At 48.1% G+C, this 136113-nt stretch overlaps 10 protein-coding genes, 1 long non-coding RNA gene and 1 pseudogene across 23 annotated transcripts in view; 7 read left to right on the top strand and 5 right to left on the bottom strand.

Moving 5' to 3' along the window:
- The window catches only part of Sema4b (semaphorin 4B), a 41018-nt gene extending 31775 nt beyond the window's left edge, over positions 1–9243 (top strand). For both annotated transcript variants that reach the window (XM_057756528.1, XM_057756526.1), the window contains exons 7-15: positions 174–287; positions 387–538; positions 2297–2478; positions 2597–2747; positions 3547–3757; positions 3868–3983; positions 4203–4369; positions 6942–7027; positions 7591–9243. In XM_057756528.1, the coding sequence (XP_057612511.1) occupies positions 174–287; positions 387–538; positions 2297–2478; positions 2597–2747; positions 3547–3757; positions 3868–3983; positions 4203–4369; positions 6942–7027; positions 7591–8330 (1919 nt within the window). In that variant the 3' untranslated portion in view covers positions 8331–9243. The remainder of the gene's footprint in view (positions 1–173; positions 288–386; positions 539–2296; positions 2479–2596; positions 2748–3546; positions 3758–3867; positions 3984–4202; positions 4370–6941; positions 7028–7590) is intronic.
- Positions 9244–9797: 554 nt separating this feature from the next.
- Cib1 (calcium and integrin binding 1) lies at positions 9798–14501 on the bottom strand. The gene is made up of 7 exons (XM_057756399.1): positions 14280–14501; positions 14115–14149; positions 12545–12653; positions 11063–11213; positions 10830–10948; positions 10661–10749; positions 9798–10029 (listed from the first exon to the last, which is right to left on the bottom strand). The coding sequence occupies exons 1-7, from the start codon at positions 14328–14330 to the stop codon at positions 10008–10010; spliced, it is 576 nt and encodes a 191-aa protein (XP_057612382.1). The 5' UTR covers positions 14331–14501; the 3' UTR covers positions 9798–10007.
- Positions 14502–14696: 195 nt separating this feature from the next.
- On the top strand, positions 14697–28524 carry Gdpgp1 (GDP-D-glucose phosphorylase 1). Of its 4 annotated transcripts, none has more exons than XM_057756446.1 (3): positions 14697–14963; positions 15071–15653; positions 22927–28524. In XM_057756446.1, the coding sequence occupies exon 3, from the start codon at positions 22935–22937 to the stop codon at positions 24093–24095; it is 1161 nt and encodes a 386-aa protein (XP_057612429.1). In that variant the 5' UTR covers positions 14697–14963; positions 15071–15653; positions 22927–22934; the 3' UTR covers positions 24096–28524. The 4 variants fall into 4 exon arrangements, with proteins under 4 accessions (XP_057612429.1, XP_057612428.1, XP_057612427.1 ...); XM_057756445.1 differs by having other exon boundaries at positions 15046–15653; XM_057756444.1 differs by lacking the exon at positions 15071–15653.
- On the bottom strand, positions 27241–27328 carry LOC130865624 (U6atac minor spliceosomal RNA; annotated as a pseudogene).
- A 3342-nt stretch (positions 28525–31866) lies between the features above and the next one.
- On the top strand, positions 31867–46963 carry Ttll13 (tubulin tyrosine ligase like 13). 3 transcript variants are annotated; one of them, XM_057756476.1, is made up of 14 exons: positions 31867–32123; positions 32816–32856; positions 34776–34894; positions 36851–36981; positions 37429–37585; positions 37975–38118; positions 38654–38739; positions 39058–39289; positions 39890–40074; positions 42687–42872; positions 44682–44862; positions 45150–45329; positions 45894–46212; positions 46836–46963. In XM_057756476.1, the coding sequence occupies exons 1-14, from the start codon at positions 31867–31869 to the stop codon at positions 46961–46963; spliced, it is 2346 nt and encodes a 781-aa protein (XP_057612459.1). The 3 variants fall into 3 exon arrangements, with proteins under 3 accessions (XP_057612459.1, XP_057612460.1, XP_057612457.1); XM_057756477.1 differs by having other exon boundaries at positions 46101–46212; positions 46580–46839; XM_057756474.1 differs by having other exon boundaries at positions 46580–46839.
- A 718-nt stretch (positions 46964–47681) lies between these two features.
- Positions 47682–52751, top strand: Ngrn (neugrin, neurite outgrowth associated). Its single transcript, XM_057756105.1, has 3 exons — positions 47682–47883; positions 48249–48359; positions 51864–52751. The coding sequence occupies exons 1-3, from the start codon at positions 47720–47722 to the stop codon at positions 52390–52392; spliced, it is 804 nt and encodes a 267-aa protein (XP_057612088.1). The 5' UTR covers positions 47682–47719; the 3' UTR covers positions 52393–52751.
- A 3467-nt stretch (positions 52752–56218) lies between these two features.
- On the bottom strand, positions 56219–61493 carry LOC130865201 (uncharacterized). Its single transcript, XR_009056084.1, has 2 exons — positions 60819–61493; positions 56219–56698 (listed from the first exon to the last, which is right to left on the bottom strand). It is a non-coding gene; the product is annotated as an uncharacterized LOC130865201 (long non-coding RNA).
- Positions 61494–62756: 1263 nt separating this feature from the next.
- Positions 62757–83985, top strand: Vps33b (VPS33B late endosome and lysosome associated). Of its 2 annotated transcripts, XM_057756374.1 has the most exons (23): positions 62757–63181; positions 67541–67621; positions 67923–67984; positions 68814–68863; positions 69157–69224; positions 72480–72525; positions 75394–75488; positions 76242–76346; positions 76742–76838; positions 77028–77105; positions 77271–77344; positions 77721–77807; positions 77894–77984; positions 78208–78282; positions 78497–78561; positions 78680–78734; positions 79723–79769; positions 80142–80274; positions 81106–81179; positions 82429–82530; positions 82710–82785; positions 82897–83013; positions 83355–83985. In XM_057756374.1, the coding sequence occupies exons 1-23, from the start codon at positions 63086–63088 to the stop codon at positions 83432–83434; spliced, it is 1854 nt and encodes a 617-aa protein (XP_057612357.1). In that variant the 5' UTR covers positions 62757–63085; the 3' UTR covers positions 83435–83985. The 2 variants fall into 2 exon arrangements, with proteins under 2 accessions (XP_057612357.1, XP_057612359.1); XM_057756376.1 differs by lacking the exons at positions 62757–63181; positions 67541–67621; positions 67923–67984; positions 68814–68863; positions 69157–69224 and having other exon boundaries at positions 72484–72541.
- Positions 83986–86169: 2184 nt separating this feature from the next.
- Positions 86170–105438, top strand: Prc1 (protein regulator of cytokinesis 1). Of its 3 annotated transcripts, XM_057756196.1 has the most exons (15): positions 86170–86321; positions 89485–89617; positions 90078–90200; positions 92808–93041; positions 93118–93288; positions 95117–95266; positions 95504–95651; positions 96746–96882; positions 97410–97505; positions 98489–98635; positions 98791–98901; positions 100470–100574; positions 102429–102605; positions 102926–102967; positions 104476–105438. In XM_057756196.1, the coding sequence occupies exons 1-15, from the start codon at positions 86311–86313 to the stop codon at positions 104545–104547; spliced, it is 1857 nt and encodes a 618-aa protein (XP_057612179.1). In that variant the 5' UTR covers positions 86170–86310; the 3' UTR covers positions 104548–105438. The 3 variants fall into 3 exon arrangements, with proteins under 3 accessions (XP_057612179.1, XP_057612180.1, XP_057612181.1); XM_057756197.1 differs by lacking the exon at positions 102926–102967; XM_057756198.1 differs by lacking the exon at positions 102926–102967 and having other exon boundaries at positions 86171–86321; positions 102429–102528.
- Positions 105380–113520, bottom strand: Rccd1 (RCC1 domain containing 1). Of its 2 annotated transcripts, XM_057756199.1 has the most exons (8): positions 113326–113520; positions 112615–112912; positions 111889–112279; positions 111679–111800; positions 107395–107490; positions 106967–107137; positions 106299–106328; positions 105380–105984 (listed from the first exon to the last, which is right to left on the bottom strand). In XM_057756199.1, the coding sequence occupies exons 2-8, from the start codon at positions 112781–112783 to the stop codon at positions 105833–105835; spliced, it is 1131 nt and encodes a 376-aa protein (XP_057612182.1). In that variant the 5' UTR covers positions 112784–112912; positions 113326–113520; the 3' UTR covers positions 105380–105832. The 2 variants fall into 2 exon arrangements, with proteins under 2 accessions (XP_057612182.1, XP_057612183.1); XM_057756200.1 differs by lacking the exon at positions 106299–106328.
- Positions 113521–114293: 773 nt separating this feature from the next.
- Positions 114294–130369, bottom strand: Unc45a (unc-45 myosin chaperone A). Of its 2 annotated transcripts, XM_057756386.1 has the most exons (20): positions 130224–130369; positions 129889–130050; positions 129667–129703; positions 129194–129369; positions 126816–126908; positions 126190–126357; positions 124527–124695; positions 123892–124062; positions 122715–122886; positions 120649–120949; positions 119260–119354; positions 118335–118476; positions 117913–118053; positions 117578–117705; positions 117341–117407; positions 116823–116936; positions 116475–116590; positions 115302–115419; positions 115040–115195; positions 114294–114885 (listed from the first exon to the last, which is right to left on the bottom strand). In XM_057756386.1, exons 1-20 carry the CDS (start codon positions 130227–130229, stop codon positions 114628–114630), a joined length of 2790 nt encoding a protein of 929 aa, XP_057612369.1. In that variant the 5' UTR covers positions 130230–130369; the 3' UTR covers positions 114294–114627. The 2 variants fall into 2 exon arrangements, with proteins under 2 accessions (XP_057612369.1, XP_057612370.1); XM_057756387.1 differs by lacking the exon at positions 130224–130369 and having other exon boundaries at positions 129194–129512; positions 129889–129991.
- A 3047-nt stretch (positions 130370–133416) lies between these two features.
- On the top strand, positions 133417–134974 carry Hddc3 (HD domain containing 3). Of its 2 annotated transcripts, none has more exons than XM_057756378.1 (4): positions 133417–133559; positions 133841–133896; positions 134002–134242; positions 134546–134974. In XM_057756378.1, the coding sequence occupies exons 1-4, from the start codon at positions 133448–133450 to the stop codon at positions 134674–134676; spliced, it is 540 nt and encodes a 179-aa protein (XP_057612361.1). In that variant the 5' UTR covers positions 133417–133447; the 3' UTR covers positions 134677–134974. The 2 variants fall into 2 exon arrangements, with proteins under 2 accessions (XP_057612361.1, XP_057612360.1); XM_057756377.1 differs by having other exon boundaries at positions 133417–133571.
- The last annotated feature ends 1139 nt before the right edge of the window (positions 134975–136113 follow it).

The raw sequence follows: 136113 nt of genomic DNA, 5'->3' as shown, positions 1-136113 counted from the left end.
TGTGCTGGTTCCCAGCAGGCATTGAGTGACCCTGGGCTGCCCTCCCATTTAACTCTTCCAAGTTCCTGCTTCCGCCTAGGCGGGATGGATGGGGCTGTGGTCACTGTGGGCCCTGAGCAGGGCACAGGGCCTGGGCCAAGGGAGCCATTCCCATGGGAACATTCTCTTGGCAGATGGCGAGCTGTACACTGGAACAGTCAGTAACTTCCAGGGAAACGACCCAGCCATCTCCCGAAGCCAAAGTTCCCGCCCCACCAAGACTGAGAGCTCCCTCAACTGGTTACAAGGTGGGGTTCTGCCTCGGGCCTCCTGAGCAGTCAGCCCTTGGGAGGGGACATTGTCCCAGGGGTTCCTGGACTGACCGTGTACCCTCCTGGCCTCTTCAGACCCTGCCTTTGTGGCCTCAGCCTACGTTCCTGAGAGCCTGGGCAGCCCGAATGGTGATGACGATAAAATCTACTTCTTCTTCAGTGAGACTGGCCAAGAATTTGAGTTCTTTGAGAACACCATTGTGTCCCGAGTTGCTCGAGTCTGTAAGGTGAGTGGGGGTGGGGACCGGGTTCATCCACCTAAAAGACACCCCCACATCTGTGTCCAACAACAGCTCAACCAGCTACTTGTCTCTCTTCCTCGTCTTCCTCTTCATTTTTTTAATATATTTATTTATTATGTATACAATATTCTGTGTGTATGCCTCCAGGCCAGAAGAGGGCACCAGACCTCATTACTGATGGTTGTGAGCCACCATGTGGTTGCTGGGAATTGAACTCAGGACCTTTGGAAGAGCAGGCAATGCTCTTAACCTCTGAGCCATCTCTCCAGTCCTTCCTCTTCATTTTTTGAGGCAAAGTCTCGCTATTTAGTTCTGAGTGTCTTGGAACTCATTATGTGGACCAGGGTAGCCTCGAACTTACAGAAATCCACCTCTCTCTGCCTCCCAAGTGCTGGGATTAAGGAGGACATCACTGTGCCTGTCTGGCCTCCCTCCTTTTAATTGAGAAAATCTCACATTGAAGGTAGCGGTGACAGTGACACCCCAAACCCTGACACTTGGGGAGCTGAGAGGTTGGGGGTGCAAGGTGAAGGTCATCCTGGAACACATACCAAGATCCTATCTTAAAAACTTGGGGTTGTTTGTTTGTTTTGTTTTCAAGACAGGGCTTCTCTGTGTAGCCCAAGCTGTCCTGGAAATAGCACTGTAGACCAGGCTGGCCTCAGACTCACAGATCCACCTGCCTCTGCCTCCAGAGTGCTGGGATTAAAGGTGTGCACCACCACCATCCTGCTTTAAAAACTTTCTTAATAGTAATAGTGCCTCTCTTAGAGAGGGGCTCATGTATCCCAGGCTGGCCTCACACTTACTGTGTAGCTCAGGATGACCTTGAACTTGTGATCGACTTGCTTGTGTTGTCACACCTGGTTTACCTGGTGCTGGGCTCAGGTTGGGAATGATAAATACTAGGCTGCGCCCTACCGACTGAGCTACGTCCCTTTGGAAAAGAAGTCTTTGGTTTCTCTTGAAAACTGAAAATCCAGGTTTATGGTTCAGACTGCAGTCCTTGCCTGTTAAATGGCAGTAATAACACCACTGCCATCAGAGCTGTCGTGTGAGTTAAGTTCTGCCATGGAAAGCTCTTAGGGTCCAAGCTGGCCGGTGGTGGCGCACACCTTTAATCCCAGCACTTGGAAGGCAGAGGCAGGCGGACCTCTGTGAGTTCCAGGCAAGCCTGGTAATAACCTGCCATCCCTACAAGAAAGGACCACTGTCAACAGTAGTGTTCTTTGCCGATCTGTTAAAGCTGATGCATTTGTATTAACTTTGTTACAAAGCTGAGTTGTGCTATTTCAAGGTGCTCCTTATTTGCTCAGTAATCAATCACGGACTCCTTTCCCTATTATAGTTTATTTATTCATTTATGTGTTTAATGGGTTGAAGTCCTACTGCATTCCCTGGCTGGCTGCAACTCCTAGACTAGTGATCTGCCTGAGTAACTTGAAGCATGCCCAATGATGCTGGCATGCTGGATGGCATTGTGTCCCTGAACTGTCTTCTGTCCCTTCCCTCGGTCCTTGTCTGCTCATCCTTCACTGTAGGGCATGCACTTTCATGATGAGAAGCACACACTCCTTCCTAAGTTTTCTCAATTTTGGTTGCATGTCTGTCTTGGCTTTTTCGTGTTCTTCATTCCTGTGTCTGTCTCAGCTGCTGCTGAGGAGGGCTGGCAAGGCACCACCCGTGCCTCCCGCTGCGGCCCGTGGTCTGTGACTAAGCCAGCGGCCCCTCTTCTCTTCCCAGGGCGATGAGGGTGGGGAGCGGGTACTGCAGCAGCGCTGGACCTCCTTCCTCAAGGCTCAACTCCTGTGCTCCCGGCCCGATGATGGCTTCCCCTTTAACGTGCTACAAGATGTCTTCACCCTGAGCCCCAGCCCCCAGGACTGGCACGAGACTCTTTTCTATGGGGTCTTCACCTCCCAGTGGTGAGTGAGATGATAGGATTTAGCTGGGGACAGGAGGGTAAAGAATGGCTAGACCCCACTGACCCAGTCTTGAACCCTGATTCCCAACTCGGAATTAATTTGGCTGTTTCTTCGGCAGGCACAGAGGGACCACAGAGGGCTCTGCCATCTGTGTCTTCACCATGAATGACGTGCAGAAGGCCTTTGATGGCCTGTACAAGAAAGTGAACAGAGAGACACAGCAGTGGTACACTGAGACACACTCGGTGCCCACGCCCCGGCCTGGAGCGGTGGGTATCAGTAGTTGACTTTGAACTCCTGATCATCCTGCCTCCACCTCCTAAGTCCTAGGATTACAAGGAGGATGCCACCATACCCAGCTTTGCACGATATTGTACAATACTATCAATGTCCCTTTACTCTGTCCATCCCAGACTCTGCCAAGTCCTCCTTATCTAATTATCAAATGACTAGATGACCAGATCATAGGTAATAGTCCTTTCTTACTTGCTTGGAACCCAGTAGACCACCAGGATATGAGTGCCAACAGTTTGACTGGGAGGTGATGCTGACAAGCAGCGTGAGAGAATGGACAGGTGTAGGTGGAAGGACCAGAAAGGATCTCTGTCACTTAGCCTTGGCCACTTTGGACTGCTGAGTCTGGACCCTTCCCAGATACCACACGGAGTTGTGGAGCTATTCCGTCTCAGACTCTGATGTCGATCGGCCTGGAGCTATTGTAGCGTACGCCATTAGTTGCGGATCACTGGGCACGGAGAAACCCTTGCGCAGGGAGAAACAGGACTCGGGCAGTTATGGGACTTAGCTGTGACTGGCTGTATGGATATATCGATCAACCCCAGCTTGAGGATCCCAGGGTCAGACACTAGATGCAAGACGAGGAGTCATACTTTTTGAGGCCTGTTTGCAAATTTGGCAAGGGGTTTCCTCACACGTCCAGTTTGTCTTTGGACCAGCACTGTGTTCTGGAGCTCGGGAGGTGGTGTGGGGCTGGCCACTACTGTCCCCTGTGGAGGCGTGCCTCCTTTCTGATTCCTGTTGCTCATGTCCTGTTTCTGCCTTCTTCAGTGCATCACCAACAGTGCCCGGGAACGGAAGATCAGCTCGTCCCTGCAGCTTCCAGACCGAGTGCTGAACTTCCTCAAGGACCACTTCTTGATGGACGGGCAGGTCCGCAGCCGCTTGCTGCTGCTGCAGCCACAAGCCCGCTACCAGCGCGTGGCTGTGCACCGAGTACCTGGCCTGCACGACACCTACGATGTCCTCTTTCTGGGCACTGGTGAGTGCTTGCAGCCGAGCAGGGTTGAGTGAAGGAGGGGAATCTGTGTGTGGTTGGTGGATCCTGGGCAGTGAACTCCTTCAGGGCCTGAGCTCTGTCCATGTTTCCAGGTGACGGCCGCCTGCACAAGGCAGTGACCCTGGGCTCCAGGGTGCACATCATTGAGGAGCTGCAGGTCTTCCCTCGAGGCCAGCCTGTGCAGAACCTGCTCTTGGACAGCCATGGGGTGAGTGGGCTATAGAGTGAGCTTGGCACCAAGCCAACTCTCCCTCCCCTGCCTAAGCCAGATGGAAAGTTAAGGATCCCTGACTCGTGGCCATCAACAGGACGTGGGCAGAACTTGTCAGATACTCCCTGGGCTGGCTGTAGTGAGGTTCTGAGGTTAGTGTGACTGAGTGACAGGGCGCCCATGCTGCCCTCTCACTCTCTGTGTTTGGCTGTGTAGGGGCTGTTGTACGCCTCCTCCCATTCCGGCGTGGTGCAAGTGCCGGTAGCCAACTGCAGCCTGTACCCAAGCTGCGGAGACTGCGTTCTGGCTCGAGACCCCTACTGTGCCTGGAGCGGCTCTCGCTGCAGACCCGTCAGCCTCTACCAGCCTGATCTGGCCTCCAGGTGAGAGCTCCCAAAGTCCCTGATGCTCATCGACTCTGAGCACCCCATCTTCTCTGGGACGCCTGCAAGGTCTCATTTCTACCCACATCTCCATGTGCTTATTTCTCAGTTCTCTACTTTCCTCAAAGTCAGTAGGGGCCGGATAGGCAGAGTTTGCCTTACATGCCTGGAAAGGGGAACAGGGTTTGGTAGAAGATGAAACATCTAGTATGGATTGCCGTGCGGCCTATTAAACCAGTAAAAAAAGTTAGAGTAACATTTGATTTGAGATGTCTATTTAGAAAATAGGGATTTGGCTTAGTGGCACACACCTTTAATCCCAGCATTCAGGGAGGCACAGGCAGAAAGATCTCTGTGAGTTCAAGGCGATCTTGGTCTACATAATGAGACCCTGTCTCAATTTAAAAAAAAAAAAAGGATGAGGCAGTTGTGATGGGGGGCATGCCTATAATCTCAGTACCTGGTTTTGTTGTTGTTGTTGTTGTTTATTTTTTGTTTTATTGAGACAGGGTCTCATGTAGCCTCGCCGGGCCTGGAACTCAGTATACAGTTGTGAAGGATCAAGAGAAAACAGGGCGGCCGGAACATGGTGGTGCATGTCTATAACCCTAGCACTCAGACAGTAGAGACATGAGAAATTCAAGGGCCTTCTCTGCGACATAATGAGTTTTCAAGGGTTGTGGGGCCGGAGAGATGGCTCAGCGGTTAAGAGCACTGGCTGCACTTGTAGAGGACCCAGGTTCCATTTCCAGCACCCATGTCAGGCAGTTCACAGCCAGCTGCCTGTAAGTTCACCTCCAGAGTTGGCACCCAACCCTCTGGTCTCTGGTCTGCACAGATCCTGGTACATGTAAATTCACCTAGGCACATGTAGATATTCATACATGAAGGTGATAAATCTTTCTTTTTTTACTGAGAGAACCAGGATGCGCACAAAGCTGAGCACCGCCATGCCTCCGCTGGCGGAATTTTAACACATTGCCCTTGTGTTTGTCTACAAATGTGTAAAGCAAACAGTCTCATTGTTTTAATAAACATGGGCTGTCTCATCTGTAGCATTCTTTGGTTTACAGGAAAAGGGACACAAATTAATGCATGCCTGGAGCGTGGAAGCGTCACATTCCCTGTTAGTTCATTCTTGTTTCACAGAGGGTGCCAAATCTGGGGTCTGTTTTTAAACTAGTTCAGGAACTTCAGTATTGGGGATGCGGTGCATGCTCTGCCATCAATCCCATTAGGAGGCAGGTAGAGGCCGAAATCTGCACTTCAGAGTCACTCATGATTACATTACAAGTTTGAGGCTAGCCTAGGCTACATAAGACCCTGTTTCAGCCAGGTGCTATGGCATACGCCTTCAATTCAAGCAATCGGGAGGCAGAGGCAGGCGAATCTCTGAGTTTTGAGACCAGTCTGATCTACAAATTGAGTTTCAGAACAGTTAGGGCTATATAGAGACACACTGCCTCAAAAGAAGCTCTGTTTCAACTTCCTTGTTCTGACCCCTATCCTGCCCCCCAAAAAACCAAAAACAACCCAGCTTTTTAAGGAGCTGATAACCTGGAAGGACATACCCAAAATTCTGTCTTGGCTGCTTATAGCAGGTTGTGGGAGGCTTCTGTAGTGTTGTTTTTTCTTTATGCTTGGTTGAGTTTTTTTTCTTTTCCTTTGAGATCGTCTCAGTATAGCTCTAGCTGGCCTAGAACTCACTATGTAGGCCAGGCTGACCTCAAGCTCACAGATCTGTCTGTCTCTGCTTCCCCAAATGCTGGGATTAAAGACGTGTGCCACACTGCCTGGCTGAGTTTTCTAAGTTTTTTAGTGCATGAAAACCCATCTTTCTTTTCACACGTATACTCTCAACACTAGAGAAGGTAAAGTAGAAGGGCTGGGAGTTGGAGGCTAGCCTGGGCTACATTGCATATCCTAGTTTTTGTTTTGTTTTGTTTTTAAAGAAAAAATAAAAGGAAAGTTTCGGATTTTTTAGACAAAGTCTTGTACCGGGGCTGGGCTATCCTCCTGCCTCAGCCTCTTGGGTTTTTAATGGGGGTGATGTATTTGACACAGGATCTCACGTAGCCTAGACTGGCCTCCAATTCACTATGTAGTCAAAGATGATCTTGGATTTCTGTGTCTCCTGTGTCTGCCTCCCATGTGCCGGGCACATTATGCTTTTATAGTGGAAGGAGATTGGGGCTTTTATTTGTAATAATGTGTAGACAGGGACCTGAGAAGATAGCTCAGTTAGTGAAGTACTTGCTTCAAATGCATGAGAACCTGAGTTGATTCCCAGAATACACATATAATGCCAGGCATAGTGGTAGCAAGAGAGAGACAGGCAGATCCCTGGGCTCACTGGACACCCAGTGGATCCTAGTTAGTGAACCAAGGTTGTCCTCCAACCTCCACATAAATGTGCACACACATAATCACAACTGGAAATGTCCAGTCAAGCATGGTGGTGGAGACTGCTCAGGGAAGTCTGTTCCCTGCTGCTTTGGATCTGGTGGTCCAGGTCTAGAGGGGGAGGGAACACTGGCCCATGGGGTTCTACCCAAGATATTCTCATACCCAGGCCATGGATCCAGGACATTGAGGGAGCCAATGCCAAGGATCTCTGCAATGCTTCCTCAGCCAGGGCCCGGATTTTGGTGCCACCAGGTAAGATGCCCTGGAAAAGGTGGGTCATATTTGCTTGGAAGATGACTCCAGGTGTTTATAGATTTAGATTTTTCTTCTAGTCCTACAAAAAGAGGCCCAGATAGTGAGTCTCGCTCAGTTCCAAGAATCACTCAAGTTAACATCTATCTTAGGGTTTTATTGCTGTGAAGAGACACACTGATCACAGCAACTCTAAAAAGGAAAACATTTCATTGGGACTGGCTTAGAGTTCAGAGATGTAGTCCATTGTTGTCATGACACGCAGGCAGACATGGTGCTGGAGAGGTAGCTAAGAGTCCTACATCTGGACCAGTGGGCAGCAGGAAGAGAGTGACACTGGGCCTGGCTTGGGCTTCTGAAGTCTCAAAGCCCACCCCAGCAACACACTTCCTCCAACAAGGCCACATCCCAATAGCGCCATTGCCTATGAGCCTCTGGGGGCCATTTTCATTCAAACCACCGCAGCATCATAGCACCCACCAGAGCACAGCCAGGAGGATGGGACTAAGCCTGGGGTTACTCTGGCCACTGGCTCCTTTTACCCCTGTCTGTTCTGCCCACAGGCAAGTCATGTAAACAAGTCCAGATCCAGCCCAACACAGTAAACACCCTGGCATGCCCACTCCTCTCGAACCTGGCCACTCGGCTCTGGTTATACAACGGGAACCCTGTCAATGCCTCTGCCTCTTGTCGCGTGTTGCCCACTGGCGACCTGCTCCTGGTAGGCAGCCAGCAGAGGTTGGGGATGTTCCAGTGCTGGTCAGTAGAAGAAGGATTCCGGCAGCTGGTGGCCAGCTACTGCCCAGAGGTGATGGAGGATGGGGAGATGGACCAAAAGGACCAGCGTGATGGCGTCCCGGTCATTATCAACACATCACGAGTGAGCGCACCCGCTGGCGGCAGGGCCGGCTGGGGTGCAGACAAGTCATACTGGAATGAGTTCCTGGTGATGTGCGTTCTGTTTGGGTCTGCCGTGGTGCTTGTAGCTCTGTTCTTTCTCTACCGACATCGGGATTGCATGAAGCTTTTCCTAAAGCAGGGCGAATGTGCCACTGTGTCCCCCAAGACTCGCCCTATAGTGCTCCCTCCTGAGACTCGGCCACTCAATGGTGTGGGCCCTCCTAGCACCCCGCTTGACCACCGAGGCTACCAGGCCCTGTCGGATAGCTCCCCAGGGCCCCGAGTCTTTACTGAGTCTGAGAAGAGGCCACTGAGTATCCAGGACAGCTTTGTGGAGGTGTCTCCCATGTGCCCCCGGCCCCGAGTTCGCCTGGGCTCTGAAATCCGAGACTCTGTGGTATGAGGGCTGAGTTGATATGTGGCCACCCTGGCCTCGGGCTGTGAATGTTCAGTGGAGGTCAGCTAGACCTCTGCTTCTCACAGAACACAACCATGGTACCCTGCCTGGGAGGCAGCTGGTATCACAGCCCCGACAGCCCAGCCAGCTGGTTCCAGTGCCTGGCCGAAGATGGATCTGCCTCCAGGGGCCAGAGGGCTTGTCCTGTGGCAGAACTCTGCTACTTAAACTGAGCCCTTTGTTTAAAAGACAACCGCAACTGTGAAGCCAGAGCAAGAGGGAAGAAGACAGAGACGGAGGAAACGACACAGCCACAGCCACTCCAGCCTGCCTGGAGTCTTGGACACTTAGCCAGAGTGGCTGTGTGAGATGGCATTGAGACTCCTTCCCCGACTGGCCTGTCCTACCTTCCGCCTTACTCTGCCACCTTGGGCTACCCTTTCTCAGTGCAGAGCAGGGGCCCTGATCCAGCTCCAGCCCACCAAGGACGCATCTGTGGCTGCTGACACCCTACCACCTCAGGGACCCGAGGGCTACGCTGGCTCTGCAGCCCTCCTCACCGGACCTGGGCCCAGTCCCAGTTCCTGGACTTACCAGGCCTGTATCAGGCTGTGGCCTCAAGAGAACAAGGGAGTGACCCCAGGGGAGTTCACGATAGAAGACTGTTTGTTGCCTGCTGCCTTTTTCCCAGAGAACCATGGGAAACCCCACCCACCTCGCCAGCCCTGTCTTTCAGTTCCTGCACGGGACTGTTGAACTCTTATCTTCTCCCACTCCTAGGTCACCCTGCCCTGTCTGTCACTTAGTCTAAGGGATACTGCCCATCACAAGGACCCTGAATTTACATGGGTTTTATATTTTTTTAATAAGATGCACTTTACTTTCTTTTTTAAATAAAATCTTGACGAATTCTAGTTAATCGTGGCCCTGACTCTGGAAGGACTTTGTGTGTATGTGGGGACCAGAGGCTGTCACCCTTAGGAACTGCGCTCCTTTCTTCACACGGGGTTTCATTAGCTTGGAGTTCACCCTTAGAATAGAGTGGCTGGCCCGCAAGCCCCGGGGGTCCTCCTGTCTCTACCTCCTCAGCACTGGGACTTAAGGAATGAGGTCCTCATGCTTCTGAGGCAGACACTTGACCAAGTGAGCAATCTCCCCAGCCTGGCTCTGCTTTGTAAAGTTCCGTCTTCCCGGGGTCCCAAGCCTTTTTCTCAAGGCTGCCTGCTGTCACCTGGTCAGGTGTAGTTCTTAGCAGGGTGACTCTCTTTTGTCCGCATGCAGTTCAGGGAACAAGGAAGGACTTTTTTTTTTACTCTGGAGAGTTTAAAATTTCCAGAGGATGATGTGGTAAAATGGACTTTTCTTTGGCATGCCAAAGTTCTCCCATGTGGAAATGTACTTGAGTGTGTCCAAAGTACGGATGACCAGCAGTTCCTACGAGACCAGTCCGCTTTGTGTCATACGGGGAAGTCAAACATTCCTAACCCTTTATTACCGATTAGTAAAAACAGTGATGACAACAGCAATGAGAAGGGGGAGGAGGAGGGCCCTCCCCTGCCAGGGGGCCGACGCTGCAGTGCCCTCTCCAGGCTGGGCCGGCACTGGCCCTGACACACAGGCGTGACCTTGGCCACATCTCAGCAGTGGAAAGGTCCTGGACAGGATGCTGGTGTTCAGAAGCCATCACAGGACGATCTTAAAGGAGCTGCAGGAGGAAGGAGTGAGTTGGGTTTGGTGCTGGGGATCAAACCCAGGGCCCGACACAGGGCTAAACATATAAACTCTACCACTGAGCTATACCCTAGCCCGTGTTTGGTTCTCTGGTAGAAGGTGGTGCAGACCTTACTGATCATACCCACCTCTCTCCCGTGACTAAATGAGCTCTAGCTGGCCTGGAATTCCCTGTGTACACCAAGCTGGCCTCAGATGTGTGCTGGGATTTTAGACCTGCACTGCCACAGTTTAAGATTCTTGTTTGAGGGGCTGGAGATGTAGCTCAGTAGACTGACTGCTTGCCTAAAATGTTTGAAACTCTGGGTTCAGTATTTGGCACCACAAAAATGAGACATCCCAGCACTCAGGAGGAAGAGGAAGGAAGACCAGAAGTTCAGTGTCTAGGTTAAGCGTGGTGGTACGTAGTGGTATGCAACTTTAATACTAGCACGAGGGAGGCAGAGGCAGGTGGAGTTTAAGGTCAGCCTGAGCCACATGAGATCCTGTCTCAAAAAACAAAAAACTAGACTGGGCTAGGTCCCTAGTGTGTCCTGTCTGGAAGACCATCCTTAACTATCCCACAGTGAATGGGTACTCAGAATGCAGGGGAGCTCCTGTCACACCTGGCAAAGTCTGGTGAACGGGAAATGACATGCTGGAACTCCGAGAGATTGATGGTCCCATCCCTGTCGATGTCCGACTCTTCCAGGATCTGGAGAGAGGAGGGCTTTAGGCTTCAGCCCCAACCCTTTCCACCCGACACCCCAGGCCCAGCAGGCACAGTCAGCTCACATTATCAATGAGCTGCTTCATCTCAGAAGCAGTGAGCCGTGTGTCCTCGCCCTCTCCTGTAAGGCAGTTCACAAGCCGACTCAGGTCCTCTCTGTCCAGGGTTCCGTCGTCATCAAAGTCTAGGCGGCAGACACAGGGAGCAATAAGGACATGCGTAAGACGTGTTCTGCAGGCACACACCTGGCCCCCACTTCCTGTGTGGGAAGGAACGGGGTCCTGCTTATGGTGCTTACCAAAGATGCGGAAGGCATAGTGGGACTTGATGTCTGGGGTTGCTGTGTCACTGAAGACACTCAGGAGGTCCAGGAAGTCCTCGAAGCTCAGGCTGTCTCTGGTTGGGGACGTCGAGAAGACCATGCAGATTCGCTCCTTAAAGGGGTTGGCCTGGGTAAGAAAGCCTTCCGTGAATGTCCCAGGGCACTGCCTGGGTGCCATGCTCAGCCAACTCAGCTGGAAACTTGAGGGAGGGTCTGATAAACTCAGGCTGATCCTCCTATCTCTACCTCCCAAGTGCTGGATTACAGGCGTGTGCCACCATGACTGAGTCCCTTCTGGGAACCTGAGGAAGCTGATGCCAGTGGTGGCACTTCATGGAGTTCAGGCTCGAAGGGGAGAACCTCTGAAGGTCAGACATGGAGGGCTCAGGAAAGACCACTAAGTCAGCCAGGAAAGGGGCAGAGATGGTCCCTGGGAGTCTAACCGAGGCATATCACCACTGGAGTCGGCAGGAAAAGGAAAGCAAGGCAAAGTAACAAGACGAACCGCTTATAACTGTAAGCGCACAAGTGAGCACATGCCACCATACACGTGTGGAAGTCAAAGGGTAACTTTCTGTAGTCCGTTCTCTTCCACCATAGGTTCCAGAGGTCAAACTTAGGTCTCGGGCTTACAAGGCAAGTGTTTTTAGCCTCTAAGCTACTTGAAGCAAGTACCCTCCAGCTGGACCACGCTGGTCATTTTGAAATATACTTAACTGAACAATTATTTTGTTACAGAGCCAGGCTCTTTGCATAGAAATTTCATAACAGACGGGTGTTATGGTGCGTGCGTTTAATTCTGCGCCAAGGCAGGTAAATCTCTCTTAAGAGTTCAAGGATAGCCTGGTTTACATAGCGAGTTCCAGCCAGGCTAGCTAGGACTCCACAGTGAGACCCTGTCTCAAAATAATAATAATAATAACAACAACAACAACCCTAATTATTATTATTCACAGCAGGCCGGGCATTGTGATGTCTTTAATCCCAGTGCTCAGAAGGCAGGGAAAGGAGGATTGAAGCAAGTTCAAGGCCAGCCAAGGCTACATAGTAAAACCCCCTATCAGGAAAAAGAAGTGGTAGGTTAGTCCAGTCAGTAAAGTGCTTGCCATGTAAACATAAAGACGTGCATTCAATCCCCAAAACTTCTGTTTTTAAAAAGAGGGGAGTGGGTTAAAAGCCTGTGCTGCTCTTGCAGAGGACCCTAATTCAGTTCCTGGCACCCGTGATGGGCAGCTGTCACTCCAGCACCAGGGGATCCAACACCCTCTGTACTCTGTGGGCACTGGCACTTACGTGTGTACACAGCCACACACAAACAATTACATTCCATCATCAAAATGAACCCAGGGTGTAGTGGCATGTGCTGCCAACCAATCAGAATGGCAAGAAGAGTTAAGTAACGTAGCAGAGACAGGATGGATGACGTGGGGAGAGGGGAGAGTGGAGAAAGGACTGAACCTTGAGCTCTGGAAGGCTGAGAATCTGCTCGAATGACACTCGGGTGTGCAGTGACTCTTCCACGCTCCGATGCTCCGGGGGAAGCAACTCACAAAACCGCCTGTGGGCTCTGGCAGAGAGAGGGAACTTACTGGTGCCTTCAAGTAGCCCGGCTCCCTGGGTTTCCGACATTCCCATTCTGATTTCTGAATGCCGCAGAAACCAGGTGTATTAGTAAGTCACATAACTGAGACTTTCAGTCACTGGGTAACCTTCAGCCAGAGAGAAGTCAGTCACAAAGTAGCAGAGGCCTGGAGTCCCTTCTTAGGGTGGGTATTTTTGGAGGAAAAGCATGTGTCTGCGGACACTGGATCAGGCACTCTCTGTATATTCTAGAGATACCCATGCCATTCCCTTTGACTGTCAGGCTACAGAACCAGTCGTCCCCAAGATATGGGAACTCCCCAGGAATCTCATGTGAGAAGGATGAAGCCTGGTGTCAGCCAAGGAGGAACTGTCAATGGGGATGGGGTGTCACACAGTTCCAGTGACTTGTCACCTTTCATAAGAGAATGGGAGACTGATGGAGAGATCACATCCTGACCAGACTGCTTAGTGTCACATACCTTATGCCCTAATTTAAATATAAGCCTCACGTCAGCTAGACATGAAGGTTCACTCAGAGGGAGGGGGTTATCACGGGACCTCTGTGTTCCTTTTCCCAGTGTGGCCACACTGGATACATTTCATTCCTGTGCTTTTCAACATTATCCCTTTAATCAGCCTACTGGAGTCAGGTAGTCCACCCGGCCTAGCTGGTTAGGGCTCCTGGAGAACAAGGTCCTGGACCCTAACAATGGCAGTAACAATTTCAAAGATTTCTAAAGAATGGAGAGGTTAGGGACGGAGCTGTAAGGGGCCCTAAACAACGGGGAGAAAAGAGCAAAAACACACGATGTCACTTTCATTCCAGGGACCCCTTTCTCTCGCCTACCACCTCTTTCCCAGTGGAATTTCATTGAGGAGACCAGGAACCTCCCTAGGTCAAGCGTCCTGGCCATTAAAGCACTTACAATGTGCTTTATAAGCAAGTTACCAGAAACCTCTGAACCTGTTTCCTTGTTCTGTAAGCTCCTCCTGAAGATTTAAGTAATGTGGGAATCACTCAGTGGCTCCTGGGCTCAGTAAACGTTAACGGTTGGTTACTGTATTTTAAACAGGTAAAGTTGGGAGAAGGGTGAGCCAGCTCCTCAAGGCTTCTTGCTTTTGCCAGAGGGCAAAGTCCGCACAGAGCCACAGCTGTTCCAGAAGATAACAGGAAGTTCAGCAGTGAGGAGGCCAGCGGGGCTCAAACAGCCCACCTTTTCCTGGATACACAGAGTGTATGCGTGGTGCAAAGCTGAGACCCCGGCGCGGGCAAGACTTGCACTCTGGGCCTCCGGTTCTATATTCGCTGATCTTGATGTCCGTGAAACCCGGCCCCACCCTCGGAGGAGAGGCTTCCAGTCAAGTCCCCGCTAGGACAGCACCCCCAAAGCCCCCCTCCCTTGGCAATCCCGCAGTGGAGGGCAGGGATTGGGACAGCACTCACAGAAGGATCTCCTGCTTGGTCAGGAACGTCAGGTCCTGAAAGGCAAATCCAGACAAGGGTCAGCAAGCCGCTGGAAAGCCACGGCTGCCCCGCCGCCGGCTCCCGAACCCCACTCCCCGGCGCGGGCCAGCACGCGAGCTCCGCGAGAATTGATGCCCCGCGCACCTGGTACTCGGCCAGCAGCTCCTTGGACAGGCGACTGCCCGAGCCTCCCATCGCCGCGGTGCGCGCACAGCTTCACCAACTCTCCCCGGGACTCCGGCAACTTTCTCACTTCCGTCCGCGGGGCCGCGTCCCCGCCCCGCCCCGTCCCGTCCCCACAGCAACCGCTGCTTGGCCTCCGCCCCCGGGCCCGCCCCTGCGTCCAGTGCCCTGGCACCCTCGGCACGGCTCAGCTGCTCGGCTCCCGGCTCCCCGCGGGCCCAGGAGAGCGGGAGGCAGGGCCCGGGGGAGGAGCCGGACGCGCCGGGGCGGAGCCCAGGGCTCATGGCCCCGCCTCCTAGTGGGCGGGGCAGAGCGCGCCGCGAGCACGTGGTGCAGACTGCGCTTGCGTGAGGCCACTACGTCCCTCGTTGCGTTCCCCCGGATGCGTCTTCGCGCAGAACCCGGAGATGCGTCCGCCTCGCCTAAAGCAGGTGTTGGAGACCTCTGTCCTGGGTGGAGCAGGTAACCTCCCCGGAGGAGATCCGGTGCCCCTCTGCCGAGAGGGACAGTCCCAGACAGTCTTACTGGATACGAGCTGCAGCCCCCGCCACCTTGCCGACTCTTCCAGAAGTAGCTTACCACCCTGCTGCTTCCTGAAACTGTTTGATTGTGCAGTTATCGCCCATTCGTGGAACAGTTGACAAGGTAGGCTTCCATTTTACAAAACAGGTTCAGTTTCAGTGATGTTTGAGAACTCGGGCTTTTTAGAGATCGGTCCTGTCCACAGATCCCCACTGCCTTTATCATCACAGCTATCCGGCTTCCTTTGACCCCTTCCGCAAAGTTCAAGCTTCCCGCCGTAGAAACCAAGATTGGTCTACCTGTTTGCTCCCTTCTCCTAACCGCCAGGACATTCAGATAATTACCAGATGCACCTACGAATGAACAAACTTAAACTGCGTGGAAAAGTGAGGATTCCAAGCTACAGGGAAGAGGAGGGAAAGGTGGATTCTGTGACAGTTAATGTTGGTGGTCAGTTGATTGGATCTGGAATCAAGGAGAAGGCAAAACTGCTGGGCACTCCTATGGGATTTCCTTGGTCAGATTATTTGAAGTGGGAATGTGCACAATGCCTTCGGGTAGTAGCCCATACAAAAGGGAAATGGAAGAAGGAAACTGCTTGTGGCCCGTTTGCCTTCGCTTGCTGATAAGTCGTCTGTCCGGTTACTGCACCGTGGAGTTCATTTGCTGACATTAGAACCAGCCTCTTCCAGCTTCCAACTCAGACTAAAGACCAACAACTCCCCTGGCCTTCAGCACCGGATTGGGATTGCTGAGACACTCATCCTTGTGGACTGAGCAACTACCATTGTTGGCCTGCCCAGGCAGTATCAAGTAAAACAATCTACTAAAGCCCCATTTAATATATATTCATCGGTTCTGTTCCTCTAGATCAGTGGATCTCAGCCTTCCTAATGCTTTAACCCTTGAACACAGTTAGTTCCTGAGTTGTAGCCCTCAACTATAAAATTATTTTTGTTGCTACTTCATAACTGTAATTTTGCTAGTTATGAATCGTAATGTAAATGTCTGGGTTTTCCAATGGTCTTAAGGGACCCCTGTGAAAGGGTCATTTGACACCTAAGGGGCAGGTTGAGAACCACTGCTCTAGAGTAACCTAACACAGATTGATCCCCCACCCCACACCAGAAACTATGGTATATAAGCAAAAGACCAATAAAGTTTTTCCCAAACAAAGCTTTATGAGACAAAAAATTAATCTCCCAAAATACCTTGAGTTCATTTTGAGTTGCCCATCCACTACTGGGTTTGGTGCATGCTTTTGAGTACGGTTTGTATCCCCAATGAGACAACATTGTACAGATTCATTCTTGATTGTACCCACTCATAATTTCTGAGCTTTATTAAGCGTGAGCATATATATCTTAGTTTAAAGTTATTAAAGAAGTTAGGCCAGGTGGCACGGATCTGTAAGCTCAGCTACTTAGGAGTCTCGAAGCAGAACGTATCAAGTTGACAATAAATAAATACCCCACAGACTTTCCTCCCAGCCAATCTGATTGAGGCATTTCCTCAGCTGAGATTTTGTCTTCCCAAATATGCCTAGGTCTGTGTCAAGTCGAAAATAAATAAATAAATGAATAAATAAATAAAGCCAGCACAAGCAATAACTCAGTCTAACATGTTTGAGCCCTAGCTTTGATCCCCCAGCACCACAAAAATAAATAAAAAGGAAGGAAGGAAGCATTACTTTTTGGTAAGAGAGGGGAGAAGGAAAACAGGCTCAGGAATAAACAACAGCAGTAATAGTCTTTTATTCATGCCATAAAACTGCAAGAGATGTGGGTCTCTGGTCTAAGAATCCAGCCCGTTTGTCTGGGGTGCTTATGGGGTAGAAAAAGTTGGGCTGGGGGTTAGTTGGAAGGCGTCATCTTTGGGCCTGCAGTTGGCCATTGCCAGGAGTAACAAACGTGTCGGGTGATTCTAAGTGTCTCATGGCAGCCATCAGTAGGGGCCACAGGGCAGAGCAGATAAGAGTCTAGAGAAACGACTTTACTTTAGTTCTAGAAACCAAATTAGTTCTGGAATTTGTCACTGCACAGCCAAAGTGGTGATGGTTTACAAGAAGGCGTGGACAGGGTTGATAGTTTTAATTAAGCCTTAGTCCTGGCCCTCTGTAGGCAGACTTCCTCTTCTCTGGCTCCCCGTGTTTCAGCCACTGCGCGCTCTCCGCTCCTCTCCGCCCTACAGCAGGTGTCCCTGTGCAAGCCTCCCAGGATCTACACTCAGAGTACCTAGTACTCTCCCCCACATCGTGTCTCACGTTTGCAATTTAGGTTAACTCTAGTTAGGGCTGGCTAGGTCTTTCTCCTCTGCAAACCTCACAGGGAACTCTGAGACCTATGATCACCTGGACCCTATCAGTAAATGACTGCCGTGTTTTCCCTGCGCTGCATAGTAATGTCTTCATCTGCATATACCTGTTACCGCTACCTCAATGTGTGATTTCCTTCCACTGTGTACAAATACTTCATGAAAGGCAGGCTACACTATGGTAATGCCTAAAGCAGTTATTTTTCTATGAGGACAGGCCCTTTGTTTTGGGTGTTGATAAGATAGGTTTGTGTAATTCACACTGACCTGGAACTGGCAATGTAGCTATAGGTATTTTTTTTTAATTCTTATGGTTTTATGTGTGTCTGTGAGTGTGTGCACATGTGTCTACACTCACTGCAGGTGCCATGGAGGCCAGGGGATGTCGGTTCTCTTGGAGCTTGAGCTACAGGTAGTTGGGAGCCATTTGATCTAGGATTGGGGCTCCAGTCCTCATGATTGAGAGACAGGCACTCTTTTTTTCTTTCCCTTTTTTAAAGATTTATTCGTTTTTATGTGCATTGGAGTTTTGCTTGCATGTCTATGAGGGTGCGAGATTCCCTGGAGTTACGGGCAGTTGTGAGCAGCCACATAGGTGCTGGGAATAGAACCCACAAGGTCTCCTGGAAGAGCAGCCAGTGCTCTTAACTGCTGAGCCATCTCCCTGGCCCCAGTAACAAACACTCGTAATTACAGAGCTTTCTCCAGCCCTCAGCCTTGAATTTTATTCTCCTACTTCTACCTCTGAAGTCCTGAGATTGCAAATGTGTACCGCTGTGCTCAACTTCTGATTAACTCTTTTTAAATTAAAATTGTATGTGAATGGGTGTTTTACCTGCATGTATGTCTATGCATCATGTTTGTGCTTGAAGCCCTCAGAGGCCAGAAGAGTGTGTCAGATCTCCATGTGGGTGCTGGGAATTGAGCCTCTGGAAGAATAGCAAGTGTTCTGTAAAGTGGAGTCTTCCTGTCCCGTCTGCCCAGTCCCAAATAAACATATAGTGGCTTAATCTTATTTATAAATGTGCAGCCGATAGCTCAGGCTTATTACTAGCCAGTTCTGAGGGAGCTGGAGAAATGGCTCAATGGCTAAGAGCATGCTGTGGGATAATCCTTCTGTATGCCGAGAATATGGATTACTCTCATCGGTTAGTGAAAAAGCTGACTGGACTACAGCAAGTCAGAGTAAAGCTGGGCAGGAAAGCCAAACTGAAAATGCTGGGCAGAAGAAGGGTGGAGTTGGGCGGACACCAGTCGGCTGCTGGGGAGCAAGATGTATAGAAAATGAAGTAAAAGTTATGAGCCACGTGACAAAGCACAGATAAGAAGTATGGGTTAATTTAAGTGTAAGAGTTAGCTAAAGATATTGAACACTTTTTTAAAATATTGGCCATTTGTTGCCAGGCGGTGGTGGCGCACACCTTTAATCCCAGCATTTGGGAGGCAGAGGCAGGCGGATCTCTGTGAGTTTGAGGCCAGCATCGTTAGAGCTAGTTCCAGGACAGGCTCCAGAGCTAAAGAGAAACCTTGTCTCAACAAAACAAAACCATATTAGCCATTTGTATTTTAATTTAGAAAGACTAAACTCTGTGCTTATTAAACCTTAGGTAGACTTCTGTGTATCATTGTGTTTGTGTGTTTTCTTCTGGTTTGCCAGTGTGAGTGTCTGAACCAGCAAAGATAAGGGAAACTAAACTTAGACTGAAGTTGGTCTATCTCTGTCTCCCCACTCCTTTACCTTCCCCTTTTTCTTTCTCTTATGCATGAGGAACCTGCCTGACTCCATGTTAAAGGCAGGAGCCATTGTGCTGTATTTTTTAAAGTAAGTTTCTATTTACTGTGAGAATTGAGTAGCTCTGTTTCCTGCAACCTGACCTTCTCCAACCTGCGATCTTGATTTGGTTTTTATGAGTAGTCTGAACCTCTCTGACCCCCTCCTAATCACATGGTGGGTGAACACCTGATGTTTTTTAAAGTTTTTTTTTGTGTGTGTTTCCTTATTGTCCCATTGTCTCCCTTCTGATAAACTACTTGTGATTTTACTCCTTAGAAAGGGGCCCAAGAGGTGAAATCGGGGCTGCTTTCTTTAACCCTACTTAGGAGGCAGTAACTGGCCAGCTCTTGGGTGCACCCCAATAAAAATAAGCTTGGTTCAAATTCAGTTCAAGTTGTGGTGGTTGTCTTATTCTTACTATTGGAACTGACATTGCAGATTCTCACTGTGTAAGCTGTTATGGACATAGAGTTGGTCCTGACCGCCTTACAAATGCTGGGGTCACAGGAGGGTCACCACTCCTGACTCTCAGTGTTGTGATCCAGCTGCCCTCACTCCCCCTGACTGACAGCAGAACTTCCTTATGGTCTGTAATTGACAAGGATGTTTGTTTTCTTTCTGACCGGTGGGTCTCCACAGAAGGAGTAGAGGTATAAAAGGTTGCTGGGCAAAATAAAGGTTGCTGTTCTTCCACCTGAAAAGAAGCCTCAGCGTCTCAATCCCGGCACCCCCAGCCAGTCTTGGCTATCCAGGCTGCGCTGGCTGCAGCACTCAGCCTAATTTTTGTTTTTGAGAAAGGATCTCATGTAGCTCAGGCTGGCCTCGGATTCACTGTGTTGTCAATGCTGAGCCTCTATCTGCCTGTCTTCACCTCCCAAGTGCTGGGACCACAGGCGAGTGCTACCACACCCAGATGATTCAGTCCTGGGGATCAAACCCAACGCTAGGCAAGTAGTCTACCAGCTGAGCTATGTTGTGGGATGTTGTACACTGTATGAAAATGTATTGCTATGATTGGTGTAATAAAAAGCTGACCGGCCAATACCTAGGCAGGAGATATAGGCGGGACTTCCAGGCAAAGAGAGAATTCTGAGAAGGCGGAGTCACCAACTAGACAGGGAGGAAGCAACATGAGCAGTACGGAGAGATAAGGTAACAAGCCACTGGACAGAATGTGGATTAAAATATATGGGTTAATTTAAGTTATAAGAGCTAGTGGGACCAGCCTAAGATCAAGCTTTCATAATTAACATCTCTGTTATTTGTGAGCTGGTGGCCCAACGAATGTGCACACACATAGAGCGCGTTGAGTTTATGTAGTATTTGTGTACGGTGTGTGTGCACCCACCACACATGTGGAGATCATAAGACAACCTTGCGTGTTAGTCTCCACCTTCCATCTCAGGCAGGAGCACTGGAATTACAGCCATGTAGCGCGCCCAACTTTACTTGGCTTCTGGGGATTCAAACTCAGTTCTTCACATTTGCAAGGCAAGTGCTAAAACACTAAAACAGCAAGCAGTTCTCAACCTTCCTAATGCTGCAAGCCCTTTAATACAGTTCCTTGTGTTGTGCTGATCCCCAACCATAAATTTTATTTCATTGCAACGTCATAACTAATTTTGCTTTTGTTATGTAATCGTAATGTAAATATATGATATGGAGGATATCTGATATATGACCCCGGAAGGGGTCACGACCCACACACATATATATGTGGTGTGTGCATGTATATACACACCTTCATGCGTGTGGAGGTCCTAGGATGCCAGTGTCTTCCTTGATTGATCTCTATTTAAAAATGTTTTGCTGAGTGGTGGCACACGCCTTTAATCTCAGCACTTGGGAGGCAGAGGCAGGCGGATCTCTGTGATTTTGGCGTCAACCTGGTCTACAGAAGCTAATACCAGGACAGGCCCCAAAATACTACAGAGAAACCCTGTCTCGAAAAACAAACGAAAGAAAGAAAGAAAGAAAGAAAGAAAGAAAGAAAGAAAGAAAGAAAGAAAGAAAGAAAGAAAGAGAAAGAGAGAGAGAGAAGAGGAAAATGTTTTTAGATTTGCACTTACTGGTTTGTGCATGGATGCACAGGCTGCGGTGCACACGAGAAGCTAGGAGTCTGTTCTCTGTGTCTCTGTAGATTCAGGGTATGGAACTAAAGTCACTGCACTTGGCAGCAAGCACCTTTACACAATGAGCCTTCTTGCCAGCCCTCCACCTTTATTTATTTATCTTAAAGATTTATTATATATATAGTGTTCTGTCTGCATGCATGCCTTCAGACCAGAAGAGGGCACCAGATCTCATTATGGATGGTTGTGAGCCACCATATAGTTGTAGGGAATTGAACTCAGTACCTCTGGAAGAGCAGTCAGTGCTCTTAACTGCTGAGCCATCTCTCCAGCCCCCAACCTTTATTGTTTTGAGAGAGTTCCTTTTCCCTCTGTGTTTAAATTTATTTTGATTGATTGATTAACTGATTTTGAGACACGGTCTCTCTAAGTAGCCATGCTATATGGTCTCGTCTCCGAACTCACAGAGATCCTCTGCCTCTGCATCCTAAGTGCTGAGATCAGAGTGTTTGCCATCATCTCCAGTTTCAAAAACAAAAACAGCCGGGCAGTGGTGGCGCATGCCTTTAATCCCAGCACTTGGGAGGCAGAGGCAGGCGGATCTCTGTGAGTTCGAGACCAGCCTGGTCTACAGAGCTAGTTCCAGGACAGGCTCCAAAGCCACAGAGAAACCCTGTCTCGAAAAACCAAAAAAAAAAAAAAAACAACCAAACAGTAAAAACAACTGCCTCTGCTTCTCAAGAACTGAGATTAAACGAATGTGCCACCATACCTAGCTCAAAAAAAAAATATATATATATATATACATTTTTTTTTTTTTGATTTTTTGAGACAGGGTTTCTCCGTAGCTTTTGGTTCCTGTCCTGGAACTAGCTCTTGTAGACCAGGCTGGCCTTGAACTCACAGAGATTCGCCTGCCTCTGCCTCCCAAGTGCTGGGATTAAAGGCGTGCACCACCACCGCCTGGCTTCAAAATATATTTTTATATTTTTATTACACACACATATTTGATTTTCAAGACAAGGTTTCTCTGTGTGTCTCTGGCTCTTCTGGAACTCACTTTGTAGACCAGGCGGTCCTTGAACTCAAAGATCCACCTCCCAAGTGCTGGGTGTACCACTATGCCTGGCTGTATTTTTAATTCAGTAAAAGCACCCTTGTTTGCAGATTATAGGATTATAAACAATGTCTATGCTTTCTAAATATTTTACCAAGGTCACATTATCTGTTGCTTTTATTTGATTTTTCAGAATTTTAAAAACATTCCAAATGAGGGGTCTGGTTCATTTCAGCTCCTGTGCTTCCAAGCTTCTGCTTCTCTACCTTCTGCTCGTCGGTGCTGACCAAGGTGGAATCCTGCAGCATTGAACCTTGAATTTCACATTATCCCCGTTCATGAGCTGACTGGTTTGGCATTCTTTCGCCTATGCACGGCAAATCCTTGACTTCATCAATTTTCTCAGTTTTATAATTAGAGAAAAAACATGATTCAAAAATAATCTCTGGCCGGACTGTGGTGGTGATCCCAGTACTCAGGAGGGAGAGGTAGATGGATCTATCTGGAGCTAGAGAAACTACACAGAGAAACCCTGTCTCAAAAAAAAAAAAGATAAAATATATAAAACAATAAATAATAATAATCTCTGAGCTGGGCTGTGGTGGTGCAGGCTTTTTTGTTGTTGTTACAAAAATCAAAAGCAGCCAGGCAGTGGTAGCGCACACCTTTAATCCCAGCACTCCGGAGACAGAGGCAGGCGCATCTCTGTGAGTTCGAGGCCAGCCTGGTCTACAAGAGCTAGTTCCAGGACAGGCTCCAAAACCACAGAGAAACCCTGTCTCGAAAAAACCAAAAAAAAAAAAAAAAAACCCTCTGGAAACGGCCTGCCTCTGTATCTCTGTATTTATGTACTTTTCATCTCTGTTTCAGGTAGCTTCATGGCTGCTCAAGACGGTTCACAGGATTCACAGGAAACTTCCTATCTGCTCCCTCCGAACCCTGAGGACTGGGAGGAGCAAGGCATCCCGGACTTTGTCTATGGACAGAAAGACCTCGTCGGGAAGGGAATCCAGTGGCCAGGGAATGCAAACCGCACCCTGGACTCACTGCCACGGTCCCGCTTTGACTCTGCCCTCTGTTCTGCGTGGAGGCAGCGAGTGGAGCTGGGCCTCTTTCGATACCGCTTGGAAGATCTGCAGACCCAAATCCTCCGTGGCTCCGTGGGCTTTGTAGCTCAGCTGAATATAGAGCGAGGAGTACAGAGGAGGCCACCCCAGAATATCCAAAGTGTGAGGCAGGAGTTTGACCCCGAACAGTTTAACTTCAATAAAATCCGACCTGGAGAAGTCCTTTTCCGTTTGCGACGATGGGAGCCGGATGGCCCAAAGCAAGAGGACATCCTTGTGCTGATCAATGTCAGCCCCCTGGAGTGGGGGCACGTGCTGCTAGTGCCTGAGCCTGCTCAGGGGCTCCCCCAGCGCCTGCTGCCTGGGGCACTGCGGGCGGGGCTTGAAGCTGTGCTACTGAGTTTGCACCCAGGCTTCCGGGTCGGCTTCAACAGCCTGGGAGGTTTGGCCTCTGTGAACCATCTCCACCTGCATGGGTACTACCTGGCCCACCCACTGCCTGTGGAGAGCGCCCCAAGCACACCTCTAGACCCAAAGGGCTATATCCATCTGCTGCAGGCCCTCCCAGCCCCTGGCTTCCTCTTTTACACTAGTGGGCCAGGGCCTGACATGGAAGGCTTAATTCGCAGGGTATGCCGGGCCACTGACTATCTCAGTAACCATGAGATTGCACATAATTTATTTGTGACCCGGGGCGCTCCACCCGGGCCAGCATCATCTTCTGCGGGCCTCCCTGGGCTCCGAGTCATCCTGTGGGCCCGGAAGTCCAGCTTTGGAATCAAGGAAAGTGGGGCTTTCAATGTTGCACTCTGTGAGCTGGCTGGCCACCTACCTGTTAAGACATCCCAGGACTTCGGCAGCTTGACAGAGGCAGCTGCGGTGGCCCTCATTCAGGACTGTCTGCTGCCCCAAGCTCGGGTGGAAGAGGTGCAGGCAGCGCTGGTGGCCCTGATGGCCCAGGAAGAGCTGTGATTCTTCAGGACTTTCTTCTTTCTTGATTCGAGGCCCTTTCCAAAGGCTGCTAATCTCTGGTATTTGGGCATCTCTTGCATGGCAGCCTTCCCATTGCTCAGCTCAAGGACTGAGTATGAAGACAACTCTGAATGAATGTAGTCCCGGGAATGTTCCAGCTGCTTCTCCCCTCCCTTAGACAAGCCCCAGGGGTAACAGATCTACCATTAAGGGCCAGACAGATCACTCCCTGGAGAAGAGTGCTTGCTGCCAAGCCTGTAGACATGAGTTCAGCCCGTATGGTCCAGGTCGCCCTCTGACTTCCACACACACACACACAATGGCACACACACACCCATACATGTACACACACATAAAAGTAAATGTATCTCAAAGTACATGTGCAAGGTGGTGGTGGTACACACCTTCAATCCCAGCCTGGGGTGGGGGCGGGGGCAGCAGAGGCAGGGAGATCTCCGTCAATTCCAGGATAGCCTGACGTACAGATCAAGTTCAGGGCAGTCCAGGCTACACAAAGAAGCCCTTTTTCAGGTGGAGGGCGCGTAATTAAACAGGAGGTGTGAGAGTTTCCCATGCCTGGCTGCTATCTGGACTTTGTCTTTTGGTGAGAATCACTGGCCTCTGTTTGGTGGGTTATGGGTGCACCCAGCGACTATTCCTTATCTGACCTTTTCTCTTGCCCTTTCCCCACCACTGACTGCCTTTTTTTTTTCCCTAATAAATGGAGTCTGCTTTGTTGCCCATGCTAGCCTCAAACTCCTCAAAGAACTAACTCCCCACCTTAGTCCCTGAATCGCCTGGATTCTAGCTTTGCCTGTGGCTGGCTTTGCCTCTCCCCTGCACTCGGCACTGCTTCATCCAGATGCTCAACTTCCCGTCTCTCTGAAAATCCATCCTAGATTTTCTTCTAGCCCCCAATAACAGGGTTGACTAGTGAGCTCAAAGGCAGCCTAGATTACATACCAACTCTACCTTAAATTTTTTTTAATGCTGGTCATAGGCTAGCAAGAGAGCTCAGGGCTGAAGGTATTTGGCATCAAGCACAAGGACAGGAGCTTCATCCCTAGGACACACTTCGTTCAAGGAGAACCAGCACCTGCAAATTCTCTGACTTCCCACGTGGGCGCTGAACAAACCTAACAAGTTTTCTCTTTGGGTTTTTTGTTGTTTTGCTTTTACTTTAGTCTTTGTTTTGTTTTGAGACAGGGTTTCTCTGTGTAACAGTCCTGGCTGTCCTGGAACTCGCTTTGTAAACCAGGCTGGCCTCAAACTCACTGAGATCCACCTGCCTCTGCCTCCCAAGTGCTGAGATTAAAGGCGTGCACCACCACCACCCGGCTCTGTTTTGAGACAGGGTCTCGCTATGTAGCTTTGACTGGCCACCAACTCACAGAGATCTGACTGCCTCTACTCTTGCATGCTAGGACTAAAGCGTAGCTTGGCTTAATTTTTTAAAGAAGTGCTGGTCCTTTAACTGCTTCCACTTAACCAATGAAGAAATGGTTGTTGACACAGTCACTTTCTTAGATCAAGCAGCTATTAGCAGAGTCAAGGCCAAAGACTTGAGAGGCCAGGAGTTAACTAACGCTGGTACAATGTATAGCTGAGACGGTCTATCCAGTCAGCAGCTTCCGTGATGGTAGTGCTGTCTTTCAAAGTTGATGGCCCTCCTGGGATCTTTCAATAACTAAGTCCCTGTACCCTACCTGTGGTCGAGTCAGTCTGGGAAGTTTTTTAAAGCTGAGTTAGGTGTGATGGCACACACCTGTAATCCTAGCATTTGGGAGGCTAGGGCAGGAGACTGCCACAAATTTCAGGCCAGCTTGAGGTACAAGCCTGACCCCTGTTTTAAAAAAACAAAGGGGATGGAGAGATGGCTGAGAGGTTAAGAGTGATGGCTGAGCCAGGCTCAGGAAGCAGATCTCTGGGACTATGTTGTATGGAGCGAGGGGCAGCTTCCCTGCCATCCCAGCTCCTGGCTGCCTGGCTAGCTTATGCCCTGAAATAATTACCCGGAAACTGTATTCTTTTAAACACTGCCTGGCCCATTAGTTCCAGACTCTTACTGGCTAATTCTCACATCTCGATTAACCCATTTCTAATAATCTGTGTAACACCACAAGGTGGTTTACCAGGAAAGATCTTAACCTGCGTCTGTCTGGAGTGGGAGAATCATGGCGACTGCCTGACTCGGCTTCTTTCTCCCAGCATTCTGTTCTGTCTACTCCACCTACCTAATTTTCTGTCCTATCAAAGGCCAAGCAGTTTCTTTATTAATTAACCAATGAAAGCAACAGATAGATAAAGACCCACCTCCATCAGGGCTACATGAGGAGACCCCGTCTACAAAACAACACCCATCCCGGCAAGGTGGCATAATGCCTTTAATCACATCACTGAGGAGGCAGAGTATTTATGGGTTTAAGGTCATCTTGGTTTACATAGTGAGTTCCAGGTTTGCCAGGGCAACAGGAAAACCTTGTCTCGAAACAAAACAAAAACATCCACAAATATTAGGACCAACTTCTTTAAGATCCCAACATAGACTGAAAACCTGAAGCTCTCCAAGAATCCTTGAGGTCTCCAGGCCTGGAGGGGACTGCTGAGACATGATGCCTTGCAGGCTGCACAACAGCTGGATTCTTGGGTTCTCCCGGGTGAGACAACCTCCTATACATAGAGAATATATATAAACAAAGCTTTGTTCCTTTAGAGAACCTGTACTAGTATCCTTGCGCAAGACTTGAACAAGATCAAGTCAAGCCAACCAACATTCCAATATAGATGGGGAAAGTCTTTGAAGACACAGGTTTCTTCTCAGGAAATCTAATTTTTTGTTTGATTATTTTTTGAGACAGGATTTGACTACATAGCCCTGGCTGTCCTGGAACTTAATATGTAGACCAAGCTGGGCTTGAACTCTTCATGAGATCTGCCTGCCTCTCCCTCTGAATGCTGGGATTAAATGTGAGTGCTACAAAACCTGACCTTTTTTAGGAATTCTAGCTCACACCTAGAACTCACTGTGTGTCTCAGGATGACCTTGAACTTTTGAATCTCCTGCCACCACCTCCCAAGCCCTGGGATCACAAGTGAAAGCCACCGTGTCTGTTGTTTTTTTTTGTTTTTTTGTTTTTTGTTTTTTTTAAACTTAACCATGTGCATGTTATTAGGCCCAAGGGTCTCTTCCATCCTTGTCAAGAGGTGTGCTAACCTCTCCTTTCATACAACACCACCATGTCTGTTTTATGGGGTGCTGGAGATCAACCCAGGGCTTTGTGCACGTTAGGCCATCAGTCTACCCAGCTGATCTACATCCCAACCCCAAGTCTTCACTTTAAAATTACATTTATTAATTTACTTTGTGTCTGTCTAGATCAGTGGGTAAGTTCTGGGAAGTCAGTTTTCTCCTACTCTGAGGACTCTAACTCAGGTCATCAGTCTTAAATTCCTTTACCTCCTGAGCCATCTTGAAGCCCTGTGCTGTGTGTGGTAAAACCCCTCTGTATGCTGTGAATGTATTTTATTACCATTTGTTAATAAAGAAACTGTTTTGGCCTATAGCAAAGCAGGATATAGCCAGGTGAGAAATCCAAGCAGATACAGGGAGAAGAAGGACAGAGTCAGGCAGATGCCAGCCAGCCGCTGGAGCAACAGTGTACTAGAAAACAGGTAATGCTATGAAGCCACGTGGCAAAATATAGATTAATAGAAACGGGTTAATTTTAAGTTGTAAGAGTTAGTTAGTAATAAGCCTGAACAATAGGCTAAGTGGTTTCTAATTATGTATTAAGCCTCTGAATGGTTATTTTAAAAGGGACTATGGAACCCGGTAGGACAAAAAAGCCTCCGATTACACCCCTGCCCTTACTTTTTATACAAATTCCTTGATTTGAATTGTGAAGTTATTACCAGATTACATCACTTTTCAGGGTCAGTTACAATCATCTTGAGAAGTACAGAAAAAACTTTGACAAGGGTACATCAATGCCTAAATACACACTTTTTAAAAAAGATTTATTTATTTATTATGTATACAATGTTCTGTCTATATGTATGCTTACAGGCCAGAAGAGGGCACCAGATTTCATTACAGATGGCTGTGAGCCACCACGTGGTTGCTGGGAATTGACTTAGGACCTCTGGAAGAGCAGCCAGTGCTCTTAACCTCTGAGCCATCTCTCCAGCCCCTAAATACACACTTTTCATTCTCTTGTCATAGGTATACAATTTAAAAGATTGTACACTGAGCATATGTACCTTACAGAATTCCATCTAAGTTATGAACTCTCCTCAAAAATGTCATATTCAACAACATCTTAAATTTAAGGAAGGGTTTGATGATAGAAGTTTCAAAATAAATATGTATTGACTTGACCTATTTATGACAAAATATTTGTTTATATTTTAGATGTCAGGGTAATGTAACCTCAGGGTAATTTTTCTTGCACTTATAATGCTTGCTTGTTTACTTACTTGAAACCCCTTTAAGGAGTAACAAGATCAGCAGATTTTTTAAATATAATCTCCTTTTTGGTAGTCTTTTGTTTGCTTTTCCAAGAGAGGGTTTCTCTGTCTAACAGCTCTGGCTGTTCTGGAACTCACTCTGTGGACCAGGCTGTTCTCAAACTCCGAGATCTGCCTGTCTCTGCCTTCCAAGTGCTGGGACTAAAAGTGCTTGCCACCACCACCTGGCTAGAATAATACTTTTTTAATCACATAGAATACTGATTTTTAAGAATAAAAGAATGAGAGCCTAGAGATGGCTCAGGGCTGGAAAGATGGCTCAGCAGTTAGGAGCACTCGTATCTCTCTCTCTCTCTTTTTTTTTTTTTTTTTGGTTTTTTGAGACAGGGTTTCTCTGTGGCTTTGGAGCCTGTCCTGGAACTAGCTCTTGTAGACCAGGCTGGTCTCGAACTCACAGAGATTCACCTGCCTCTGCCTCCCAAGTGCTGGGATTAAAGGCATGTGCCACCACCGCCCGGCTCACTCGTATCTCTTGTAGAGAACCAGTGTTGGTTCCAAGCACCCACATGGCAACTATCAACCATATGTAACGCCGTTTCTAGAGGACTGACAATGGCCTCTGAGGGCATTGCATGCATGTGACACACATATAAATGCATGCAAAACACCCATACAAATAAAATAATAAGTAAATTTTTAAAAGAATGAAAGAAGGGGCTGGAGAAATGGATCAGTTGTTAAGAACACTGGCTGCTCTTTCAGAGTACCTGGATATGACTCCCAGCACCCACATGGCAGCTCACAACCATCTATAACTCCAGTTACAGCGGATTCACCACCCTTTCCTGGCCTCTCACAGATACGCACTCAAGCACACAGACATACACATAAAATATTTTTTAAATAAATGCTGGAGAAACGACTCACTAGTTAAGAGCACTTGTTGCGCTTCCAGAGGACCTAGGTTCAGTTCCCATCACCCGCGCGGTGGCTCACAGCCATGTGTAACTCCAGTCTCAAGGGATCTGATGCCTTTTTCTGACTTGCACAGTCACCAGGCAAGAATGCGGTCCAGATCCATACATGCAGGCAAAAGCTCATACACATAATTTTAAAAAAAATTAAAAGTGGCTAAAGCCTCCATTACCACAAAACCAATTACTTTGGCAAATTTTCAGTAAGCAGAAAATACTCATATTCATGTAATATCTGAAATGTTTGTCTTTTTTTTTTTTTTTTTTTAACAAAACACGTTCTCTGAATTTTGCCACACAAAATAATTCAGCTAGGCAATGGTGGCGCATGCCTTTAATCCCAGCACTCGGGAAGCAGAGGCTGGCGGATCTCTGTGAGTTCGAAGCCAGCCTGGTTTAGAGCGAGTTCCAAGACAGTCAAGACTGTTTCACAGAGAAACCCTATCTCAAAAAACCACCAAAACCAACCAAACAAAAAATAAATAATCTAAATCACAAATTGGGTTGGGATTGGTGGAGGAGGCTAGTGGAAGTCAGTGGGGAAATATAAGGTATAGAAAGGCGATAACAACAGAGCAGTTGGATGAGGTAACTACTATTTCCTCATCGTTCAAGTAAAAACTTGTTTATGGCCGGGCTGTGGTGGCGCACGCCTTTAATCCCAGCACTTGGGAGGCAGAGGCAGGCGGATCTCTGTGAGTTCGAGACCAGCCTGGTCTACAAGAGCTAGTTCCAGGACAGGCTCCAAAACCACAGAGAAACCCTGTCTCGAAAAAACAAAAACAAACAAAAAAACTTGTTTATGGTGGTGGGCTCCATGCCAAGGCATGGGTGTGGAGGTCGAGGAGGACAGTTTATTGTTGTCCTGGTTCTCTCCTCCCACCATGTGGGTTCCAGGGGTCGAACTCAAGTCCGCTGGCCTGTCAGCAAACACTTTAATCCGCTGAACCACCTCTCTGGCCCCATTCTGTAATTCGTTAATGGAACTGTTTCAGTTTATCAGGGTGAAAACCTCGGAAGGCACGTGTCCTAATCGCTTGCTGTCCCTGTCAAGGGCGGGGACTTTTTTTATTTATTTACTGTGTATACAATGTTCTGCCTGCACACCAGGAGAGGGCAACAGATCTTATTATAGATGGTTGTGAGCCACCATGTGGTTGCTGGGAATTGAACTCAAGACCTCTGGAAAAACAGCCAGTGCTCTTAACCGCTGAGCCACCTTTCCAACCCCATAGCACCATTTCTAAAATGCAGAAGAAGCACAAGCAGGTATTTGTCCCAAATAACAGACTTGTTTGCCTTGGCCATCGGATTCCAGAAAAGGTGGGTGGAGAAGGCGCCCACCCGCGCCAGTGCAGGAGGACTACAAGTCCTATAATGCATTGGAAGAATCCCTCTTGGTTGATCACGGGCTCTTTCGCACTCTGACCTCCAGCAATAGCAGACAACCTGGAGCCAAGATGGCTTCGACTTGCACCAGAGTGGGTGTGGTTCCCGGGAAGGCCACGCCCCCAGAACGCTACTCCAATAGGGCCCGCCTTCGTGTCCATAGCGACGGCGGCGGCGGCGGCCGTCGGCTTGCTTAAGGAGGCGCCGCCGCCGCCAGGATCTCGGAGCTAGGAGTTAACCCCGAGGGGGAGCGGGCTCCCCCTCGCGACGGCGGGGACAGACAGTCCTGTGGAACGAAGAGACGGTCCCCGACGTCCAGCAACGCCCAGGAAGAGCCGCAGCGGGCGAGGGTCGGCCATGAGCGACCAGCTGAGTCCAACCCTGGGCTGCTAGGGGCAGCTCCAGCAGCCCCTGAGCTCTCCTCGAAACCTCGGGTGGGCAGTGTCTGCCGTGGGATTCCTTTCCTTTATCAGAGCCCAAAGGGTCTCAGCCATGAGATGCCCGACCCTGACGTGTTCACATAGGGAAACTGAATCCTGGCTCAGGGAAAGGGCCGGCCCGAGAACTTTTGATTATCAGGGGTATTTTAAAGCAAAGAGTCCTCCAGTTCTGTCAGCCACCTCTCTTTCTATTCAGGAAACAAAACAGCCGCGGTCGTAGCTTCTGCCTGCTCTGTTCTGCATGCACATCAGTGTGTCGTATGGCCCAGGGTAGTCCTGGATGATGGGGTCTTTTAGTTCAGGGCTTACATCCTACCAACATCCCGTGCTCCCCACAGCCCTGTACTTGGAAACAGCCTAGTCTACACTGGTCTGAAAGAGCAACATTTTCTTCTAGTTCCATAAAGGGTCTCTGGGTGAACTCCTCCAGGGCTTCCTGGGCCTGGAAGGAGGTCTGATAAATATTTCATTCCCATGCCTTTCCCCTTAGAATCTAAGAGGATGGAGCCCAGTACCTGTAAGAACAGTGAATCTGAGGAAGACTATGTTGAGGAAGAAGAGTCTGAGGAAGAGTGTGTTAGAGAGGAAGCTACCACCCCTAACTCTTCCCAGCAGGCACTTGCAAAAGCTGACTATAAAGAGTTTGAGAATGGGGTTACCTTATCTGTTATAGCCAAGGAAATTCCAAAGAAAATCCTAAGTGCAACAGACACAGATGATTTGGAATTTGGGAGGAGAAAGAGGAAGCGGAAACGAAGGTAACTTTCCCCTAGACCCCTAAGAGGTCTGGCTCTAGAGAGTCACCCCTTGGCCACCATTTGGTAGGGAAGAATGATGGGTATAAACTTTTCACGTTAGCCTTTGGGAGACCGGAGGAGAACCAGGTTGTGGTGCGCATGCACCAATAATCCCAGCAATAGGAAGGCTGAGACAAAAGAATTACTATTCATTCCGGGCCAGTTTGGGACCCTGATTAAAAAACTATATAGCAATGGTCTGATGTGATGGCTCAATGGGGAAGAGAGCCTAGTGTGCATCACCGAAGGCCTGAGTTTGAATTCCCAATGCTTATCAAAAAGGGGGCGGGGGTAGCTGGTCATGGTGGTATATGCCTTTGATCCCAGCACTCAGGGGCAGGCTGATCTCTGAGTCCCAGGCCAGCCTGGTCTACAGAGCAAATTCCAGGACAGCCAGGGCTACACAGAGAAACACCCTCTTGAAATGAAAGACTGGAGCGGTATTAACCTTTGCTGCAACAGAAAAAAAAAAATCAGAACCATTTGGGTCTGTCCAGCTTGGTGATTTGGCATGTTGGTTTGGTATTTAAGATGTTGCTAGAGAAAATGAATTTATATTATAAATTTGTTAGTTTCTTCACCTGAGCTCCTGGCAGCCTGGAGCCTCCCCTGCCCTCCTGCTCTACCTGATTTCTGTTCTTCCTTCATTTTAGACCCCTGGCCATCAACCTGACCAACTGCAAGTATGAGAGTGGTAAGCGCTGGCCCCATCTTCCACAGCTGTGTGTGCAAGAGGGGTTGTTCTTCTTCCTGGGACAGCCACAGTCATTCTCCCAGCCCCTGGCTCCTGCCTAGGTGACCTACTACCCACACCGAGGTTCCTGGGTGTCCCCAGGCTTAGCTCCTGGCAGCTGAGATGTTGCTATAGCAGTTTGTCGCACTGGTAGGGAAGGTATCTCCACAGTTAGCCGGCAAAACCAAACACACACACACACACACAAAAAAAAAAAAAAAAACCACAAGCCAGGCACTGGGGGGTCAGAGACTGGCAGATCTCTGAGTTCTAGGCAAGTCTGACTTACATAGCAAGTGACAGCCAAGGCTACATAGTGAAACCCTGCCCTCCCCCAAATAAAAACTAAAATAAAAAGGTTGGTAAGAATATAGCTCATTGGTAGATAGAATACTTGTCTAGCATGCATGAAGCCTTGGGTTTGATCCTCAACACCCCATTAAACTGGTCCTGGTAGCTTATGCTTATAATCCCAGCATTTGGAAGATAGAGTCAAATGGATCAGAAGTTCAAGGTTATCCTTGGTTACGTAGCCAGCAAAAAAAGAAAAAAAGAAAAGAAAAAGAAAAAAAGAAAAAAATCTGACGAAATGTCACATTGTTCTACCCTTCAAATAAGGAGCATAAAGAAAAGTTAAAGCTGCTTTTGGGGCTGGAGAGAGAGCTCTTACACATGCACTTGTCCATATGGCTGGGAACCCAAGTTCAGTCTCTGGGGACCCACATGGCAGAGGGAGACCCCTGCTAATCATCTTCTGACCTCCACATGCATGACCTGACACACATGTGCCCACACACACGTGATTAAAGACAATAAAAAATCTTTTTTGTTGTTGTTTTGTTTTGTTTTCGAGACAGGGTTTCTCTGTGTAGCCTGGCTGCCCTGGAACTTGCTCTGTAGACCAGCCTGGCCTCGAATTCCCAGAGATCCGCCTGCCTCTGCCTCCTGAGTGCTGGGATTAAAGGTGTGTGCCACCACTGTGCAGCAAAATAATGAATATCTTAACAACAAGAACAGAAACAAAACAAAAGAAAAAAAAACCCAGCAGCTTTTGAAAGTTGAAACCATAGCTCAATGGTAAAGGACCTGCCTACCATGCAAAAAGTCCTAGGTTTGCGAGGCGGTGGTGGTGCACACCTTTAATCCCAGCACTCAGGAGGCAGAAGCAGGCAGATCTTTTTTGAGTTCGAGGTCATCATGGTCTATAAAGCAAATTCCAGGACAGGCTCTAAAGCTACAAAGAAACCTCATCTCAAAAAACAAAACAACAATGGGCTGGAGAGATGGCTCAGTGGTTAAGAGCATTGCCTGCTCTTCCAAAGGTCCTGAGTTCAATTCCCGGCAACCACATGGTGGCTCACAACCATCTGTAATGAGGTCTGGTGCCCTCTTCAGGCCTGCAGACATACACACAGACAGAATATTGTATACATAATAAATAAATAAATATTAAAAAAAAAAACAAAAAAAAGTCCTAGGTTTAATCTCCAACACCACAATAATGAAAACCGCGTTTTTCCCTTGAGAGGCTTAACATCAAAAGTAATAACCCACGTAGGTCAGGGTTTTCATCTCTCTCCTCTTCTGACATGTGTACAAAGAGCCACTCAGAGTCTTAGGTGCCAGTGTGCTCCATCCAACCTCGGGTCAGCTGTATATCCACACAGTCCTGACCCAGAGCAGCAGAGGTCTGGCTCTTGTTTTCTCTGCTATCCTTGTGAACTTGAGATTGCAGCCTGGTAACTAAGATGCTGGGGTAAGAACCACAGGCCTTTACAATCTACTCTTTGGTCAGGTCTGTTCCTTCTTCAGCCCAGCTAGAGTTCCAGGGTTCATGGCTGGTACCCAGGATGGCAGCATTGATCTCCCTGTCTCTACAGTGCGCCGGGCAGCCCAAATATGTGGCCTGAAGGAGGTGGGGGAGGATGAAGAGTGGACTGTGTACTGGACAGACTGCTCTGTCTCACTGGAACGAGTCATGGACATGAAGAGGTTTCAGGTACCAATGTCCTGGCCCAGCATCCAAAATGAGCATTCCCACCCCGTCCGCCCTGGCACTGGGAGACTCCCTCTTCCCATTGCTGCACCTTACTTATACAGACAGGGAGGCCACCCCCAGGTCTTCAGCTCTAATAAAATTATACTTCTCTTGGCTCTCTGGAGCTTCTGTTACCTGAAGTAGGCGGTGGGTGGGCCCATCCCTGTCACATTACTTGTTCTGACTGGTAGCATCTGATGAGGCTGCCTGCCTCACTGAGAGCAGGGGTGTCCATCTTGAAAGCTGCTTCAGGGCTAAGAGCAGAAGCCTAGGATGTACCTCAGTGCTCTGTGGTGTGCAGAAGGCACTGAGTTTGATTTCCAGGATCTAAAAGGAAAAGGCGGAGAGGGGGATAATGATTAGGTCACATGGATGGTTTCGTATCTAAGCAGCTTAGCATCACACATCTACCAAGAAAGCATGCAAGAGCCAAGTGTGGTGATAGACACCAGTGGTCCCAGCCCTTGGGAGGTGGAAACAAGGCTCAAGAAGGAGCTCAAGGCCAGCCTAAGTACAACCCAGTCTTAAAAGAAAAAAGAAAAAGAAAAGAAACACACACACACTCCCAACAGAGAAGGGGGCCAGGAGAGAGAGCCAGCCAGCAACTGTACGCATGGGGCTGGGCGTGGTATGGTGGCACAGGACTGTCTGTAATCCCAGCAGTCTGCAGCTAGTCAAGAGGATGAGGTATTTGAGGCCATACACCTTGGGTTATATATCAAGACCCTGGCTCAGCACAACAACAAGAAGACAGGGTTTCATCATGTCTGGTGAAGTCGTGTGCAGCTTAGGGATGAGGACTCCTGCGAGGAACGGGTTGGGAGGTGATTTCATCGTGGGAATATCGTAAGTGCAGTCGACAGATGTCCGCCCAGTTGCTAGATGATGGGGTTCTCTAGGAGCACCATTGGGTCTCAAGTCTGTCTTTATCTGAAGTGTGGTTATGCAGCACATGACTCATTAAAAAGGGTCTGTGGGCTTCTTTAAGGGACTCCAGAAGGGGGACCCAGGACGCTGGAACTTATCCCAACCTAGTCTTAAGGGAGGAAGCAGAAGAGAGGAACTGCGGGTTTTGGAGAAGCCGCAGCTGCAGGGAGCAGCTGTCAGATGAGGATGGTGGATTAACAGTAATCGCTTTCACAGAGGACTCCTATGTATTGGTCAGATATTGCGAGGCGGTTTTATATCGCCTCTTCAACATCCCGGAGTGGCAGATAGCGGTTTGTTAAAAAGAGTAAAGGAAGGCTCAGAACACAGAGTCGGCATAGCTAGTGACTGAGGACGCCTGTTGAATGTACTCGCCTGTCTTTCGCTTCTGCCTTCCATCCCTGCAGAGCAGAACAGCTTAGGGCCTCCAGCAGACACCCCATCCATGCTGTGTGGTCTCTGGGTGCTGTGGCGTGCATTCCCTATCGTCTTCTTAGTTCCTTTTCTCCTTGGTGTTTTCAAGTCTTCAAGGAAATGTTTCCTTATTTCTTTGTGCCATCACATCATTCATTATTCTTCTATTAAAACGTCAGTGTGTGTGTGTGTGTGTGTGTGTGTGTGTGTGTGTGTTGCTGGAGACTGAACCTAGGACCTCATGCCCACTACTCAAAGGCCCCATCACGGAGCCTTATCTCCAGACAGGACTGAGCCAGGAGGTGACCGGAGGGCACAAAGGTCCTGGCTAGTCCACCTGTGTCCAGCAGCTCTTCCTTTCTCAGCCTTAGTATAGACATGTACTGGGGAGAGACATGGAGTGACTTCCAGCCTGCCTTAATGGAAGCTTCCTGTTTCACCCTTGCCATCTAAATACAATGCTTCCCTCCACTGGGACTTACTCCTTTCCTTCCCAATCTCTCTATGGCTTCATGGGATGTCCAGGTCCCAGGAGCTGCCACGCGGGGGCAGTATAACCCACTGACTCTGTTTCAGAAAATCAACCACTTCCCTGGCATGACGGAGATCTGCCGCAAAGATCTGCTGGCTCGGAACCTCAACCGCATGCAGAAGCTCTATCCAACCGAGTACAACATCTTCCCGCGAACCTGGTGTCTCCCTGCAGAGTGAGTGAGCCGAGACCCTGGGGGCAGGGTAAGAAGTCTCTCTCCGTGGTCTTGTGACCCAGATGTGTTTAAGAGGGTTGGAACTGGACCAAGACAGATTCAGCTGACTGGGAGTGGTGGCACATGGCTTTAGTCCCAGTGCTTGGGTGAGAGAGGCAGGTGGATTTCAGTGTTTGAGTCGAGCCTGGTCTACTTAGCCAGTACAGGCTACAGGCTAGCCAGGGCTACAAAGAGAGACTGTCTCAAAAAAAAAAAAAAAAAAAAAAAAAAAAAAAAAAAAAGAAAGAAAAGAAAAAGAAAGAAAGTTTCAGTTCACCAAAGCAAAAGTGGGTCCAAGGCTAAGTGCTCCAAGAAGAGCCTGGAAATAGATAACAAGAAGATGGCCATGGGGGACCAGGACAGACAGGATGCACAGAAACCCTTTGACCAGCCTCTCTCTGCATGTAGCTATGGGGACTTCCAGGCCTACGGTCGTCAGCGGAAAACCCGCACTTATATCTGCAAGCCAGATAGCGGCTGTCAGGGCCGTGGCATCTTTATCACCAGAACCCCCAAGGAAATCAAGCCAGGAGAGCATATGATCTGCCAGCAGTACATCACCAAGGTGAAGGCCACCTCGGAACCCCCAGACCTTTCCCCCTGCACTAGCATGCCTTATCCCTGGTACATCAGGGCGGAAGCCAAGCCTAGGCTCCTGCCCTCTCTGCTGCCCTTGTTATCTTACAGACTAGAGCCATTGTTCAGAGCTAGCCAGCCTGGATTTGACTCACAGCTTCCCCAATTCCCAGACATAGGATCTTGAGCAGTTCTCTGGCCCTTTCCTTGGTGCTGTCCCCTCACTGTTGAGTGAGAATGGCCATAGTAACTACTTTATCTGATTATTGTGAGGACTCAGTGTGTTACGTGCTGGAAGCACCTGTAATAACCATATATTGCATGTGATAAGCACTTCAGAAATTCATTAGTCTCCCCTCTGGGTTTGCACGCTCTTAGCCCTTCCTCATTGATGGCTTCAAGTTTGACATGCGAATCTATGTTCTGATCACTTCCTGTGACCCTCTCCGGATCTTCATGTATGAGGAAGGCCTGGCCCGTTTTGCCACCATGCCGTATGTGGAACCTAGCCATAACAACCTGGTGAGGAGGCAGGGTGGTACCCTCTTCTCTTCTGTTGCCATGAGTGCCTTGGTTCTAGGGACAAGCATGGTAGAAAAGTGTGCCATAGGCAGCCAAGACCAAGGAAGGAAGCCAGTGAGAGCCATAGCGCCTGGGGGAGCTCTTGTTGGGTGGCGACTGAGGAAAGGTTCTTTTTTGTTTGTTTTTTTGTTTTCTGTTTTTGTTTTTCAAGACAGAGTTTCTCTGTATAGTTTTAGAGCCTGTCCTGGAACTCGCTCTGTAGACCAGGCTGCCCTCGAACTCACAAGAGATCTGCTTGCCTCTATCTCCCCAGTGCTGGGATTAAAGGCGTGTGCCACCACCCCCTGGTCAAAAGGTTCTTTCTGAAGTTACTCAGCACAGCCTCTTTCCCAGGATCATACAGGACAGTCCCTGGTAAAGAGCGCCAGGAGATGAGCAGTCTTAGGGCAGAGCAGTAGATAGTAAGAAGCACCAAAGGGCGGGAGAGGCCGCACAGAGGCAGTTGTGAGCAGATCCAGGGCCATTCACTTCACAGGAGGATGTCTGCATGCACCTGACCAACTACGCCATCAATAAACACAACGAGAACTTTGTCCGAGACGATGCTGTGGGCAGTAAGAGGTATCCCCTATTCTGTTTCCCTTGCTTCCTCTGCCTTTAGTCCCACAGTGTCAGGAGCCCACAGAAGCTGGCTCTTGAGGAGCTGATTTCTTAGGAGTCTCTGTTTTTTAAGTCCCTAGTCCTGTGTCTGAGCTCTAGGCACAGACTCAGCAACCTACAGCCCTGATAACTAATCCTCGCCCCCAGCTGCTAGCAACCCTTTGAAGTCCAGGGTCCCAGGCATGGAATTGGGGTTAACGCCAGGGAGCCTTGTGCCTGCCTGCAGCCAGGCCCTGCTGGCATGGAACTTGGTCTTCCTCTGAGCACTGGGCCTCATAGGAAGCTGTCGACACTCAATGCCTGGCTGCGAGAGCACAGCTATGACCCCCGAGAGCTGTGGGGGGACATCGAGGACATCATCATCAAAACCATCATCTCTGCCCACTCTGTTCTTCGCCACAACTACCGAACCTGTTTCCCCCAATATCTGTGTGGAGGTACATGTGCCTGCTTTGAGATTCTGGGTTTTGACATCTTACTGGACCACAAGCTCAAGCCCTGGCTTCTCGAGGTAAGATTTCTCTCCTTGACTTGCCAAAGCCAAAGTCAGAGGCCTCGCTCCGGAAGGAGTGCGCTGACTTGGTAGAATAGGGAGGATGGGGAGGCAGAAGTCTCCGGGTAGGCAAGAACCAGAAAGCATGACTTCTACCATTTGCTGAAACAAACACTGGTGGCCTCTGACCTCGACAATAGTAATTCAGACTGGGCATGCCTATAATCTTGGAACTTGAGAAGTAGAGGAAGGAGGAGGATGATTTCAGAATGAGTCTTGGCTACATAGTGAATCTGAGGCTAGCCTGGATTCAGTGAAATCCAGACTTAAAAACCCAAGGGGAAAAAAAAGCAAGCAAGCAAGCAAGCAAGCAAACACAGCAGTCCATAGTCAGGATTTCCCAGTTGGTTGAGTGAGTCTTGCCCTTCAGGACCCTGTATCTGGAGTCCAGTTGTCTGGTTTTCTCTTCCTAGCCCCTAGAAGGGTCAGGCCGCACCTCAGTGGTTAGCTCAGGCCACAGGAGGGAGCTGTGTCTCGCCAGTCCCCCAGTTAGACCTGCGAGAGACCGCCACCTACTCGGTGGTCTGGGAAAGGGGCAATAAGAACTCCTTTTGGCAGGTCAACCACTCCCCAAGCTTCACCACAGACTCCCGCCTGGACCGAGAGGTGAAAGACGCACTTCTCTGTGATGCTATGAACCTTGTCAACCTCCGGGGCTGCGACAAGAAAAAGGTGATTGAAGAAGACAAGCGACGAGTCAAGGAGCGGCTTTTCCCATGTCACCAACAGCCACGAGAAGCCAGGTGTGCCCGTACCCGATAGATATTTGTTTATTTCAGACAGGTCTCTGCCTGGCCTGGAACTCGATATGCAGACCAGCTTGGTTTCAAACTCCCAGTTGCTGGGATTAAAGGTGTGTGCCCCTGTGTCCAGTTTATCTTTAATATAGTATGTGTTTATTTTGTGTGTGTGTTTCTGCACTGTGCCACGCCAGACCTGTGGTCAGAGGACAACATATAGTAGTTGGTTCTTTCCTTCCACCATGTTGGGTTATGGGAATTGAACTCGGGTCCTTAGGCTTCTCATTAGTGATTACCCACTGAGCTACCTCGCAGGTCCTGGTAGGTGTTTAGCTGTGCAACTTAACTTCTTTATTATTACTTTCTTGAGAGAGGGAGAAGTTCGCAAAGAGCCGATTAGCTTTTAAAAACTTTTTTTGCATAGATAATACACTACATATTGTAGAGACATATTTTAAAAAAATACATGGAGTGGTCTTTTTCATGCTCCTTTCCTGCAGCAAATGGTTTTCAGCTGACCCACGCCACTATTGTATTGTTCATACTTGTACAAGCATTTCAAAGTCTAATGTGGGGCTGGAGTGATGGCTCAGTGGTTAAGAAGCTGACTGCCATTCCAAAGGACCTGAGTTCAACTCCCAGCACCCAGATGGTAGATTGAAATCATCTGTAACTCCAGTCCTAAAGGCTCTGACCCCCTCCTCTGTGGGCACTGCACATACACAGTGCACAGTCATACAGGCAGGTAAAACATCCATACATGTAAAAATAAATATTAAAAAAATTTAAATGTGTTTATACAAACTATTTCCTCCTTGTCTACTCAGAGTGTTAAATAAGTCACACTCTGTATTTCTCTTCACTAGGCTTATATGTAGTAGGAACTGTGTGTAGTATGACTAGCTGGTTGGGGCTGTTTAGTTCTGTTACTTATTTTTTGGCACATGTTCTTGCTATATACAGTAGCCCAGGTAGCCCAGGTAGGTCTTGAACTAATGATGCACCATAACTCCCAGATGTCTGGGTTTTTTTTAATTATTTTTATTTATTCTTCAGAGTTTCATACATGCATACAATATATTTTGATCAAATTCATCCCCCCACTGCAACCCCTAACCCCTCCAAGATTTACCCTCCGAACTTTTTTTTTAATAACCCACTGAGTCTGATTTGTGTTGTCTGTGTCCTCACCTCTAGCTCCAAGCTCTTTCCATCTCCTCCTCCACGACATGACCGAACCTTGCAGGGGAACTGGTTTGTTTTCTCTCAAGCTCAGCTAGAGACCGATTCCTGACAGTCCCTGTAATAATGACACACAGGAACAGCTCAGTTGTTTAGTAGATTTATTCTTTGTCACCCGTTATCTTCACTATAAAATAGGTTACAAACATGACACCTGGTTGCTAATACTAAAATTGTATTTTTGCTCACGAGACATAAAATTGAATTGAATTAATCTGGAGAATACCATTGTTTTTCTCTGTTTGCATTTTGATGTACAGAGGCAAAGTGTATTTGATTCCTTGAAATAGCCTTAGGTGCATAGCAGGTGCTCAAATGTTTGGTGGTGAATGGGGGTGAGGGATAATTGTGAGCACCCCAAATAATCCCAAAAGATTGGGGAGCACATCTGAATGGATCATGTCTTTAGTGGGGAAAATGTGTAGGAAATACTGTACTAAAGAAACAGAAGAATCCTGGTGTCATGGTACAAGACACTCCCAGCACTTAGGAGGGAGAATCAGGAGGCTTATAAGATCAAGGCTGGCTTGAGCCACTTAACAAGATCTTGTCTCAAGCAAATAAACCAAACAAATGTTAAAAACACGAGTTTTTTCTTTTTCACAGTCTAGGAATGAAGTGTGTGCCTCCCGGTATAAGCATGAGGCCAGCTAGCTGGCCTTGATCTCACTAAGGAGCTGAGGCTGGATTTGAACTCTAGCTCCTCCTGCCTCTGCCTTCCCAGTGTTAGGATTATAAACCTGCAGCACATCTAGTTTAATCTTTTTTATTTTTTACATTTTCTGTGACAAATGGATATTACTCTTACAATTAGGAACCCGGAAGACTGTGGTAACTAGATTGTTTGCTTATGAATAGATCACTCTGTACTTAGGATGAGAATCAGAATTCTGGAAACCAGACCTAATTTGACGATTACGTACATGGTGGGGCTGGCCATGAGCTTAGATGCTTCCCTACACAAGCAGGGGTCTCAGGGAGACCAGGCAGCAGTAGAAGGTTTTGAAAACCTTAGCCAATAGTCTTCTCTCTCGGGGGCATTTTCTTTTTTTTTTTTTTTGCTTTTTTCGAGACAGGGTTTCTCTGTGGTTTTGGAGCCACTCCTGGAACTAGCTCTTGTAGACCAGGCTGGTCTCGAACTCACAGAGATCCGCCTGCCTCTGCCTCCCAAGTGCTGGGATTAAAGGCGTGCGCCACCACCGCCCGGCCTCTCGGGGGCATTTTCTTTTTTTTTTTTTTTTTTGCTTTTTCGAGACAGGGTTTCTCTGTGGTTTTGGAGCCTGTCCTGGAACTAGCTCTTGTAGACCAGGCTGGCCTCGATCGGGGGCATTTTCACAACCCTTCTCTGACTTCCCTGAGCTTGGTTCCTATAGGCGAGAACAGATTGAGTCATCCCAGGCTGCCATGCAGGACCAGGAACGATATGAAGATTCCCACCTAGGGGGCTACCGGCGGATCTACCCTGGGCCTGACTCAGAGAAATATGCACCCTTCTTCAAGCACAATGGCTCTCTCTTCCAGGAGACTGCTGCCTCCAAGGCCAGAGAGGAGTGTGCCAGGTACCTTGGCTGCATTTTCCTTTGTACAGGTGGATTGGGCACAAATCCTGAAGTTAAACTGCTCCCCAACAGGGCAAGAGGAAGCCACATACTTGAGAAAGGAGAAATAGAGCAAAAAATTCTAACAGGCTCTCTCCGCATCCAGGCACATACATGCATGCCTTCACTTGAATGTATGATGTGTGTATGCACATACATGCCTTCACTTGAATGTATGATGTGTGTATGCACATACATGCCTTCACTTGAATGTATGATGTGTGTATGCACATACATGCATGTAGAGGCCAGAGGACAACCTTGGATGTTGTCCCTAGCTGTTCATCTTGTTGGTGCGTCTTTACATATGTAAAGATCACATTTACTTATTTTTGTATGTACGTATAGACACGTGTACATGTACTTCTGTATGTATACCATGGTGCACATGTGGAAGTGAACTTTCAGGGGTCAGTTGTCTCCTTCGAGCATGTGGGTTCCAGCACCATCACTCGGGTGGTCAGGTTTGGTGGTTGGTGGTAAGCACCTTTGCCAACCAGCCGAGCCATCCTGCCAGTCCCACTTTGTTTTTATTCTTTATTATTATTATTATTATGTTGTTGTTGTTGTTGTTTTGTTGTTTTTCTCATGAGACAGGGTTTCTCTGTGTAGCTCTGGAGCCTATTCTGGCACTCACTCTGTAGATCAGGCAGGCCACGAACTTGCATAGATCTGCCTGCCTCTGCCTCCTGACTGCTGGAATTAAAGGTGTGCGCCACCACCATCGGACATAAGTTTTGTGTTTGTGAAACTGGGTCTCGATTGACCAGCAACTTGCTGTATAGATGAGGCTGGCCCCAAACACATAAGAGTTCTGCCTGCCTGCGCTTCCCAAATGCTGAGACTAAAAGGGCGCACCACAGTGTCTGGCCCACTTTAGTTTTTGAGTCTCTCATTGGTCTGAAACTCACCAAGTAGGCTAGGCTAGCTGGCCAGCAAGAATCCCAGGGACCTGCCTACTTTTGCCTACACAGTGGGCAGTGCCGCAGTGCCGAGAAATGTGTGCTACCACACCTAACTTTTTTTTTTTTTGGTTTTTCGAGACAGGGTTTCTCTGTGGTTTTGGAGCCTATCCTGGAACTAGCTCTTGTAGACCAGGCTGGTCTCGAACTCACAGAGATCCGCCTGCCTCTGCCTCCCAAGTGCTGGGATTAAAGGCGTGCGCCACTACCACCCGGCCCTAACTTTTTTTTTTTTTCAAGACAGGGTTTCTCTGTGTAGCCTTGGCTGTCCAGGAACTCACTCTGTAGACCAGGCTGGCCTTGAACTCACAGAGGTCCACCTGTTCTGCAAGGATAAAAGGCATGCACCACTACCACCACTTCCAGCCCTGTTTTTTTTTTGTTTGTTTGTTTTTTGTTTTTTGTTTTTTGTTTTTTTTTTTACACAGGTTAGAAGGCCTGGACTTGACTGCCAGAGCTGTCCTCCCAGCTCACCAACAGATTCTTTTTTTTTTGGTTTTTCGAGACAGGGTTTCTCTGTGGCTTTGGAGCCTGTCCTGGAACTAGCTCTGTAGACCAGGCTGGTCTCGAACTCACAGAGATCCGCCTGCCTCTGCCTCCCAAGTGCTGGGATTAAAGGCGTGCGCCACCATCGCCCGGCTCACCAACAGATTCTTAACGAGTCTTTCCTTTAGCGCGATTCCTGGACTCTCTCTCATCAGTTCCAACAACACGATTTCCTTGTATTAGCCCATCCTGCTTTCCTTCTCACACCCCCTTCTCCCCACACCGTCTTTCTCCAGTGTCTGAAACTGCTGTGTCTTGTCAGGCAGCAACTGGAAGAGATTCGTCAAAAGCAGGAACAGCAGGAGAACCCAGGCACCAAAAAGCGAAAGGAAAACAAGGACCAGAACCAGGGTGAATCAGCTGGGGAGAAAAGCCGATCCAGAACAGGAACACGGAGCCTTATCACCAACTTGGCTTATAGGAACCGGAACCGGGAGAAAGAGGTGTCAGGGGCTGTAGCTTTTATCTTTTCACACGAAACTCAATTGGGACCACTAGAGAAGGGACTCCCCGCTGTCCTCTCCTCTCCTTGCTTGAGAGAGATGAGTCTCTAACTAGTAAATTGAATCTGACCCTTTGGAACAGAAGGTAAAAGGATGGACAGCTAAGGGAACCTTACAGTAGGGTCTGGGGAGGGAAAGAGGTGGAGCGGGGCAGGGGTCCTGCAGCCATCCTTGTTGACGGTGTGAGCCTCATCTTGGACATCCTGTATCTCTTCTGTGCCTCATAGCTGATCCCAGTACACATGGACTCCATGCAGCCTCAGGACATTGTGGAAGAAGAAGAGCTTGAGCGGATGAAGCTCCTGTTACAAAGAGAGAATCTTATCCGAAGCCTGGGTATTGTAGAGCAGCTCACCCGCATGCTGTACCCCAGCCACCGGGGCCACAGAAAGCTTCATGAGTATCGGGTGAGGGTCCCTGCGAAGCCTCTCACAAAGCCAGGGAACAAGGGCTGTGACACCAACACATGGTGGTGGTTACACCAAAGGAGGTTTATGTGATGGTAACTATCACTGGAGCCTGGGAGAGGGTCTGTTGGTCCCATAATGGCTGTTGCCAGGCCCCCTTGGGTTTGGTATTACCACCCAGCAAAGTGCAGCTCCCAACTTTCTCAATGGCAAAAGATGTGCTCTATCCCTATTTCATAGTAGCCCGCAACTTCTGACTGACAAATAAGAAGACCACCACACGCCCGGTGGCTTCTGTGTAATCGCCCTAGCACTGCCAATGCCCTGGCTCTATGGGAGCTAAGTAAACTGTCTTGGGCCAACAAAACAGCTGCCGTTTTCACTATTCCCCGGGCTAGTAACAAACCTGTTGGGCCCTCTGTTTTTGTTGAACCCCAAAAGAATAACTAGTTAAACAGTGGCTGTGGCCTAGAAGAGATTGTTCTATGTTTTAGTTACGCATTTCTTCCAACATTCTACCCAGCCTCGCAAGAAATGTGGTAAGGGGCTGCTCTTCTCCTCTAGCCTAGATTTCACCAGGACGGGCTGGGCAGTCAGGAACTGCAACCTGTGAATTTGGTCCCATTGGTGTTCCTGAGAGGGGCTGCCACAGAACAGGTCCCTCCTCATTTCCTGCAACCACTTCGGCCCCATGAATTGATCCCCAGGATCTTAGGGCCACTGTCAAGCCTGACTCCCGCAATTGCACAGCATTCTCGATACCATCTGCAGCCCAAGAGCGTCAACTGGTTAAGAGATCCAGCAACCATTGGCCCCTGTTCATTGTCAATGAAGAAATCTGGGAGGCAGTATTTTTCCAGCTCTAGAGTCAGGCTCACTAGCCGTAAGTATACAAAACTAGCTTTGATCACTTTGACTGGTGTAAATTACAGCTGGGATGCTCCCAAGACAAAAAGTGGCACACCTGGTAGTGTAGCAATGGGGGAAGGCGGTGGACCCGCTTATCTACTTCCTGCTATCTAGTGACCCTGGTGATAGACAGGGCAGAAACAACCCCAGTCAGTCCTTGACAGAGGTTGACAGGGAAATGGACACGTAAACAGACTAATTAAAATACAGTGTGATAAAGATGCTGGAGGGAAGCATGGGATGCCATTCTTCTGTGTAATTGGACCACAGTTGGGAAAGAGGTGAGAACATCTCTTCCATGAGTCCCCCAACTTAGTGGGGAATCCATGTTTCTACCGCAGAAGGCCAAGCCAGCAGAAGGCTAGAAGCCATAAACCGAGCCCTGTCAGGATCAGTGCCACCCACTTTAACCCCAAAGCAGGGCTATCTTCTCCAGCCCGAAAGACAGCAAAGTGACTCATGGACCGAATGCTGCACCTTGCCCTCCATGGTAAACTCTGAACACAGAGGAGCCAAGGCTGGGAATATCACCCTGTGCCCCGCCTCTGCACCAGTGCTGCAGCATTCCAGCCCACTCCTCAACATCATCCAACACAGGTAAAAGAAGGGACGCCCAGCACGCAACCAAAAGACCAAATGGCCTGCAATCATTGCTCATTGAAAGACTGCCACCAAGTTCCAGTTTGAAAAGCTCTGGCCAGGACCTTTGTTGGCAAAAGGCATAGCCCAAAGACATCAAGGATTCGTCAACATTCTAAGATTCTTTGGGGGAATCGGTTAAAAAAAAAAAAAAAAAAAAAAACACGAAGAGCTAAGGCCAGCATGAATGCATCTCTGCTTGTCAAGCCTTAGGCTGGGTTTCTCGCTAAGCGGTGGGTCTGAACCCTGGGGCTGGAGGACTGGGCAACAAGGAGTTCCTTTCCCAGTGGAGTCAAACGCCCAAGGTACGGTTTAGTCACCATCAGAAGATTGCTGAGGGTCCGCCCTTCCTGCCACAGTGGCAGAATCAGGCAGGCCTGGGCAGCCTGTGCCAGAGGGGCGGCTCTGGGCAACGAACTCGTCTTTTTATTAAAGTTTATGTCGTTTTCCAGGCGCGTCCTGTACCTCCTTTCGATCCTCGCGTCTGAGGCAAACTCTTCTCACAGTTACAGTAGGGAAGCCCAGCGTGGTGGCTCAGGCCTGTAACCCCAGTTACTTGGGAAGCTGAGGCAAGATGATGAACTCAGGCTAGGATAGTTCAGTCTCAAAATGTTTGGTTTTCTTTTAAATGGCTAGGGAGACCATTTGCCTAGCTTGGCTCCCCAGCACCGCAAAAACAAAATAAGAAGAAAAGGGTGGGCAACTGGGCAGTACAAGGGCAACCTCCGCCTTTAGGTAAACTGAAGGCTCACGGTCCCGCCCTACTTCCGGTTCCCCATTTCGCTTCCGATCCCGCCCGCTCTCTTCCGGTCGCGAGCTGCAGAGGACTGTCTTGGGTCGCGATGGCGCTTACCCTCAGCCTCTGGTTCGGCGGTCGTGTCCGGGCTGCTGTCGCTCGTTGTGGGTTCGCGACCCAGGGCTTGGCGGGACCGGGCCCGCTCAGCCGCGAGCCGGACCCCGATTCCGACTGGGAGCCGGAGGAGCGGGCGCTCCAGGAGGTGGAGAGGTACCGGCTCCTTGGAGGGCCCTCAGCCTGAAGCTAGGCCTCCCGCCCCCCAGTTCCGGCGTCCAGCGACCGCGTCCGCAGAGGCTCTAGTTTCTTCTCGCCCGTTGTTGAGGGCGCAGGGGCAAGTGGTCAGCTCCCCTGGGACCCCTGGGACCATCGCTAGTGATGTGTTTCATCTCCCGCTCAAAGAGTTTCGGCATGCTTATGATCAGGTGTTAGATTTCTGGGGCGGTGTACAGAGAGTTGCTTTAACCTGGTAGACGTTGCCAAACAAGGGGGCTGGGCTCTCCGTGCTGTAGTCCGAGGTTCTTTAAACACCCGTCTTGCTTCCACGCATGGCTTCTGCCGTTGGTTCTTTCCCCTAGCACTCTGAAGCGACAGAAAAATGCAATACGATTCCAGAAAATTCGAAGGCAAATGGAGGCTCCCGGTGCGCCACCCAGAACACTGACGTGGGAAGCCATAGAGCAGATCCGGTAAGATTCTGTTTTCAAAATGAGGTTTACTTCTTGAGGATTTTAATTTTGTTGCCTTTTCAGCAGAAGATGCGCCCGTCTAGATTGTTTTGGTTTTTGTGATGCTGGACTCAACATAGGACCTCACCTATGGTCCGCCAAAAGCTCTACCTCCGAACTACATCTCCAGCTCGGGTTTAGTGCGCTGCCATTATGGACGGTTGGTTGGTGGTTTGGGGTTTTTGTTTTGTAACAAAGTTAGTATTTGTAGAGGCCCAAACGCCTAACATCTGAGTAGAACGCGGCGATGTCCTCCTGAAATCTTGCAGAGGAAGTTTCCGCGTTTATGTGCGTTGTCTTTGGAAGAGAACTGTGATTTACAAGTATTGGAAGGAAACTTTCTTCTTGACAGTCTCATGCAGCCCAGGCTGGCCTCTAGCACACTGTAGCCGAGGACGGTCCTGAACTCCTTATCCTCCTGAGTGCTGTGTGTGGGAGGGAGAGTGCAGGTTTGTGCCAGCTCGCTTGCATTTTTTTTCTCTTTTGGGGGGGACAGGGCTACTCTGTAGACTGGGGTAGCCTGGAATTCTTGGCAGTCCACCTGCCTCTGCCAAGTGCTAGGATTATAGGATTACATGGTGTGTGAGCCACCACTATTGCTTAAAAGGGGTCTTAAAAGAATTTTTCTTTCTCTTTTTTCTTTCTATTTGTTACGGTCTCTTTTAGGAATGGGGGGGGGGCGATAGCTCACTCGGTAGCTTGCCTGGCACATGTGGGGACCTGAATTTGGTTCCCCATTATGCCTGCTATTGTAATTGTAATTCCAGCAGTGGACCAATGGGAAGCAGAGATGAGACAAGGCACATCCCTGGAGCTGCAAGGCCAGTTGGTCACCTCCACGGTAAAGTGCAGGCCAGTGAGACCCTGTCTCAAAAGGATAGATGGCATCAGAGGACCAACATTAGAGATTGCCCTCTGACCTCCGTGCACCAAGACACATACTTGCACCCTCTACAGATGAACACACACACAATTTATTTAGATCCTGTTTTAGCTAGATTTGGCCAGCATATAGCTGTAATCCCACTGCGGAGGAGGTGTGGGACAGAGGCAGGTGACTCTCCCTGAAAGCCCCAGTAACCTACATTCTGAGTTTGAGGGCAGCCAGGACTGCATAGTGAGATTCGTCTCAAAACAAACATTTGAGAAAGGCTCATTTACTCCAGGCTGGTCTGGAATGTGCTCCGTGGCTGAGATGACTTCCTCCCTGACTCTTAAGTGCTGGGATGACATATGTGTACCACATCTGTTTATGTGAAGTGCGCAGGATTGGATCTGGGGCCTCATGCATGCTTAACCAAACCGCTACAAACTGAATTACATCTTAAAATCCCTCTTTTTTGCTTTTTCTAAGGTTTTTGTTTTTTCATCTGCTTGGTTTTGCTTTGCTTTTTGAGACAGTCTTCACTGTGTAGTTCAGTCTGGCTTGAAACTCTTAATCTCTGCCCTCTCTTCAATCCTGGGATTACAGATGGGTGCTGTTAGCCTTCCCTCTGCTCCACCTGTAACACGCTGCATATTGAGAATTATTTGCTCTATTTGTTTCTGTTCTGTTGTTTTGCTTTTCCCCTAGGACAGGGTTTCTCTGTGTAGCCCTTGCTGTCCTGGGAACTCAGTTTATAGACTAGGCTGGCCTTGAACTCACAGAGATCCACCTGCCTCTGCCTCCTGGGTGCTGTGATTAAAGGCCTGTGCCACCACCATCCAGCAAGTTTTCATCTCTTAAATCACAAACTGCGTACTATAAATTCTGTTCCAATCTTTTCTTTTTACACTCACTGTGTACTTTTGCTTTTTCCATTTTAGTAGTGAGCTCCTGGGCGGGAGTGGAGCTCAAAGCATTTATCTAGTAGGCATGAAGCCCTGGGGTCAGTCCCAAGAACCACCACCTTCCCTTCCTGACCTGTGAAAAAAAGTACTACTTAAGTCTTTAGTAGGTGCACAGTGAGCCACAGTTTATCTTACCTGTCTTCTGTTAAAGGTGTTTAAATTCTTTCCCTTACAAAGCATTCTCCAAGCTGGGGAGGAGGTGAGGAGTGGGGTGGTCGCTTCTCCGTGAGTTCAAGGACAGCCTGGGCTAAACAGAAACCCTATCTCCAGACCAAAATAAATAAAGAAAGAAATATTAAAGATAAAAAGAACTCTCCAGTAAACAGCTTTGTATATGTAGTATGCAGCATATCTACTAGAAATAAGATATTTGCATTATAATAAATAGTAATAAGTAGCCCTGTGTTGACTATACACCCTTTCCATTTGTATGAGAAAGACTCTAATTAACAAAGAGAACACTGTAGAGCTGGGTAAAGACTTTGTACCATCTCCTGGATACCCAGGAAACTGTACTATTCCGCATCCCCAAGGTTCTGAGAATCCTCTTCAGAGCCTCAGACACACTGGTAAGTACTCTGCCGCCGAGGAATAGTCTTCTACATTTTATTGTTTTGGGCTTTTTTTCCTTTGGAGATAAGGTCTATGTAGCCCTGGCTGACCTCAAGTTCATAGAGATCGGCTTGCCTCTGCCTCTGGAGTGTTGGGATTTAAAGATATGTGCCACCATTCCTGACTTTTCTGCCACTTGGGAAATAGCTTTTAACTAACCTTCCAGCTTCCTCCCTAGCAGGTCCTGGCCTGTAGTCAATAAGTGTCCTTTAGCGTCAACGGAAAAACAGGTCATGAAGAAAACCCGCCAGTTTCCTGTTCTTGGTCTTTACCGCCCATTATCTTGCGAATGACAGTAAGCTGTCAGCTGAACTGTTTCCTGATGCAGTTAATGGTTCCCGCGTTTCTTGCTCTACAAGCAGTATCTTTGTTTTCTCCTTTGTCTTTTTCCGGCTTACTCCTGACCTTTTAGATCATCTCTATGTTGGACTTCTCAGGCATGCCTGAGTCAGACTGCAGGTGATAGACTTGCCTGTCCCCAGTCTCCCTGTGTACTAACTGCGTCATCTTTCGCTGTGGTGCTTTGCTATTTTGTGGTATTTACCACCAACCTCTATGATCTTGGAAGTGAAGGTCAGTTCCATTATCAGGACCTATCAGTAGACAGCAGTCGGTAGCTATTGGTTGCCGTGAACTGTCCTGATTAAAAGGTCTTGCACACAGTACAGAATTAATTGGCACAGTCTAAGGGCTGCCTTCAGTCTTCCCCAAACTCTTATTTGTCACTAGCATTGTCACTTCTTTTTTTTTGGTTTTTCGAGACAGGGTTTCTCTGTGGTTTTGGAGACTGTCCTGGAACTAGCTCTTTTTTTTTTTTTTTTTTTTTTTTTTTTGTTTGTTTTTCGAGATGGAACTAGCTCTTGTAGACCAGGCTGGTCTCGAACTCACAGAGATCTGCCTGCCTCTGCCTCCCGAGTGCTGGGATTAAAGGCGTGCGCCACCACCGCCCGGCTAGCATTGTCACTTCTAACTCTTCTCATAGGAGACTTACTCGCAATCTCAAAAACTGCTGTTTTTCCATAGGTATTTGCATAAGGAATTTGCAGAGTCCTGGTCGGTTCCCAGGTTGGCAGAAGGCTTTGATGTCAGCACCGATGTTATCAGAAGGATTTTAAAAAGTAAGTTTGTTCCCACTTTGGAGCAGAAACTGAAGCAGGATCAGAAGGTCTTGATAAAAGCTGGTTTCGCCCCAGCTTCTGGAGATGCGGTGAAGTCACTCAGTGCAGGACATTCTGTTTCTGGCCTGCTGCCACCAGGGGATGAAGTTTCATCTAAACGTCAGACTCACAGCACAGCAGATGCACAGAAGAGCCAGAAAGAAAGGACTAAAAGAGAAAGCTTGGTGCCTGCCACTGCAACCACGGGCCATCAGAGGAAATGTGAGAAGCACACCACCAGCGATTCGGAAGCTGATGGTGACAGATTGCCAAGTGTAGAGAAGCCGGGGGAGCTGAAGGCTGGGGTGCCAAGTGATCAGAACTTCACCAGCAAAGTTGTACAGAGGGGACGTGAGTTCTTTGACAGCAATGGGAACTTTCTCTACAGAATTTGAGCCTGGGCCTGACTTTCAGAGATGCCTTCACACAGCTGAGCAAGTAAATTGCAGTTGCCAGCATTCCTGCAGATTTGGAAGAAAAATTAAGGCTAGGATGTGGGTGGAGGAGCTACTTGGCTAGAGTCAGACTTCTGGAGTAAGCCCCATTGGACCCTGTGGATCTAAATACTCATTCATCCTTAGTGCTTGGTCTCTCTGTTGAGAACAAGTATTACATGTCATGAATGTCTGTTACTGTGTTGGAGGAGATGGAAAGCCTGCCTCCTGACCTCATTTCCTTCTTGATCACTAACTGTTCTCGCACAGTTTAATCAGTTGGTTTCCTAATGTGCAAAGTAAAGTAAAGCATAGCAGTTCGTTGCTTGGTGCTCTGTGGATTAGGATTTTCCTGTAAACTTTGGAGTGGTGGACTGGAAAAGGTGGAAAGGAAAAGTATTCTTTGTCATTAAATTTTGGTAGATGGCACAAGAAGAATCCCACCCCCAAAAGGCTTCTCTGCACAGCACTCCCCTCAGTAATAAATTATATTTTAAAGTTTTAAAATTAGATGTTGTGTGTGTGCCACAGTGCACATGCAAATGTCATGAGACAACTTGTAGCACTGTTCTCTCTCCGCCATGCCTGTCCTGGAAATGTGGCTTAGGTTGACAGCAAGTGCTTGTACCTGCTGAGCTGTGCCACGAGCTCTCACGGCAACCAAAACTTGGACTTTTTGAATTGCTGGGGTTCTGAAAACCATTTAGGAATGGGAAGAACAGAGCAGCTCTAAAACAAAGGATAAGTCTTAGAGTCCCTAACACATTTCCCCGAACTATGCTAAAGTTAAACTGTATTTGATAGCCCAGTAGGTACCAGGCTTTTCTTAAAGATGGGAGTGTGTAGGGAACTCAGCCCCTGAACAAATGAACAGACCCTACGATGCCTGCTGATAAATGGTAGTTCTGGGACTAAACCCAAGCCGCCTTTAAAATCCTAGCAATACAGCACTATGCGGCGTAATTTCTGGTTGTTTTAGGAGTTAACACTAAAAATAAATCAATGAATGAATGAATGAACTATGTGGCGTAATTTCTGGTTGTTTTAGGAGTTAACACTAAAAATAAATGAATGAATGAATAAATAAATAAATTGTAGGAGGGAATGAGAACTTCAGCAACAAGAATCCAGTAACATGTTTCCTCTGTGCCTCATTCTAACACCTGGTCAGCTAAAACTGGTACTCATAAGTGATGATGTCACTTAAAACCTGGCCATCCCAACGTGATACTACCATTTATTAGAGTCTAGCTATCTGAAACGTTGATAACAGTAGTTATAACACTGACTGCTGTCTTCGTTGTTTTTGAAATAGCTTCTTACTAGCCCAGGCTGCCCTGAAACAGCAGTTCTTTTCCCCAGCCTTGGAAGAGCTGAGGCTACAGGCTTCTGATGTCATTTCCCTAGCGGCTTCCCCAGTCACCCAGGCTAAAGCAGCTCTGTCAGATGTTTTGTGCTGCGCCGGCTCCGGCAGAGGAGAGTCGCCCCAGAATGTAATTAGGCTCTCTGGCAGCAGGGTGGAACAGTTCCTGAGAACGGAACCCCAAACTTCTGTTCAGAACCATATTTATTGGCGGCTGATCACAAAGGTTGTATTTGGGATTCAACAAGTTCCTCATGTCAGAAGCCCCTTTGATTTATCCTACATGTTATCTGAAGAAAACTGTCACACCCTCACAACCGTCAGTCACATTGTGTACTGTTGCAGTAACCAACGATAGAAGACCTCCAGATGTGCCTGGATAGTCTTGTGACCAAAGATGCGACGGATGAATAAGCCCTTCAGAAAAATAACTCTATAAATCATAGAAAATAATCACTGTTCTTTACATGATTTCTTCAAGGTCCAGGTACCTTTAACAACATCAATCATGAAACCTAGATAACAGCGAGAAACAATTATTACATTTTATGGGGCTGGAGAGATGGCTCAGAGGTTAAGAGCATTGCCTGCTCTACCAAAGGTCCTGAGTTCAATTCCCAGCAACCACATGGTGGCTCACAACCATCTGTAATGAGGTCTGGTGCCCTCTTCTGGCCAGCAGGCATACACACAGACAGAATATTGTATACATAATAAATATTAAAAAAAAAAAATTATTACATTTTATGTTTACTCTAGATACAGTGACTATGAGACTCCCATCACACATCTGTTTTCATGTTCCGTGACCCTACCCTTATTTCCTGTAATTTGAGAAATTAATGCTATCACCTCTCATTTTGAATGACGACCCCACGAAGGCAGGAGACCTGTGCATTCATCACTGTTCCCAACTACTACCAGATTGGCGAAGCTCCTAACTACTGCTGTATTGGTTAAGTGAGGAGATGGCTGAAGGACTTCCTAACAATCAGTGAATCTTTTATGGCTCTAAGCACCACTTTTTAGGTTTGTCATCTCACTCACCCAGATCTCAGCCAAGGGACATAAACTTCCAAAACGACCTTTCCTGCTGTGTTGTTGTCTCACAAGTGTTTGGAAACAGCCTAGGCGGGAGACTGGACTGTGGGGTTGAATACAGTTCCAGTCCTGTATCCACTGGGCTGTGGTTATAGGACCTCATGGGTCCCTGTTTTGGGGCCACCGTCTTCGATGACAATGAAGAACACCACACCGAATGAGGGAGGCCTGCACTTAGGAGCTCAGTCGCATGGGTGCTGGAAGAAGAGACGCTTCAGGTCTCACTCGAGCTGGAAAGGAGTGGGTGCCTCGACAGCTTGGGTTGGCAGACCACAGCAGAATGGATATGGCTGCACCACAGAGGCACACTTCACTGCTTTACGAAACAAGGGGCAGGAAGGCATCTCAGGGCACTTCTGTCCCTCAGTGCAGCATCTAGAGAGGATGCAGTGAGGTCAGGCAGAGGTCAGCATAAATGAACTGAAGCACTGTATGAGCTCAGGCCTTTTTAAAATGCTTATTTTTTAAAACTTCACTTAAATTCATTTATTTTAATGGCGCTGGAGAGTGAACCACCCAGTCTGTTTTATAAGTGGCTTTCCCAGTTGGTTTGTTTTCCAAACAGGATTCATATCAAGTAGCAGTACATTTTGTTGTTATGTTCTTGAAGTCTTTTAACCCTTTCTGGGGAATAAGATAACAAATTCAAGCGACTAAGGAAAAAGAAACGTATTAATAAACCATTCTGCAGAAAAGGATGCCAGCATAGAGAACAGGCAAAAGTAGCTGGAATGCTGATTTGGTGCAAGATGGTAGTTTTTAAACTAAGTTTTTAAACTAATTAAATTTAGAGATAGGGTCTCTAGCACCAGCTGTACTGCAACTGTGTAGACGAGGCTGGTCTTGAACTCACAGAAGACCCTGCCTCTGCCTCCCAGTACTGGGTAAGTTAAAACCATGGGTCACCATGCCTGGCCTTCATAATATGTTTCTTAAACCTTTTATTCCAGAGTAGTCCCACCGTTCGCCTCTTTCCCCTCGCCATTGATTTTGAGAAGCGAGGCCATTGCTCCAGATGAGCCCCTGCTCTGAGGGAGTCAGGGTTTGGGAAGCGGGAGGCGTCCAGAGGTTGAGGGTGAGTCCTTGCTAGTTCTCCAGCTTATATTTTGAGGCAGGGTCTTTTGCTGAACCCAAAACTAGGCAATTAGGTTAGGCTAACTAGACAGCTTGCCTGAGGGATCCCCAGCCTCTGGCTAAGGAGTGCTGAGGTTACTAAGGGGATGCCACGACTGTTATTATTTTTTAAATGCGGGGGGGGTGTTGTTCGGGAGGGGGAGACACGAGACGCGCGGGGTTGGGGAAGGAGAGACAAGACACGCGGGGTCCCACGTGGGTAAACTTTAATGGGGGAGGGTAACATACAAGGAACGGGAGTGAAGAGACGAAAGGGAAAGAGGAGGGGAGGGCGCGAGGAGAGAGAGAGAGGGCGGGTTGGAACGCCCATTTTTAAAGGGCTCTGGGCATTTTGGGGTTTGTAGTCCACTTGGAGACTGTATTTTCTGCGCATGTGTGGCCTTGTCTCCAAAGGAACAACATTCCACCCTTTTGGTTTTATTAAAAAAAAAAAAAAAATTGAGGGGGGGGTTGAGGGTCTTAACGGGTAGGGAATAGGGGCGTAGCCCGGTCTCTCATGACTGCTTCCTGCTGACTTTGGGCGTCGAGGGGTCCGGGGAGCGTCCTATTGTCCTGATGATGTCATATCGATGTTTTGTCCGCTGGCATCAAGTGGCTGATTGAAGAAATCGCATCTGTCTGGAGATTGTATCTGTCTGGCTCTTGAGTGGCTGGGTCACCGTTAGGATGCTGGAAAACAAAAGTTGCATTAGTAGAAAGAAAAAAAGTTAGAGGGGAGATTTGGGGTGGAGGGGGTGGGCTTCAGGAGGCCAGGGGTTAAGAATAAGAATAAAAAAGGTAAATGATACTTATTCCGTTAATTGAATGATACTTATTCCGTTCTGCTTGTGTCTGCTTTGTCCAGGTGGGTCCGGCTGGTGTCTTGGAGCTTAAAGAAAATGTCTTAAAAGAAATAGATTTTAATCATATATTCCTTAACATTTTAGGGGTCACTGCTGCAGTCAGTGACAAACCTGTTATGTCAGGAACTTGGTTAAGCATTTGCTTATCACCTGAACCTCTTGGCTCTGTGTTTGATGATGATTCCTGTAGAGACAACTGGATGGTTATTTAGGAATTTAGAAAAAGGGGGGGTGTATTAGCACAGGAGGAAAAAATGAAAAATGAGACCGTTGTTTTCCTTAGGCTGGAGTAGAGGGGGTTGGACCTGTTGTCCTTTGGAACTTGAGGGAACATGGTCCCGTCTGAGTTACCGTGTAAGGAGGATTGTTTTGAGCTGTGGGGATGAACGGTTTCAGATGTGACAGGTGAATCCAGTGAGGAATTCCCTCGAGCTTGGCAGCTGTGGGAGTTAGAAGAATTACCCTGAGAGGACCCTGCCATTTAGGGGAAAGGGGTAAGGGACGTTGACCTGGAGGTGAGAATAAAACCTTATCTCCTATTTTAACCGGCGGTGGGCATGCGTTGGCACATGGTTGAGGTAGTGAGTGATCCGTGAAGTCCCACAGCAGTGAACGTAGGTGGAAAAGGAGGGGAGTGAGCAGGTGATCAGGAAGGGGAGAGGTTCCCGATGGGAGGCCAGGGGTTAAAACTGGCCGCCCATACATGAGTTCAAAGGGTGAAATGAAAAGAGGGCCCTTTGGGAGAGCCCGGAGCCTGAGAAGGGCCAGAGGCAAAAGTCTTACCCAGTCGAGGTGTAGTTCTTGTGACATCTTAACGAGGGCATCCTTTAAAGAGCGGTTAGTCCGTTCTACCTTACCTGAAGACTGGGGGTGGTATGGTATATGAAAATTCCAGGGGATTCCAAGTGCCCTAGACAGATTCTGAGAAATCTGGGAAGTAAACTCTGGGCCGTTATCTGACTGAAGAGAAGTTGGGAGCCCGAACCGCGGAACAATTTCTCGGAGGAGGATATCAGAAACCGTCTGGGCTCTCTTGTTAGAGGTGGGGAAGGCTTCAACCCACCCGGACATTGTATCCACCAACACCAGGAGATATTTAATTTTTTTAACTGTGGGCATATGAGTAAAATCCAGCTGCCAGTCAGTTCCCGGAAGGGAGCCCCTGGCTTGGTGAGTAGGGAAAGGAAAGCTACGATATTTGGTCCTGGGATCTGACTTTTGGCAGATCTCACAGGAGGCAGTGGTAGCCTTTAGGAACCTGATGTCCTCAGGTGTTGGTTTAATATATATTTTTATGAAATTAAGTAAAGCTCTTTCATTGGGATGAAATAGCTGGTGCAGGTAGGACAGGATCTGTTTGGTGTCAGGAGGTGTCTGCGAGGCCATGGGCTGTGCTGTTAGTACTCCCTGAGGTAGCTGAGGCAGACCTGGGCTCTGGAGTGCTGCTGTCTTAGCGGCTCTGTCAGCTCGATTGTTTCCCTTGGAGACAATAGAGCTGTCAGACTGATGAGACCGGCAGTGAATAATTCCTATAGCTTTAGGGAGATGGGAAGCTTTTAGTAAGTCCATGATATACTCTGAGTTGGTAATAGAGCCTCCCTTCGTTGTGAGAAGCCCGCGCTCCTTCCAGATGGCCGCATGAGACAGCAGGATATGAAACGCATATTTAGAATCTGTGTAAACATTTAAAGATTGCCCCTCGGCCAACTGAAAGGCACGGGTGAGAGCTATCAGCTCAGCCTGCTGGTTAGTAGTATGAGCAGGGAGTGCCTTTGCCTCAACTATCTCCGTGTCTGATACTATGGCATAACCTGCTCTGCGAGTCCCATCACATAGAAAGGAGCTGCCATCCGTGTACCAGGTATGAGTAGCCTGGGACAGACTGCCCTCCTGAATATGTGAGGGGTGAGGCAGTAGGTCTTCCAGGACCTCGACGCAGGAGTGAGATGGGGAATCATTTACATTAGGTTGAGGTAGAAGATTTGAAATATTAAGGGGTGGGCAGCATTGAAATGTGAGACTGGCATCTTCCACCAGTGCCACCTGAAGGGAAAGAACTCGAGAAGGGGGTAGGGTCTGTAGACCTTTATAAGTTAAGAGGTTGGACAGGTTATGATGAGAGAAGACTGTAGTGGGTGCTCCGAAGGTTAGTTTTTTTGACTCACGAATAAGAAGTTCAGCGGCCGCCAAGGCACGTATGCAGGATGCCCAGCCCTGAGTGGTGAGGTCCATTTTCTTTGACAGGTAGGCTACAGGTGCGAAGGAGGGTCCCAGTTGATGACCTAGGACTCCCAGAGCGTAACCTTCCTTTTCTGCTACGTAGAGAGAAAAGGGGCGGGTTAAATCTGGAAGATGGAGTGCTGGGGCCTGGATAAGGGCCTGCTGGAGTCTCCGGAAGGGCTTGGTGATGGGGTGGAGAAGGGGCTCATGCAGAGAGCCCAGAGCTGCTTCGTATAGAGGGCGGGCAAGGAGGGAGAAGGAGGGAATCCAGGAACGCAGGAAACCAGCCACTCCTAGGAATGATAAAACCTCTTCTTTGGTGGAAGGAACTGCAAGAGATTGAATTAGTTTTTTTCTGTCCAGAGTGATGGCCTTTTGGGTTGGGGTTATGGTTAATCCCAAATACGTTACCTGAGTGGTGGACAATTGAGCCTTAGAGGGGGAAACTCTGTAGCCCTTTTTGGATAAGAAATTTAATAAGGCGGCGGTATCAGTCCTGCTAGTCTCCAGAGATGGGCTACACAGCAGAATGTCATCGACATAGAGTAGCAGTTTTGATTTAAGGAGGGACAGTGAGAGCAGATCAGAGGCCAGGGCCTGGCCAAAGAGATGTGGGCTGTCCCGGAATCCCTGAGGGAGGACGGTCCAAGTTAGTTGTGTGGAGAAGTTAGTATCAGGATCTGTCCAGGTGAAGGCGAAGATATTTTGAGATTGAGGGCTGAGAGGGATAGAGAAAAAGGCATCTTTTAGGTCTAAAACTGAGAAGTGGGAGGTTCCTGAAGGAATGTTAGACAGAAGGGTGAGGGGGTTAGGGACAACGGGGTGTAGCGGGACAACAGCAGAATTAATACGTCGGAGGTCCTGAACCAAACATGTGAGCAGGTGAGCACTGAGAGACAGTAGAAGGATTTGTTTTTAAAGCCATGTAAAAGAATGTCATAATATACATCATTTCTTTCCATTTAGCAGAACGGTGGCAAAAGTTAGCTAGTTCCCGTAGAATATCGGGGTCAAAAGACCCGCAAGATGGCCATTTAAAGTTCCCCTGTAGGCCGTAGGACGGCCACCTCTTAGAGCAAAGGCGGATGAGTGTAGATAATTTAACAGAAGGAATTAAGGCGTGGGGCTGTAGAGCTTCCAACAGCTGTCCCAGAGGAGAGGAAGGGGGAATTGGTTTTGAAGACTTAGCGCCCATGGCTAGAACCGTGAAAATATCCGCAGAAGGCACCCGAAGATGCCCCGAACACAGTTGCTCTGGACACAGGCGTCAGAGTACCCAGGGGACCGTGCTATGGGCTAGCTGACCCAGTCCTAGTTTTCGACGGGAGACGGGGGTCTAGGCTAGGAGGGGACAGTTACGCCCGAAGGCTGCCCGTTGCAGCCGAAACGAACACCCAGGCCCTGTGAAAAGGCGTCCGATTTCACAGGGGGGGTGGTAGGACCTTGGCTGAGTCGAATTCAGCCAAGGTCGGGCCGCACCGTAGCGGCGGGCCGCACCGTAGCGGCGGTCACGATGAAGAAGAAGAAAGAAAAGGAATGAAACAGAGGACAGAGAACCAAAAGCCCCGGGCTTTTGGGTGCGGATAAAAACAGGTCTAGCCTAGGGCGGAAGGTCGGGGGAAGAGGGGGGGTTAGCAACCACACCCAGGACACGCCAGAGGAAGCCGGGAGCTCGGCCGGCCTCCTCCAGGTGAGAGGGGATGGTTAGCCAGCCCAGGTAAACTCACGAATTAGCCGCTAACGGTTGGAGAGGGAGGGCCGTGTCGAGATGGCTGGAACACGTGGAGTGGTCGCAGGTCGTCCGGTTTTGACCTTGTCCCGGGGGAGGCCCCGAGCTCCAGGAGGCGCCAAAACCCAGAGCCGAGGCCTCAGGTGAGGGCCCCGGGGCGAGAAGGTCCCCGAGCAGACGGCACCAAAATGTTATTATTTTTTAAATGCGGGGGTGTTGTTCGGGAGGGGGAGACACGAGACGCGCGGGGTTGGGGAAGGAGAGACAAGACACGCGGGGTCCCACGTGGGTAAACTTTAATGGGGGAGGGTAACATACAAGGAACGGGAGTGAAGAGACGAAAGGGAAAGAGGAGGGGAGGGCGCGAGGAGAGAGAGAGAGGGCGGGTTGGAACGCCCATTTTTAAAGGGCTCTGGGCATTTTGGGGTTTGTAGTCCACTTGGAGACTGTATTTTCTGCGCATGTGTGGCCTTGTCTCCAAAGGAACAACAACGACCACTTAGCATTTTTGTGGGTGTTGGGGAGCCAAACTCTAGTCATCACGCTTTATCCACTGAGCTGTCCCCGGCTTACCTCAACCTTCTCCCTCCTTTTCTTCCAGGAGACAGAGTCTCACATTGCCCAGAATAGCCTTGAACTGATTCTGTCTCCACCCAAGGGCTGGGATTTACAGACACCTGTCAAGATGTCAGACTGCCTGTTTTTGTTTTGTTTTGTTTAAAGAAAAAAGCCCAAAGTCTTAGACATTATCCATTTCCCCATACTTTCCTATTTATGTATTTTCTCAGTCAGTTCCTATCTGCAACAGCATGGTTGAGACCTATAAACAGAGGCAGAGCTTTTGTCCTGTCCGCCATGTCCTGAATAACCACATAAAAAGCTTATATTAATTACAAATGTTTGGTCTATAGTTCAGGCTTATTCACTCGCTCTTACAACTTAGATTAACCCATTTTTTTATTAATTACATTTTCCCACGTGGCTTCTTGACTTTACCTGTTCTCTAGCACATATTGTTTCCCCGTCAGCGACTCCCTCACCTCCACCCTTCTCTCTGTATTTTCTGTCTTTCCCTCGTGGCCTTATTCTGCCTTGCTATAGGCCAAAACAGCTTCTTTACTAAGCAAATGAGAGGAATACATCTTCACAGCGTGGAGGATTATCCCAAAGCAGAGACCTTGTCTCAAAAACAGAACCTCTGTGTAAGTAGCACCATACGGAGGTACTTCTGTTTTGCCTCTTTATTCATTTGTAGCATGACTGTGCCACAAGCTTATTTATTTTTCCCATAACGGCCATTGGCAAATTAGAACTCCGATATCCAAAGGTCACAGCCGGCAAGCCTTAATTTCATAGTCCAACATATTCATCCCTTTCCAAACTGCTCAAGCTCACATATACCTTCTACCACCAGGAAGCCAAGGACTGCATAGTCAGAGGCTAGATTGACAGTTGAGACTCCAGCAGTCCGTATTCTGCCCACTTTTCGAAACTTAAAATACAGGAAGGGCTCAATCTCTACTTGAACGGAACTACAGTCTAGTCTGTTGTATTCTTAAAATGTATCCCTCCCTGGGATCTGGAGTTTGACGAATAAGCAATTAACAAGGTATAATCTCTTTATCCAAGGAAAAAGCTCTGGTCACGAATGGGGTTGGAAAGCTCCTAAGCGGTCAAGAGCGTTCCCAGCATTTGCGTCTGGCAACTCAGAGCGGCAGCTTCAGGAAGTATGGAACGTTCGTCTAGTTTTTGCAGGCACCCGCACACACATGGCATACATTCGCGCACGCACGCACGCACGCACGCACGCACGCACGCACATAAATAAAAGTATACCCGTTAAAAACCTAACTCGTTGCCTCCTGTTTTGAAATGTCCCTTTCCGGACGCCGTCCTCTCCCAGTGTTCTGAGCGCCGACCGGGAGAACCGGACTTCCGGGAGGTCTAGGAAGTGGCTTTTCTCTGGCTTAGAGGCGGGTTGCCCCGGCGCGCTCGTGCAGTTGGGAATCCTCCTGACAGGCAGAGTGTGCGCTTGGGCGGGGCTCCGTGGCTGCCGGTCTCCCAGGAAAAGTCCCCTGACGTCTGGCCGGGAGGTGGTCATTCATCCCTCTAGTGCGGTCCAGGAGCGAGGGCCCCTCGGGGGTCCTGGGTTCCCGAGCCCAGGCGTGCAGCTTATCAACTGGCACTAACCCTGGGCTATCGCCGGCCCCTTCAGAACCGAGGCCATCCTTCTGCTCTCACACGGTGGCCCCGGTGACCGCTCCCATGGCTTTCCCCCATCGACTGGACGCCCCCGAGCTTCCTGACTTCTCCATGCTCAAGAGGCTGGCTCGGGACCAGCTCATCTATCTGCTGGAGCAGGTCAGTGCCGGCCACGCCTGGCTCCTTTCCTGCGTCAACAGTGTGGCCCTCAATGTGACTTCTTCCTCACTGAGTCCCTTGGTATTTTCCTTGGAGCGTCCTCGACAGGTCCAGAATGGGGCATTCGACAGGAAAAACCAAAGGGTAGTCGGTTGATAAGTAAGTGGAAACTGTCAGCATCCGTGCAGGAGGAAAACTCCCTTGTGCCAGGCGTCACCGGAGGTGGAAATAGAGTTGAAATACCTTTGCCACTAGTTACATTCCAGTAGGTGCCCCATGAAACAATGACGCCTCGGGTTGATGCTAGGCTTCCCGAGGAGTTCAGAATAAAAAACCAGCAGCTGGGGTGATCTGGGGGTTTCCAGGGGTCTGGAGTTTGAAGAATAAACATCCTTTCTTTCGAGTAGGAGGAGCGTGCGTGTTCCATTCAGGCTATCGGGCTGCCAGAGGCAAAGCTGAGAGACCAGGGAAGAGAGCGGTCAGAAGTCACATTGTAGGGGCTATGGGAATATGGTGCAGTGGTTAAACAATTGCCTGTGCACAGTCCCAGGTTTTACTCACTGCACCCCATCTAAAAGAAAGCTACACAGCCCGACAGCCAGGCGTGGTTATGCACGCCTTTAGTTCCAGTATATTCATTCATTCATTCATTCATTCATTCATTCATTCATTCCCAGGCAGAGGGATGCAGACCTCGCAAGGCATCATACAGGGTGAGTTCCAGGACAGACAGGGCTACACAGAGAAAACTGCCTTGAAAAGCAAACAAGCAAACAAAATTACACCCCGCAGGCTGAAGACCCGTACACGTTTGCGGCAGGCAGCAATACCTGCAGTTTGCAATTGTGCTTTGTAAAGGGGAGCAAGTGGACAGTAAGGCCAGTTAGGAGAGCCCTGATTCAACTCAAGTAACAACAGCCCACAAAGAAGTTGGTGGCAGTAGAAGCGAGGGGAGGTGGTGGGGTTTTGTTTTTCGGCTTTGTTCCTTTGGGTCTGGCTGTGTATTCCAGGCTGGCCTCCGACAACCCCTCTGACCCAGCCTACCAAGCGCTGGCCTTACAGGGATTTCCTGGCACACGTGACTTGTGATAAATATATAAATTAGAGGGGAAGAAAATTCAAAGCTGTTGATTAGTTGTAAATGTTGAGGGAGGAGCAAAATGTACATGCCTCTTTAATCTGCGTTACTAGGAAACGAGCGATGCTACTGTCGCTGCAGTAGTTAGCTTGGAGGGGTCTCGGGTTTAGGAATTGGCTCTGTTCTGCACTGTAGACCCAACATGAGTACCTAGCTTAGAGAGCATGTGCTTGACGGATGTTTTGTGTCAATACTGAACAAAAATGAAAGGCACACACATACAAGTGTAGTATGAGTAGACACAAACATGCATGCATGTGTACATACAGGTATACACACACACACTCGCATGCACGCACGCACATCTAGAGGAAGAGCTAGGTGGCGGAAGTAGATTGCTTTAGAGCTTAAGTGAAGTTAGGTCTAGTAGTGATGGGCTGTGGATGGGCCTCAGTGTTTAGCTGTCCTCCTTTGGAACCCTGGGCTCAACCATAACCCTGGAGAGGGGATAGAAGGAGAGAGAGAGGGGGGGAGGAAAGGAGCAGCTGACTAGTGGGCTGGGGTGAAACTTGGAATACGGGCGAACCTCAGGAGATCCAGGGCCATACGTTATTTCTCCTTTCTGTGTCCCATAATGCTGGCATAGAGATTTGCACATAAGTGTGACTCAACAAGTATGTGAAGAAGAGGAGATAAGTGCTGGAGAGTAGGTGAGACCAGGGATAGAAACTTAGTGCAGTGTTTTGAGGAAGAGGCACCATGGGTAACTCAAGGTCACCGGGAATCTCTGGGCAGTAATTCCTTCCTTGTACTAATTTCTGGGGTGTGTGTGTGTGTGTGTGTATGTGATGTATGACTGCTTGTTTGCATGTGTATGGGCACAGACACATATGTGCACGTGTGGAGTGCCCGAGGTTGTTGACATTGGGAGTCTTTCTGAGTCACCGCTCACCTTATTCATTGAAGCAGATTTTCTTAGTTGAACCTGGAACTTGCTGATGCAGGCTGGTCTAGCTAGGCAGCTTTCTCTAGAGCTCTGCTCTCCACCTAGAGAGTGCTGGAATTACAAGTGGCCCCACACCCACCTGACATTTACATGGTTTCCTTACTTACAGAGCAAGTACGCTATCCACTGAACCATTTCCTGAGCCTGACTTATGTCTTTTTCAATGAAATTGTTATTCAGGTTTGGTATACTAAAATCATCCGTGGCTGTCGTTTCCCTTACACTTACCTGGAAGGTTGAGTCCTGTGGATACTTCATCATATATGACCTTAAAAGCAACCCTTGTACAATATAGAAAATGCAGGAGACAAAGGAAAGTATTGAAACAAAACAATTCTAGCCGGCAGTGGTGGCACATGCCTTTAATCCCAGCACTTGAGAGACAGATGGTCTCCGTGTGTTCAAGACCAGTCTGGTCTGTAGAGCAAGTTTCTAGACAGGCTCCAAAGCTACAAGGAGAAACCCTGTGTCAGAAAACCAAACCAACCAAACAACAAACCCACTTCTACTCCTAGCATGCCAGCATATGCAGTGTTAACACTGCTGATGTCCTTCAAACATGGAAACTATTTTTTTCTTGTTTTGTTTTCCTGAAACTGGGTTTCTCTGTGTAGCCCTGGCTGTCCTGGAACTCTCTCTGTAGACCAGCCTGGCCCTGAACTCTCAAGATCCATCTGTCTCTGCCTTCCAAGTGCTGGGATTAAAAGTGGATGCTACCAGCTACTGCCACCACTGCCACCATCGCCGCCACCACCTCCACCCTGCTTGAAAACCATTTATTGTGGGGCTGTGAGAGGATTCAGTAGGTAAAGGCACTTGTGTGTGCAAGCCTGCTGACCTGAGTTTGATTCCTGGAACCCACATAAAGGTGGAAGGAGAGAACTGCACATATTGTCCTTTGACATCCACACTACACACAACATGGCACACACGTTCACACACATCATGCACACACATACCCAACAACATCATACACACATCGTGTACACACATACCCAACAACATCTCAGTTTGTCTTCATCTATTGTGCTCATACTACCTCCAGCCTGAAGCATGTCCTCACTGCTACATGCTTGACTTCTTGGTCTGTTCCATTAACTTTCTAGATGAGCCCCCAACTCCAGCTTCTCGCCTCTTCAACTTTTTTTTTCATAGCTGCCCATGCCACCTAAAATTTCTGGCTGATTTGTGCTTTGGTGCACAAAAGTTTTCTATTGTAGACTTGTTCCTCTAAGGATCAAGTCCAAATTCCCTACCTACTGGCACTGGAGCCCTGATGCCCAGTTCTGTTTCAAAAAATTCCCACCATTTCTTCTGTGTTGGTACTGCAGGCATCGTGAGTGTATTAATCCCATGTTGTGGGGCCTGTTGTGTACACTGGGTGGCCTAGCAGCATTCCTAACCTTTTTGCACTAGATGCCCTCTTCCCTCTCCCAGATAACCCAGAACGTGTCCAGGCCTTGTCAGGCATCCCCAGCTGAGACCTGCCATTCCCATACCATTGTACCAACCATCTGAATTGCTTGCTCAGCCTTCCTCTCTGCACCTACCCTTGTCTCCCTGGTCCTTGCTCGATTGTTCTGTAAATGTCACTATCAGCTCTTCAGGCCTGGTTGGGAAAGAACCTTCCAATGACTTATCGTTTCCTATCACCGATTGTCACTGTGACCTCCTCCTGTCCACATGAGAGCAGCATCCAGAGGGTTGGTGCTGGGATCCTGGTGGGTATCACGCAGGAGGTGTGGGAAGGTGGATATGTGAGTACTGTCTGGGGTTTTCCTTTCTTTTTTCAGTGATGGCGATTGCACCTCATACACACAGCATACACATTGTATCACTGAGTCACACATCCAGCCCTGCCCTGATTTTCTAAGATCTGCGTCAAGTGTGGCATTTTTGTAACTAAAAGAAAAATGCCACTTGAATATTTAACAGTTAGTTAAAAGGGTTTGCAGGATGCAAGGTGAGCTTTTGTTGAGTTTGTCTTTGTTAGGAAATGAGACAGTGTTAAGAGGCAGAGTAGAAGAGGTGGTGGGGAAGAGGGACAGTGACCAAAGTCACAGTTTAGTGACAAGGATCCAAGCTGAGAAAGTGAGAGAGTTTTTATATGTGAAGAAGTGTCAGTGGTGAATGGAGACGGTAGCTAAGGCGCTCAGCTGGATGTCTAATGCCCTTTCACCTCAAGACCAGGTTTTCGTTAAGTGCTGAGACAAAGTTCCAGCTGAAGGGAGCTCCTGTGACCTCTGAGTGATCAATCATACTTTCTCTCCTTCAGCTTCCTGGAAAGAAGGATTTGTTCATTGAGGCAGATCTCATGAGCCCTTTGGATCGAATTGCTAATGTCTCCATCCTGAAGGTACCAGCCCTTTTCTTGGGGGAACTCCTGCCCTCTTTTCCTCTTTAAGTATTTTTTCTTTTGATGAGCACAACCAGTCCTGAAGGTCATGGGGCTAAGTCAGCAGAGGACTGATGAAGATGCTTGGGTTTAGCTTTGCATTTGGTTTTTTCCATTGACTGTAAGGAAGGATGGGATGGTTGACTTCTGGGATTAAACATTCCTGTGTTGTCTTTGTGTCATGCCTGGGCTTTTTTTTTTTTTTTCGTGCCTGGGCTTTTTCAATTCTTCTTTCTACTCTCTTGTTGGATCCTCTCTGTAGCAACATGAAGTGGACAAGCTGTACAAGGTGGAGAACAAGCCCGTCCTCAGTGCCAATGAACAGTGAGTGCGAGGTCCCCAGGGTGTGTTTGCCCTGCTTTGTCCTTGCCTCAGATATGCAACCACAGGGCCTGCATGTTGGAATACCCTGTGCAGGTTGCTAGTCTTCCTTTCTGCAGTTCCTCCCACTCTGTCCTCTTCCTCTCTCCTCCATGTTATTATCTACAACTGGAATTATTCCTCATCCAAAAATCGTTACTCTCCTGTAACATCCAGGGGTAGCTGGAAGATGGCTCGGCTTCAGGAAGTGGGTAAAGCACATGCTTGCTGTGCAGGTTCAGGATCCGAGTTCAATCTCTGGGGCCCACGGAAGGGTAGGAGGAGGTAATCTGCTGTGCAGAGTTGTCCTCTGACTGCTACCTGAGTCCCTGCACGCACATATACACAACAGTGATAAACAGAGAAATAAATAAATAGAGCCTCTGGGGTCAGTGAGATGGCTTAGTACATGAAGATACTTCCCACCTTGAGTTTCACCCCCATGGTGGAAGAAGAGAACCTATCCTCACAAGTTGTCTTCTGACTTCCACACAAGCTGTGGCACATGCGTACACACACACACACATACAATTTTGACTATTGGATCACCAGCTGTTGAAGAACAGGAACTCCTGGGTCTACCATGGAGCCAATAAGGCACTCTTATCATCACACTGTACCCGTTATAAAGAGAAATGGCTTCTGCGGGTGGCACACGGTTAGCTCAGAGATCTGTAGGCCTGGTCAAAGAAGGACAAATGATTAAAGACTTGTTTTCATTTTAATTTCTTCTTAGATTCTGTCACCATCTTCATGGTTTCTCCTAACTTTCCTGTTTCTTTCTCATCCATAGATTGTGCTTCTTGGTCAGACCCCGCATCAAGAATATGCGCTACATTGCCAGTAAGTGAGCCATGGTTCTACTCTGTGGAGCTAAGAGCAGGGGAAAGGTGAGCAAGTTAGAAGGGCCTTGGCCATAGGACCCTTCAGTAAGAAAAGACCGGCTGGACATAGTGGTGTCCATTTATTACCCCTGCACTTGAGAGGCCAAGGTAGAAAGAACCCAAGTTGAGGCTAGCCTATGCTACAAAACAGGGCAGGAAGGGAGTATCAGGAAGGGGAGGAAGTTCTGCTTCCTTGTTTCCTGTCTAACAGATGGCCCATGGCTTGCTGGGCTGCACTCCTTCTCTTTGTAGATCTTGTCAATGCTGACAAACTGGCGGGTCGAATTAGAAAATATAAAGTCATCCTAACTCCTCAGAAGGTGAGTTTGGATCCTAGAAGAGGGGGGCTGTGAGAGTGAACCAGGAGGATTGCTTGTTGGGGAGATATGAACAAACATCTACTCACCCCAGACAGGGAACTGAGGACAGACTGAAGTCCACCTTGGTGAACCAATGAGTTTTATTGGGGTTATTTACAGGAATATGGAAGGGATTACTTACAGGAACAGAAATGACTCAATGACAGGTGCATATTTATCAACTCTCATCCGTAGTATGAGTGACAGTCACAAAAGCTAAAAACCTGGAGTGTACTACAGTCTGCAGGCAGCACAATGGGTTGGAAAGTGTTGATTTCAAGTGGCTCACTTGGTCTCTTGTTTCTTCCAAGAATCTGGGCTTGGCTAAGACTGACTCAAGGTAGTCTTTATTGTATCTATACTCCTGGGAGGGAGGGGCTTAGTGAATCTGGTTAGTTTCAGGGACTTCCTCAAGCTGTTTTGTTGTTTACTTGATGTTTCTAAAGAGCTTCCCTGGAGGACTGAGTTTCAGTCTCAGAGGAAACTGTTATGCAACAGAACTGGGATAAGGGCCAGTGGCATGCTGTCTTCTCCTTACGTATCTGCAATTACTAAATAAAAGGTCTGTCACCAAATGGCCGCCAAAGAAAGCATTGTGGAATTGGGAGTTTTAAGAAATGACTTCTGGTCAGGTGGTGGTGGCGCATGCCTTTAATTCCAGTACTGGGAGGCAGAGGCCACTGGATCTCTGTGAGTTCAAGGCCAGCCTGATCTACAGAGTGAATTCCAGGACAGTCAGAGCTACACAGAGACCCTGTCTTGAACACAACAACCAAAAAAGAAGTGACATCCATAACTTACTTTGTAATCTCTCTCTCTTTGTGTGAGTTGGGGCAGGGATGGTGTAGGGTGCTAGGGGATCTAATCAAGGTCTGCCAACTCTGGTATAGTAGTGGTACAGGCACTCACTGGTTATGTGTCCCTGCCAACACACACTCCTGTATAGTAGTGGTGCAGGCGCTGGTTGTGAGTCCCTGCCAACACACACTCCTGTGTAGTAGTTGTGCAGGTGCTGGTTGTGTGTCCTTGCTAACACACATTCCTGTATAGTAGTGGTGCAGGTGCTGGTTGTGTGTCCCTGCCAACACACACTCCTGTATAGTAGTGGTGCAGGCGCTGGTTTTCTGCTGCTGTTCTGTTCCTTCTCAGTGTTTTCTCCATTGTTCTGTTCTCTGTACCATTTTTGTTTTGGTTTTCCCTGGACTCTTGTCCTTTACCCTCTTCATGTAATACACACACACCACACACACACACACATGCACGCAGACACACACCACCACACACACACATGCAGACACACACATTTTTTTTTTAATATTTATTTATTATGTATACAATATTCTGTCTGTGTGTATGTCTGCAGGCCAGAAGAGGGCACCAGACTTCATTCCAGATGGTTGTGAGCCACCATGTGGTTGCTGGGAATTGAACTCAGGACCTTTGGAAAAGCAGGCAATGCTCTTAACCGCTGAGCCATCTCTCCAACCCCACACACACATTTTTTTAAAAGACAGCTGTAATCCAGGTTAGCCTTGAACTTGCTATGATCCTGATCTTTCTCCCTCTCCCAAGCCTGGCGTGCTGGGATTACAGGTGTGCATTACTATTCCTGACTCCTCTTTATTTATTTATTTTTTCTTGGATAAAGCTTGACATTTTGGGGGATAGAATCTTACTGTATAGCCTAGGCTTACCTTGAATTTATGATTCCTGCCCAAAATGCTGAGATTATAGGCTTACTTCATCGTGTCTACCTCAAACCATTTATTTATTTATTTTGGTTTTTCGAGACAGGGTTTCACTGTAGTTTTAGACCCTGGCCTGGAACTAGTTCTTGTAGACCAGGCTGGCCTTGAACTCACAGAGTTCCACCTGCCAGACAAACCATTTAAATACAGTATATATGTCATTGACTCCAGGGCCAGATCTCAACATCTCAGTGTGTCCATCAGTGTGTCCAGAGGCCTCGTATGTGTCCTAAATAGGACTCCCTACTCCACCCCGTCTCTCCTCTGTGATACCTGGAACACTTGCGTGCCATTCTTCCTAGTTGTGCCAGCCCCGCTCTTCCCTCAAAGACTGCTAAATGCCTACTCCTTTATAAGGTTTCCCGGTTTCTAAGGGAGATGAAAAAGCATTATACATAAGTAAAGCTGATGAAAGAGAAATAAAATTTGGGGCTGGATGGGTCTAGTGGTCCGTATTTTTAAGACTTATTTCTTTAAAAAAAAAAAAAAAGATTTATTTATTATGTATAGTGTTCTGCCTACGTGTAATGCCTGGATGCCAGAAGAGGGCACCAGAACTCATAATAGATGGTTGCTAACCACCATGTGATTTCTGGGAATTGAACTCAGGACCTCTGAGCCATCTCTCTTGCCCTTTAGTGATCCATTCTAAGTTGATAAGTTTGTGGAGTCTGTGATTAATGTCCTCACTATTGACTGTCTTGGGTTATTTCTATTACTATCATGAACCACCTGAGACTGTAATGGCTCTGTAGGCTTAGGGTTGAAGGGGCATGTCTGGTGATGGCTGTTTTGCCAGCAGTCCTATGGTGATGCAGACCATCATGTGTGCCCTGATCTCTGCCTCCTTTTGTAAGTATTCAGTCATGGAGCCTGCACGCTGATGACCTTACCTAATCCTAGTGAAGTCTAAAGACTTTCCTCTGGACACCATGATTAGATTCATTTTGTACTTTCTTAATATCTCATAGAGGAGATTAATTCAACAATGAGCGCTCAGAGGATGTACTCAGTACTGTATTCAAACATGGCACCTATTGCAGAGGAACTCCGGAGAAATGGAAAGAACAGGGCCAAGAGTGTAGCTTGCTGGTGGAGTGTTTCCTAGCTTGTGTGAGGCCCCAGTTGTTTTTAAAAATTATTTATTGTGTACCCCACTCATGCACATGGGGATAGCAGGTGCCATGCTACATGAGCAGAGACCCCACCCTCTACAGTTGCACCAGTCTGTTAGTCTGTTTAAATTTTGAATCCATTGCTGGATTAAGTCCTTGATGAGGTCAGATCTAGATTAGGTCAGATCAAGATGTAGCCTCCTCTGGAGACCCCCACAGACACACCTAGCAGGTTGACAGTCAATATTACCATCACATCTAGCATCAGGGGAAAAAAAAAAAGCATGGGGAGAAGAGAATAAAGTTGTTACTAATCACATTTCCTCTTCGGCTAATTGACTTTTCTCTTTCAGTTCTATGCATGTGAGATGGTGCTTGAGGAAGAGGGAGTCTATGGAGGTGAGAGGAGCTGAGTGTGAGTGAAGGCAGAGAGAACACACGAAGACAGAAATAACTCCCGTTTCCACTTCCCAGCCCCTTCTCTGGGTCTTACTCCCGTTGCTCTAGTGAGAAGTTCCTGGGAATGAGACTGGGAATAGGACCCAGATGAGAACAGCATGGGAGGCTAGAGCCAGAGGAAAGAATGCCCAGCTGCTGCTTCTAAGATTGCCACCAGGCACAGGTGGCCCCGGACTCCCCAGCGTGACCTGCTGTGTCTCCCGCAGTCTGACTCCCTCCTCTGCCTTCAGCCTCATGTGCGGCTCCTTAATGTGTTACCTTCTAATCACCGGGGCTTTGCGCTTGCTTTGCCTCTTGCTTAGACTATGCTCTACCCTGAGATTTTCCCCACCCAGTCTTCCTCAGTTTCTAAGCTCTACTGTTACTTCTTTGGGGAGGCATTTCCTTCTGTGGATCAGGTATTACTGGTGGGTCTGGGCAGGGTATTCCCATGTTTTCTTGGCCCCTTAGCCAAAGGATTGAAAATAAGGGCTGACATATATCTGCAAAAGAAGCCAGGGAACTTAATATGGAGTTCAGTGAGAGTACGGATTATAAGGGTACACACCAAGATTGTCAGCCAGCTCCTGAGCGAGGGTGCTCAAGGTCGCCAGGCCCCTCTCTCTCTCTCTCTCTCTCTCTCTCTCTCTCTGAGACAGGGTCCCTATATAGTCCTAACTGTCTTAGAATTCACTATGTATACCATGGCCTCAGATTCACAGAGATCCTTCTACCTCTGCCTCCCAAGTGCCGGGATTAAAGGTGTGCACCACTGCACCTGGCCTGTCATCTCTTTTTATGGGGTCTAAGAGAAGGAAGGACTGGTAATAGTGAGTCATAGTTTGGGTGATTCTTCATTTTGATTGATACATTAAGTCATATATTTATCTTTTCTATTGCCCATATCCCTTCCTATAATTTGTCTAATTTTAGTCTTATACGTTCCTAATTACACATAAGCATAATATGGCAAAAAGGAGTTTTTTTTTTTTTTTTGGTTTTTCGAGACAGGGTTTCTCAGTGGCTTTGGAGCCCGTCCTGGAACTAGCTCTGTAGACCAGGCTGGTCTCGAACTCACAGAGATCCGCCTGCCTCTGCCTCCCGAGTGCTGGGATTAAAGGCGTGCGCCACCATCGCCCGGCAAAAAGGAGTTTTTCTAAGAGGTCACTCGAGGATACAGTTCAGGCCAGATCAGCCCTTCTATAAAGCCCGTCTTTGTACCTGGTACAAATAAAACTGTCAAAATTTGATTGTTACGAGGGGTCGAGAAACCTCTAATATTGTTCAGAGATGGGAGTGGGTATAGTCCAGTGCAGGTGGAAGTTCGAGGGGGTTCTGAGGTTGCTATGTTCTGAGGGTCCGTTGTTTGGAGAGGAGTGTGTGTGAACAGGACGTGCAAGCTAAGGAACTATGACAGAGCGCGTTATCATAAGGGCCAGGGGAGCTATGGATAAGCACAACCAAGTAGAGTCTCAGGCTAACTCTCCTATGCCACCTGCTTTACAGGCAGTCCTTGAGCTGGTAATCTTGCCCCCTTTCCTGTGTAGCTTGTCTAAGCCCGTGACACCAGACTTGGCTTTACTTATTATTTGAAGTACGGGGTGTTGTATAAAGGGCCTTGCATATGCTAGGCAAGTGCTCTACTACTGAGATATATTGTGGCTCCTTTTTTACTTTTTATTCATTTTTTTGGTGACAAGTGTCTCCATGTATCACGAGCTGGCCTTGAACTCAGATCTGCCTGCCTCTGCCTCTCAAGCACTGGGATTAAGGATGTGCTCCATCACAGCTGGTCTCTTTTACTTTCTTATATTGAGTCAAAGTTTCGCTGAGTTACTTATGCTGCCTTTGCACTCACTCTATAGCCTAGATGAGCCAGGAAGTCATTCCTTTACCCTTAGTTGTGGTTAGTCCCTGGAATATTTGTGCTCATAGTTTTCCCTATTTGTTTTGTGATGGGACTAGAACCCAGGGGCTCATCTGTGTAGAGCGTGTATTCTACACCACAAACCCTTTTGGGGACTACAACTGTAATAAATATTGTATCATAATTTGTCTGCTGCATTTGTCCATTCCACAGGATTGGGAGGGAGCCCATTTTGTTCACTGTCTCCCGGGCTTAATATAGTCCTCCATGTCGGTGCGTTTCAGTATTAGCTGCTGAATCACAAATGCAGATGTGTGGTTTTTTAAAATTTATTTATTATGTGTATAATATTCTCAGTATTCTGCCTCCATGTATGCCTGCAGGCCAGAAGAGGGCATCAGATCTCATTGCAGATGGTTGTGAGCCACCATGTGGTTGCTGGGAATTGAACTCAGGACCTTCGGAAGAGCAGGCAGTGCTCCTAATCGCTGAGCCATCTCTCCAGCCCCAGATGTGTGTTTTCTTAACACTTGTCTTGGCCCCCTAGTATAAACCACCACTTGCAACATTGCACTGTGAGCTGCTGTGTACACATCTCCTTCTGTGATAGCATTAGACACTCCTTAAAAGCAGACAGTTTCTTACTCTGAGTCTCCAGGACTAACTGTAATAATTGACATATAAGCCGGGCGGTGGTGGTTCATGCCTTTAATCCCAGCACTCAGGAGGCAGAGGCAGGCAGATCTCTGTGAGTTCAAGGCCAGCCTGGGCTACAAGAGCTAGTTCCAGGACAGGCACCAAAGCTACAGAGAAATCTTGTCTTGAAAAAACCAATAATAATAATAATAATAGACATATAGCAGGCACTCAAATATTGGTTGCATGGCATAGCATAGCAGACCTTCATTTAGCATGGAACCAAGTACCGTCTGCCTGAAAGCCGATGCTCTCTGTCCCCACAGATGTAAGCTGTGACGAGTGGGCCTTCACTCTGCTGCCTCTGGATGTAGATCTGCTGAGCATGGAGCTGCCGGAATTTTTCAGGGATTACTTCCTGGTAATGCAGGGCCCTGGAATCTTGGTGTTGAGGTTTATGGGGTCCAGTGGACTAGAAATATTGACATCTTTTCCAACCCTTATAACTTGTCATGCGTGACAGTGATTTCACAGTTAAAGGCTGCAGGTTGTCCTGGATAGAGTGTCTGTCAGGACTCTGTTAGCTATTGCTGTGCTGAGATACCTGAGAAAGCCTCTTACGGGAAGAAGGATTTATTGCTTTCACTCATGATATCAGGGATTTCAGTCGGTGGTGTCTGAGGGCACAGCAGAACAACTCATGATGGCCAGAGAGAGCGAGAACCTGTACTAGCAGCCATTCTCCTTCTCTTCCCTTACCCTGCCTGGGGACTTTCTTGGTCATGGATGGTTGTTCCCCTCAGCTAGTCTCTGAGTCAGTCCTCTCTGGAGACACCCTCATGGGTACAACCAGATGGTAGCTTTACTGTGGAGACACCCTCACAGGTACAACCAGGGTCAGCTTTACTGTGGAGACACCCTCACGGGTACAACCAGATGGTAGCATTACTATGGAGACTCCCTCACGGGTACAGCCAGGGTCAACTTTACTACTCTCCTAGTGCTTTCCACTCCATCAGGTTGACTGTCAGGGTTAACTCTCACAGGGGTTCATAAAATGAACTTCTCAGGCATTCCCCAGACGCTGCTGTCCCACTCCAGGGAATCTAGGCTAGCCATTTTCCACTGTATCAGATGAGTTGACATGGGTCTTTGGCCCATGTGGCCACTGCAGGAAGGTGATCAGCGTTGGATCAACACTGTGGCCCAAGCCTTGCACCTTCTCAGTACTCTCTATGGACCCTTCCCTAACTGCTATGGCATTGGCAGGTGTGCCAAGGTAAGAGCGCGAGCACAACTCTTGTCCTTAAAGCCCATTTTCTGTTTCCTTCACCCAGCAAAGGTTACCCTGGAGATCTGTGGCATAGGAATCTTCATTCTCTTGCTCTTATGCCCCAGGCTGGTTTCCTTAAGAGGAAAGTCTGCATGGCCAACAGCTTCTGGGTCACATTCCTAAATCTCTTTCTTTTGGGCAGGAGAGCATCTCCCTCCCCCACCCCACCCCCACCCCCATGGTGTGGGAGGATAGAAGCAAATGGGAGAATAGAATAGGTTCCTACTCCTCACAGTTAACTCCCTTTTTGGGGACATGACAGTATGGAGGAGACTTCCTGTGTAAGTATGGGGCTTCTAGAGACCGGGACACAAAACTGAGGCTGTCTTGGGCTCTGGTAGATGTCATATGATCTGTGGAGGAAACTGGAGGAGGAGGAGGACAGTGAAACCAAAGGGCGAAGACCAGAAATTGGACACATCTTTCTCCTAGACAGAGGTAGGTGTTGCCCAGCACTCTCCCGTCTCTGGAATCCATGTGCTGGCACGGTTGGGCCGTGAACTTCAGGCTGTGAATCTCCATATTGGTTGTGAACATGGCGCCTGCGAGAAGTCCTTGAGCTGCTGCTGAGCAAACTGGATAGGGAGCTGGTTCTGGGGACTCTTCACGGCTGGGTCTTGCTTTCAGACATGGACTTTGTGACAGCACTTTGCTCCCAAGTGGTTTACGAGGGCTTGGTGGATGACACCTTCCGAATCAAGTGCGGTGAGTGCTGTGATCCTCTGTATTGTGACAAAGGGGATGACCCCAGCCTCTGGTGACTCCCATAGTAGGGCAGTACTTGGAGGGGAGACGGGGGATGATAGGAGACTGTTAACAGAGGAGAAGGCCTCAGTGGAGTTCTTAATAGCTGTCCCTCTGCCCTCACAGGGAGTGTCGACTTTGGCCCAGAAGTCACATCTTCTGACAAGAGCCTGAAGGTGCTGCTCAATGCTGAGGACAAGGTGAGGGTTCAGGTATAATGGTGCTTACCCAGGACCACTGCTGCACAAGGCTGGGCTCCAGATCCCTGGGAGGTTTCCCCATCTGTTAGGATCAGATCCAAACCAGGCATTACAGGTGGCTCTTTGGGAAGATGAAACAAGAGTTCAAGGCCAGCCTCAGCTACATATGACTCTGTCTCAAAATCCAGAAATAAATAAAAAGCCCAAAAGAGTAGATCCCGACCATAGTAGATGGACCTGATGTCTAACACCAGCTCGACTCTGGTCATACTTTGGCTAGTACAGCACTTTCTGTGTTGTTATTGTACTCACGAGGCAGGCTGGGGCCTGGAACAGTTCTGACATTGTAAATGGTTCCTGTCTTGTTCTCTCACAGGTGTTCAATGAGATCCGTAACGAGCACTTCTCCAATGTCTTTGGCTTCTTGAGCCAGAAGGCCCGGAACTTGCAGGCCCAGTATGATGTAAGGCCCCAAGCCCTGTTGGCCTCCTGTGTCTGAGGGAGAATGGAGGTTTCTTGGGGTGCTGACCTATGGTGACATCTTCACAGCGCCGGAGAGGCATGGACATAAAGCAGATGAAGAACTTTGTGTCCCAAGAGCTCAAGGGACTAAAACAGGAGCATCGCCTGCTGAGCCTCCGTAGGTGCTAGCCTGGGGGTAAGGGAAGGTGATGTGTGTCCTCCAGGGGGATGCTGCTGAAGGCCATTACCTTTCTCCAAGATAGCTGTGCTCTTGGCAGGCAGTCTCATTTGGTTTCAAATAGGAGAAAGGGCTTATGGATTTTCCTTTATGAAGTTTTTGTTCTGGCAGTCAAAGATTATCCTTCTAGAACTAGCAAAATCAGTTTTTGTCCTTCCTGCAGACATTGGGGCCTGTGAATCAATCATGAAGAAGAAGACCAAGCAGGACTTCCAGGAGCTAATCAAGACTGAACATGGTAACTGCAGGAGCCTCACCAGGCTCTTCTCCTGCTCCTACCCCTCTGGCTCCCAGCCCCCCAAAAAGATGCTTTCTAGTCTCTCCAGCTGCCAGTGCTGGCTATGTAGAATACTGGGGTCCCCTAACCCCACCCAAGGATGGAGAAAGATAAGGAGACAGACAGGTCTTAGCCAGCTGATCCCCAGTGACGGGCTGTTTCTGACCTCTCACAGCGCTGCTGGAGGGCTTCAACATCCGAGAGAGTACCAGCTACATCGAAGAACACATAGACCGTCAGGTGAGCGTGTGTGTTGGGAGGCTGAGGGTGGGCTTAGAGGTGGGGTGGCCTAAACAGAAGAAAGAGAAGAACACGCATCCTGAGATGTCCATCCTCCTGACCCTTCCTTCCTGTCCAGGTGTCACCTATAGAAAGCCTTCGCCTCATGTGCCTTCTGTCCATCACTGAGAACGGTGAGCCCAAAAGGTCGAAGCCAAGAGTGCCAGACTGAGAAATATCTCTCAGAGACAAAAGAACTGATTTTGTTTTTGATCATAGGGGAACTTAATGACCAGCTCTAGCTAGACCACCTTCAGTCCACTCCATGATGCCCGTCATAGGCTTGCAGTGGCATTTCCCTCCTCAGTCCATTTGACCTGGCTTCAGTAAGGCTTCCTGGTAAAACTTAGTCTAGGATCAGGAAAACTTTTTAAAAAATAAAATAAGTACTTCCATAAAGCCCCAATTCTGCAGCTATTCATGGCAACATGTTCATATTGTTGACCGTTTCAGTGGTCAGTGAGCCATGCTGCTCTCTATCTGGAGACACATTCTGTCTCTTCCTTGTGATTGGAAGCCCAGCTTCTTAGCCTCTGTCTCGGTAGCTGTAACTCAGTTCTGATACCCTGTCGCCAAGCCAGAATGCACAGGAAGTCCCGCCTTCCTCCTGTCACAGCTTTCAGGTTCCCCCACGTGATTGGCAATGATGACTGTACAGTATGCCTTTCTCAGCTCCTGTGGCTCAGAGATCTTCCTTAGACCAGGACACTGGCTTCACCTTTACTAAGCAAATTAAATTAAGCTGTCCATTTGAAATCAGCTACGTCCTAAGCAAGGGTATCACAGTCCTGCTTCTTGGTTATGGTGGGGTTTCTTTTGTTTTGTTTTTTTAAATATTTATTTATTTATTTATTTATTTATTTATTATGTATACAATATTCTTTCTGCGTGTATGCCTGAAGGCCAGAAGAGGGCGCCAGACCTCTTTACAGATGGTTGTGAGCCACCATGTGGTTGCTGGGAATTGAACTCAGGACCTTTGGAAGAGCAGGCAATGCTCTTAACCACTGAGCCATCTCTCCAGCCCCTATGGTGTTGTTTGATTGGTTTGGCTGTCTGCTTCTGGGGTCCTCAGCCAGACTTTTTTTTCTAACATACCTGCCTTCTTTTACATACTCCTAGGTTTGATCCCCAAGGATTACAGATCCCTGAAAACACAGTATCTGCAGGTAAGGCTGGGAGGATATAATTTTCCTTTCCATCTAAAGTTGTATTTAATGCTGAGAAGTGGTGGTGCACACCTTTGATCCCAGCACTCGGGAGGTAGAGGCAGGAGGATCTCTGCATTTGAGGCCCAGCCTGGTGTACAGAGTGATTTCCAGGATAGCCAGGACTACACAGAGTGAACATGTCTTGAAAAACAAAACAAAATATTTTCTGCTACTTTTTCTGCCTCTTTGTTATTGCTGCACGCACAAGCTCTATGGCTACACACAGTGGGCTCTGCAGAGTACAGCTGTGGCTCCTCCCTCCCCTGTGTCAATAACAGTGCTGGTTGGTTGTGAGCACTCGGTAAATAACTGACTTCAAATTTCCTTTAGAGCTATGGCCCTGAGCACCTGCTAACCTTTTCTAATCTTCGTCGCGCTGGGCTTCTAACAGAGCAGGCTCCGGGGGACACCCTCACAGCCGTGGAGAGTAAAGTGAGCAAGCTAGTGACTGACAAGGCTGCAGGTAAGTCTCTATCGCCCGCCTCTGGCCTGGGAGGGATGATTTCATTGTAGTTATTACTTCTGCTAGTAAGAGTAGTTTCCATATACTGTATACTGACTTAGCTAGGTTTCTGTTGCTGTGAAGAGACATCATGACCACAGCAACTCTTATAAAGGAAAACATTTATTGGAGTGGCTTACATACAGTTTCAGAGGTTCAGTCCGTTATCATCATGGCAGGGAGCATGGCAGCATGAGGTAGACATGGTACTAGAGTTGAGAGTGCTACATCTTGCAGGCAACAGGAAGTCGACTGAGATGCTTGGTATCCTGAGCATAGGAAACCCCAGAGCCCTCCAACAAGGTCATACCCACTCCAACAAAGCTACACCTCCTAATAGTGCCACTCCCTATGAACCCATGGGCACCAATTACATTCAAACCACCACACAAACTTAGCATGTGCTGGCTTGACATATGCATTCTCTCTTAATCCTCCACGAGGAAGGTGGGTTTTTCCTTGTTTTTCTTCTAAAGAAATTGAAGCTTAGGAAAACTGACCTGTTCACAGTTCCTCGGTACGTTAGGCTGATTTTATTCTGGAGTTGATGCCTGGCCTAGATATTAAGGTCATCCATTGTGTATGCTGCATTGAGTGGGCAACTGGTGCTGTGAAGAGAAGCAGTAGAGGAGGAGAGGTCTGCTGAATACCCTGGTCAGTTAGGGACCTGTAGGGAACGGGTTCAGTGCCAGGAAAGATGGCGCAGGGTGTCAGTATACCCTTCTTTTTACCCTTGATGGTGTCGTGAATCTGTAGATGTTAGATAGAACCCAGCACAGATTTCCTCCCCAGGAAAGATCACGGATGCCTTCAGTTCTCTGGCCAAGAGGAGCAACTTTCGTGCCATCAGCAAAAAACTCAATTTGGTATGTGGAACAAGGCTGGATGGGAAACATTTCTTGTTTGTTTCTTGATAGTGTACTTTGAGTCCATATTAACCTGTATGTCATTTGTATTTCGTTCGTGTGTGTGTGTGGTTTAATTGTATATGCATGCATTCATGTGTATGAGTGTGGATATATGTGTGCTGTAGTGCACATGTAGAGGTCAGAGAAAACCTCAGGGTGAGTCCTCATCTTCCGCCTCATTTGAGATGAAGTCTTGGTTGTTTTTTCTCTGTGTAGGACAGTCTAGCTTGCCCACTAGCTTTTGGGATTCTGTTTCCCAATTCCCCATAGGGCACTGGGGTCAAATGCACTTGTGCTGTGGGTCCAGCTTTTACATGGGTTCTTGGGAATTGAACTCAGATCCTCGTGCTTTTGTAGCAAGTGATTTTGTCCACTGAGTCATCTCCTTATTTTTATTTGCCGGGAGGTGGCGCCTTTAATCCCAGCACTCGGGAGGCAGAGGCAAGCAGATCTCTGTTAGTTTGAGGCCAGCCTGGTCTACAGAGTGAGCTTCAGGACAGCAAGAGCTGTTACACAGAGAAACCCTGTCTCGAAAAGACAAACAAAATTATTACATGTGTTGAGTGTTCCCTTTCATATAGCCCAGTGCATGTGGCGACGAGAAGAAAGTGTTAAATTCCCTCGAACTGCAGTTGTGGGTTGCCCTGTAGGTGCTGGGAATTGAACCCAGGTCCTCTGTAAGAGCAGTAAGTGCCCTCAACTGCTAAACCAGTGGTATTTTTATGGAGGTCCTTGGGTAACTTTACAGCACGAGACAAATGTAAAGAAGCACTGTTTAATAAACATGTAAAGCAACTGGCAGTGCTAGGGAACACTGAGAATTATGGGCTCCCTGCTCTCTGTGAAGGGAAAAGAGCCCTCCACCCAGCGCCTATTTAAGCAGGTATTTAATGCAATGGTTGTCTTGTCAGGCCTTTGCTGGCTCCCTCTAGGTAAAATGTGAACTTGGAGCGTGCTACTTTTTTTTTTTAATTTTGTTTTGTTTGGGTTTTTCAAGACAGGATTTCTCTGTGTAATAGCCCTAGCTGTCCTGGAACCAGTTCTGTGGACCAGGCTGGCCTTGAAGTCACAGAGGTCCACCTGCCTCTGCCTCTCAAGTGCTGGGATTAAAGGCATGCATCACCATTGCCTGTCCAGTGTGCTATTTTTTCATATCTTTAAAAGGTCAGAGCTGTGAGCTGCCTAATGCAGTACCTTTTCTCCGTAGATCCCACGTGTGGATGGGGAGTATGACCTGAAAGTGCCCCGAGACATGGCTTATGTCTTCAGTGGTGCCTATGTGCCTCTGAGCTGCCGACTCATTGAGCAGGTGAGAAAGAGTCACTTCTGCTTCCACTCCTATGTCATTCTTTATGCTTCCTCTTGTCCTTGGCTGATCCCAACGTTCACTTCCCAGCTTACTAGCAAGAAATCTGAGTCTTGCTGCTATTCCTTTCCTTTTCCTAAACTTTTCTCTCAGACTTGAAACTGGTGTGTATACCTTCCTAGGTGCTGGAGCGGCGGAGCTGGCAGGGCCTCGACGAGGTGGTGCGGCTGCTAAACTGCACTGAGTTTGCCTTCACAGGTATGTGGCATTGTTAGTGGCGCAGGGGTCGAAGGGGGGTAGGCTGGACACCACGCTGGTGCTTGGGACCCGCGTGTGAATGACGATGGGACTCTACTCTGACCTTCACAGACATGGCTAAGGAAGACAAAGCTTCCAGTGAGTCCCTGCGCCTTATCTTGGTAGTGTTCTTGGGGGGCTGCACATTCTCGGAGATATCAGCCTTGCGGTTTCTGGGCAGAGAGAAAGGTAAGAGAACAGAAAGGTAAGAGCAGGGCTGCATGGGTCCTTGGGGACACAGTCCCTGCACGGGACGGCTTTCCTCCTGGCCGTGGTACCACTTGCATAGCCGTCCCTTGGCCTGCTGTAGCAGGGGGCAGGGGAGTACAGACCCGTCAGGCGTGGCACATTATAGTGCCCAAGAGACTGTTACTGATATAGAGTCTTACTCTGTTGCCCAGGCAGGTCTAGATGTTTCTGTGCCTGTAAACCTACGTTCTGATCCTGGGGCACTGCCGAACTTGTGGACTTGCTCTGTTGGGACCTAAGATCTGTGTTTAGTCACTTCTGCTGCTTGTCTTGACTCTTAGGGTACAGATTCATCTTTCTGACAACAGCCGTTACAAACAGTGCTCGCCTCATGGAAGCCATGAGTGAGATGAAAGCCTGAAGTTTACCTGGCCGGTGTCGAAGTCATTCCTGATGTGGACCACAGTGGGATGCTGGTGTTTAAGTTCACCTGCTAGAAAAATCCCCCAGTCAGACTGCTCAGAGCTGGGGACTTTGAAACTAATTTCGGGCTTTGGAGAATATGTCTGAGGAGAGAATTCATGTCCTGTCCCCCAGGATATTCTTTTGTTCATGAAGTCTAGCCCATGCTGCTAAGGTATGAAGAGAGGTATCCTTTGCTAAATCCTGTTTGAGTATTATTGTAAATAAAGCCCCTGTTCTCAAGCGCAGCATCTTTGTAGTCCCTGACACTCCCTTCTTTACACGGTTGGCTGTCCTGAGGGCTTGGCGTGCTTTATGGCCTGGACTCCGGGGCCCTTCAGTTCTTCCTAGTGACAGTCAACCAGCTTGCTCTGCACCAGAATTTCCCCAAGTGTAAATGGACGAGGTGAACTCTGGTCAGCAAATAAATACCTTTCCATTTCTAAAATTCTGTGGTTCATTACGCTTTTCTGAAAACAAATTTATTATTGCTCTTACTTAAAGAGACACTCTTTTCGTTTGTTTTGGTTTTTGTTACTTTTTTGAGACATGGTCATTTGCTAGCCTAAACTGATATAAACCAGGCTAGACTTAAACTTGCGGTGATCTTCCTGCCTCTCAATATTCTGATTACAGGTTTGTATTACTGTGCCTAGTAAATAAAATGTTTTGTTTTCTGAAAGTAAGAAAAGTATCTTTCTGATGCACCAGCATGGTGGCTTTCTATAATCCCCAGCACTTGAGAGGCTGAGGCAGGAGGCTCACTCAAGTTCAAAATCAACTTGGGCTTTGTAGTGAGTTTCATACCATCCTGGGCTACAGAATAAGACCTTGTCTCAGAAAAACAAAAAAAAGACTTTGTAGCACTCAGAAAACAAACCACAATCACCAGCAATAAATAAAACACGGTTCTAGGCTGGGCAGTGGCTTGCTCTTTTAATCCCAGGCAAAAGCAGGCAGGTCTCTGTGAGTTCCAGGACAGCTAGGGCTGTTACACAGAGAAACCCTATGTTGAAAAACAAAGCAAACAAAACATATTGGTTCTAGAGGTGAAACAAGTTTTTGTTTATTTGTTGACACAGCCTATCTTACTCTGGCCAACCTCTTAGCTCACAGAGTTCCACTTGCCTCTGCCCTCTGTGTCCGTAGATCAGAGCTGTGCAGCACCTTGCCTAGGCCTGCTGTGGTTTTCTTTTAAAGAAAAAAGCAAGTGATGGCCAGGAAGATGGTGCCGGACAACCCAAAGGGAGTTCCTAGAGCAGAGGTTCTCAACCTTCTAATGCTGAGACCCTTTTATAGTTCCTCAGGCTGGGCTGACCCCAGGGATAACATTACTTTGTTGCCGCCAGACGGTGGTGTAGCACAGGCCTTTAATTCCAATTCTTGGGAGGCAGAGGCGGGCAGATCTCTGAGTTTGAGGACAGCAGTCCCGAAAAATCAAAGAAAAATATTTCGTTGTTACTTGATAACTGTAATTTATCTACTGTTATGCAGGACATCTGATATTTGACCCCTGGGAAAGGGTCAGAGACCCACCTAGAGGAAAGAGAGAACTGAATCCTGGAAGTTGCCCTCTAGATCCATATACCCCATAGACACAAATTCTATAAATGTAAATATTTATTATAAAAGAGAAAATGCAACCATGAGACTTTATAGACGGTAGAGTTGTCCAGTTATAATTCAGTGTAAAACAATGCCGATTTTGGACCTATAGACAGAGAAGGTGGTTTAAAAATGCACTGCCATTCACCCTTGCTGTGGCGAACAAGGATACTCCGAGGAAAGCTCTGTACAGACCACAGGTCAATAAACAACCGTTTTTGGCGTGTGTAGCAGTTACACTTCTACAAATCATTTCAAAGGAAGTAGCAAATTACAAATTACTTACAAATTGTAATCTGAGAAGCAAAATGCTTGACTTCAGAGATACTGCCACCAGTCTATTAGGTAAATCAGTGCAACACGTGGCCCAGGTGCGGTAGGGAGCAAGTAAGGACGGGGGAGGGGGTGGGGGGGCGGGGGATGGAGTGGGGGAGCGGGGAGAAAAGGACCCCAAGTACTTCGAGGTCTGGTTCCAACTGTGAAGCTTCCCTAATTTTCTCATGTAGCCCAGACTGGTTCACCATCCTGCCTCGGCCTCCTAAATTCTGGAAAAGTTACTCAAGTCTTCTCACGTTTCTTCTGCAGTATAATGATGATCATTACTAACAGGTTTGTCTTAATGATTAAATGTGATAAACTTGTCTTCAACGGTACCAAGCCCAAGAGCCTGGTTTGCTCTTCTGCAAGCGGTCTGCTAATCCCCGCTTCTCTTAAGACGTTGGAGAGTAGCTAGCAGTTCTGGCAGTCTCCCTAGTCTTCTGAGGAAGTAAAAAATTTGAAACCCCAACGGCGGCAGCCGGGTGGGGCTCGGGTGACCTCATCGTTCTTCCCCCCCCCCCCCCCCCCGGCTCCTCCGCTCCCTTGAAGTTGTGGCCGAGCTATAGGGGCTGGAAGACAGGTGTGCGCATGCGTATACCAAGCCCGCGCGGCTCCTGCAAGTGCTTCCCACGCCCCGGGCGCAATCCCCCAAGTGCCTCCGCCTCCGGGCCAGGGATAGAGCGCACGTCGCAGGGGGCGGGACAAGGGCGGGGCTCCGTGAGTGGCGGAAACAGGAACCAATTGTCGGACGGCTCCGCCTCCGAGCGGAGTTTGAATTACGCGGGGGTCCAACGGCTGGAGAGCTGAGACGAGACTCAGCTGATAGTGTCTGCGGCTGGTGGAGGTTACTGTCCTCCGACCCGCGTGAAGGAGGTGGAGGGTCTCGGGTCTCGACTGCCAGGAGCGTCCGCCATGAGGAGAAGGTGCGGGTCTCTCAGGGGAGGGAGCCACTGTTGAGATGCGGTCAGGTTCAAGGCTCGAGAGCCTGCGCTCAATCGGCGTCCGCGGCTGGGGGCGCTGGGGGCGCTGGCGGCGGGGCTCGGGAGGGCAGCGGGGTCCGGGAGGGCAGCGGGGTTCCGGGCTACCAGCTGGGCGAGCCGCGAGCGGGACGGCGCAGGGTGGAGGCCCGGGTGGGTGCGGCTCAGGCCCGGGCTCAGCTCCCGGCTCCTCGGCAGCCTCAGGTGCAGCTGCTTTTCTCAGCAGCCGCTCCGTGGAAATGCTGAGCCTGCCATGGCGTTGGCTTCTCAGTTGTCTAATGCCTGGGATCCCATAGCTCGGGAGGCTGGACCACAAAGATTGCCTTGAGTTTAGCCCGGGCTATGTGGCGAGACCGGTTCAAAAAGCCGGCAAGTTTTAAGTGAACCGTTTTTCTTCGTGGCCGCTCGTCGATGTTAACGTTTAACTTGAACTGGAAAATGGCTTGATTTCCGTGCGCGTTAACAAACTACTTAAAGTACGGAATTTTTTCCGGATCGTTTTAAGATTCCCAGGCACTGCTTGGGAATCGAACCAGAACTGATTCTTTGGGCAAGAGGCTGAATTGCCGGTTTTCACATTTCTAAAATAATATGGGTGTGTAGGGCTCTTGTGCTGAGGCTGTACAAATCCCTTCGGAAAGTAGTGGGTGAACTACTGTGAGATTAAGTATTAGCCAATTGTATTATTGGCTTTGTAATTTGTAAGAGTCTTGGTAACGTGTTTGTTGATTTTGATCATATTTTTTACCCCTTGGCCTCAAGAGAATGGAAACAGAATCCAAACAGTATCTTGAATACAAATTCAGCACAAGGCTAAGGATTCCAGATAGTGTCACGTGAATGACATTATACTTAAACTCTTTTGGGATTAAGATAATGGTACTTTATGAAGATTAGTAAAACCCCTAAAGGAAACTAGTATTCAAAGTATAGTTGGATGTGGTAACTCTCGCCTGTAACAAATTTCAGACGCCCAAAGCCGGAGAGTTCAAAACCTCCTGCACTATGTAAAAAGATCCCCTCTCCAAATTGGAGGCCCAAACGGTGGGTGTGTTGGCACAGGTGTTCCTCCATTTTATCTCTTGGGGAATGAAGGCAGGAGATTCGAATTCAAGGCCAGACTAACATTTGAGATCCCGTCTCTCAAAAAATGTATGTGTTGCTTCAGTATTGTTGTTCAGGCATCTTCTTTTGGGGCGGGGGGGATTTGGGTTTTTGAGATAGGGCTTCTCTGTAAGTGCCCTGGCTGCCTTGAAGTTCACTTTGTAGACCAGACTCACAGAGATCCACCTGCCTCTGCTTCCCAAGTGCTGGGATTAAAGGCGTGCACCACCACGCCCGGCATGATTGTTTTTCTTTTTAAATTTCAAGACAAGCTCTTATTGAGATTGCAGGAAGGCCACAGCATGGCCAGTGCTTTCCTTGGTTTTAATTGGATTTGAGATCTTTGAATTTATGTCTCAGTTATTTTTTAAAAAGATTTCATTTTTTATTTTGTTATTTATTTAGGGAGGCTTTTAAAACAGGGTCTCTGCACAGCCTCACTGTCCTGGAACTCACTACACTGTGGCCTTAACTCACAGAAATGCGACTGCCTCTGCCTTCTGGGTGCTGGGGTTAAGCTGTGTGTCACCACATGTGCCCCTCCCCTTTTTAAAGGGGAGGTCTTTTCATTTTAAATTACGTGTATTGGTGTATGGTGTTTGCACTTGGGTACAGGGTCTAGAACCAGACTCAGGTACTCTGGAAGAGCAGCAGTGAGTGGTGCACTCTTTAAAGGTTTTGTTCTTTGAGACAGGGTTTCTCTGTAGCATTGGCTGTCCAAGAACTTGTTCTGTAGATCAGGCTGGCCTCGAACCGCCTGCCTCTGCCTCCCAAGTGCTGGGATTAAAGGTGTGCACCACCAGGCCCAGCTAAAAAAATTTAAAACTGGATGTGAGATTTATTATGAAAATGGTTTGGTGAGGTATACAACACAGTGGAAGCCCTCAAGACTGCCGGTCTGCCACTTATCCAGGAGACCACAGTATTTGACTTGACCCTGTAGCCATCAGGAATGAGCTGGTTCTTCCCAGCTACCGTGTCTTTAACTTAATCTGCACTAAACTTGATGAAACCTCACTTCTCTGAGATGTGGTGGCCAGGAAACTTAAACATAGGCTCAGTGTGGGACATCAGTCACTTGTCAACTTATTTGGAAACTTGGTGCGATGAACATGGTGACGTGGCTGATATGAACCCTCCACTGTGCCCCCGGGACTTCCCAAAGGCACCGTGCAGTCTTGTCTGAAGCCCACACTGGAGACACCATTGAGTCATGAGTAGCCCTCAGAAGATTTTAAGATTTGCTTTTAACAATGCGTACAAGGGTGTGTGGGTATGTCCATGTGAGTGCAGCAGTGCCTGGGGAGCCCAGAAGAGGTCATCTGGAGTTCAGTTCTGAGCCACTTCAGGGGTGCTGGGCTTAAGGTGGCGTAATCAGGCCCCCCCTTTACAAATTTTATGTGACCATCTTTTCACTTGTCTTGGATAAATCCTAGTAGTGGAATTGTTGGGTTGTATGATAACTGATGAGAAGCTACCAGATTTTACACCAATGTGGCTATATCATCTTGCATTCCACAAGCAGTACATAAGCGTCTAGTTTCTCACCAATATTTGTTGCCCCCTTTTTGTTTGTTTTGTTTTTCAAGACTGAGATTCTCTGTGTGGCCCCAGCTGTCCTGGAACTCAGAGAGATCTGCCTGCCTCTGCCTCCCAAGTGCTGGGATTAGTGTAAGCTCTTATGTTAGGAGTTTATTTTACTGATATTTTGTTTGGTTTTTCTTTTATAAAAGCATTTGTAATTCAGTATTATACTGCCAAAAATAGAGTCATGGATCAAAGTCATTGGGTCTTACTAAGAATGAATATGATCATTTTGCTTCTGTGGCATTGAGGGCACAGAGAATGGCCATGGGCTTATTAAACTAGTATCCTTACACTGATTTCATTTCATTTCTCAACGCCACTGGGAAATTACTCAATTTAGCTCCTGAAAATAGTGCTTTTAGTCTTGAGGTGGTGATGCTAGCTATATAAGCAGAATGGTCTTCTATTGATCTTTCAGTGAGGTGCTAGCAGAGGAATCTATCGTATGCCTCCAGAGAGCTCTGACTCACCTTCGGGAAATATGGGAATTAATTGGGATTCCAGAAGAGCAGCGATTACAAAGAACTGAGGTTGTGAAGAAGCACATCAAGGTGAGTTGCATGGCACTGGTTTCTGCGGTGAGACAGATAGGGGTGTTGCTCTTATTTGAGATAGCAGATAGACTGATATTTGGGGAAGTTGGCGAGGTGGCTTAGTAAGTAGGTAAAGGTGCCTGAAACTTGGATACAAGCCTGAAGACCTGGCCTCATTCATCAGAACCCATATAGGGTATTAGGGGAGAAATGAGTCCGTAAAGTTGTCTTTCCTTCTTCATATGCGTTCCACGGCATTTGCATTCCTCAACCCCACGTCATGAGCACACATAATAATTAATAAAAAAAAATCTGGTCATTCATACTAGGATATCACAGGCTCTTCCTGATTTTGTTTATTTAAGGCCCTTTCTGCAAAATTTGATATGAGAGTTTTGAGATACTAGTTGGTTTTGTTGTGTTTTGTTTTTTATTCCCAGTGGCTCCAAACCTTTACTAACTGCCCTCTCTCTCGCAGGATCTTCTGGATAGGATGATTGCTGAGGAGGAGAGCCTGAGGGAAAGGCTTCTCAAAAGCATATCCATCTGTCAGAAGGAGCTGAGCACCCTGTGCAGTGAGCTACAAGTGAAGCCATATCAGGTACGCTGGTGCAGAGGGCTACTGGAGCTACAGGCCTAAGATGGGAATAAGTTTTAACTGAGGAATGCAAGGGGAATGCATTCTTGTGGGAGGAGAGCTAAACATGAAACAGCTAATATAGGTCATCAAAACTTCTTGCTGTATTTCAGTTTTATAGAGCATAATAACGTTTTAAGTTAACTTTGAGGAAAAGGTAGGCACAGATTTTTGTTTGAAAGTGGGGGTAAGGGAACAATGAAGAAATGGGTTAATTGGTAAAGTCCTTCCCTAATGGGCATGAAAACCTGAATTCAACCTTCATAATCCTTAAAAAAAAAAAGCCGGATTGCTGGGTAGTGATTACTGGACATTGAGGCAGAGGTGGGGAGCTCTGTAAATTCAAGGCCAGCCTGGTCTCAGAACAACCAGCCAGATAATGGTAGCATATGCTTGTAATCTCAGCACTGGGGAGGCAGAGGTAGGTGGATCTCTGGGGCTTAAGCTTCAAACCAGTGAGAGACCTTATCTCCAAAAGCTACTTTGTTTTTACTTTTTGGTTTTTTTTGGGGGGGGGGGGGGAGACAAGGTCTCTCACTGGTTTGAAGCTTAAGCATTTGCTGCTCTCATAGGGGCTGGTTTCAGTTCCCAGCATATGTGGGGGCTTACAGGACTGTTCTGGACTCCAATTCCAGGGAGTCCAGCACCCCCTTGTGGCCCAGTGGGCACAGGTTCACATGCAGGTCACTTAAAGATATTCAGGAGAAAAGCTCATACCCTTATAAATAAATCTTTAGAACAAAAAGCAGTGTGGACAATAGCACCCAAAATTGATTTCTGTCCTCCATTCATTTGTTCATATATATATACATACTCCTGTCCACCCCCACAGAATAAAGTGGGGTACATAGGACGAAAGGATACCTAGTGATAACAAAGAAAAGGGTACCAAACAAAGTTCAACCTCTGGCTCTTTTAATAATCAAAAGCTGCATACCACTGAACCATCCAGAATGGCTCAGTTGGGACACATAGGGAGCTTTGAAAGGTTGGTTATTACTGCCACCTGGGTCTATAGATGGAGTAAGTCTAGCAGTCAGATTGCCTTTGAAGGGTGAGGATAATTCATCCTGGAAGTCAAGAGCATTCAAGCAGACTATGACATTAGTTTACTGAAATTAATATAAATCATGGATTTGCTACATAAAGTTTCTCTTTATTTTAAACTTTCAGTGTAAAATTAGGTGCATGTTCCCCTACTATATACAAATAGTAATAAAATTAAATTTATAAAACTAAGTTGTTTTTAAAATTATAGGTTTGTTTGGTTTTTTTTTTTTTTTTGGTTTTTTGAGACAGGGTTTTTCTGTAGCTTTGGAGCCTGCCTTGGAACTAGCGCTTGTAGACCAGGCTAGCCTTGAACTCACAGAGATCGCCTGCCTCTGTCTCCCTAGTGCTGGGATTAAAGGCATGCGCCACCACCGCCTGGCTGCAAAAAATTATGAAGTTCTTAAAACATGAGAGTTTTATTGTTGTTAGTGGCGATTTTTCTTTTTTTGAATTTATTGTGGGTGTGTGGATGTGCACATGCTATTTACATATAGAGGTCAGGGGGCAACTTGCTTAGTTGGTTTTATTCTTGAGAGCCCTGTTCTCAGGTGTGAACTGTGTGTATCACTGTTGTGCCAGTGTCAAAGGTGGTGCACAGCTGATTTTTACTTGGTGTGCTAGTGAAGGCCTTTAATCTCAGCTTGTGGAAACCTGAGCCAGAAAGATCTATCAAGGCCAGCAAGACTATCTCAAAAGTATTTCATAGTTTGTGTAATTTGAGTACTGTATTGAAAGTAAAAAAAAAATTGGCTGTGTTTGTGCTTGGAATATAGATTCTGCTGAGTGCATATTGCTTTTGTCCCTCTGTGAAGATGAAAAGCCATGAAATCTATTGCTAAGTTGGAGACTATTTGTATTTACTATCAGTGCACTATGCACTTAAGAATGGTAAAGATGGTATTTAGGGGGGCTGGAGATATGGCTCAGTGGTGAAGAGTAAGTACTGCTTGCTCTTCTAAAGGTTTAAAGTTCAATTCCTGGCAACCACATGATGGCTCACAACCATCTGTAATGAGAACTGCTACCCTCTTCTGGCCTGCAGGCAGAATGCTGTACATAGAATAAATCTTAAAAAGAAAAAAAAGATGGTATGTAGGGTTATAATTTAAGGGTGTTTTATTATAGTTAAAATTGGTAAAGGAAGTTGTGCGTGGTGACCCATGTCTGTAATCTGAGCACCCAAAATGGGGAGGATCAAGACTTTGAGGTCTTCCTTGGCCACATAGTACAAGTCAGATTTAAAAAGTCCCTATTTGCCTTTCCCTGTGGCCATAAACTACCTTGGGTTTTTGTTTGTGTTTTGAGACAGGGTTTCTTTGTGTAATAGCCCTGGCTATCTGGAACTGTTTAGAACTTTGTAGACCAGGCTGGCTTGAACTCCCAGATAACCCCCTGCCTCTACCTCCAAAGTGCTAGTGTTAAACTGCCTTGTTTGTAAATGTAAACATTTATCATTCATGTTCTCTCCCAGTTCTCTTCCCATTCTTGGACCTTATTATAGTCATACCTTATTTCATATAGGAAGAAAAGGAGATAACTGTCTTGCAGTTAGAAAAAGATTTGCGCACTCAAGTAGAATTGATGAGAAAACAGAAAAAGGAGAGAAAGCAGGAACTTAAACTACTTCAAGAACAAGATCAAGAGCTCTGTGAAATTCTTTGTCTGCCTCTGTATGATGTGGAGAGCTCCTCTGTCCCCACCTTAGAAGAGCTGAACCGGTTCCGACAACGGGTGGCAACATTGAAGGAAACAAAGGTACGCTACCTGCATTCATTCACCCTAAAACTTCATTTGGCTTCTAGGTAGCTTATAATAATTTTCTTTATTTTAGGAATCTAGGCATGAGCAATTTGTCAGCATTAAGAGACAAATCATATTGTGTATGGAAGAATTAGAACACACTCCAGATACAAGCTTTGAAAAAGATGTAGTGTGTGAAGATGAAAGTGCCTTTTGTTTATCGTTGGAGAATATTGCAACACTGCAGAAGTTGCTACAGCAGGTAATATCTGCTCAGATTATGCTATAACATCTTACTAGTATTTATCAATTATAAAAAAACGACAGCTTTTTCTTTAGTCTTAAATAAGGTGCCAATGTGAATTAAGAGAATAAGCGAAAGCTGGAGGGTGGTGATGCCCACCTTTAATTCCAGTACTCGGGAGAGGGGCACATAGATCTGAGTTCAAGGCCATCCTGGTCTACAGAGCGAGTTCCAGGACAGCCAGGGCTACACAGAGAAACTGTCTTGAAAAACCAAATAAGAGAGGGAGAGAACAATATGTTTCTTTGTTAGGGTGTGAGAGAGAACATGTGTCAGAGGTCAGTTGCAGGTGTCATTACTAGATGCTGTCCACCTTACTGAGACAAGTTCTCACAAGGATTAGAGCTCACTTATTAGGCTAGGCTTGCCAGCCAGTGAGTCCTACAGATATGGCTCACCTTTCCAGTGTTAAAATGTAGTTGGACTTTGTTGTCAGACTTTCTTGGGACTACCAGCTCCCAAATAATGACAGAAATTTTATTAATTATAGCCTGTTAGCTTAGAGCTTAGGCTTGTTCCCAACCAGCTCTTATAACTAAAATTAATCTTATTTCTATTAATCTACGTTCTGCCACATGGCTTTTTATCTTTCTTCCATTCTCTGACTCCCTCCAAGTCTCCCTGGCATCTCCCCCGAGTACCTCTCTCTGCCTGAAAGTCCTGCCTAACTCTCCTGCCTAGCTATTGGCCATCCAGCTTTTTATTAAACCAGTTAGGTGCCTTAGGGTAGACATGGTAAAACAGCGGCACAATTTCACACAGTGTGATCAAATATCCTGCAATACTAAGATTACAAGCATATTCTACCAGGCTCAGCATTATGCATAGGTTCTGGGGATTGAATTCAAGTCCTTATTGCTTGAATGGCAAGCACTTTACTCAGTCCCCAGTTCCTATTTTCCTTTTTTTTTTTTGTGGTAGAAACTAAACTTAAACCTGTAGTTTCATGAATCTTAGCCACTAGACAGTGAACCCCTAACCATAGCCCTAACTTTTTTTTTTAAATTTTGGAAAAAGTCCAACTACCTTTTATGTGAATAAGAAATATAATATTCTTAGAATATTAAATTGATATTTCAGATGAAGTAGCATTAACCATTTTAATTTTACCAATCTTAATTATACCAATGTTTAATAATAATAAAAAAAAATTAAAGTTTGAATCCTGAGTTAGGCATGGTGGCACATGTCTTTAAACCCAGCACAGAAGGCAGAAAGAAGCATGAATCTCTGTGGATTCCAGGCCAGCCAGGGATACGTAATGAGACCCTGTCTTAAAATAACAATTGGCTGGAGAGATGGCTCAGAGGTTAAGAGCATTGACTCTACTTTCAGAGGTCCTGACTTCAATTCCCAGCAACTACATGGTGGCTTGCAATCATCTATAATGAGATATAATGCTCTCTTCTGGTGTGCAGGCATATATGCAGGCAGAACACCATATGTATAATAAATAAGTCTTAAAAACAAAACAAAAAACACCCACAAGAAGTCAGAGTTTGAATTCTGTTATAGGTCTGACAGCCTTATAGCATGTTTAGATGACATGAAAGCATGTCTCTTAGAACTCAATGTAGAAGTGTGATAGCACACATCTAAACTATAATCTCAGCATTCAGGAAGCTAAGTCAAAGCCAGCCTGTGTTACATAGAGAAGATAGGAATATGAATTTATGTGGATCTCATAAAAATGCTTTCTTATGAGTCCAGACATTTTCCTTTGAGAGGCTAGAAGGCTAGCCTTTGCTAGTTTGTCATAAACACTGCCTGCCTTTCCTTGTTACAGCTGGAAATCAAAAAGTCAAAAAATGAGGCAGAGTGTGAGGGACTCCGTGCTCAAATCCGAGAGCTCTGGGATAGGTTACAAATACCTGAAGAAGAGAGAGAACCTGTGGCTGCAATTATGACTGGATCAAAAGCCAAAGTCAGGAATGCGGTAAGAAAACCAATGGGTGCTGGGAAAATAGTGTTCTGAGCGTTTCTGGGTCCAGTCTAATGTTCTACCTACTGTCCTGGGCCAGTAAAGACAAGTTCTGTTTTGGTACATTTTGTGGGCACATTCCTTAGATTTCTGGCTTTTATAATGCTATAAAGTATGTTGTTGGTTTATTTACACGTGGAAAGGTAAAGATAATATATAAGTATAGCTCTAGCCTTTCTTTTTTTCTTTCAGCTGCAATTAGAGGTGGATCGGTTAGAAGAGCTGAAAATGCAGAACATAAAGCAAGTGATTGAGACCATTCGAGTGGAGCTGGCTCGGTTCTGGGACCAGTGCTTTTACAGCCAGGAACAGAGACAGGCTTTTGCCCCTTACTATTCTGGTTAGTACAGAGGTGATGACCTTCATGTGACCTCCCTCACAGGTCTTTTACAAGCTCACTCACCAAGAAGTTCTGTATTTTTGCTTCTGAGCAGATAGAGCCAAGCCTTAAAAATATCATAAGTAAAAAATTTTGACCAACTGAACCCAAAGGTATAACAATTAAATTTTTGTCTGAACTTAAAGTCAAGGAGAGTTCCAGACTGTCATAAACTGAACAGAGGAGAAAGTGTGCTAAACAAAACAGATATTTAGATATTTTATATATCCCAATCTATTGGCCGTGCGAGGCATAAAGGAAGAATATGAAAAAAAGAAGAAACACCATATTTTGGCGAATGCTCGTCAATTTAGACTTTTTAGTTCACCCCAGCTACTGTGGCTTTTATTCTTCTCTATCCTTAAGGTTTATTTTCACTTTATTCCTATGTCATTTTAAGGTAGAAAACTTTCCTCACTGTAGGCTTAGTTATTTGGAATACCAAACACTAGAGTAGTGGTTCTCAACCTTCCTAATGCTGCATCCCTGTAATACAGTTCCTCATGTTGTGGTGACTCCCAACCATAAAATTACTTCGTTGCTTCTTAACTGTAATTTTGCTATTATTATGAATCCTAATGTATATATCTGGTATGCGACCCCAAGAGATCGAGACCCACAGATTGAGAACCACTGTACTAAAGGAATGGTTTTTTTGTTTTGTTTGTTTTTGGATTTTTTGAGACAGGGTTTCTCCGTAGTTTTTTTGGTTCCTGTCCTGGAACTAGCTCTTGTAAACCAGGCTGGCCTCGAACTCACAGAGATCCACCTGCCTCTGCCTCCTGAGTGCTGGGATTAAAAGTGTGCACCACCGCTGCCCGGTGGAATTTAAAAAAAAAAAAAAAAATGTGCCACGCACCTTTAATCCCAGCACATGGGAGGCAGAGGCAGGCAGATCTGAGTTTGAGGCCAGCCTGGTCTATAGAATGAGTTCCAGGACAGACAGACTCCAAAGCTGCACAGAGAAACCCTGTCTTAAAAAAATGAAATAACAACCAAACAAAAACCCCCAAACCAAAAAAAAAAAAACCTACTATTGAACTTTTCTGTTACAGAGGACTACACAGAAAACCTGCTTCATCTTCATGATGCTGAGATTGTACGGTTAAGAAACCACTATGAAGTTCATAAGGAACTATTTGAAGGTGTCCAGAAATGGGAAGAGAGCTGGAAACTCTTCCTAGAGTTTGAGGTAATATCCCCTGTACTTCTCTAGAGTGAAGTTAACCATCATGAAAGATGCCAGGTGTGGTAGTCCTAGTGCTTGGCAAACTGAAGGATTACTTACCATGGGCTCTCCCCTAGCCTGGGCTTCAAAGTGAAAGGAAAAAGCATTACACATAGAGAAGTGAGACTCTGAAGTGAGGAAAACAGGCTTACAGACGGCCAGTTCCTCTGCGGAGAGAGATTAGGAATAGAAATGTGGAGCCCTTGGTAGGTTAGAGCCCCTGCAGTTACTCTTTATAGGCTGTACCAGTCAGGGGCTATGTCAAGAAGATGACTGATCAGAGATCTGTCTGCCTCTGCCTCCCAAGCACTGGCTTACATTATTTCTTGAGGTAAGATCTCTCACTGAACTTGGATCTCATAGCCTCAGCCCCTGAGCACTGGGATTAAAGGCATGTAGCTTTTTACATGGTGCTGGGGTCGACCTGCACTCCAGTCCTCATGCTTATTCACTTTCTCTAGGTTTTATTATAACAAATATGTTTTTCACAGAGAAAAGCTTCAGATCCAAGTCGGTTTACAAACAGAGGGGGAAATCTTCTAAAAGAAGAAAAGGAACGAGCAAAGCTACAGAAAACACTCCCTAAGGTAATTCTGGTTATAAGGTACCTTTTTCTTGGTCCTTTTTAAACATAGGAAGGACAGCAAGTATGTATTGGGCATATATATATATATCTCAACTGACTGTAGTTTTTCTAAGGCTGCCACAACTACCAGAGATTAGTTGGCTTAAAACAACAGAAATTTATCTGTTTATACTTCTGCATGCTAGAAGTATGAGCTCAGTGTGTCTTTGATAGGGTTGGGTTTCTCTTGACTGTAAATGGCTATACTCTGTTCCTTTGTCTTCACATGGTCTTTCCTCTGGGTCTCTGTCCTAATTACTATCAGTCCTATTGGATTAGGTCCTACCCTAATGACTTTATTTGAACCCACTTACCTTAAAGACTGTCTCCAGATAATAACAATGAGGTGTAGGTACTAGGGTTAAGACTTCACAGTGAATTGTAGGGTAACAATTTCACCTATAGCATAAGGCTAACTTTTACAAAAGTGCTACTGTCTTCTATTTAGTAATAGTGCTAACTAGCTTTTGTTAACTTTTGCCAGATACTATATTCAATGGTATTTCATTCATTCATATCATTGTCTAATATTTATTATTTGCATATGTAGAGATGAAAGGACCAAGATACTAAAAAGTTCAGCTTACCCACCTTCACTGCTATTTAAGAGGTTGACTCCATATTGAAAAGCTGACAGTGTGTGGTTCCATAGTCCTGTTCATAACATACCCTGTCTAGATAATGTTGATATTCCCAGTGCTGCTTCTAACTTTAGACATCAAAACCTCCATTTTTACACTGGGGCCTTGCTTTTTTTTCCTTTTTAATGTGTGTCTAAATGAACACTCTAGTCTTTGATTTCCCTTCACTCCAATTTACATTCCTATGAGTTTGGCTATCAGAAGGTTGATGACACTGGGGAAAGTCTTTCTTTACGATAATTATTTCATTTGAGATTAACACCAAAGACTTACAGTAAATAGCATGTCCTTGTTTCCGGGCCAGCTGGAAGAGGAGCTGAAAGCACGGATTGAAAAATGGGAACAAGAGCAATCAATGGCGTTTGTGGTGAATGGGCAGAAATTCATGGAGTATGTTACAGAACAATGGGAACTGCATCGACTGGAGAAAGAAAGAGCCAAACAGGAAAGAGTAAGTTGTGCACTTAGTGGTCCTGCATCTCTTCCTGGGATCAGAGTTTATTGAAGAACAGGTGGACTACAGCAGCTTCTTCTACTTCAGCCTATAGAGATTTACCTGGGTTTCTGGTTCTGCGGTCTTACTGGTCATATCATTATTTCATTCAGCAACTAAAGAACAAGAAACAGACAGAGACAGAGATGCTCTATGGCAGTGCTCCCCGGACACCTTGCAAGAGACCAGGAATGACTCCCAACAAGCCTGGCAAAGTACGCAAGGTAAATCTATCTTCATGCTGTTGCTGTTCACAAGGGTAGGGAAGCTAGAGTTCTTTGCTTTTTATTGTAGGCTGAGTCCATTTGAGAGTGTACGGGAAAACAGTAGCAGCTTATAGTGAGAGTGGCCAGTTCTGTGCCAGTTTTCAAGACCCTGCATGAATAAACCCCTGGAGGCTGATAATTGGGAGCAACATGTGATAATCTTTTCAGAAGTTCATCATCCAAAGCCAGACAGTGGTGGTGCATGCTTTTAATCCCAGCACTCTGGAGGCAGAGGCAGGCGGATCTCTTATGGTCAGCCTGGTCTACAGAGTGAGTTCCAGGACAGCCAGGGCTATACTCTTGTATACCCTGTCTCAAAAAACTTAAAAAAAAAATTAGTGATAGTACTAGGCAAAAGACACCTCCCATGCTTTTAACAAATGCCTTTAGAATGCTGGCTGGGATTACAGGCTTGAGCCACCATACCCAGCATGTTCAGCATTTTTAAAAATTAAGTAGAATATATGCAAGGCTCTTGGCCTAATCCTTAGCATAAAAAAAAAATCTTACAACTTTATTTAGTATAGTGAGCATGCAGTATATAAAATGTGCACTTTAATAAGGAATTATCGCTACAGTGAAGATAATGGACATATCCACAGCTCCAATGGGTTCCTAATGCCACTTTGCTAAGGTCTAAGGAAGGAGGAAGAGAATACAATCAGGAATTTACTGTCACAATGTTGCATTTTCTAATATTTTATACAAATAGAATCATGGAATATATTTTGTATGGTTGCTTTCATTTAGCATGTTTTTGAGATTCATCTATGTTGTAGTAGGATTCTTTTCTATTATTGGGTAGTAAATTCCATTTTGTGCATATAGAATAATCTGCTTGTCCAGTCACCTGTGAAGAGAGGGATATTTCTAACTTTGGGCTGTTAAAGATAAAACTGCTGTAGCTGGGCAGTGGTGGCGCACGCCTTTAATCCCAGCACTAGGGAGGCAGAGGCAGGTGTATCTCAGTGAGTTCGAGACCAGCCTGGTCTACAAAGCGAGTTCCAGGACAGGCAGGACTGTTTACACAGAGAAAACCCTGTCTCAAAAAACCAAAACAAACAAAAACTGCCATAAACATGTGTAAGTCTTCATACGGATATATGCTTTCATGAGGCCAAATTGTATGTCTTGTGCCATAAGTAGTTAGGTAAGTTTATAGTTCATCTGGAAGATTTAATAGGCTTTGAGACATTTCTTAAATTTCCTTAAAGCTGGGCCGGGCGTGGTGGCGCACGCCTTTAATCCCAGCACTCGGGAGGCAGAGGCAGGTGGATCTCTGTGAGTTCGAGACCAGCCTGGTCTACAGAGCTAGTTCCAGGACAGGCTCCAAAAACCACAGAGAAACCCTGTCTCGAAAAACCAAAAAAAAAAAAAAAAATTTCCTTAAAGCTGTACAGTATTGTGCACAGCCAACTTTATACTGTAGTAGCTCCTTTCCTGGACACTTGGTGCTGCAGGGTGGAGCTGGGTTGCTGGGAAGGCTGATGTGGTTAACCTCTCATCAATAAAGTATCTGTTCTTAGATGAACACTACCACTATGTCCAGTGCTACACCCAATAGCAGCATTCGGCCTGTCTTTGGAACAATGTACCATTCACCTGTATCCCGACCACCTCCTGGCAGCAAGGTTAGTATATTCTGTACATGCATATCCCTGTTTGCTGTATGCTTCCTATAGGTCCTCCAGCCTAGTTCCTAAGATCAGTTTGGTGATCATTGAGATTCTGAGGGCCAGATAGTCATTAGACCAGGGCTTTTTTTTTCTCAAGACAGTGTTTCTCGCAGGGCACTGGTGGTACACGCCTTTAATCCCAGCACTTAGGAGGCAGAGGATCTCTGAGTTCAAGGCCAGTCTGGTCTGCAGAGTGAGTTCCAGAACAGGCCCAAAAGCTACAGAGAAATCCTGTCTCAAAAAAAATCAAGAAAAAGCCAGGCCATGGTGGTGTACACCTTTAATCCCAACACTTGGGAGGCAGAGGCACGCGGACCTCTGTGAGTTCAAGGCCAGCCTGGTCTATAAGAGCTAGTGCCAGGACAGCCACCAAACTGTTTCAAAAAACAAAAATTAAAAAAAGTTTCTCTGTGTAGCCCTAGCTGTCCTGGAAACCACTCTGTAGACCATGCTGACCTCGAACTCAGAGATTCCTGTCTGGGATTAAAGGTGTGTGCCATTACTGTCTGGCAATCGCTTGATTTATAATCACTAATGTTGACTGGAAATAGTACAAAATTACAGAAGTTTAGGACACTTTGATTTGTTGTAAATTCTGTCCTAATACCAAGCTGAAGTTCAGTTCATTTATTTTTAATGAAATTCAAGTCAGCAGCTCAGCAATTAAAATAAAATATTCTAACAGCACAATGTAAGGACAGATTGTTTTGATATTTAAATGAAAGGGAATGATGGTAAGGAAAATATTAATGGTTTGTTTTCTATAATTAAACCATCATGTTCCTGTTAACAGCAGAACTCTATATAAAGATAACTGCAGTTATGTTGTTAAGTGTGTCTTGAATCAGCACTAAGATATTTAGACAGCATTTGTTGGCACAGAATAGTATGACATGCAAATTCCCAGTGTGTGTTCCGAGCAAAGGCTGCAATGTAGTGGACACTACACAAGCAACTGATGCTGGAAGCTCCTCAGGTTCCCTGATTCTGAATTGGTTTTTGGTCACACATATTCAAAAACTTTTTATAGCCGCATTTTTCATGACTACCACATACAGTTATGTGACCTCATGTGGGTCATCACCCACTGTTTAAGAGGCTGGGCACTAGAGAATGGTCAAAGATGAGGGGAAACAGTCACCGTTCCTCACTGACGGAATGGGAAGGACTGGGTGGGCTGTTAGGTGGCTTCTGGATTACAGCCTATATGACACTGGATAACTAGACCCACTGACAAGTAGGAACTTTGCTAAGTATAATTCATGCCGAGAGCTAGGGGTTTAATAGCTCAGTAGTCAAACACAATTTGTTGTATTCAGTGGGCCATTGGTTTGTTCCCCAGCACATTTTTTTTTTTTTTTTTTTTTTTTTTTGGTTTTTCGAGACAGGGTTTTTCTGTGGTTTTTGGAGCCTGTCCCGGAACTAGCTCTGTAGACCAGGCTGGTCTCGAACTCACAGAGATCCACCTGCCTCTGCCTCCCAAGTGCTGGGATTAAAGGCGTGCGCCACCACCGCCCGGCTCCCCAGCACATTTTTAAGAGCTAAAACCGTACCTGTTTTGTTTTGAGACAAGGTCTCTCCATGTAGCTCTGGTTGTCGTGGAACTCACTAAGAATCTCACAGAGCCACCTGCTTCTGTTGGGATTAAAGATGTGCAACACCACGTCTGAGTTAACTGCACCATTTTAAACAGAAGTGTAGGGTTACAGACATGAGTAATACATGAGCAATATAAATGTGGCATCAACGGTCTTGTGAGCACATTCATTCTAGGGTGATGGATAACATGGATATCTTTCTTCTGTGCAGGCAGTGGCCACTTCTATGTGTTCTGGAAAGAAAACACCTAGAGCTGCCCAGCTCAGGGCCAACAAGGAGAACATGGAGCTCAATGGCAGCATCCTGAGCGGTGGGTACTCTGGCTCGACGCCCCTCCAGCACAACTGCAGCATTAAATCTGTTGCCAGCACCTATTCTGAGTTTTCGGTAATTCACCTTTTGATATCTACCAGTCTCTGGGGAGCACACAGTTGGCAGCGTGGGTATCTTCCCAAGGGCGCCCAGGATATTCAGTCAGGACAGTAACCCAGAGGCTGAGAATCCCTTTCCTGCCTTGATCATGTAGACTGTGGGTGGCTTAGGGGATGTACAGCAAGGAAGCTGATGTCAGCAGCTAGGCATCTGACCTCGGTCCTTCTGCTTAAGCTACTGTACCATTCCCTGGCTGCAGGAGGTAACCTGCTAATGACTGCCCTGGTGCTCTCTTGGTGGAGTTCTTGGTAATTGTCTTAATTCTTTGTTCTTAGAAGGACCCGTCCCTCTCTGACAGCTCCACTGTTGGGCTTCAGGTCTGTATGGCAACCCCTGCATGTCCCCTTTTCTAAACTGATCTATCATCTGCTGGCTTCATCCCACCTGGGCACAGTACTACACTAACCTATAATCTCAGCTCTATCCACATATATATCCTTAAAAACCAAAGCAACAGCAACCATAAAAAAACAAAAAACCCCACAAGAATTCTTATTGTGGGCTTCAAAAGTTTCTATTTCTAGTAGACTGACATGCTGACTAGCAAGAAAACATGTTCAGACTTGAATTGGATTCTCAGCCCCACCTAAGATTATGTAAATATATTTACCTATTACAAAGAATACCTGGCCCCCATCCCCTAGTTGTCATATATATCAAAGGCCTAGAATGGGCTAGAAAGAGGAAAGCTCCCTCTCCCCCAAATGGGGATGGGAACCCCAGCTGTGTGCTGCTTATGCTGAGGCTCTTGGCCTGTGTGCTGATTGTTTCCTGGAGTATATACCTTACTAACCCACAAGGCTGAGTTGCCTAGTCTGTCCACATAGGCTAGCCTATGCTTACTTTCTCACCTCTGCTTATTTCTAGCAGTGAGTCGCTAATGTGAGACTGAAATGCCTCTTCACTACAATGGTCATTACCTTCCTTTACCTGCTTTGAATTTGCTGACACCTAACTACAGTGCCTTTTCCTTAACCATCTGCTTTCTCTTTCATTATCTCACCAGTGAGCGGTGAAGGCTGCCCTTAACCCTTGTTGTGGGGGACACCAAGTTAAAGCTGGGACTGCCTCCTCTCGGTGCCATAGGGAAGGAGATTGGGACATGAAATTCTTCATGTTCTGGTCCTTCTTCCCTAGGTGGTGGTGTTTCTATCGGGGAAAAAACGGATGTATGAAACTCTTGGCTAATTGTCAAACAACAGATCTAGCTTTCCCTCCCCTTTTTGCTTGCTAGCCAAAGCCCATTTTGTCTATTTGAGGCTTAAATGTTACCTACACATCCATCTGTCTCTAAGCCTGGAGGTCTTTGGTATCAGCAGCTATTGTTGACAAACTCCATGGGCCACCAAAGCCACTCACTCAGCTGACCTCTACTAACAACTCTTGTTTTCTTGTGCTTTTCCACCATTTCCACCATGTACTCCAGCATGAGATCAAATCACCAGCAGGTTACAAAGCCCTCAGCCCCCGGGATTGGTAGATAAATGGTCTGACCCTTGTTTTACTCATGTGCAAGGCCCTGGGGTTCAATCCCAACAGGGAGAGGAAAAAACAAAGCTTGTTGCTTGCTTGGCTTTACAACACAAACTACACAAGTAACTTTGTGAAATGTAAGGCTTTCTCTTGAAGTTTTAAGATTGGACTGGTGGAGGCTCAGAGCGGGGCACATGTGCACATGTCCTGGGCCTGTGACTTTACAGAATGGTGCTCAGGCTTCCTCTGTGTTTCTAGCATGGCAGGAAACTGCCCTGGGGGCTTTGTGCTGCAAGTTTGAGTGGAAGGGCCTGCACTAGTGCTCTCACTGATGATGTTCATTCTTCAACAGCGAGAACTTTCAAAGGCTTCCAGAGCTGATGCTACTTCTCGAATCCTCAATTCAACCAACATCCAGTCCTGAGAATTCTTGACTAGTTAGCCAGCTGTGGCTTCCTGTGCCTAGACTGGACTGACTCGTTTTGTAGCTTCTCTTCAGTTTAGGTGTGTTTGAGACAACCCTGCTGTGATACCATGGGCCTAACTTGAGGCATGAGTACAACAGATGAAGCCTGAAAATCTAGTTATGACTGCTAGTACACATTTTAACATCTGGTACCTAATTTGTTTTCTCTACCCCATAATTCTATTTAAAGAATGGTCAGGGGTTTGTTATTTCACTACTGTATTGAAAAATGAGAAAATGATTGTGCCCAGCCTCGAAGTATGAGACATGAAACAATTGTGGCCTGTAGACCTGGAATTAGCAGTTAACATCTTTACCAATTTTTAAAATTAATGCTGTAGCCATTGTAGCTTTGATTTTAACCCAGAGACCTGTGCCCTTCACCCCGTACTATCCCAATGAGGATTTCTTGTGTTCTGGCATTTGAGATGGCTTGACCTGCTGCCAAAGAGTAGCAGTAACAGCATTTATATAGTGCAATCTCTTTATGAAGTGTATGAACACATGTGCTTGTCTGACCTGTCTTCTATCCCTGTGCTCCCTATGCACAGTCATTCTTGTAGTTAACAAAATGGAGAGGCTTTTGGGGTGGGTTGGGCCATTTTGGTCATGGACATTAGCAACTTCGCACATCTAAAAGGCAGTGTCCCTGCAATCACACCCACCAGGCTCTTTAAGCACCCTGAGAATCACTACTCTTCCCAAAGCACTATTATTTATTCTGTGCGTGTACCAACACAGTAAATGATTCTTTAAAACTCGGTCTGTGTCAACATGCTGTCTTTTACTCAAATATATATGTTCTCTTTTTAAATATATTATTAAAATAAAATGTATATAGTTACCTTTGGAAAACTTTTTTCTCCAAATCAATTGTTGCTTTGCTCTATTGATTAAGAGTCTTTCTCATTTGGGTAACACTATTTTATTCAGGTATTTTCTCATTTTGCAACTAGTGAAGCTGGGCTAGGGTATATATATAGCTTAGCTATTGACGCTTGTCCAGCACACAGAAAGTCTAGGGTTCTGTTGATCCCTAGCATTGCTCCAAAAATAAACATTTATATACATGTTCAGCTCTTTCCTACATGCTTTGTAACATTGGTTTTTATCTTGGAGTCATGCACCTTTAACTCTGAAGTGGGATCTGCATCCCTGTCTCTAAACTTATGTTGGCATGTACTTGTGACAGTTCATTCTCACCTAGGCTCCATTAGCAACCTGGGGGTTCACATGACATATGTCAGATTTCTTCTCTCTCCACTGCATACACATAAGTGTTCCAGGGTCCACAGGTGACAGCCCTTACTTGGAGTTGTTTTTCAGCGAAGTATTCCACACGGCAGGGTTGGTCCAAGTTGCTGCTGTCCTTGTGGCCAAGCTGTCCATATTTACCTAGAATGTAGCAAGCCCCTTTCTCTGATAGGCATTGCTGGCCTTCTGTGAAGCCAGGAAGCTTCAAAGCCCAAGCAAATTTTGGAGTCGCCCAGAGGACAGTGGCAATTATTCCTCTAGGCTTCCCTGCTTCCTATGTCAAGATGGTCAGAGGCGTCTGTCTGGCAGACATCTGTTCCCACCCAAGGGAGACATGACTTTTCAGCTCTCCTCCCATTTGTCAGGCCGAAGCTCCTACCCCTCTAGTTTGTGTGGCTTTATGTCAACTCTCTATATTCATCCCCTTGGAAGAATCACAAACCCTTTTTACTTACCCCAGCCCCAGGTATAGAGTTCCCCTGTTCCTGCAACCAAAGAGTAAGTAGCTGCCACCATTGTTCTGCTAGTTAGACAAGATACTACCTAGCCTGGCACAAGCCATAGACAACACGCTGGAATTCTGAGATGTATACATGGAGTCACACCCTAGACTGGGCAGCTTTCCTTCTAGAAGGAAGAACCTATGGGTCTAAGGCTGTGGAGCTGTTAAAGATATGCAAGTAACCTTTTTTACTGTTTTTAGTTGATAAGACTTGAAACAGAATCCCAGTATATAGCCCAAATCCTCCTGCCTCAGCCAATAATTAGGATTTATAAGTGTGTGCTGCCATGCCCAGCATGAAAGTGAGACAGCTGATCATAAAGTATATATCAAAAGATGCTATAATAGGGTAAATTTTGTCAAAAACATAGCTCAGTAATGTGCTTACTTGGTACGTGAGAAGCCCTAGATCCAGTCCCTAGCATACACAGAGTGCAGTGGCATGTGCCTATAGTTCCAACTACTCTAAAGTCTGAGCCCAGGAGTTTGAGACAAGCCTGCATAATAAAGTGAGACTCTTACTAATATTAAAAAAGGATGGGCAAAGCAAAGTGTTATTTTTTGCGCCCCCAGCTAAAGAATGGGATGGAATACTGCCTCATCCTGAGCCAGTCCACTCACGTGTCACCACGGCTGTGTGTCGGGATCCGCAGCTGACCTTGACTGCATCTGAGCCCATGGGAAGATCCAGTAGAGCTGGGAAGGGCTGGATGGCTATGAAGGGGGCAGGAGCCCAAACATCAGTCATAGCTGCTTCCTCTTCTTTGAGACAATCTTCATTCAATTCTGTGGCTTTAGAATGATTATAATGTTTAACATTATGAGCATGGAGGCAAACCTCATCCACACATTGCATCTTCCTACATTTGCTCTGTAAAACACTTTCTAGTGCCAGAACTGGTGCCCTGCCGGTTGTGCTGTATCAAAACTAGCATCAGCCTCACACCAAGGAGTGTTGTCTGTCCAGCAGTGGCCAGGATGAGTCCTGATCCTGAGCACTGCACCTCAGTGTCTAGCACACAGTAAAGAATCCTAGAGCTTGACCTTACCTGCTCTACTCACTCTCTTGTCCTCTGTAGGGTTCCTTATGGGCAGGGCCAGCTGCCCTGACTCATTCCAGCCCCAGATATAAATATCCCCAGTTTCTGAAAGAGACCAAGAGGATCCGTGAAACAGATCGAAACCCTTCCATCCACCTGCATCCTCTACACATCCTCACTTCAACGTCCTAGGGATGGGTAAAGGCTACCATGTCCAAGTACCCAAGAAAGATGCCCCCTTCCCAAGATCCAGCAGCTTCCTTGTCCTAGACAGCCTTACTATGCACCTCTCTGGCTGGCCTCAAAGTCTCCACCCTCTTCCTGGATGCTTTATATTGGAATAGTGTTTTTGTACACTGTGAAGATGTGTTGCTCTCACTGGTTTAGTAAAGAGCTAAATGGCCAATAAGGAAGGGAGAGGTTAGGTTAGGTGGAACTTGAGGACAGGCAGGAAGCTCAGGGATGAAGAAGGCAGTCACCAAGAGAGGCAGGGGGAAGCAATATCAATATGAATTTGCCATGTTGAAAAAGTACTGAGAGGCTGGAGAGATGGTTTAATGGTTAAGAGGGCTTGCTGCTTCTGCAGAGGACCCAGGTTCAAGTTCCTAGCACTCACACCAGGTAGCTCACAATCACCTGTAACTCCAAGGAATCTGATAGCCTCTTCTGGTCACTCCTACATGCATCCACCCCCCCACACACATATACATAATTAAAAGTTAATCTTTTAAGAGTAAGCTAGCAAGAGCCAAGGGATGGTGGCTCTAATTTAATCCCAGCACTCAGCAGACAAAGGCAGGCAAATCTCTGAGTCCAAGACCAGCCTGGTCTACAAAATGAGTTCCATGACAGCCAGAGCTGTAACAGAGAAACTCTGTCTTGAAAAAACAAACAAAAATGATACCCAGATCCCAAAGAAGAAAAAAATGCACAAATTAACATCACCAACGATGAAAACAAAATTAACAGGAGACAGCAATCACTGGTCATTAATATCCCTTAATGTAAATGGACTCAACTCACCTATAAAAGGGCACAGGCTAACAGATTGGATACGAAAACAGAATCCATCCTTCTTCGTCATACAAGAAACACATCTCAACCTCAAAGACAGACACGGTCTCAGAGTAAAGGGTTGGGGAAAAAATATACCAATCAAATGGACCTAAGAAACAAGCAGATGTAGCTATCCTAATACCTAACAAAATAGACTTCAAGCTAAAGTCTGTCAAAAGAGACAAAGAAGGTCATTTCATATTAGTCACAGGAAAAATCCATCTCAATACTGAAATCTCAATACTGAAATCTCAATACTGAACATCTATGCCCCAAATACAAGGGCACCTTCATATGTGAAAAAAACACTTCTAAAGCCTAAGTCATACATTAAACAACACACACTAATAGTGGGAGACTTCAACACTCCCCTCACCACTGGACAGGTCAATCAGACAAAAAATGAACAGAGAAATAAGAAAACTAACAGATGGACTTAACACTCAAATGGACTTAACATCTATAGAATATTCCATCCAAACAAAAAAGAATACACCTTCTCAGTACCTCGTGGAACCTTCTCAAAAATTGACCACATACTCGGTAACAAAACAAACCTCAATAAACAAAAAAATTGGAATAACCCAATGTACCTTATCAGATCATCATGGTATAAAACTAGAAGTCAACAGCAATACTAATTCAGAAAACCTACAAACAATGCTCACCTGAATCATCAATGGATCAAGAAAGAAATAAAGGGAGAAAGTAAAGACTTCCTAAAATTCAATGAAAATGACCACACAACATATCCAAATTTATGGGACACAATGAAAACAGTGTTAAAAGGAAAGTTCATAGCACTAAATGCCTACATAAATAAGCTAGAAAAATCCCACAGTAGTGAATTAACAGAACATTTGAAAACTTTAGAACAAAAAGAAGCAAACATAAAGAGCTGAAATCAACAAAATAGAAACAATACAAAGAATCAATGAGTCAAAGAGCTGATTCTTTGAGAAAATCAACAAAATAGACAAACCTTTATCCAAACTAACCAAAAGGCAGAGAATATCCAAATTAACAAAATCAGAAATGAAAAGGGGGACATTACAACAGACATGGAGGAAATAAAGAGAATCATCAGGTCATATTTCGAAAACCTGTACTCTACAAAATTGGAAAACTTAAAGGAAACAGACAACTTTCTGGATAAATATCACTTGCAAAAATTAAGTCAAAACCAGATAAGCAAATTAAATAGACCTATAACGGCTGAAGAAATAGAAAACAGTCATCAAAAGTCTCCCAACCAAAAAAAGCCTAGGACCAGATGGTATCAGCTTTTTAGTCTCCCCTCCCACCCCGAGGCAGGGTCTCAATGTGTAGCTATAGTTGTACTGGAACTCACTGTGTAGAGCAGGCTAGCCCCACACAGAGATCCACCTACCCCTGAAGTGCTGGCTTTAAAGTTGGGCACCACTACGCCCAGCTTGTTTTCAATCTCATTCAAAATTGTCACCTATTTCCCCCACTAGGGTAGCCCTAGAAGTCCCCACTGTATCCTTTTCAAAGGCGTTGAGGTATCCTGTACACATTTTTCTCTCTCTTTTCAAATCAGGGTTTCTCTGTGTAGCCCCACTGTCCTGGAACTCATTCTGTAGACCGGGCTGGCCTTGAGCTTACAGAGATCCACCTGCCGCGGCCGCCCGGGTGCTGGGATTAAAGGCACGTGCCACCACAGCCTGGCACCTGTGCCCTTTTTCAATCCATCTTCCACTGGCTCTACTGAAGGCTTCTGCCTCTCTTTTGCCTTCCTTCTCATAGCACCAAGGCTCTATATTAGGTGAGGACAGGAGCTAGTTACTATAGTGCTGTCTTAGTCACTTTCTATTGCTGTGGGAAAAAAAAACATGACCAAAAGCATCCCAGGAAGTTTATTAAGTCCATCATTCAGGGAAGTCAGGGCTAGAACCTGGAGGCAGGAACTGAAGAAGAGGCCATGGGGGAATGATGCCAGGGCTTGCTCCCCTTGCCTTTTTTTTTTTTTTTTTTTTTGAGACAGGGTTTCTCCGTAGCTTTTTTGATTCCTCTCCTGGAACTAGCTCTTGTAGACCAGGCTGGTCTCAAACTCAGAGATCCGCCTGCCTCTGCCTCCCGAGTGCTGGGATTAAAGGCATGCGCCACCACCGCCCGGCTCCCCTTGCTTTCTTATAGCACCCAGGACCATCTGCTCAGGGGTGGCCCAGTCCCTGGTAGGTGCGGGTCTCCCATAGCAACCATCAATCCAGAAAATGACCTCCCCCCCGACTTATCTTTAGGACAATCTGATGGCCAATTTCAATTGAGGTCTCACTTTCATGTTGGTTCTAGCTTGTGTCAAGTTAGTAACAAACTAATCAGGACACACTGATCACTAACACTCCTTGAGAGGCAGAGGCAAGAAGACAGAGTTGAAGGTGAGTCCATTTGAGGCCAGGCTGGCCTTAAATGAGACTGACCGCAACATTCAGTAACAGTAATTTATAAAATGCTCAGTCTGTGCTGGTGTTCTATGTGCTTTCCAAATACAATAACAAAGCCCTAGAAGTATTTATATGACAACATCCTCACTTGGAAGTCAGATGAAACAGAGGTTAAGCACCAGGTAAAGACTGTAAACTAGGAAGCCTTGCTCGATAAGACACCTCTATGCTTCAACCTCTTTTGCAAGCCTGAGGTCTCAAACTCCTAAATCTTAGGTGTGAAACTTCCCTTTAGACTGTTTCCAGTCCTGTCCTCTGCCTTCCTGCCCAGGTTGGACCACACTGCCTCCTAGGGCTATTATATGAGAACATAGGGGGGATTGAGAGCCCCAGTCAGACAGATCAGTAGCTTCTGGGGCTGGAGAGATGGCTCAGTGGTCAAGAGCACTGGCTGCTCTTCCAGAGGACCTGGGTTCAGTTCCCGGGTACCATCACGGGCATATGCAGCCTTCTCCATTCTTTCTGGCTGAGCTGTCTCTTAGCGGTTCCCAGGATAAGTGTGTTTCCCTTCTGGAGAAAGCAGTCTTGGTGCCTAGCAGATGGGTGCGAGTGGAGGAGAATCCAGTAACAGCGATAACAACCCCAGCAGGCAAGGCCTAAGAGGGTGGTGGAGACAACGGGCTGAATCTGCAGACACTAGAGGGTCAGGAATGACTGGGTTGGGTGGAGTTTGGAATGAGGCCTGTGCTAGACCACCCACAAAACAAAACCCACAAGAGGAAGCAGTGGCCAAGATCATCAGCTTGTTTGGGGACAGCCCCAGGTCACTCACCACTCACACACACAGAGTGCCAGCCACCCGCAGCCACCTCAGTCATCCGGAGGCCTTGCAGGGCTTCCAACAGCCTCGGCTCCGGCTCCGCCTCCAGCGTCCCGTGGCCCAACTGTCCGTGCCTGATCAAGGGAGTCCTTAATCAGCAACGGGTACTTGCAAGAGACCACCTCCTCGAGCTTCACCAAATCACATCCAGCTGGTCCTCACCTGCCTCCACCCCAGGAGAACACCTGACCGGCTTCACACAGCATCAGCACATGCTCGGCACCCAGCTCCAGCTGGCGCACGCGCAGCTCTGGGGCCAAAGGCTGGCAGAAGGGGGGCTGCGGGTTCACGTAGGCATGGGCACTGGGCAGCAGGGGTAGGGTACCCACCCTAGTCTCACTGCAGGGTTCATCTTCCTCCTCTGCCCCAGAAACCAGGTTCTGGACCCAGAGGGGCTCCCCCTGCAGTGCCGAGCCTGGCGCCCAGGCCCGCAGCTCTGTGCTGGACCCGTCCTTGTCACGCAACACCACCAGGAGTCCCTCGGAAGCCCACGCATCCCGGCAGCCATCTGCTGAGCTGTTCACAGAGCCTGACAGCTCCACCCGGCCTCCACCTACGTGGGTAGAGAGTGGGGTGGGACACGTACCAAGGCCCCGGGGAGGGGTTCAGCGAGATTGCCAGACAAGGGGTGTACGGTATTTCTGGGCAGGCATATTAAGAATGGTTGGACTTGGGAGGCAGAGGCAGGCGGATCTCTGTGAGTTCGAGACTAGCCTGGTCTACAAGAGCTAGTTCCAGGACAGGCTCCAAAACCACAGAGAAACCCTGTCTCGAAAAACCAAAAAAAAAAAAAAAAAAAAAAAAAAAAACCAAAAAAAAAAAAAAAAAAGAATGGTTGGGCACGTGTACAGGGAACAGGCCTGGAGGTGGGGTTGTGAGGGTACTCACGGGTCACCAGGGCGGTGTAGCTCCAGCTAGCACTCACTCGGCAAACGTCCTCACTGGCACACAGTGGCTCGGGACTGTGCACCGAATGGCGCCCATCCCCAGAGCCCAGCACTTGCCCAAAGCCGCAAAAACCAAAGCCAAACCAGGTCCCATGCTGTTCCTTGGCCATATTCACAGAGCCCTCTGGGTGGCCACCTGGCTGGGGCGTGGGCTACGGGATGGAAGGTTAAGGTTGCAACCCGAGAAGCTGATTGCAAACAGGCGAGTCTGGCCTTCAAAGGGGCTACAGCTGCAGTATCTGTAAAATAGTGATCGGATACCACCTGCATTCCACTCTCCTAATCAGAGGCGATCAGTGTCCGTCCCACTATCGTGGGCCAACGGTTCTAGCAAATGAGAGACTGTTGAACTATCTGGAGCTGGTTATGTCTCCCACTTTTGGCTCAAATCCACTGTAAAAAATATTAAGTATTCATCTTTTCTTGACCTTACCCTTGCCCTTATACCCCGAACCCAACAGGAAAGAAACTGGCCAGCGAATTGCAGGGCTCAGCTCCGGGGAAGGACTGGCGGGGTAAAACGTGTTTAAAGCGCCGCGCGCCAGGCAAGGCGGTCATTGGATGCAGCAGCCTTTTCGGAGCCAATTGCAGGCGCGAGCGGTGACGACACCGCGAATGGGGGCGGGCTCCCTGACTACTCACGCTGGTTTACCTGTCTATCCCCGTGAGTGCTCCGTGAGTCCGTGCGGGCTGCTCCCACGAGTGGGCTGAAGCCTCCAGTGAGCGCCGACACCAAAGGACGCGGGTGGAACCACTGAAGGAATATTCATGAAGATCGGAGGGAAACGGCAGGCGAGGACCAAGCCCTGACGCCCGCCATTCCCTTCGAGCAAGGGGTGGTGGTTCAGGACCGTAGCCCAGACAGGAAGCGGTAGTATTAGTGCCTTCGCTGATTGGCCCTGGCTCTGTCGTTTACATCTACTGAGCCAATGAGCCCTAAGCGTTTCCGCCTCTGAGAGATCGGCGTCCTCCGCAAGAAGGGGAACCTGTTTGAGTCAAATCTTTTTATCGTTTGTTTTTCGAGACAGGGTTTCTCTCTGTAGCTTTGGAGCCTGTCCTGGAACTAGCTCTTGTAGACCAGGCTGGTCTCGAACTCACAGAGATCCGCTTGCCTCTGCCTCCCGAGTGCTGGGATTAAAAAGGCATGCACCACCACCGCCCAGCAGAGCCAAATCTTCAACCCGGCACAGCCAAAGAAAAATTTTCACTGAGGGAAGTGCACACCAGCCCCAAATGCCAAACCGACTGGAGATCACGGACAACTCAAATTATCACGACAAATGTATCCAGGGGCCAGCATATACTGCTCTCCCCTAAAACCGTATCTCATGGACACTGGAATTTGATCAGTTTCCTAGGCTTTAGGCTTACCCTTCCACCAGAGCTAACAAAGAACGCTTTGTAATTCCTACAACTCTAAAGGCTGAGACAGGATCGTCAGTGTGAAGTCAGCTTGGCTACCCATATGGAGGCCCCAGTCGCAACTATAAATGGGCCCTGGGGTGGGAAACCACCGACTTCCTTCTCTTGCAGGCCAGTCCTCTACAGCACACTTGTTGGTGCCCAGCTACTGCCCCAGAGCCTCCCACCCTCAGCACAAAGACACACTTCAGTTCCACACAGTTTATTAGAGCGGTGAGCCTGCTGGCAGGCTCTGGTGGTGCTCACGGCTAGTGAGGATGCTGCTGTGCCCTTCTTGATGCCCATAGTTCACAGGCTTGAGCTAGGATGCACCTTCCCCATTCCCAGCTCTCCACAAATATAGGACCCTTCTGAGTGCTGGCTGGTCAGGGCTGTGTAGTGTGTGATCTCTCAGAACAGAACACCAAAGTGCAGCTGGGGAAAAGAGCCAAGGGTCCAGCATTCCAGCCCTGTTGGCCAAAGCTGCTTCTGTCCTGGCTCTCAGTGCTGCAGTGGGTGGCAGATGCGTGAGCTGTGGGCCCGGGGCCGATCCTCACTCTCCGTCCCGGTTGGGCTGGATGAGTCTATATTCCACTGCTTTCCCGAGGCAGGCTGCAGCGGCCCTGGTGACTGGGCTCTCCTCACCCTTGGCCAACACTGATAGGATCTCCAGCACCTCGCTCTCCATCAGGGTGCTGGCGATCTCCTTTGAGGCCTCCACCATGTTCAACACTACCACAGCGCCCCGGTGTTGGAGCTCTTGGTTGGGGCTTAGAAGCAGGGCCTGCAAGATCTCCAGCCAGTGTGTGGTCTGTGGGAAATGGCAGGCGTGAAGACCCAGCAACAGGCTCAACCCTGGTAGAAAACGCATCTATACGCCAGGACCTTCCCCCACAGAACAGCAATGCCACCACACAGGGAGTTGCTACTTCCCTCATCCTCCCCTACCAGGGCTGGGCACTTACCACTTGTGGGATGCGGCTGCAGAGTGTGGGCCGCATGGAGGTAAGCATTGCCAGGCCGCCGGCAGCAGCCCTCCGCAGCAGCTCGTCATCCTCTCCACTGTACAGCACCAGCAGCTTCAACCGGTCGTTGTCCTGGGCTTCAAAGAGATCCTGCACCTGTGACCAGATGGAAGCAAAGACCATGCCACCAGGGCACAAAGCCTAGTAGAAGTACAGGGCCCTTCGCATCCCTGTCACGGGGACCACCTGGGCCACCCCTCACCTCTTTGCTCATGGCCAAGTTACACATGCACTCAGTGGCTGCCCGGCGGATCATTTCGTGCTCCTCGAACATGTAGCCCTCAATCATGGGCACAGCCTTTTCCTTCAGGATCTTCTGTCTGCAGGACAGAGTTGGCAGGGTCTGCAGGACCAGCATCTCCGTATCCATAACCTGCTACCCTATCCCCCACGTGGCTGAGCTCTGAGCTGAGAGGCTCCCCTAGCAAAGTCCAAGGACCTTCCTATCCCGGTTGTCAGCTCCAGAGCTCCTCCACCATCTGGCCCGGCTGGAACAGCATAGGATCCTTAGACATGCTGGCAATTAGCAGAGCAGGACAATGGTGACGACGGTGAGGCAAACACCAATCATCTGAGCACTGAGCCTGACTTAGCTGCTTGAAGTATTTCACCTAATACTCACCACAACCCCATGATGCTTGACTTATCTTACCTAATGCTCACCTCACTCCACAGTGAAAGTGTGGGCATGGCTACCATGATTATTTGGCCAAAGGGGAAACTGGGCTGGGCAGTGAGCAATGTGGCTTAGGTCACAATTAGTAACAACAGCTAACGCGTGTTGACTGTGATTACTGCTAGGGCAGGTACCTATGAACTAAGGGCTTTGGGGGGAGGGGAGGGCTTTTGAGACACTTTATAGCTTGGCCTGGCCTAGAATTCCCAGCAATCTTCCTCCCTTGGCCTCCCTTGGCATGAACTGCCGCACCCTCTTGCACTTGCTAAAGCCTTTTATATACATTTTCTCAAGGAACTCTCTATGCTACTGCTTCATGGGTTAGAAACTTAACTAACTCACAGAGGAGAAACTGAGACTACAGTGAGCCAGTGAGTGTCAGCAGCCTGGGGATAAGGAGGGGGAAGTGGAGGGCACAGTTGGGGCCCTGGAACCTAACTGCTTGCGGCTTCTCTGTCACTGTGTTTAGGGAGCAGGACTTGAACCCCAGGCAATCTGACTTCAGAACACTGCTCTCACCCTGGGCCTCCTTGGCACCGCCCTCAGCACCGCCCTCGGTACCGGGGCATGCCTCTTCATCTGTATGTTTCCCAGGAGTTATTGTGAGGCACAAACGATGACCAGGAACTGTTTTCCAAACTGTAGAGTGCATACTGGAACTCACCCAAATCCCTATGCCGAGCTCCCCTGGGACCTTACCTGAGCCTCTCGCTGATCCCTGCCAGATTCGTTAGGGCCATGAGAGACTCAAAGTTCTGCAGTCCTGAGCAGTTGAGGTGCAGCAGAGAGACAAGGGGCCGAACCACTTCATAGATCTGTGAAACATCCCACCTATCAGAGCGTCCACTGCAGCGACCCCACCCCATCCCTTCCGCACTGATCCACAGCACAGAGCCCGCCTGTGACAATGGCACTCTCTACAGCTGTCCCCTACCCCAGGACTCAGCAAAACTGCCATTTTCCTATTGAGGGGAAGCCCATGCTGGAGGCCATCGGGGCACAAGGAGGAAACAGGAGAGGTCATGATTGGAACAAGGAAACACATACCCGCTCACCAGGAAAAGTCATCTCCGGGTTAGAGGTGATGGTAAGTTTGGCAAGAGCCTGGGCTGCCTTTGTCTGCCCAACATCAGTGCCTTCCAGGGCCAGCGGGAGCAGAGCCTGTCGGAACAGCCCCAGCCCTGTCAATGCCCAGCCTGGATCTGGGAGTCTAAGGTCCAAGCCATCAACCCACTTACTCTCTCCTTGGTCCTGAGAATACCCTGTGCTCAGACTCTTCCTCGCTCTGAGGCCTCTCAATAAAACCACCCAAACACTTCCTCAACCACCTATTAAGTGCTAAACATGGGTTGTGCTGGGCCCTGGGGCCACAGTGGAAAAGGAGGCAAACTCAGGACCTTTATGGGCCCTACGTACTGAGGGCCTCCAAAGAACCTGCCCACATTAGCGTCCACCTCCCCAGCAGTTCCTGTGGTCACCAATAGTGTCCCCCGAGGCCAGCAGCCACTGAGTCATGTTTTATAGGTGGATGCTCAGGATCAGGAAGGAGTCGGAAAGCAGCTTACCTTGCCTCCTCCCTGGGCCACCACGGTGCCTCGATCCTCCACTTCTTCCACCAGAGCCAGGAAGACCCTGCAGGGAGAAGGCATGGTGGGCAGGTGGGGTCCAAAGCTCTGGCAGGCAGGCATTCCATTCTTACGCTAGTAAGGCAACCAAACGCTCTAGGACTCCCAAAGCACAGGTCCCTCTCCCGAGGCATGCTGCAGGCGGAGACGGGAGTTAGAAGAGGCAGGCTGGCTGACCTGGAGAGCAGCTCCCTACACGAGTTCGTCAGCACGGGGCTCTCCGTCTTCACCATACACGTCATGGCTGACACCACCCCCGCTGCCAGCAGCTTCTTCACACGAGCCCGCACGAAACTTGGTTTGTCCTACGAAAGGAGGCAGCTAAGGAACCCCTAGGGTACTAGACAGGGAATATGGAGTCTTCTCACAGCCGAGTCTGCTGAGTGTGGAAACAAACAGCCAAGACACAGCTTGGAAACAGCCAGCTTAAGGGATAGCCTTCTGCTGGGGATTCACACCCGCTCAACTGTGCGAATACCAAGTACCCCTAGGCCCTCCTAGTGTGCCCATACCTTAGGGTGCTGCTCAGGAACGTGCTGCTTGGCGTACTTGGCCAGCTCCACCATCTTGGGGTCGGGCTCCTCATAGTCGTAGCTGTTGGTGCAGTTGACCAGAGCCGAGGCTACTGCAAAGAGCACTGGCCTCTCCTCGGACTGGCCAGGGTAGAAGGGCATTCAGCAGGGCAGCACGGCCTCGCTCCCACCCCCACAGCCCCACCTGGGACCTAGGGCGACACTGGGGACCTGCCTCAACCCCAGACTCCTAACTCCTCCGGGGCAACTGTGCGCCCAGACACTGTAGGCACCAAGGCCACACAAAGCAGCTAGCTGGCCCTGCATCACCAGGGACACTGGTGAGACCTGCCAAAGCCTGGCAAGCTCTCATCCCAGGTCCTGCCCCTAGGTTGACTGACAACAGGAACCCGCAGAGCTACCTTGCTGAGCTGGAACAGGGCCTTCAGAGCAGCCTCATCCTCCACAAATTCCTCCTTTACGTCGGCATCAAAGGTGAGGTAAGCCAGGCCTTCCACGGCCCAGCGCCGAGTGCCCGCGTCAATCTGGTCATTGCATAGCCACCTAGGGACATGGATGACAGCGGATGACCATCAGAGGCAGGAAGCCGGAGCCAGGCATGGTGGCACGTGCCAGTAATCTCAGCACACAGGAGGCAGAAACAAGGAGGGTCATAAGTTCTAGGACAGCTTGGGCTTAGGGAGACCCTATCTCAAAAAAACAAAATCCAGCAACAAGCAGCAGAAGTGGAAGCAGGAAGGAGTAACCTGGACAAGGAGGAGAGCCAGGAGCTTGGGCCTCCCTGTGACACTGGAGCTTAGGAGCTAGAGTCTAGCAGGAAAGAAAGAAGCTCCACCTTCCACCCACACCCCGTTTTCAAAGTCGTATGTATACAACTCTCTGCATACACACGGTGGCCAGAGGAGGGTGCCAGTGTCCTGCTGTTCCTCTCTGTTGTCCTCCCTTGGAACAGGGTCTCTCACTGAAGGAAGTCAGTGATCCTTCTGTCTCTGCCCACAGGGACACGGATGACCACACCCAGCTTCTTCTTTTTTTAATAATTTATTTATATTTTATGTGCACTGGTGTTTTGCCTGCACATACGTCTGTGTCAGATCCTGGAGTTACAGACGATTGTTAGCTGCTCTGTGGGTGCCGGGACTTGAACCTGAGTCCTCTGAAGAGCAGTCAGTGTGCTCTTAACCACTGAACCATCTCTCCAGCCCCCACACCCAGCTTCCTAACGTGGGTGTCTAAGGCCCTCACGCCTCCCCCCGCTGAGCATCTCTGCAGCTGCACAGCCACTCTTAAGATCTGTCCCACAAATGGAGAAAAGCGATAACTCACTTCCGGCATTGCTTGGCCAATTTGAGAGTCGAGCCTTCGGCAAACTGCTTCATGCTAAAGTCAGTCCCTCCAGCTGATCCGAGCTTACAGAGTCCCTAGAGGAAGAGGACAAGGACCAGCTATTTGGTGACTAGGACGGACACAGCAGCCTGGCTCTTACCTGGCTAGGGATCCCTCCTGGGCCCTCTGTCAACAAGTCCTCCGCAGGCAACAGTCACCTACTGAGGGGGCTACGGGACACAGAGCCTGGTAAAACCGACAACATTAGCTCTCTATATACTGAGCCCTTTCCACGCTGACTGGTCTGCCCCTTTCATGTCCTTTGTAGCCAGGCAGTGGTGGTGCACACCTTTAATCCGAGCACTCAGGAGGCAGAGGCAGGCGGATCTCAGTGAGTTTGAAGCCAGCCTGGTCTAAAAACAGTTCCAGGGCAGCCAGGACTGTTACACAGAGAAGCCCTGTCTCGAAAAACCAAAATCAAAACAACAACAACAAAAAAATAATCTTCGTGTCAGATATAGTGGTTCATACCTGTAATCTCAGTCCTGGGAAGGCAGAGGCAGAATGAGCAAATGTTTAAGGCCAGCCTCAGCCCCATGATGAGTTTGGGGCCAGCCTAGGCTACTGAGATTCCAGCTCAAAAAAAAAAAGAAAGAAAGAAAGAAAGAAAGAAAGAAAGAAAGAAAGAAAGAAAGAAAGAAAAGACTCTGTATAAATTCTTACAAGACAGAGAAACCCAGGACAAATTGCCAGTGCTGGCCGATTTCTTTGTTAACGTTACACAAGCTGGATTAATCTGGGAAGAAGGAACTCAGCTGAGGAATTGCCTCCATCAGACTCGCCTGTGGAAAGGCCCAGGTGGCTGTGAGGGATGCCATCTCTGGGCAGGTGGTTCTGAGGTGTATAAGACGGCAAACTGAGCAAGCCATGAGGAACAAGCCCGGAAGCAGCGTTCCTTTACAGTGGCTGCTTCAGTTCCTGCCTCTGGGCTCTTGCTTGGAGCTCCTGCTCTGCCCTCCCTTTCTGATCTAAGCTGTAACATGGAATACAGTCCGTCCTCTCTAGCTGTGTTTGGTCGTGGTGTTTATCACGGCAACAGAAAACCAACAAGGACAGTGTCCGTGGAAAACCAGCCCTTACAGTGCTGACTGCAGCTCACGGATACTAGAAAGGCCTCAAACGTGCAGTTTTTGCTTCTCCATAGGCCTTTCTAACCAAGGGGAAAGTATGAGGCACCCCGCAGCTCTAGACATCATCTCCCCACTAGATCATACGCCCCTCAGCGGCAGGAGCCAGCCCACTCCCGTAGCCCCAGGGAGGTGCTGTGTCTACTTCTCAGGGGATGCCAGCTGACCTCGTCTGACTGCCCACCCAGGCCTCCCGTCTCACCACCAGTGCCCTGATGCGGATGCTGTCCCTCTCACTGCACTTGTAGAGGTCCTTGAGCAGAGAGACACCGTTGGCAGTGATGAAGGAGGCCCGCTTGGCTTTGCCGGCTGCGTGGATCAGCGCCTCCACTGCCACCAGCTGCTCTTCCTCCTGCTCAGAGGCGCACAGAGCGATCACGCTCTCCATGACGCCGCTCAACTCCAAGGCCCGATTGCCGGCATCACATGGGCCCTGCAGAAGGCAGGACACTGTCTGGATGGCTCGCAGCTTCCCGGCCAGCCCGTGGCCCTCAAACCAGCTCCTGAGGGGCACAGAGCGACAGCTGTCATGGGGAATCACACATAAGGGGCCCCTTCTTCCCAGCTCCCCTATCTACGCTAGGTGGCCATGTGGCGCTACTTATCCTGAAAACCTGCCGAGGGAAAGACTGGCCATTTCACAACAGCAGCCACCAATTTCCATTAACTACCCCCGACGTGAGCTGGTGGCATACCACCAGACATAAGTTATTCTCTATACGCATCCCCCCACCCCGTTCTTCTCCTGTACTACGGAAGATCCTAGGTCACCCTACTGAAAATTATTACTGTCAGTCACCTCCCCTCAACTGTCAGCTCCTCAAGGGTGGACTGTCATATTTAGTTCATGGGTTAGAAAAGAGATCCAGGGGCTGGTGAGATGGCTCAGCAGTTAGGAGCACTGACTGCTCTTCCAGAGGACCTAGGTTCAAATCCCAGCACACACAGGGCAGCTCACAACTATCTCTAACTCCAGTTCCAGGGGATCCAACATCCTCATGCAGACACGAATGTGGACAAAACACCAATGGACATAAAATAAAATTAAATTAAATCTTACAAAAAAGTAAATAAAGAAAAGAAATCCAGAAGTGCTCAACTCAATCTGTTGCACATGACAAATGTGTTGCAGTATTGGGAAATCAAATCTGAGAAAGTTGTAGTCACTTTGGAATAAGAAGGAGGTTTGGGGCCAGGCACTGTAACGTACAACTAAATATCCTGGCTACTCTGAAGCCCAGGGGTTCTAGGCCAGCCTAGACTACATAGCAAGATTCCCATCTCAAAACAAAGAGTGTTACTGGGGCTGGTGGCACATGCCTTTAATCTGAGCATTAGGAGGCAGAGGTAGGTGGATATCTGTGAGTTCAAAGCCAGCCTGGTCCATACAGACAGTTTCAGGACAGTGAGGGCTACAGAGAGAAACCCTGTCTCAAAAAACAAACAAAAACCAAATCAAACAAAAAAAACAATGGGGGGGGGGGGGCTGGAGAGATGGCTCAGAGGTTAAGAGCATTGCCTGCTCTTCCAAAGGTCCTGAGTTCAATTCCCAGCAACCACATGGTGGCTCACAACCATCTGTAATGGGGTCTGGTGCCCTCTTCTGGCCTACAGGCATACACACAGACAGAATATTGTATACATAATAAATAAATAAACATTTAAAAAAAAAAAAACAATAGGGTATAGTGAATGAGAATGGCCCCATAAACTCATATATTTGAATGTTTGTCCTCCAGTCAGAGAACTCCAGTGGAACTGTTTGGGAAGGATTAGGGGGTGTGGCCTTGTTGGAGAAGGTGTCACTAGGGGTGAGTTTTGAGATTTCAAAAGCCCACACCATTCCAAGTTAATTTGTTCTCATTCTCTCATTCTCTCTCTCTCTCTCTCTCTCTCTCTCTCTCTCTCTCTCTCTCTCCCTCCATCTATCCCTCCCTGCCTCCCTGCCTCCCTGCCCTGTGACTGCCTCAACATGTAAACTCTCAGCTACTGCTGCAACACCATGCCTCTCTGCTGGCCACCATGCCCCCTGCCATGACGGTTATGAATTCTACTAACCTCTGAAACTCTAAGCCCTCAATAAACTCTTTTATGAATTGCCTTGGTCATGGTGTCTCTTCACCGCAACAGAAAAGCAACTAAGACATAGGGAGGAGGTGCTGGGGATCACTTTAGTTTTCTAGTCCTCCCTTCAGGCCGCCCTCCACGCTGCACACTGGTCGCTTTCCGGCTGACACCCCTGGCAGCCAGAGCAGCGGCCTCCCTCACCTGATGTAGTTCTCACAGAGCCGGTGGAAGTTTTCCCTCTCAGCGTCACACTTGAGGTCATCGAAGAGCTTGCTGAGGAGGATGGAGGCGCTCATGCGGCTGTTGGCTGTCACTGTGAGCTCTCCAGCAGCATCCTGCAGGGAGCCCCCCACTTCTAGAATCTTTTTCAGACCTGGAAAGACACCCCATTCAGACAGTGCCTCCACTGGTGCCAACCCTTAAAGGTAGAGACAGCCTTGGCGATGCAGAGAAAAGCAAGGCCGACTCTCCATCAGGAAGGTCAGAGTGCAAACAGAGGCATGGCAGGGGTGAAGTCATGGGATTCAAAGGAGCCCTGCAGGGGGCGTCAGGCAGGGTCTTCACGAGTCCTTATTTATCTTTTTGGGAAAATGAGAAGTGTAAATTGCTATGTTCTGATTTGTCTTTTTCTCTAAGAGTAGTAGTAATACAGAGTCACTAAGAAAAACAGGCCAGGGGGCTGGAGAGGTGGCTCAGCGGTTAAGAGCACTGCCTGCTCTTCCCAAGGCCCTGAGTTCAATTCCCAGCAACCACATGGTGGCTCACAACCATCTGTAATGAGGTTTGGTGCCCCCTTCTGGCCTGCAGGCATACACACAGACAGAATATTGTATACATAATAAATAAATAAATTTTAAAAGAAAGAAATAGAAAAAGAAAAACAGGCCAAGGATATGGCTCAGCAGGTAACGGTGCTTGCCACCAACTCTGATGACCTGAGTTCAATCTCCAGGACCCACATGGTAGAAGGAGAAAACCAACCTCTACATGCCCACCAGTGCATGGTATTTGAACACACACACACATACACACAGGGGGCGGGGGGGAGCGATATGTGAAGGAGAAAGACTTAATAAAAATGTCTTAAAAGTTTAAAAGAAAATAATGTGATTTTTAAAAAACCTGTAACTAGAGAAAGATGGCACTGCCTTTCGATTGGCCTTCTTAGGGACTGTCCAATGGACACGCATTTGCACAGACACACATGACGCACACACACAACTGGAGGGTCTCTGTGCTCCTTACAGGGACTGGAAGGGCTATAGAGGGCAGTTCAGGACAAGCAAGTGGCCGTGCACAATTGCCACTCTTCTCATTATTCCCATAGCAAGGCAGACCTCGGCCACCCAATCAAGTTTTTCTAAACTGTATCACCTACCTTGATCAATGACCCAGAGTGTGAGGCTATTGTTGGGGTCCTTTGGAGATTTCCGGGGTACCATTTTAATTAGGAGGGTCAGGGCATTGTCTCGGCCTTGGCCGGAGACTCCCTTCTCAGTCAGCAGCTCCAGGAGATTACTGATAAGGACCTTCAGCTCCCGGGCGGGATCTGGTGACAACACACCCAAGTGATCAATGTCTATGACGTAAGAGGTTCAGTCCTCCACAGCAGGGACAAAACAGCACAACAGAAAACGCTAAGTTAGTGGGCTCTACAGTGACCCAGCCCTGTGTGACTGCTGAACCCCTCAACTATCAGAGAGACACAGGCAGAGGAGGCTTCCCTCCTGGGTTCTAAGCTGAGCCCAGCTTTCTCCTCAAGCACCTTGGCTATTAAAATTCAAAGGAGAAGCTGGGTATGGAGACACAAGCATATAATGTCAGCACTTGGGAGGCTGAGGCCAGAGGATTGAGAGTCCATTTCCATGGTGAGACCTCGTCTCAGCAAAACAAAAGCATCTAGGGTGAAACATCACCACTAAGCCACATTCCTGGAGCTACAGAGCTCATCCTGGAAGGATTGGTTGGGTGAGTTCAGCTCCACCCATCCCCTCCACAACAGCTTCCACTCACCCACGATAATGGCACCTTCTTTGCCTCGGAAGCCTTTCTTGACACCTTCCTTGAGGGCATCAAACATAACCTGCAGCAGGTGGCAGGCCGCCAGCGACACAGCCTGGTTCTCCACACCCAGGATGGAGACCACTCTCCGCGTCCCCAAGACGCTCAGGGTTGCCACCGTCTAGGGCGGGAAAGAATAGGACAGAGGCTTGGTGGGTAAAGTGGAGCCCAATGGTGACTCCCTACAGTGAGTCAGTGAGTGTAGCTGGGAAGTGAGCCAGCGCCGGGGTGGAAGGGCCAGCTCCAAGCGAAAAGGAAAGCAGGTCTAAAAGTAGGAACTGGGTTCGTGCCATGCTTCCTCTTAGAAAGGATCGAAAGAAAGCATCCCATTTGGTAGTGGTAGCCTACACCTACAATCCCAGACGGAGGCAAGACAGCAGCCAGTTCTAGGACAGCCAAGGCTACATATTCCAGAGTCCTCGTCCTCCTGGGCTCGCTGAGGCTGGGGAGAAGACAAGCCCAGGAGCAGCTTTTTGGTCTCATCTCTCTTCGGGAAGGAAGCACACCAGGACAAGACATTCTGATAGAGGCAAGCTCCTTCCCAAACCCAGCAGGAGGGTCTGTGCACACCTGAGGGTGTGAGCATGCACGGGGCAGACCTGCACGGCCTCTCCATCTTCCTTGTAAACTAGAGAACCTAGGAGGCCTGATGGGCTCATCCCGGCCCACACAGCCGGGGGAGCTAGAGGCTGCGGCAGGACACACATGGTTTGACTAGTCTAAATATAACCCAGACTTATCCTCAACAGATTTCACTGAATTACTTCACAATCTAGCCTTCTTGGAACTGGAGACTCCTCTAAAGGCAATCAAAGAGTCCATCATGGCAGCACACACTGAAATCCCACAGGGACATGAGTTCAAGGCAGCCCAGGCTACAAAAGAAAACCCTGACTCTAGGTATACATATAAAAACATACTGATCAACCAAAGACTAACTCCCTATCTCCTGGGTCCAGCCACCAATGGCCGAGCAGGGCGGGGCCATTCTTGTGGCACTGTCCAGGCCAGGACAGCACCATCCATGCTACTGACCAGGTCACTATCTCCAGGGCAGAGATGCTATTGGTGACATCACTGGCGTCTCTCCTCTCAGAGGAAAAGGAATCTGACCTTTGGAAAAGACAAAACCCCTTTCCGAGCAGCCTTGAGTGGGGAAGTGGCCAGGTGTCTTTAAGAACTGGCTTCAGGACAGTACAAAACGTAGGAGGCCATGCTTGTGCTTTCCGGTCCTACTCCATCCTAATGTGATTTTTGTTTGTTCGTTTGTTTTGCTTTGCTTTTTGAAACAGGGTTTCTCTGTAGCTTTGGAGCCTGTCCTGGAACTCACTTAAGTAGACCAGGCTGGCCTCGAATTTACGGAGATCCGCCTGACTCTACCTCCTGAGTTCTGGGATTAAGGGCGTGTGCCACCACCGCCTGGTTACTCTATCCAATTTACATTTGTCTTTTCTGTCCTTTTTATTTTTCGCCATAGCTGTATAGCTCCTATCTGTGCTTTAAACTGTCTTCGGAGAAGACGAGGGGTGGAAGAGTAGACAGGTAGGTGGAATTAATAGACAAAAGGACAGACAGACAGACTGAAGCAGTAACTAGACCTCTCCACACCACCTACCCGCGACTGGTGCTCGGAGCAAATGCCGACCAGTGTGCGCAGGGCCGCCAGCATGAGGTCGGTCTCTCCTGTGTCCAGCAGGCATTGCAGGAGCTGAACCCCGTTGCTCCGGAAGATCTTCTCAGCTCCTGCATCCTCTCGGGCCAGTACCACAAGGTTCTGAGATGCCTACACCAAAGGAAGCACATTCTAATGTTGATACTACATCCTTCCAAGGTCAGGGCAAGCAGACAGGCCCTGAGCTCCGGACCTCGCCACTTCTCCTTAGCCAGCCATAAATTCCGCCCTTGGAACTTCAGCTTCTTTCTCTTCAAACAGAAAGGAAAGCTTGGTCTTGTGGGTGATGGTTAGAATAGAGTCCCTAGCAGGGCTTCAAGAGCAAGAACAGCGCCTCAGTCACACCGTGTGCAGGCTCCTGGTTCCAGGAGGGCCACCAAGGTGCTCTGGCAACACTAGTTCCCTTTCCTTGCCTCACACTAAGGACCCGATCCCCAACAGCTCCTATGCAGGAGGAATGGCCTGAGGCGCAACCTACAGCAGAGTGGGCCAGCAGGACTCCTGAGGCCCACGCTGGTGAGTAAAGGGGTACCTACGGAAGCCCTAGAGGCTCACTCTAGGACCTGTACCTTTTGCTTCTTCTCTGTGCCTTTCTCTTTGGGGTCCAGCAGTATCTGAAACATTTGTTCTACTTTGGCATCTGTTGAGGACATGTACCGTACCTGTGAGGAAGCACAGAGTAAGTCACCTTTCTTGGCCAGACACGTCATGTTTCCTCTGAGTTCTCCCTGACTCTCCTCCCTGGCAGGCTCAGAGCACAAGGCCAACAGCTAGGAATCCTGGCAGGCAGGAAGAGACTTGCCAGGCATCTCCTCCTAAACTTCCCGGGGCTGTTTTCCTCTCTGAACTTCTTCCTGCTTGGGCAATAGGGCCTGCCGAAGCTAAGGGAAGAGCCTTCAGAAGAGCAGGCATCTTGTCAGTCACAAGGAAACCATTCCAGTAGTGCCAGCGACACTACAGCAGCGTAAAAACGTAAGCATGTGATACGGCACCGAACCTGGCAGTCACTTAGGAGACACCAGGAAGTTGCGAGGTAGCTGCTAACCCTTCCTTTGATGCCCTGTGTGTGTGCGTGTGCATCTGTGTATGTGTGTGTAATAAGTCAAAGGTTTTGTTGTTGCTTTTTTTTTGTTTTTTCGAGATAGGGTTTCTCTGTGTAGCCCTGGCTATCCTGGAACTCACTCTGTAGACCAGGCTGGCCTTAAACTCACAGAGATCCTCCTGCCTCTGCCTCCCGAATGCTGGGATTAAAGGCATGTGCCAGCACTAGCTGGCTTCAAAGTATTTTTTGAAAGCCTCCTTAATCCCATTCTTTTCTTCCAATGTTACCATTTTGATAAACACCACACATGGGCACACACACACATATTCTCTCTCTCTCTCTCTCTCTCTCTCTCTCTCTCTCTCTCTCTCTATCAGGCTGGTCTTAAACTCACAAAGATCTGCCTAGATCTGTCTACCTCCACCTCCTGAGTGTACCACTACACTTGGCCTTTGGTGTACATTTTTTTTTTTTTTTTTTTTTTTGGTTTTTCGAGACAGGGTTTCTCTGTGGTTTTGGAGCCTGTCCTGGAACTAGCTCTTGTAGACCAGGCTGGACTTGAACTCACAGAGATTCACCTGCCTCTGCCTCCCTAGTGCTGGGATTAAAGGCGTGCGCCACCAACGCCCGGCATTTGGTACATTTTTAACAGGCTTGTGTGTGTCTGAATATTTCTTTCAAGACAGGGTTTCTCTGTTTAGCCCTGGCTGTCCTGGAACTCTCTCTGTAGACCAGGCCGGCCTCGAACTCTCAGTTTAACAGGCTTTGGATGTAAGAACTAACAATATCTTTCACTGTGTTTAGACATATTTACCCAGTGTGCCCAGACATGATACACTGTACGGGTCATGAGCTCGGTGGTAACAGTCTCTCCCGGGTGTATTACTGCATATTTTACTTTTCCGTCCACCATACAGCACAATCCTCTCCACACGACCACCCATGATCCACTTCTCAAAAACAACAGCACTGACCTAGCCTGGTTAGCTTTGCTCTCGTTGCTGGGCATTTAGGCAGGCTCCAAGTTTCTCTAACTGTAAACAAGACTGAAAGAAAAGTCCAGATGCCTGAAACTGCAGCACTTGGAAGTGTGGACAGGAAGTCAAGGTCATCCTCAGTTACACAGCAACCAGGACCAGCCTAGGCTATATGAGACCCTGCCCAGGTAAAAATAAAAGTGTTGGGGCTGGAGAGATGGCTCAGTGGTTAAGAGCATTGCCTGCTCTTCCAAAGGTTCTGAGTTCAATTCCCAGTAACCACATGGTGGCTCACAACCATCTGTAATGAGGTCCAGTGCCCCCTTCTGGCCTGCAGACATACACACAGACAGAATATTGTATACAGAATAAATAAATAAATAAATATTTAAAAATAAATAAATAAAAGTGTTTTTGGAAGCAGGATAATTAGGGGTTCACGGGCAGCTTCAGGTATGTAGTGAGAAAAGGGTCAGCCTGGGCTAACTAATCCTGATGCCTAAAGGAAACATACCATGCATACCCTCACCAGCAGCTGTGAGAGTACACACACACACACACAGCCACACCGCTTTCATCCTTGCCTCAGTCTTTGTCAAGTGTATAAACTTTCACACGCACCAAACAACCATGCTTTTAATTCAATTTCTTCCAACACACTGAGTATTATTTTGTTTCGTTTTGTTTCAAGACAAGGTTTCTCTGTGTAACAGCCCTGGCTGTCCTGGAACTAGCTCTTGTAGACCAGCCTGGCCTCAAACTCATTGAGATACACCTGCCTCTGCCTCCCGAGTGCTGGGATTAAAGGCGTGCGCCACCACCATCCGGCCAGGCTGAGCAAGCATTATTAAACCTTGTTTTGAGCACTGTGTCTGCATCCTTGACCCTGACCAAGGCCATCCCCATCCTCTCTTGATTTTTCACATACCTTCTCCTGAATTTGGCCCCCAATGTTCCTCAAGGATTCCTGGAAAACTTTGTTCTTGGGCTCCAGGCTGACACATCTCTTCAGATCAAGGACAGCCTGGTCCAGGCGGCCCAGCTTCTCCAGTGCTTGGCTTCGGCGGTAAAGCGCCTTGACATCCCCGCCGTCCTTTTCGATGGCTGAGACAAACAGGAGCTCTGTCAGCACCCATGAGGCCACCATCTCCAGGCAAGAGCAGTAGGGAAAGATCTTGAGGGCCAGAGGAAGGTGGGGGGTACCAATGTGGAGCTTGGAGCTTCAGCCTCAGAAAAGGGGAAGGCAGCTGCAGAAAAGCAAAGGCCGAAGAAGTGGGAAAGCAAATAGAAAGACCAGTGTCTGGGGTCAGAGGAAGTGGAGGAAGGGAAGGCTCAGTGGTCCCAGGGTCCTTGCCCATCACAGAAGACCCACAGCTCCATATGAGGGCCCACACCCCCTACCTTTAGACGCCTCTGATTCTGCTTTATTGTAATCTTCCTGGAAGAGAAAGATCAGGAGCCTGCTCTAATCGAGCAGCAATGGGCACCCTTGTTCTGCTGACTCCCCCACTACCAATGCCCAAAGACATCTGACAACCGTGGGTGGCTAGGAAATGCCCAGCCCTAAGCGCAACCCCAGGCCCAGGCAGAACCAGGTTAGACCAACCCGACCCCCTCCCTCACCAGCTTGAGGTGGCAGGCAGCCCGGTTTCGGTGCAGAATGGCCTGGTCCTGGGGCGTCGCGCCGAGACTCAGGGCCTGGGTGTAGGCGGTCAGGGCACCCTCGTAATCCCCGCATTTGAACAGCTCGTTGCCCTCCTTCCGCAGCTGCTCGGCTGAGCTGGCCTGGGGAGAGAAAGGCAGTGGACAGATCAGCGCAGCTGGGAGAGGAGTCCGGTACGGGCTCTAGAGAGGGATATGGAGTGACGGTGGTCAAGTGAGAAAGGGGATCTCACAGGAGGATCAGCGTGCACCCCGGGACCAAAGATCGGGGCTCGGAGGTCCTTTAAACCACTCACAGTCATTGCGGAGCTGAGCTTCCTTCCGAGGCGGCCGACGCAGGAGCAGTCTCTGGAGGAAAAGCAGCTCTGGTCTCGGGAAGATGCCGGGAGCTGCTCCGCCCCAGCAATGCGTCAGGGTTACGCCAAAGAAGGCGAGGCAAAGAAGACGTCTGGGCCGTGCAAGGGCGGGGTGTTCGGTCGCATTGCGCAGGCGCAGGTTGAGGCCCAGGGACGCTCCAGGGGCGTCTAGTCTGTTCCCACTGGAACCCGTAGGGGGCGCGCCGCGGAGGCCCGAGAGGAGAGGCGGCGGCTGCTGGGGTCTAAGCGTCCTCTCCGGCTCCGACCACGGAAGAAATGCACGAAATCTGCGGTCATCAGTGCCATCAGCAGTAGACTGTAAAGGCCCAGTGCCAGGAGCGGGCCTGGGCCCCTGTGGGAGAGAGGAGAGAATCAAGATCGTACACTGACTGCGACAAGTCAGGGGTGACGGAACCCGGAGAGTCAGAGAAAGCGCGGAATAAATACTACCTAGGCATAGTTTGCAACCAAATGTGGGGGCTTGCGAGTATCTTGAAGACGAACGCAGCTAGATTCAGAATTAAAGCCCCTACTACAATGTGTGTAACTCATGGACTACCAGATCCTCTCTATTGACACATCCCATCCCCTTCAGGGGAAAAAAAAGTCCACAAAACATACAGCAGCTTTGGTCACTTTTAACTCCTTCACAGAGTCGTTTTAATCGTGATTTACGTGACTTTCTCTCCACTAGTCTGGAAGCTACGAGCCTCCCACTGCAGAATTTAAGGTCAGAGCCCAAGACCCTGGAGCACGCTGTCAGAGTCCCATGGATCTGGGACCGGAGTTCTCACCTGAGGATGGGCGGGGGCTGGAGCGTAGACAGGTTTACTTGGTACAGGGCCTCAAATTCATCCCGGGTACAGCAGGAACCCCCGGCCGCCTGCAGGTGGCAGCAGTAGGCTTCCTCAGAAGTGTCGGAGAGGCGGGGACAGAAGAAACCCGGGTAGTGGCGGCCTTCAGCGTCCTGCGTGGTCTGGCACAAATGGGGGTGATGAGCCAGTGCTGGAGAGAAGAAAGAAGGCTATAGAGGAGGGAGGTTACCCACACCCCCTTCACCCGGTTCAAAGTGCAAAATGGGGTCCAGCTTCCTACCAGGAGAGGAGGCTTCCTTCACCCCTCACTGTTAGCTTTCTCAGCTGCTGAGGTCGCTCTCAGAGGACAGGGAAAGTGTATATACCTGAGAGGTCGGTGGGGTGGGCAGGGCTCATCCAACTGAAAAGCACCAGCAGCCCCACAGCCAGGTGTGTCAGGAGAGGCGCTGGACTCCTCTGGAGGCCCATGAGGGGTCACCTCCGCCTCAGTGTTAGTCCCAGGGATCCAGCATTTGTCCTAAGCTATGATTCCCGACAATAAGGAACCTGAAATTAAAGCCCCAAGGTCCACAGGGGTGGAAACTCCTCCATCACAGGCTTCTGGAGAGATGAGAGCAACTGAGTTCCTGTCATCTTCTGGGAATTGTGAGGCCCCTGGCTCCGAACCGCCTATGCTTTCCTAAGCAGAGGGAGGAACAGCACAGAGCACTCGGAACGCCGGGCGAGAGAGAAGTTGAGACGTTGTCCTGAAAAAGTGAACACATAAAGTCAGATATGGGTCTGCCTATCCATCCTCCTACTCCTAAGCTACTACAGACACCTAGGGAATTCTGACCAACCCATGTTAGGCTCCGGTCAGCCTGTGGAGCGTCCCTCCATAACTGTTACAACATGGAATCCACCAAGCCTCCCTGAGAATCCTGTCAGTAAACATCCCCTGAGCTTCACCTCCCCAGCCGCCAGCCCAGACACAAAAGCTACCTGCTGATTGGAATGCACTTAGCAGCTGGCTACCTCCTTTAAGAGTCCTTCGGGTAGGTTCCCAGATCTCGCTTACTCTTCAGATGTCAGAGCTGCCAACACTAAGATAGGGAATTTCTCCAGAAGATCCAAAGATCATTGGTCAGTAAAGAATGAAGGATTATTCCAGTGCCTACCCGAGATAGGCAACATTATGTCCCTGAAACAGCTGGGGCAAGACTCGTCACCTCAGAGGCCCACAGCAGAGGCCTGGGGACTAAAACGGGCTCCCTTATGGTACAAGAGACCAATGTAGTTTCTGTAGAAACAGCACTGCCTCCCTGGAGCTAAATCTGAAGCAATTAGGCAGAACTTCTAGCTCAGGATCCCGTTCTCCAGAAGGTCTCGCCGTAGCGTCTCGTAGTGTCTCTAGGGCCCAAATGTAAGGCTCAGACACCCATAGTAACAGGGACAGTGCCTGTGGGGAGAGCTATGTCTGGAGCACTTTGAAAACATTCTGGGTGCTGAAAGACTGTGGACAGCCTTTTTCTCCTGGAAGACGTCTCTGCCTCCCAGGCTAGAGGAACTGGGCTTTCTCTATGGACCCATGGCTACCCATGCCTTCCAGTTCAGTACTCAGAACTCCTTGAGGCCATCACCTTTGTTCTTGTTTGCCTTTCTTCTCTCCACAGACCATTAGTTCTCAGAGAGTTGGGGTAACTATATTCGAGCCTGGAACATAGTACACCGCTCCAGCCGTGATTATTGAAGGTTATTCTCTCTCTCTCTCTCTCTTTCCCATTTTGTTTTTCAAGACAGGGATTCTCTGCATAGCCCAGCTGCCCTGGAACTCACTTCGTAGTCCAGGCTGGCCTCAAACTCAGAGATCCACTCCCTCTGCCTCCTGAGGGCTGGGATTAAAGGTGTGCACCACCACCGTCTGGCTAAAGGCTTTTTTTCCTTTTTTTTTTTTTTTCTGTGCCCAGGCTCTCAGCCTCTGAAGAACTTCCACTGAGACTGGGGTTATGGCTCAGTGGATAAAGTGCTTGCTGCATAAGAATAAGGACTTGCATTCAGACTAAAGCAATAGCCAGTAAAAAGCTTGGGGTGGCAACCTACACCTGTTTGCTGGGGAGGCGGAGACAGGAGAATCCGTGCAAACTAGTTGGCTAGCTAGTCTTGCTAAATAACTGAGCAGCTATAGGTGCAAGGAGAGACCTTGTCTCCAAAACCAAGATGGAGACATACGGCCTCTACACGCCACACGCACGCGCACATACGCATAACAGCTTGTTAGAATTAACTCATTCTCCGAGCCTCCGATGCGTCAGAGGGCGCTGTAGATGACCTATTGGGACACGGGCTTCGGTCCCCCGCGCCACCCGCGCGATGGGCTCCGAGGTGGCTCAGCTGCTGGAGGCTGCTGACTTCGCCGCTCGCAAACACCGGCAGCAGCGACGGAAAGATCCCGAAGGGACTCCCTACATCAACCACCCCATCGGTGGGCGCGCCGGTTGGGAATCAGTCCTCGCGGCGCGTGGGGGGTGGGGACTGATTGGGACGGGAACACAAAGGGTGTACAAATCATTGAGCGCCTACTGAGTCCCAAGCTTTGTGCCAATCACTTTTCGTGCGTTCTGCTGTGCAAGCCTCACCTGAGGCAGTGATGGGATTGTCCCCAAGAGGGTAAGGGACTTCCCAAGGTCACCCAGCTGGTGAGAGGCTATGCCTGGCTGTCCATTGTGGCTCCCTCTAGTCTGACCTCTGCTTTGCCCCTGTCAGGTGTGGCCCGGATCCTAACCCACGAGGCGGGAATCACTGACATTGTGGTGTTACAGGTAACTTTATCCTTCTCTGCCAGGAGGCTGGTGTGGGAATTGGGGGCACTGTTGAACAATAGTTGTAGGCTAGTGCCCCCGGACTGAACGGGAGCCTATCCCCAGGCGGCCCTGCTCCACGACACAGTAGAAGACACAGACACTACCCTGGATGAGGTAGAGCTGCACTTCGGAGCCCAGGTTCGGCGCTTGGTGGAGGAAGTAACAGATGACAAGACTCTACCCAAACTGGAAAGAAAGCGGCAACAGGTGGAGCAGGCACCCCACAGCAGCCCAGGGGCCAAACTGGTGAAACTGGCAGACAAACTATACAATTTGAGAGACCTGAATCGCTGCACCCCTCAAGGTATGCTCCCTTGCTAGCTCTGAGGGGGTGGGGGAAATGTTCAGCATCTAAAAACACAGATTGGTCAATTTCCCAGAAATAAGCAGGGGTAGGGGTGCGGGGGTGGAGGTCTTAGTGCCTTAAACTAAACCTAGAACAGTCTTCTTGCACAAAGTGGGAAAAGTTGCTGGGTCCTGGAAGAGTTTCAGGCCATTCCGTAGCAACTCGTCTTATAGCCTTGTACCAAAAGCCCTCCAGGAAACAGGCAAAAGCCAGTGCTGGCCTCGACATAACAGGAGTGGGTTTCTGTCCACTCTTGTGCAGGGTGGTCAGAACAGCGAGTCCAGGAATACTTCGAGTGGGCAGCACAGGTGGTGAAGGGGCTTCAAGGAACGAACCAGCAACTGGAAGAGGCACTAAAGCAGCTGTTTGAGGAGCGGGGGCTGACTCTCTGAGCGGTGCTTGGTGACATCCTGTAGCCTGGCTCCAGCGAGGCCCGAGCACGATGAAATTCTTCCTGCAGCGTTCTAACATTCCTCACTCAGCTCATACATTCCAGGCTAAAAACGTCTGCATTTTCTAACTCAACTGAGCGCCAGATATGGACATCAGATTTACCCATCCCTCCGTGTACAAGTCTTGGGTCTGTTTGCTATTTTTCACGGTGGGACTTCTGGCCCCTCAGGGATTTAGGATTGCGTAAGCTTTGGCTTATAAACCATGGGAAATAAAGAACTTAGGGTAAAACTTAAACTGCTGTTCCTCCTTCCCTGGTCTCCTGAGTGAAGAACCCACATGCTAGATACTCGCTTACAGCTATGTATCCCCTCCATCAGTTCCCTCGGGTTGAGAGCATCAATCCTTGGAGCATGGCGTCCTTTCACTGAGCTGGATTGTGTTGTTATGAAGGTCAGATGATGTAGGTGACTGATTTGGGAAGTTCCCTTACCGCAGATATTCTGGGAAGAAATGCCACCACTTATGGCTGGGAAGAACGGAAATCCCAGCAAGACCTCAGTGCCCCAATACACAAACTGCAGCGGGTGCTCAGTAATTCATAGCCTTTGCCTTGGCCCTTAAAGATTGATGGTTTACTGGGTTGCTAAGCGACAAGAGCTTCCGGGGTATCCGGAAGTGGCCTTGACGTTGCCCCGCCCGTGGAGGTGGGTGGAGTCGGGAGAAAGCACCAAAAAAAAAAAAAAAAAAAATTTCTGGAGCGGTCACTTTTTTTTTTTAAATGGTCCGTAAACTGCTGAGGATTTTTCTTTTTTTGGTTATATTTCTGTGTTCGTGTATGCGCGCGTGCGGACGTCCCAAGTGTGGGTGTGGCAATCAGACGACAACTTGGGGACGTTGGGTTTTGCCCTTCATCATGTGGGTCCGGGATATCAAACTCGGTCTGGCAGGCTGGTGCCTTTACCCAGTGAGCTATCTCGCCTTCGCCTTCCCCTTATTTTTGGGGGGTGGGGGTGGGGATAGGATCTCACGCAGCCCAGGCTGACCTCCAAATGTTCTCTTGCCTCTGCTGGGGTTACACATTGCGCAACCATGCTCCAGCTCCTCTGAAGACTTTCTTTTAAGATTTATTTTGTGTACAGTGTTCTGTTTGCTGTGTGCCTTGCAGGTCACAACGGGGCAACAGATCTCATTACTGATGGTTTTGGTTGCTGAGAATTGAACTCAGGACCTCTGGAAGAGCTCTTAACCACTGAACCATCTCTTCAGCGCCCCCCCCCACACACACACACGAAGGCTTCTTAAATCTCAGCAGCCATACAAAACTCTGTAGTTTTTACGCTGACGCTAACGTCGAGCTACACTTGAATGTCCCATTCTTAGGAGAACAGCTAGCTGCCTGAACACACACACTCGTCACAGGGCCGTCATCTTCA

Source organism: Chionomys nivalis, chromosome 23, assembly GCF_950005125.1.
Source record: "Chionomys nivalis chromosome 23, mChiNiv1.1, whole genome shotgun sequence".
NCBI classification, from domain to species: Eukaryota; Metazoa; Chordata; class Mammalia; order Rodentia; family Cricetidae; genus Chionomys; species Chionomys nivalis.
The sequence above is the reverse complement of the archived record's forward strand: the minus strand, read 5'-3'. Positions and strand labels throughout refer to the sequence as shown.

Coding starts and splice junctions, on each gene's coding strand:
- Cib1 (XM_057756399.1), bottom strand. CDS start 14,330: ATGGGAGGCTCGGGCAGTCGCCTGTCCAAGGAGCTGCTGGCCGAGTAC. Junction 14,150..14,279: donor AGCTGCTGGCCGAGTACCAG/GTGCGCGGGGCA, acceptor TTTGCCTTTCAG/GACCTGACGTTCCTGACCAA. Junction 10,750..10,829: donor TGAAGCAGCTCATTGATAAT/GTGAGCTGACTG, acceptor TCCTCTCTCCAG/ATCCTGGAAGAGTCGGACAT.
- Rccd1 (XM_057756199.1), bottom strand. CDS start 112,783: ATGGCCAAGGAACAGCATGGGACCTGGTTTGGCTTTGGTTTTTGCGGC. Junction 112,280..112,614: donor CTACACCGCCCTGGTGACCC/GTGAGTACCCTC, acceptor CTACCCACGTAG/GTGGAGGCCGGGTGGAGCTG. Junction 107,138..107,394: donor CAAGAGAGTGAGTAGAGCAG/GTAAGGTCAAGC, acceptor ATCATTCTAAAG/CCACAGAATTGAATGAAGAT.
- Unc45a (XM_057756386.1), bottom strand. Junction 118,054..118,334: donor CCCTGTTCCAGCTCAGCAAG/GTAGCTCTGCGG, acceptor TACCCTGGCCAG/TCCGAGGAGAGGCCAGTGCT. Junction 114,886..115,039: donor GCAGCCGCATCCCACAAGTG/GTAAGTGCCCAG, acceptor CATTTCCCACAG/ACCACACACTGGCTGGAGAT.
- Ngrn (XM_057756105.1), top strand. CDS start 47,720: ATGGCGCTTACCCTCAGCCTCTGGTTCGGCGGTCGTGTCCGGGCTGCT. Junction 47,884..48,248: donor GCGCTCCAGGAGGTGGAGAG/GTACCGGCTCCT, acceptor TCTTTCCCCTAG/CACTCTGAAGCGACAGAAAA. Junction 48,360..51,863: donor GAAGCCATAGAGCAGATCCG/GTAAGATTCTGT, acceptor GTTTTTCCATAG/GTATTTGCATAAGGAATTTG.
- Gdpgp1 (XM_057756444.1), top strand. CDS start 22,935: ATGGCTGCTCAAGACGGTTCACAGGATTCACAGGAAACTTCCTATCTG.
- Prc1 (XM_057756196.1), top strand. Junction 89,618..90,077: donor TTGTGAAGAAGCACATCAAG/GTGAGTTGCATG, acceptor TCTCTCTCGCAG/GATCTTCTGGATAGGATGAT. Junction 102,968..104,475: donor GCTCCACTGTTGGGCTTCAG/GTCTGTATGGCA, acceptor ATTCTTCAACAG/CGAGAACTTTCAAAGGCTTC.
- Vps33b (XM_057756374.1), top strand. CDS start 63,086: ATGGCTTTCCCCCATCGACTGGACGCCCCCGAGCTTCCTGACTTCTCC. Junction 81,180..82,428: donor TCAGCAAAAAACTCAATTTG/GTATGTGGAACA, acceptor TTTTCTCCGTAG/ATCCCACGTGTGGATGGGGA. Junction 83,014..83,354: donor GTTTCTGGGCAGAGAGAAAG/GTAAGAGAACAG, acceptor CTTGACTCTTAG/GGTACAGATTCATCTTTCTG.
- Ttll13 (XM_057756474.1), top strand. CDS start 31,867: ATGGAGCCCAGTACCTGTAAGAACAGTGAATCTGAGGAAGACTATGTT. Junction 34,895..36,850: donor TGGACATGAAGAGGTTTCAG/GTACCAATGTCC, acceptor ACTCTGTTTCAG/AAAATCAACCACTTCCCTGG. Junction 42,873..44,681: donor GCCAGAGAGGAGTGTGCCAG/GTACCTTGGCTG, acceptor GTGTCTTGTCAG/GCAGCAACTGGAAGAGATTC.
- Hddc3 (XM_057756377.1), top strand. CDS start 133,448: ATGGGCTCCGAGGTGGCTCAGCTGCTGGAGGCTGCTGACTTCGCCGCT. Junction 133,572..133,840: donor CCCCATCGGTGGGCGCGCCG/GTTGGGAATCAG, acceptor TGCCCCTGTCAG/GTGTGGCCCGGATCCTAACC. Junction 133,897..134,001: donor CTGACATTGTGGTGTTACAG/GTAACTTTATCC, acceptor GCCTATCCCCAG/GCGGCCCTGCTCCACGACAC.